This window comes from Tamandua tetradactyla, chromosome 5, assembly GCF_023851605.1.
Source record: "Tamandua tetradactyla isolate mTamTet1 chromosome 5, mTamTet1.pri, whole genome shotgun sequence".
NCBI classification, from domain to species: Eukaryota; Metazoa; Chordata; class Mammalia; order Pilosa; family Myrmecophagidae; genus Tamandua; species Tamandua tetradactyla.
This window is the reverse complement of record NC_135331.1, coordinates 87,976,499-88,079,966: the sequence shown is the minus strand read 5'-3', so window position 1 is coordinate 88,079,966 and position 103,468 is coordinate 87,976,499. Positions and strand designations below refer to the sequence as shown.

At 38.0% G+C, this 103,468-nt stretch overlaps 1 protein-coding gene across 1 annotated transcript; it reads left to right on the top strand.

Moving 5' to 3' along the window:
* The first annotated feature begins 28,189 nt into the window (after nt 1–28,189).
* On the top strand, nt 28,190–100,639 carry TSBP1 (testis expressed basic protein 1). The gene is given in 35 exon segments (XM_077159406.1): nt 28,190–28,420; nt 30,662–30,748; nt 31,528–31,560; nt 32,371–32,403; nt 33,822–33,854; nt 33,947–33,976; nt 34,065–34,085; nt 37,207–37,227; nt 37,763–37,783; nt 40,953–40,973; nt 41,952–42,017; nt 47,693–47,731; nt 48,204–48,224; nt 48,495–48,515; nt 49,049–49,069; nt 49,665–49,685; nt 50,302–50,322; nt 53,666–53,686; nt 54,391–54,411; nt 56,674–56,694; nt 57,305–57,319; nt 57,908–57,931; nt 58,281–58,304; nt 58,592–58,615; nt 59,074–59,094; nt 59,709–59,729; nt 80,256–80,276; nt 81,583–81,597; nt 82,529–82,549; nt 86,542–86,562; nt 92,183–92,203; nt 93,045–93,065; nt 93,797–93,811; nt 98,907–100,312; nt 100,314–100,639. Coding segments are annotated over 35 exon segments (2,310 nt in total). The 5' UTR covers nt 28,190–28,407; the 3' UTR covers nt 100,368–100,639.
* Nucleotides 100,640–103,468: the final 2,829 nt, after the last annotated feature.

The window sequence follows — 103,468 nt, the reverse complement described above, 5'->3', positions numbered from 1 at the left end:
GAAATGTCCAATCAAAGGCATCCATCCAGGGAAAGATACCTTGGCTCAAGAAGGCCAATGAAGTTCAGGGTTTCTCTCTCAAGTGAGAAGGCACATAGCGAACACAGTTAGGGCTTCTCTCTCACTGGAAGGGCACATGGCGAACACGGTGTCATCTGCTAGCTTTCTCTCCTGGCTTCTGGTTTCATGAAGCTCTCCTGGAGGCATTTTCCTTCTTCATCTCCAAAGGTTGCTGGCTCGTGGACTATATGGTTCGCGATGCTGCAGCATTCACCACTCTCTTCGAATCTCATTCTCCAAAATGTTTCCTCTTTTATAGGACTCCAGAAACTTCTCAAGACCCACCCAAATGAGTGCAGACATGTCATCACCTAATCCAGTTTAACAACCACTCTTGAGTAAATCACATCATCCAGGGAGATAATCTGATTATAGTTTCAAACATACAGTATTGAATAGGGATTAGTCTGCCATTACGAAATGGGATTTTGATCAAAACATGGCTTTTCCAGGGTCCATACATCCTTTCAAACCAGCACAGTCTGCTTTATCTCCTCCATAGCACTTTTTGGTGTCTCAAATAATTGCATTTATTTGTTGCCTTGTTCCAGCAAAGGGGTTGCCTTGCTCCCCCTCTTCCAGAAAGTAAGTTCCAAAAGACAATGGCCGTATCTATCTTATTCACTGCAATATGTCTAAGACCTACTAGTTCCTGGCATATCATCAACTTTTCAATAAATATGTGTTGAATGAATGACTGTCCTTTTTTGTTTCCTGAGTTCTTCCTACTTGTAGCTTGGATGTTGAAATATTTTAAATGAAAACTACTATAGTCAAAGAATATATTATAATCCAAGGTAGCATCTAAGTGTTGAAAGATTGAAAACTAAATATGTACCAGTTTTCCTTCATCTTTGTTAAGTAAAGAGGTACTCTGATTCTAAGTGCTTATCAGATCCAACTTTTGTGATTGCCTAATAAACTTACCTCATGAAAATATTTAAGACAGTTCGATGTGAATTCTTGATCCACCAATCAAGTTCTCTTTTATAACTCTGCTTCCTGATTTTTTGTATGCCAGGAAAAAATATCCTTGGAGAGGCTGCTACTCCTAGTTATCAGCCCAGATGTATTTTGTTCAAACAGACTCTAACTCAATGAAACTTTTCTTCATGAGTTCATCTTAGAGAGTTCAGTCTTCTGATACTATGTGAGTTAATCAAATATAGTTTCTGAGCTATCAAAGTTAACAAAAGCAAAACCAAGGCAAATGATCTGCCCAAGAGATCAGAAAAAAACCCTACTTATCACTGGGTGCAAAAAGAGAAATAAAAGTCAGGTGTAGTTCAGAAATCTGGATTTCTCAGCTTCTTTATACTTTTCAACTTCAGAAGCACAGAATCTCTTATAAGTCCGGTAGGTCAGAAGTATCGAACGGTCATCAAAGTGAAAAATAGCACACGACTTTGACAATAAACAAGGTAGAAAGATTTGGTTTTTTTTCTTCTTTTCCTAGTCATTAAAAGTAGCTCTTCTCTAGAGATTTAAATAGACCCATAACTTTGCCATCAATATAAAAAGCTAATTACAAATGAGAAAAGATTTCTGAGACCGGTCAAAACCTCCACACCCTTAAGCAAACAATGACACCTTTCGGCTAACAAATGTCTTATTTGTTCATTATCTATATGGTCAAGAAGCTTAAATACCTGGTTTTCCACACCAGAACTTTTTCCCTTCATCATTGCTTCAATCCATCTTAAATACAACCTACCCATTACTTATTTTTGTGCTGTGTGAAGAACCCAGTATGTTTTCCAACTCTTTTGAGAGGAAATCTTGGGCACAGGTAACTCCAGAGTCTTGCTTTCTTCCTGTTCTCTATTTGAAGACAGCGAGACCCAATGAGTGGAGTAGAGCTGAGTCTGCACTAGGCGAGGTCCTGGCAGTTCAGGACCTTTTTATAGCGGGTGTTTTGTTAGTTTGTAGCTGCTGGAATGTGGTATAGCAGAACTGCAATGGCTTTTATAAAGAGGAATTTAATAAGTTACAAGTCTATAGCTCTACAGAAGTGAAAGTGTCCAAATCAAGGCAACAATAATAGGTTATCTTCACTCAATAAAGGCCAATGGGTCAGGAACACCTCTGTCAGTTGGGAAGTCATGTGGCAGCTTCTGTTGGTTCCTTGCTCCTGGTCTCCATTGCTTTCAGCCTCTGTTCCTGTGGGGGTTCCTCACTTTGCTTCTCTGGGGCTTGCTTTCATCTCTTGGCTTTCCTTGGCTGTCTCCAGGTTCTGGCTTGCTTAACATCTCATAGTGACATCTGCTGGGCTCCAAGCATCTCCAAACTTCCATGCCTCTGTTCTCTGTGGTTCTGCATCTGTGTCAGCTCTACTGTGAAGTTTCTGTCAGCGCTGAAATTTTTGTAGGCTCTACTCTGAAGTTTTGGTTGGCTCTGTCATTTCTGACTTTCTCCAGAATGTTTCCTCTTTTAAAGGAGTCCAGTAAGCTAATCAAGACCCACCTGGAATAGGTGGGGATCACATCTCCACGTAACCAAAAGATCATACCCACAATTGGATGTGTCACATCTCTGTGGAGATACTTATCAAAAGTTACTGCCCTACAGCACTGGATTAAGATTAAAAGAAACAGCTGCCTCCACAACACTGAGGCAGAACTAAAACATGGCTTTGCTGGGATACATACTATTTTCAAACCAACACAGGTGTGTTTCTCTACAAGCTAAATTTTATGTCCTGCAACTAAAGTAGATTTACATGAGGGACTCTGAGCTGACATGTATTAGATTCCATTTATGATACAAATAGGCATTTAAATCCTTAAAAAATTGAATCTTGGCCTCTCACCTCTCACCCCTCTTTTCTTGGGAGAGTGCCCACATATCTTCACACATATGTCTTAATAAACTTTCTACCTGTTTACTCTATGCTGTGCTCCCTTGAATTCTTTCTTGAAGCATAGCCAAGAACCTAGAAAGCCGAATCCAGCAACATATTTTGGCAAGCCAGCCAGGAGACATTTCTCTCCAACTGTCTGGACTGGTGAGTCATGGCAATTGACTGGGAGGCTTGGCCATATACTTTTGCCTTTTCTTCTCACTTGGTTCATTGTTATCCTCTCCTATTTCCTTCTGCAACTGTATGTCTCTAAGAATCTTGAGACTGATCTGGTTTTCTCAAGACATAAACTCTATTCTGAGTCTCTGGCTCTTTCCTCTAAGGTGGCAGGCCAAGGAAACTCAGAGCAGTGGCTGATACTGCCCTTGAGACCTGACTGGGGGCTTATCCCCATGGTGAGCAGAAGTCCAATGGAAGCCAAATCAAGTCCCCATCACCCTCTCTCTGTCTGTCTCTACCTCACTCACTCACTCCTTCCCTCCTTTGTAACATCTTTTGTAACAAAGGATTCTGGGTAAGGACTCTTGTACCAAACAATGTGCTGTCTTTGTACCAAACAAGGTATTGTCCTGACATTCTAGGGAGTCATCTCTAGTTTATGCCCATGGGAATCAAGGGCTTTTCAGTGAGATTGTCTCCCCTCCAGGCTTTTCTTATTTAGTCTCTATTGAGACCCACTATTGAGCTTTCCTTCTGGAGCAGGATCACCTTTTAGCCCTCAGCAAACAGGAAAATACAGGGCAAAGGTATTCCCAGGAGCATTGTCCTAGCCTTATCTCAGGTGGGGTAGGGTCCCAACCTCAGGAACACTGGCCCAGGCCTCTCCTAGGGGGGAATGTTCCAGGGATGCCCAGTGACATCACTCCCTGAGTTCCCGAAGCATTGGGCCAGCAGAGGGGCTGTATGGGGTTTAAGTCCCCACCTCCTTGAAAGCATTGTCCTGGAATTCTTCCAGGCAATGGTGGGGTTAAAGTCCCTGGCCTGTGTTTGGGGAACTGTCCCCCACCCCCAGAAGCACAGGTCCAGACATCTCAAGAAAGAGGCTGTGTGGGGCTTGGGTTCCTGACCCCTCAGGAATGTTGTCCCAGAATTCTTCTGAGTGAGGGCCACATTGAAGTCCCTGACCTGTGTCTTTTCCAGGGAAAATGAGAAATGCCAACAGTCAACATAATCTGAAAGGTGGTGATGTGGGATGCTTCTAGTGAGAATTGTCTGCTTAGTATACTGCTAAGAGACTCCCTGTTGTTTTCCTTTGTCAGCATATGAAACTCTATTTGTCACTAATCAATACAACAACTTCAAACCCATAGTAAATCACTGGGGAGAGACTCTCTGATGCCAGGAGGCCTGGGAAAGTAAGGTAAAGTAGGCATTAGGAAGGAAGAGTGAGTTCATGGGGTCTCCATGTAAATCCTCAGGGGAGCCAACCCCCTCTCTCCTGGGGAACAGCATGGCACCCTTGGAATGTGCTATTTGTTCACATCTTTGGAAAACTAGCCCCTTTCCAGGAACTGAAGTAACAAACCTGATATTTTAAAATCATGTGTGTGTTAACATAGCCTGTTTACTCTGCACTCTAAAAGAGGACCTTGGTTGCCAGCTGATTTGAAGTCTCACCCAAGAGAGGACACTCTGCTTGGGATTGTGTGACCAATCAGAACTCTGACCAGCTGTTCACCAGGGACTTCCCAGCCTGTGAAAGCAGATGTTGTGGTTTCCCCTGATTTGGTGAGTTTTTCTTTTGCTATTATGCTCCTTTCTTTCTGATTCTATTTTCTCATGTATGTACACTTAAGAATATAAGTAATTCTGATCAAGTGAGTATGATTTTATATTTGTAAATACTTTCATTAATTATATTTGCTTATAATAAAATAGCTATTAGAGTACATTGAGGTGAGTTACTTAATAAAGCTGTGAGCTTGGGGATTAGCAAGACGGATGGGGAAGCATAGCCCTCCAATGGGACACTCAATTACATTGCCATCTGTATTTGCTAGGGTTCTCTAGAGAAACATAATCAGCAGGAAATTTCGTAGATATAAAATTTATAAAAGTGTCTCACGTAACCATGGGAACACAGATCCAAGGTCTGCAGGGCAGGCTGCAAGCTGATAACTCCAATGAAGTTCCTCAATAAACTCTCAGGAGAGGCTGGATGGACAACCATAGGAATGGAAGAGCCCATAATCCATAGGACAGGCTGTGAAGTTGACGGCTCCAATGTAGGGGTGGACAAACTCCACAGGAGAGGCTCACTGGCTGAGGCAGGAAGAAAGCCTGTCTCTTCTGAATCCTCCTTAAAAGCCTTCCAGTGATTAGATTAAGTGTCACTCATCACTGAAGACACTCCCATTAGCTGATTACAAATGCAATCAGCTGTGGATACAGCTGACATAATCATGATTTAAGTCCATGAAATGTGCTCATAGCGATGGACAGGCCAGCGCTTGCCCGACCAAATGACCGGGCACCACCACCTGGACAAGCTGACACATGAACCTGTCCATGACAGTCCAACCCTAGTCAACTTGGCAGCTAAACACATCACCTTAAACCATACTTAATCCCTAAATAGAAAACAATAACTGACACATTTTTTCCTCACCTAACAATACTCAACTGTCCCACATACGACCAAATATGCATTAAATCTCCCCAGAAGAGGGCGCAAGTCTTTGGTTAACAGTCATTCTTAAATTTGATACCTTATAACTTAAATACTATAACATGAATGAAACAGCATCACAGTCCTCATTTCTGTAACTAATCATGTAGTCATGTTCATATTTATCACTACCTTCTTCCACTACCCATTCCTTTACCCTCAGAAGCATTTCAGCTGACCATGGGTCTTTGACTGGTGGGGTGACCCAAACCTTCATTCCTGAAGTTTCAGAGCCATTGGTAATCCTGCCTGGGTTGGGTTGTTGCAGTTTTCCATTGATTTTAATCATGGAAGGGGCAGTGATTTGTTCTAACTGGAATAGACACATACTCTGGATATGAGTTTGCTTTCCCTGCAAGCAATGTTTCTGCCAAAACTTCTATCTGTGGACTTACAGAATGCCTTATCCATTGTCATGGTATTCCACACAGCATTGCTTCTGGTCAAAGAATACATTTCACAGTAAATGAGGTGTGGGTAGGGTCACGTACTCATGGAATTCTCTGGTCTTAACCACGTTCCCCACCATCCAGAGGCAGCTTACAGAATGCCTTATCTATTGTCATGGTATTCCACCAGCATTGCTTCTGAATGTGTTCTAGTGTGCCAGCTGCCAGAATGCAATATAACAGAAACAGAACAGCTTTTAAAAAGGGGAATTTAGTAAGTTGCTAGTGTATAGTTCTAAGGCCAAGAGAATGTCCAATTAAAACAAGTCTATAGAAATGTCCAATCAAAAGTATCCAGGAAAAGATACCTTGGTTCAAGAAGGCCAATGAAGTTCAGGGTTTCTCTCTCAAGTGAGAAGGCACATGGCGAACACTGTCAGGGCTTCTCTCTCATCTGGAAGGGCACATGGCGAACAGGGCGTCATCTGCTAGTTTTCTCTCCTGGCTTCTGGTTTCATGAAGCTCCCTGGGAGGCATTTTCCTTCTTCATCTCCAGAAGTCACTGGCTCATGGACTCTCTGCTTCGAGGTGCTGCAGCATTATCTGCTCTCTCTGAATCTCCTTCAATCTCCAAAATGTTTCCTCTTTTATAGGACTCCGGAAACTTATCAAGACCCTCCCAAATGGGTGGAGATATATCATCACCTAATTCAGCTTAACAACCATTCTTGATTAAATCACATCTCCAGGGAGATGATCTGATTATAGTTTCAAACATACAATATTGAATAGGGATTATTATGCCCTTATGAAATGGGGTTTAGATTAAAACATGACTTTTCTAGGGGACATACATCCTTCCAAACCAGCACATCAGGGAACACACTTCACGGCGAATGAAGTGTGGGGATGGGCACATGCTCATGGAAATCTCTGGTCTTACCATGTTCCCCATCATCCAGAAGCAGCTGGATTGATAGAACAGTGGAATGGCCTTTTGAAAACCTAGGTGGCAATACCTTAAAGGGCTGGGGTAATGTTCTCCAGGAAGCTGTGTATGCTCTGAATCAGCGTCCGCTGTATGATGCTGTTTCTCCCATAGTCAGGATCCATGACTGCAGGAAACGGGAGTGGCATCACTCGGTATTACCCTTAGTGATCCACTAGGAAAATTTTAGCTTCCTGTCCCTACAACCTTGAGTTCTGCTGGTCTACAGGATATAGTTCCAGAAATGGGAGCACTTCCACCAAGAGAAACAACAATGATTCCATTAAACTGGAATCTAAGACTGTCACCTGGTCACTTTGGGCTACTCATGCCCCTGGATCAACAAGCCAAGAAGGGGATTACTTTACTGACTAGGGCAATTGACCCTGACTATCAGGGAGAAATAGGACTGCAACTACACAATGGAGATAAAGAAGAGTTTTCCTGGAATATAGGAGATCCTCTAGGGCATCTTTTAGTACTACAATGTCCTGTGATTAAAATCAATGGAAAATTACAGCAGCCTAATCCAGGCAGGACTACCAGTGGCTCTGAAACTTCAGAAATGAAGGTTTGGGTCACTTCATCAGGCAAAGAACCACGGCCAGCTGAGGCATTTGCTGAGGGTAAAGGGAACATGGAATGGGTAGTGGAAGAAGATAGTGATAAATATGAACTACAGCCACATGATCAGTTATAGAAATGAGGACCCTAGTGGTATGAATATTTCTTCCTCACTTTGTAATTAAAAGTCTCTTTGTTTTCCTCTTTGTTTATCCCTTTATCATACAACATGAGCTGCTTTGTTCATGTTATAGTATTTAAGTTGTAGAATATACTACAAAATACTACAAAATATCAAGTTTAAGATATTTAAATTAAATATTCTGGAGATATTTAACGCATTTACCATTATACACAGGACAGTTGAGTATTGTTAAGCAAGGAAAAAATGTGCCTGTTATTGTTTTCTATTTAGAGATTAAGTGTGGTTTAAGATGATGTGTATAGCTGCCAAGTTGACCAGGGGTGGACTGTGGTGGTCAGATTGGCCAGGTGTCTACCTGGCCAGGTAGGTAGTGGTGCCCAGTTGTGTGGTTGGGCAACTGCAGGCCTGTCTGTTGCTGTAAGAACACTTCATGGACTTAAATTATGACCATACTGGCTGCATCCACAGATGTTTGCATTTGTAATCAGCTAAGGGGAGTGTCGTCTGCAATGAGTGATGCTTAATCAAATCACCTAAGGCTTTTAAGGAGAATTCAGAAGAGACGATTATTCCTCCTGCTTCAGCCAACCAGTCTCTCCTGAGAGTTCATTGAGGTCCTTCACTGGACTCTTATGACCTGCCCTACAGACCTTGGAGTCTACATCCCCACAGTTACGTGAGACACTTTTATAAATTTTATATTTACAGATATCTCCTGCTGATTTTGTTTCTCTAGAGAAGACTAGCTAATAAAGGTGGCATCCCAAGGAGACCCTTGAGCAGATACACCAGTCTTTAGGGAATGAGGCATCTTGGTGTAAGCCCACCAAGTGTCCCTGCCACCACTCAGGGTCTCTGTCTAAGATCTTAAAAACACATTTTTTTATCCCTCTTCACTCTGACTCTCAACACCTATTTGCCTTTTTTTTTTAGTGTAAGAATCAATTTATTATACAACAATCATACAGAATGCTTTTTATCTATCGATAAAGAAAAATGGCTTCTCCTGCCTCCCTGTCCACCCCAATCATGATACTATGTTCTTAAGACATAAGTACTTTAAAAAGAAAACAGTAAGGACTGGCATGAAGATAGCGGACTGGAGTGGAGTGAGTTCACTCATGCTCTGTGAAACAAGATAGGAGACGAGGAGAAAATGTCCAGGACTGCAGGTCCCAGGGTTGAGTAGTCTAGGAGGGTCTTTAGGCAGTTTTGGGGAGGAAGATGAAGGAGAACGAACGGTTGGGTGACGGGGATCCCCACCAGGTGGGCTGCGGTGCACCGGGGAGGTAGGATAGGAAGGGACTGACCCTCCTCAGCTCCAGCCTGCACAGCTGCCGGCTGGGAAAACCTCCCTGTGTAGCTGCGCTGGACAGTGCCCACAGGGAATCCAGTGCCAGAAATGTCCACCACTGGGCGGGCCTTGGGGAGTGGGAAAAACTGGCCCACAGTTGCGGTGTCTGGCAGGCCTTCCAGCGCTGGGGATCAACTGATCAGCTAATCCCCTTTGGGCTGGTTGTCTCCCTAGTCCCCTGGCAGAGACCGGCCTGGCGGAAATGTCCCCTTGTTGAGCACGGTGACCTCCAGTTGCTCTGGCCAGGAGATGTGGGGCTCAGAGAGGAGGTATCTCAAGCGTGCCATCTTCTGGCCATATCCAGTAAGTGCAGGTGGGCTGCACCAAACAGGGAGGGGAGAGCTTGAGGGAGGAGGAGCCTCATGGTTGCCATCTGCTGGGAAGAAGGCGTAGGTGCAGGTAAGCAAACTTCTTATCCTCCTAGGTCTCTATTTTTATTTATTTTTATTTTTTTACTATTTTTTAAATCATTTTTTCCTCTTAATACTCTTTTTTCATTTCCCTCCTCTTAATACATATTTTATATACATTTTTATTAGCAGTACAATTGTCCTTTCCATTACATTTTTAAAATTTTTATAGTTTATTATATTTTTACTCATTTTCTATTTTTTATTTCATATATTTTTATTATTCCATTTCATTTATTTTTATTATTACTATTTTTATTTTTTTTCTTAAATTCTCTCTCCCTCTGTTGGGCACCAGCTGACTTCACTCCCAGTATATCCCAGGAATCTCCTTTTGATTCTGGTGCCTACTACTATTGGGGTATATTTTGTTGTAGTTCTTGTTTTTGTATTTCATATTTTTATTATACTATTATTTTATTTTGCTATTATTATCTCATTGTGTATGTGTGTGCATAGACTGGGATTTGAGCCTGGGTCCCCTGCATGGTGGGCTGCCATTCTGCCACTGGAGTACCCGTGCACTTCGGCCTAGCTTATAATAGACCCTTAAGTTGAACTGTACCCCCTGCATGAGATCATCCTTGATTAAGCACAGAATAACTGACAAAATGTAAAGGGAAACACTCAGCAAAAAATAAGTAAATACAAAACTTTAGAAAAGTGCAGGAAACCAACTTGCGAAATAACCACATCAAGATAATCAAATGTCCTGAACACAACTTAAAATCACAAAGCACATGAAGGTCCAAGCAGAAATGGCCCAGCCAAATGACCAAATCAAAATTTCAGAGGAGGCACAGAATATGGAACAACTACTCAAGGATATTTATAAAGGGATAAAGGATATCAGGAAGACATTTGAAGAGCATAAAGAATTCAGGAGGTTGGCATATAAAAATGGCAGATCTCATGGAAATGAAAAATACAATAGACAAAATAAAGTATATACTGAAGACAAGTGATAGCAGATTCAAAGAAGCAGAAGGAAGAATAAGTGAGCTAGAAGATAGAACAATAGAACTAGAGTGCACAAAAGAACAAACATCAAGAAAGATGGAAAAATGCAACTGGATCTTAGGAAAATGATGGACAAAAAGAGGCACATAAATATAAGAATTATTGGGGTCCCAGAAGGAGAAGAGAAAAGGATTAGGAAAGTTAGGTGAAGATATAATCAGAGAAAACTCCCTAATCCTTATGAAAGACACAAATATGCAAATCAAAGAGGCCCAGTGAACTCCAAATACAATAAACCCAAACAGGCCCACTTTGAGACACATACTAATCAGACTGTCAGGTGTTGAAGAGAAACAGAAAGTCCTGAAAACAGTACGAGAAAAGCGATCTACTACATATAAGGGAAAATACATAAGACTGATTTCAGACTAATCAACAGGCACCATGGAAGCAAGAAGGCAGTGATGTGATAGATTTAAGATCCTAAATGAGAAAGGCTTTCAATCAAGAATTCTTTTCCCAACCAAGCTATCCTTCAAAATTGAGGGAGAGATTAAAAAATCTTCAAAGACAAAGAGAGATTGAGAGAACTAGTCAACAAAAGACCAGCCCTACAAGAAACACTAAAGGTAGCCCTGTCAGCTGATAAGAAAAGACAGGTGAGGAAGGTCTGGAGGAGGGCGCAGAATTGAAGAATATGAGTAAAGGTAATTCAAAAGAAAAGAGAGAGAAAAGGAAATAATATACAGATCTGGCAAATAAAAACTAAAGGACAAGATGGTAGAATCAATAACTTCTTTCACAGTAACTACTTTAAATGTTAATGGATGAAACTCACCCATTAAAAGCTACGGATTGACAGAATGGATCAAGAAACATAATGCATCTATATGCTGTTTATAAGATGCACATCTTAGACTCAAGGACATAGGTTGAAAGTGAAAGGATGGAAAAAGATCTTCTATGCAAGCTGTAATCAAAAGAAAGCAGGAGTAGCTATACTAATATCAGGTAAAATAGACTTTAAATGTAAAGACATCATAAGAGAGAGAGAAGGACACTACATATTAATAATGAGACAATTCACCATGAAGAAATAACAATCATAAATGTGTATTCACCCCATCAAAGAGCTCCAAAGTATATGAGGCACATATTGGAAAAAGTGAAGGGGACTTTAGACATATCAACAGTAATAGTAGGAGACGTCAATACACCACTCTCCACTATAAATAGAACAACCACACAGAGGATCAACAAGGAAATAGAGAACTTAAACAATAAAATAAATGAATTACCACTTAGATCCCAAAACACAAGGGTACACATTCTTCTCTAGAGCACATGGAACATTCTCCAGGATAGATCATATACAGGGACATAAACTAAGTCTCTATAAATTTAATGAGATTGAAATTATCCAAATTGCTTCCTCTCATCACAACAGAATTAAGTTGGAAATTAATAATTACCAAAGAGCCAGAGCTCGCATGAATATATAGATATTAAATTACAACTCTTAATAACCAGTGGGTCAAGGAAGAAATTGTTAGAGAAATCAGTAAATATCTGGACATGAATGATAATGAGAATACAGCATACCAAAACTTATGGAATACAGAAAAGGCAATGCTGAATGGGAAATTTGTTGTCCTAAATGCTTATATTAAAAAACAAGAAAGGGTGGTGCAATGGTGGCTCAGTGGCAGAATTCTCACCTGCTATGCCAGAGAACTGGGTTCAATTCCCAGTGCCTGCCCATGCTAAAAAAAAAAAAGAAAGAAAGAACAAGAAAGAGCAAAACTTGAAGATTTAACTGTTCACTTGGAGAATTTAGAAAAAGAACAGCAAATTAACCCCAAAGCAAATTAAAAAAAGAGAAATAGTAAAGACTAAAGCAGAAATAGACACACTGGAGAACAATAAAACAATAGAATCAACAAAACTAAAAGTTGGTTCTTTGAGAAATTAATAAAATTAATGGCCCTCTAGCTAGATTGACAAAGAAGAAAAGAGAGAGGACACAAATAAATAAAATCAGAAATGAGAGGGGGGTGTTACCACAGATCATGAAGAAATTTTTTTAAAAATCATAAGAGAATATTATGAACAACTATATGCCAACAAACTAGACAACTTAGATAAAATGGACAAATTCCTGGAAACACACGAATTACCTATACTGACTTTAGAAGAAATAGGAGATCTCAACAAACCAATTACACATAAAAAAAAAGATCCTATCATTCATCAAAAATCTTCCCACACACACAAGAAAAAGCCCAGGACCAGATGGCTTCACAGGAGAATTTTATCAGACATTTCAAAAAGAACTAACGCCAATCTTGCTCAAACTCTTCAAAAAAATTGAAGAAAAAGGAACAGTACCTAACTCATTTTATGAAGCTAATATCACTCCAATACAAAAATCAGATAAAGATGATACAAGAAAACAAAAGTACAGACCAATCCCTAATGAAGACAGATGCGAAAATTCTTCACAAAATACTAGCAAATTGAATCCAATGCCACAGTAAAAGAATTGGACGTCATGATCAAGTGGGATTCATAACAGGAGTGCTAGGGTGTTCAACATGAGAAAATCAATCAATAATATAATACAGCACATTAACAAATCCAAAGGGAAAAAATCCCATATTCATATTGATTGATGGTGAAAAGCATTTGAAAAAAGCATTTGAAAAAATCCAGTATCCTTTCCTGATACTTCAAAAGTTAGGTATTTTCAAAGGAAACTTTCTCAGTATTATAAAGGGTATATGTGAAAAACCCATAGCCAATATCATACTTAATGCTGAGAAATTGAAAGCATTCCCCTAGAGACTGGGGATGAGACAAGGATGCCCATTGTCACCACTATTATTCAATATTGTGTTAGAGGTACTAACTGGAGCAATTAGACAGGAGAAAGAAATAAGGCATCCAAATAGGAAGGGAAGAAGTAAAACTTTCATTATTTGCAGATGACATGATCCTGTACCTAGAAAATCCTGAGAAATCTACAGTAAAACTACTTGAGCTAACAAATAAATTCAGCAAAGTGACAGGATATAAGATTAATGTACAGAAATCAGTAATGTTTCTACGCACAAGCAATGACTTATCTGAGGTAACAACTAAAGAAAAAATTCCATTCAGAATTGCAACCAGAAGAATTAGGTATCTAGGAATAAGGCTAAGCAGGGATGTCAAGGACTTATACACTGAAAATTACAAAAAAAAAGCTTAAAAAAATGACCTAAATAGATGGAAAGATATTCCATGCTCATGGATAGGAAGGTGGAATATCATCAAGATGTCCGTTCTGCCCAAACTGATCTACAGATTCAATGCAATACCAATAAAAATCCCAACAACCCATGTTCTAGTTTGCTAGCTGCCAGAATGCAATATACCAGAAATGGAATGGCTTTTTAAAAGGGGAGTTTAATAAGTTTCTAATTTACAGTTCCAAGGCTGAGAAATTGTCCCAATTAAAACAAGTCCATAGAAATATCCAATCAAAGGCATCTATCCAGGGAGAGATACCTTGGTTCAGGAAGGCCGATGAAGTACAGGGTTTCTCTCTCAAGTGAGAAGGCACATGGCAAACACAGTCAGGGCTTCTCTCTCATCTGGAAGGCCACATGGCAAACATGGCATCATCTGCTAACTTCCTCTCCTGGCTTCCGGTTTCATGAAGCTCCGCGAGAGGCATTTTCTTTCTTCATCTCCGAAGGTCACTTGTCGTGGACTCTCTGCTTTGTGGTGCTGCTCTCTCTGATTCTCCCATTCTCCAAAATGTTTCCTCTTTTATAGGACTCCAATAAACCAATCAAGACCCACCCAAATGAGTTCACAGCCACTCTTAATTAAATCACATCATCCAGGAAGATGTTCTGATTATAGTTTCAAACATACAGTATTGAATAGGGAGTACTCCAGGGGCATACTTCCTTTCAAACCATCACAACCTACTTTGAAGACTTGGAGTAACTGGTTATCAAATTTATATGGAGTAGAAAGAGACCTCAAATAGCTAAAGATAACCTAAAAAGAGAAGAGCGAACTGGGAGGCCTATCAGTTCCTGACTTTAAAGCTTACTATAAAGCCACAGTGATCAAAACAACATGGTACTAGCACAAAGACAGAACTGATCAGTAAAATAGAATCAAGAGTGCAGAGATTGACCACCACATTTATGAACATTTGATCTTTGGTAGGGCCCACAAATCCACTGAATTGGGATAGAATAGGCTTTTCAATAAATAAGCATGAGAGAACTGAACTTTTATATCCAAAAGAATGAAAGAGGACCCCTACCTTACACCCTATACCAAAAGTAATTCAAAATGGATTAAAGACCTAAATGTAAGAGCCAGTGCCACAAAACTTCTTGAAAACATGTAGGGAAACATCTTCATGAACTACTAATAGGCCATAGCTTTTTAAACTTTACACCTAAGGCACAAGCAGCAAAAGAAAAAATAGACAAATAGGAACGCCTTAAGATGAAGAGCTTCTGTATTAGAAAGGTCTTTACCTTTACCTTTACCTTTGGAGGCAGCCAACTCAATAGAAGAAAATATTTGGAAACCACATATTGGATAAAAGCTTGATATCCTGTGTACATAAAGAAATTACACAACTCACCAACAAAAAAACAAACAACCCAATTATAAAATGGGCAGAGGGAATGAACAGGGACTTTCTGAAGAGCAAATATAGATAGCTAAAAAGCACATGAAGAGCCACTCATCTTCACTGGCTATAAGGGAAATACAAATTAAGGCAACAATGAACTATCACCCCACACCTATGGCTGCTATAAAACAAACAGGAAGCTATAAATGTTGGAGAGAATGAAGAGCAATTGGAAGACTTACTCACTGCTGGTGGGAATGTAAAATGGTTCAGCCACAGTGGAAGTCAGTTTGGCCGTTTCTCAGAAAACTAAATATTGAGTTGTCGTATGACCCAGCAATACCAATACTCGGTATATGCCCAGAAGAATTGAGGGCAGTGACACGAACAGACATTAGCACACCGATGTTCACAGCGGCACTATTCATAATTTCCAAAAGATAGAAACAATCCAGGTGCCCATCAACAGACGAGTGGATAAACAAAATGTGATATATACATATGATGGAATATTATGCAGCATTTAGACAAAATGATGTCCCAAAACATATGACAATGTAGATGAACCTTGAAAACATAATGCTGAGTGAAATAAGTCAGACACAAAAGGACAGATACTGTATGATTCCATTACTGTGACTCTGATAAAGTTGCCCGTGTTCTGGAATAGCTAGAAGGAAATATCTGAAATGAGGGGGGCATAGTAGTCCATCACAGTCCACCCCTTGTCAACTTGGCAGCTATATACATCACCTTAAACCATACTTAATTTCTAAACAGAAAATAAGAGACATGTTTTTTCTTCACCTAACAATACTTAACTGTCCTGCATGCAACCAGAAACACATTAAATCTCTCCAAACTAGGGTGCAAGTCCTTGGGTAATATTCATTCTTAAACTTGATCTGTTACAACTTAAATAGTATAATATGAACAAAACAACACTCCAGTCCTCATTTCTATAACTGATCATGTAGTCGTAGTTCATATTTATCACTACCTTCTTCCATGTTCCCTTTACCCTCAGCAAGCACTTCAGCTGACCGTGGTTCTTTGCCTGGTGCAGTGACCCAAACCATCATTCCCGAAGTTTCAGAGCCATTGGTAGTCCTGCCAGGATTGGGTTGTTGCAGTTTTCCATTGATTTTAATCATAGGGCATGGTAGTACTAAAAGATGCTCTAGGCGCTCTCCTATATTCCAGGAAAACTTTTCCTTACCTCCATTGTGTAGTTGCAGTCCTATTTCCCCCTGATAGTCAGGGTCAATCATCCTAGACCATAATGTAATCCCCTTCTTGGCTTGTTGATCCGGGGGCATGAGTAGCCCAAAGTGACCAGGTGGCAGTCTCAGATTCCAGTTCAATGGAATCATTGTTGTTTCTCTTGGTGGAAGCACTCCTCCTTTTGGAACTAAAACCTGCAGACCAGCAGAACTCAGGGTTTCAGGAACAGGAAGCTAAATTTTTCCTAGTGGATCACTAAGGGTAATAGTGAGTGGTACCATTCCCACTTCCACCCTTTGGTTCCTGGACCCATGGATCCTGAATACGGGAGAAACAGCACCATACAGCGAACGCTGATTCAGAGCATACACAACTTCCTGGAGAACATTATATTACCCCAGCCTTTCAAGGTATTGCCACTTAGTTGGCACCGTAATTGAGTTTTCAAAAAGCCATTCCACCGTTCTGTCAATCCAGCTCCCTCTGGATGATGGGGAAAATGGTAAGACCAGAGAATTCCATGAGCATGTGCCCATTCCCACACTTCTTTTGCTGTGAAGCATGTTCCTTGATCAGAAGCAATGCTGTGTGGAATACCATGACGATGGATAAGGCATTCTGTAAGTCCACAGCTGTAGTTTTGGCAGAAGCACTGCATTCAGGGAAAGTAAACCCATATTCAGAGTATGTATTTATTCCAGTTAGAACAAATCGCTGCCCCTTCCATGAAGGGAGTGGTCCAATGTAATCAACCTGCCACCATGTAGCCGGCTGGTCACCTTGGGGAATGGTGCCATATCGGGGGCTGAGTGTGGGTCTCTGCTGCAGGCAGATTGGGCACTCAGCAGTGGCAGTAGCCAGATCAGCCTTGGTGAGTGGAAGTCCAGGTTGCTGAGCCCATACATAACCTCCATCCCTACCACCATGACCACATTGTTTATGAGCCCATTGGGCAATGACAGGAGTTGCTAGGGAAAGAAGCTGACAGATATCCACAAAATGGGCCATCTTATCCACTTGGTTATTAAAACCTTCCTCTGCTGAAGTCACCCTCTGGTGCGCATTCACATGGGACACAAATATCTTCATGTTTTAGCCCATTCAGAAAGTTCTATCCACATACCTCTTCCCAAGACCTCTTTGTCACCAATTTTCCAATTATGGTCTTTCTTGTCCCTGACCATACAGACAAACCATTAGCAACAGCCCATGAGTCAGTATACAACTGCACCTCTGGCCAGTTCTCCTTCCAAGCAAAATGAACAACCAGGTACACTGCTTGAAGTTCTGCCCACTAGGAGGATTTCCCCTCACTACTGTCCTTTAAGGACACTCCAGAAAGGGGTTGGCGTGCTGCAGCTGTCCACTTTCGGGTGGTACCTGCACATCATGCTGAACCATCTGTTTACCAGGACCAAGTTTTCTCTTCCTCAGTCAATTCACTGTAAGGAACTCCCCAAGAGGCCATAGCTCTGGTCTGGGAAAGAGAAGGTAATGTGGCAGGAGTGGAGACCATGGGCATTTGGGCCACAACCTCATGTAACTTACTTGTGCCTTCAGGACCTGCTTTGGCCCTATCTCGTATATACCATTTCCATTTTATGATGAAGTGCTAGTTTGCTAGCTGCCAGAATGCAATATGTCAGAAATGGAATGGCTTTTAAAAAGGGAAATTTAATAAGTTGCAAGTTAACAGTTTTTAGGCCATGGAAATGCCCCAATACAGCAAATCTATAGAAATGTCCAATCTAAGTCACCCAGGGAAAAATACCTTGATTCAAGAAGGCGGATGAAGTTCAGGGTTTCTCTGAAAGGCACATAGCAAACACAAGATTTCTCGCTTGGCTGGAAGGGCATATGGCAAACATGGCACCAACTGCATGCTTTCTCTTCAACTCCCTGGGAGGCATTTTCTTTCTTCATCTCCAAAAGTTACTGGCTGGTGGATTCTCTGCTTCGTGGTTCTGTGGTGTTCTGTGTTGTGGCCTTCTTGTAGCTATGTCGTCCTTCTCTGCTCTCTCCAAATCTCTCCCATTCTCCAAAATGTTTCCTCTTTTATAGAATTCCAGTAAACTAATCAAGACCCACCCGAATGGGTGGAGACACATCTCACCTAATCCAGCTTAACAACCAGTCTTGATTGAGTCACATCTTCAGGGAGATGATCTAATTACAGTTTCAAACATACAGTTCTGAATAGGTATTAGGAAAAATGGCTGCCTTTACAAAATAAGATCAGGATTAAAACATGGCTTTTCTAGGGTACATAAATTCTTTCAAACCAGCACAATATATCATTAAGAAAAAAATATATATATATTTACATGAACCCATACATGAAGCCCAAGAACGAAAATGGTAAAATGAGTATGGAATAGACTTTAGGGTCTGACAATAAATAAATAAATGATATCTTTATTTTGCAAATAAGGCCCCCAGACATACTCATAAACCAAAATGAAAATATTGGAAAGAACTAGAATGGTCTCTGAGATGCTAATGCTGTTCTGCCCATCACATTAAATACATTTTGCCTTCAACAAAAATTAGAAATACCTCTCTGATGTTTTGAGGAAGGATTTTATTCCCCAATATGCCTAACATAGTTTGATGGGTTTAAAATTCTATGTCTATTTCCAGTCAATAAACATTCCATTTTAATTTTTCTGATTAAAAAAATGGGTTAATTATTAACAGATATCTTATTCATTACAGGGTCTTAATTCCCATGAGTAATAGGAAATTCATTTGGGAAAAAATTTCCATTTGTCTCTATGGACAGATTATACAGATTTGTAATATTTTTAGAGTTCTGTTTTAAGTAAATCACACAAAAACACGTTTGTCCTTTAAAGTTACAACACTTAACAACAGCAAATTGACCTGACTCAATTTTTGTAGCTAAGATTCCAAAGCTCTGTGTGTTATTTGGCAGCCTTTGAACAGTTTTAGGATACAAGTTTTTTAACCTTCGCTAAAATCAAAGACCAAACTGGAAATAAATACCTTGAAGCTTCTAACTAGATCTCTGGATTAGCTCAAAGGAGTAAATTACCAAGTTCTCATTTTGATCTGGAGGTTTCAAGTTGCCTCATACTGACAGCTGCTTGCCTCTGTCCTTATTGGATGACCTGCTCTCCTTGTTATACAGATATGAAACACCTAAAAGCACCCCAAGTTACAGATGCGATGCTGAGTGTGGTGCTTGGGGGCCTCATTAATAATAAAAAATGAGCTGAATACAATAAATGACCTGTGGTGCCTGTCTGCTCACTGTCTATATGGAATGCACTTTGGTAACAGATTTTAGCCCAAGCTCCAGACCTAACATCAACTTAGAGTCCACTTTCTCCAGGTACCTTCCTTCTTAGCCCAAATTGTGTTTTGTCATAGAAAAGCAGTGACAGCCAGACTCCAGGCTAACCCTTATTTGAATTGCTGGGAAAGAACGATGCATTAAAAATAGTTACAAGGTGATGCAAGAGGAAACTGATGGGCAAGTTAATTTTAGAAAACTACTTAGAAAAATAAATCTGAGAGTATGTGGACATCAGAAGGAAGATGTCTGTTCAGTAGAAATGGATCAACCAGCAGAGAAGGGGTTGCCCGGGTACAAGTCACCCACCCTGAAGGCTACTAAGAGTTAGTCATCTTTCGAAGTGTGCCAAATCCTGAGAAGGGTAGTTTACATGCATTAAAACTTTAAAAAGTCAGTACAAGTTTTATTTTGTTTTTTAAGGAGGCAAGTCATTTAAAAACTAGAGCTCAGGAAAACTGGCAAGCAAGGGACAGAAATGTTCTTCAACTATAAAGTCAACTGCGTTTCTAGTACCTATCTATTTGATGTCAAGTTCATGACCTGAAAACTTACTTTAAAAAGAATTAAGTAGGGATGGAGATCAATTGTCAGTGTTGGCAAGTCTCATTTTATAGAGTACAAATTTGCCTTCATCAAATCATCAGAAATTACTCTGTTTCCATCCTCAATACAGTTAACAGTAAATGATAGTCCTATACTTGGGGAGGAAGGAAATCATCACTCTTCTGCTCTCGTGCTTGATCCTCAGTAGAGATGGCAGTACTGAGCAGGGAATGAAGTGCGGAGTTTGCTAACTTGGTGATTTTCATCATGGTTGTTTACCAGCCCATGCTCCAGTGTTGGACTCTTTCCAGAGCACTCTTTTCTTCCTATTTTAAAAAATTTAACCTGCAAAGACAGTAGCATGTATTTGAGATCATAGTCACAAAAAGTAGGCTCGCAAGCAGAGGTTGACAAGATCAGTGCCTGTTTTGCCCCATTAGGGCTGATGTGTAACTATTCCAGAGGCACATATGTTCTCGGGAGAAGAACTCATAAGACTCTAGCCCTTATTCAGAAAAGAAATGGAAAGCCAGATTCGGACACTGCTTTTAGCACGGAGCAGGATGGCTTCTATCCTAGCCTAGACTTACTAGCATAGGAATTAAGCACAAATACATGAATAATTGAAGAAATAAAATTAAAACTGAGGAACAGGAGGTGCAAGGATAGTTCAGTGGTAGAATTCTTGCTTGCCATGCAGGACCTGAGTTCAATTCCTGGTGCATGCACTTCCCCCCTCCAAAAAAAAAAAATTCAACAGATGGTGCTGCAAAAATGGGATCATCACATGGAAAAAGAATGAAATGTGACCCCCACCATACAGCATAAAAAACTGAGGAACAACTACTACTGAAAGCTCCTAAATTGTGAGGATTTGCAGAGGATGTCCTTGAAAAACTAATCTTCAAAATAAAATATAAACATTTCATCATAGCATCACTAAATTGTGAGAATGTGACAGAAAGACTCTAACTTGAGAGAGACGTTTTGCTAGGTTTTTTTCTTTCCTGCATTTATGATTCCATTTTAATATCTTCTTGGATTGATTCTTAATGCAACAGATATACTAATAATGCACTGGCAGTTACTGCTTAATGTAGATTAAGACACATCCTGAATTTAGGAGATAGTTAACTTTTTAGTTTAAACATTTTTCACTGAACAAAACTCTAACTTTTTACCTGAAGACTTTGCTATCGGGAAAAAATGTTCCATGTTTAATAGCTCTGTATCCGTATGTGTTCTAGTTTGCTAGCTGCCAGAATGCAACACACCAGAGACAGATTGGCTTTTAATAAAAGGGGATTTATTTTGTTGGTTCTTCAGAGGAAAGGCAGCTAACTTTCCACTGAGGTTCTTTCTTACATGGAAGGCACAAGATGGTCTCTGCTGGTCTTCTCTCCAGGCCCCTGGGTTCCAACAACTTTCCCCGGGGTGACTTCTTTCTGCATCTCCAAAGGCCTGGGCTGAGCTGCTAATGCCGAGATGAGGAATGCCGAGCTGCTTAGGCTGTGCTACATTGTTCTCTCATTTAAGCACCAGCCAATTAAGTCAAACATCACTCATTGCAGCAGACATGCCTCCTAGCCGACTGCAGATGTAATTAGCAACAAATGAGGTTCACGTCCATTGGATTATGTCCACAGCAACAAGACTAGGTATGCTCACCTGGCCAAGTTGACAACTGAATCTAATTAACACGTCCACCCCTTGTCAACTTGGCAACTTCAAGCATCACCTTAAACATGTGCAAAAAATTCTCTTCTTTCTGTGGACCTGTGAATCTAATGCCAAGTTGTCTAATGCCAAGATGCAAAGGAGGATACTCACAGGATACAGATTTTCATTTCCATAGGGAGAAATTGGAAGAAACACAGATGTAAAACCTGCAGGGCAAGCACCATTGGATTCCAAAGTCTGAAAGTCATTTATTCTTCAGCTTTAGAAAGTGGCAGTCCCACTTCCAAGGGCCTATGCAGTGGCCGGCCTCTTTCCAAATCAACCTCGGGGAACATCGAGGAGACAACCTCTGGGTTCCACTCTCTCCAGGCGTCAGGCCACCTCTGGGCTCTCTGCCATTTCTGGGGCACACGCTCAACCCCTCCAGACAGTGGCAGCCAGGCTCTCCCAGTCCCCCAAGGAGGTGCTACGCCTTTTCCAAGGCCCGAGGCTGCGCAACTATTCCACTGCAACGAGAGGGGAGACCCATCCTTGCCCTTCAGGGTAAACTCACCCTCTCCATGTATATGGGTGGGTCCACTCTCCTGGCCGAGGTTTCTTGGCTTCAGACCCGAGCTTTCATGGTTCTCACTCTGCAAACTCCAATTTTTTCCCTTTTGTGTCCTCCTTTGTCAAGATTGGCAGTGGTTCCATTTACACCAACAGTCTCTTCAAACACCCCAGGACTTCTTCATCAATCTCTTCATGGATCCTCCAAAGTCTTCCCCTTAGCCATCCAAAACACCGTTCCAACAGATCTGGTATTTGCAAACCGCAGCAGCATGAGAACCCTAACTAATACAGCATGGATTTCTATAATGAAAGTTTTTGGTGATAGGTCCAACTATGAGTGGGAAGGGAGGGAGAGGAGAGTGGCACCAATTATGAGGTCTATAAATTTCAGCAGCATCTCAGCACTGAGCACATGCTTTATTGAACATGTTAACCTAGTAGCAATATATTATATTACATTCTGGTAAGAATGATTTATAAACTCAATAGAATTTAGTTTATACCAAGACATATATACCTTTCAATTCAGTCTTTGCTTTGGAACAAGCGAATCTGTTAGGCTAGCAAATGTGTTTTTTCTGCCACTTAATTTATTGGTCTTTCTTGTTGACCGCTCCATTAGTTGCCATGAAGTAGGCTTTGGAGAAGCCATTCTTAACTTCTTTTCCTGCCAGTAGCTCTTCCATATCTTTCTTCATTGGCTTTTTCCAGTATGTCTGGACATAAAAATTTAAGAACAGGATGACTCACGTGAGTATGTAAGAAGACAGAAAGATGAGGCAGCTGAAGAAGCCTCAGGGTCTGACGACAGCACTCACGGTGAGCTTGATGGCAGGCACAAACTGGACCAGTTGAGTCTGTGTGAGATATTTCTTCCACCAAAGACACTTGTGCATAGACGGAAACCCAGAAAGCCCATTGTAGGTGTACATAAGGGAGTAGAAGAAGCTGTTCAGTGCTGGTCCAAAGAAACCTAAGACTCCGATTTAGCTCCCCAGCTCTGAAAGTCAGCATTACTCCACATAGCAATTTGTCCACAAGATATCCGGTTCAGAACACACCACCAGAAGTTAAATATAGAGGTAGATGCTATACATGGAGAAAAGTAATCTGATTGGTTTTTTTTTTCTGTAAAACAAAGAAAATTGTGTCCAGGAACTATGGATTTGGAGAAATAGTACCACCATAACACTTTGGCTAGCCGAAAATCAGCTTCCCCTGCACTGGCAATATTTTGACACAGTAAATTGTAGCCTCCTTCCCAACTGGAGAGAATGAGCTCTGTCAGCATATATACAGAGAGAAGTGTGATTCCTACCTCGTACAAGGTGAGGACCCCCCTGAGAAAAAAGAGCGAATACGTCCTTTATATATTTGTTACCCAACCGGGTTAAAAGCAGATCTATCACAGTAATAGAAAAGGTAGAAGGTAAGAGTCCAGCATGAACCATGCTCGGACTCAAGAATGGTTTTGAAGCTAAATGGAAGTCCAAATCAAGTTGTCATCAAAATGATGCTTTCTTCCCCAAAACTGGTGTTCTGGGGCTGGCTGCTGGCAACCTTTGATACATGGTTCCTCTGTTACATGGCAATGCCCATGATGGCCTCTCCTGGCCTCTCTGTTCTCTTCCGGTTCTGTTCAATTTCAGCTTCTGGATTCCTGTGCCTTTCTCTCTCTCTCCCTTGTTTGCTTATTCTAAAATATTTTTTTCAACAAATCTTCACACACATACATTCCATACACGGTGTACAATTAATGGCTCACAATATCATCACATCATCGTGTATTCATAACCATGATCATTTTTTAGAACATTTGCATCACTCCAAAAAGGAAATAAAAAGAAAAAACTCATACATACTGTACACCTTGCCCCTCCTTCTCATTGACCACTAGTATTTCCCTCTACCCAATTAGTTTGACCCCTAACACCCCCCCCATTATTTATTTATACCTATTTGCTTTTAAATGACAGGATAAGATTCCCCACCCTGCTCAGTTAGACAGTCCCACCCCAAGGGTTTCGAAATAGTCCCTGTGATGGTTTGAATCTGTGGTATACCCCAGAAAAGCCATGTTCTTTAATCATCATTCAGTATTGCTGGCTGGGAGTTTTTCGATTGTTCCCATGGAGATGTGACTCACCCAATTGTGGGTAGTAACTTTTGATTGGATGAGTTCCATGGAGGTGTAGCTCCACCCTTTTATGGTGGGGTTGCTGATTGGAGTCCTCCAAAAGGGAACATTTTGGAAAAAGCTACAGAACCCACACAGCCAGAGACTGTTGGAGATAAAGAAGGAAAATACCCTGGGAAGAGCATCATGAAACAAGGAGCCAGGAGAGAAAGCTAGCAGACGCTGCTGTGTTTGCCATGTGCCTTTCCTGTTGAGAGAGAAATCTTGAACATCACTGGCCTTCTTGAACCAAGGTACCTTTCCCTGGATGCCTTAGATTGGACATTTCTACAGCCTTGCTTTAATTGGGACATCTTCTTGGCATTAGAACTGTGGACTTGCAACATAATAAATTCCCCCTTTTAAAAGCCATTCAATTTCTGGTATATACCATTCTGGCAGCTAGCAAACTAGAACAGTCCCCATATCTTTATGAATGCCTTAGCAGCAAACCTTACTGACCTCCAACTGCCTCAAAGCACAGTCTTGCAATGTGTTAATTTTGTAAACTAATATAGTCCTAGCATGAAAGTGAATCTTGTTTGTAGCTATTGCTGACTAAAAGCCCTAGATGGATATAGAAAGTGTGGAGGGTTTAAGAAAGTGAATATTGTTTGTAATTGTTGCTGACTAGAAGTCCTAGATGGATACAGAAAGTGAATTGAGAAAATGAATTTTGTTCAAATAATAGAGATCACTGGTCTGCTCTTAATGGAAGGTTCTTAACCAACTGAGTACTCTGTATAGGGGGCAAAGATTTTATAGCATATCAGAATACCCTTGTGGATGTTTATGTTGATTTCTCATCTTTTATTTAAAAGGTCTTCTCTCTCTTAAAAGAAAACTATTACAAAAAGATTTGTTCTTTCACCTTGTATAAGTGAGGTACTAAAATAGTTTAACATATTTAATAATACAAAATTAAAAGAGATTTTCTTTTCTTCTGCTAAATGTGTCATATATTTAGAAATTGTATAAAATTCCTGAAAACTTAAATGTTCTCACTGTTCATGCTATATCATAACTGTACGATGTTAGATGTCAGTCATGGGTTTAGTTATTCTTAGAAAAATTGCAGATAATTAAAAAAACAAATTTACTTGTCAGTTATACTGCTTTGCTCTAAAGCTTCCAAAATTTAAACTATCTGTAGCACACTGTCTAATTGAACCTGTCTCTAGTCAGTTTATTTAAACAACGTAATTCAGCTTTACTTGACATGGAACCTAGAATAAAGAATAAAATCTTAATCAGAAAATGAAAGTATTTGCAAAGGCCCTCAGAGACTAGAGAAAAACTATTAAACTTCCCCACCTGAGGAATCCCTACATTTGCTAAAGCATTAGAGTCTCCCAATTTAATAAGCTAAGCCTTCGATCTTGAGGTTTGCCCTTATTGCACTGATCTCTGTAATGGCAAAGTTAAGCCTACTTATAACTATGCCTAAGAGTCACCCCCAAACAACCTCTTTTGTTGCTCAGATGTGGCCTCTCTCTCTAAGACAACTTGGGAAATAAACTCACTACCCCCCTCCCTACGTGGGACATGATTCCAAGGGTTGTAAGTCTCCCTGGAACGGTCAGACCTGACCCCCAAGGACGGACCTGGTGCTGACATCGTGGGATTGAGAAGGCCTTCTTGACCAAAAGAGAGAGAAGAAATGGAGCAAAATAACATTTCAGCAGCTAAGAGACTCCAAATAGAGTTGAGAAGTCATTCTGGAAGTAATTCTTTTGCAAGCTGTAGCCAGATATTTCAAACTGCCACAGTATGTCAAGCCCTAACCAACAGTATTCCTGAAAACCCTAGGGAGTGCCCTGAGGTCTATCTAAGACTCTATAAAAGTTTTTCTTAGTAAGGTTATTTTTTCAGAAACTTAAGGCCTCCAGATTGATCTTTTGTGAGATAAGCTCCAAAACCCAGAGGTACCTGTCTCTCCAAGAACATCAACAAGTTTCATTCCTCTACCCCATAAGGTCAGCACCCATTTTCAGCATGAAGAAGTTAAAATGGCCATTACCCAGATATCCCAGAAGATTGAGAAAATGATCAAATGAGAGGGGGAAGGTGTAACTGAGAAATTAGTATTTAACAAATGACTGTAACTACTGACTCATTATATAGATATTTCTTTTTAGGTTCCAGTGTATTAGATTAGTTAGAAGGAAATTTTAAAAATGTAATACAAGAGCCCTGATCTCTGATAATGATTGCACAATGATATAGCAAAAAAAGTCAGCTGCTGTTTCTATGGATCTACTTCTGGATGCTTTGTTCTGTTATCCTGATCTATATATCTACTTTTGACCATCCTACACTGTCTTAGTTAACTTACCTTTATTGTAAGTCTTAAAATTGGGTAGAGTGAAATACTAATGGTCAATAAGGGGGTGGGGGTGGGATAAGTGGCATGGGATGTTTGGGTTTTCTTTTCTCTTCTTTTTCTTCTGGAGTAATGCAAAGTTTCTAAAAATGATCATGGTGATGAATGCACAACTATGTAATGGTACTGTGAACCACTGATGGTATACTTTGGTTGGCTTGTATGCTGTGTGAATATATCTCAATAAAAATTACATTAAAAATACCTTAACCAAAAAAAAAGTTATGCAACCAAATCCTAATAATTCTATTACAGTATGCTATTAGCATAGTCAAAATCATATAACTGATTATCATGATTGTTGGACTTTCAATTGTTCTAATAACTGTAATATAATTTAAGATTGTGGGTCCAAAGATTAGTCTTAGAATTAAAATATAGAATAATTATTGAAATACTAGTAATTTAAATTTATGCATGTAAAAATACTAAATAGCTCTCCCTCCATCCACGTGTGCCATAAAAATAGGCTAAATAAGGATTTTAACCATCAAGATTGCATGGAGGGAAAAAAATAGCTGAGAATTTCCCCAGACCTGATAGGTAGCGCATCCTAAACAGGAGGGCATTATGCTCCTCCAATGGCTGACAACTTAGCCTGGAAAGTAGCACAATGGAGAGTAGGCCCCAAGACTGAAACAAAATGTAGCTCTGTGAGAAGTGTGTGGGCTTTGGTGTCAGAAGCTCCATTTGTTGGTTGGGTAACATCAGATATATCTCTCGACCTTGAAGGATTTTATTGTAAAGGTTGTTGGTGATTAAATGATTTTGTATTTATAAAGCACCTAGTAATGAGTTGTGTTGTTCAAAGACACTTAATAAAGGGGAATTTTATTATTCTTTCTCTTTGTTAACCACAGTGGTTTATGAAATCCCATTGACTAGCTGACTCTTCCTTACACCATGGACTTCTTGATTTCCCCTACTAACTCCCATTGACTTAGCTTCTTCATGTCATCCATCTTTTGTTTTAAGACTCCTCTTTTTAAGATTTGGGGACTTCTCACTTTTAATCATTAAACATTTATTAAATTCCATCATGTAGAAGGTTCAAGAGTTACAAGATGAATAAGACAAAATTTCTGGATTCAACACCACTAAAAATTAGAAATTATTACAGAGCCCGGGTGGTATTGAGTGTCCCTCTATCACGCTAAGTCTAAGGTCCTCAAAAGTGTTGTGAAGCTGCCCAGCCTCTTGGTCCTCCTTTTCTTTTCCTCTTGCCTCTCTGAGGTTCTAATTCTTTGTTACAACACAGATTCTAGAATCTTCATTACACAGGCCCCTCTCCCATAGTCTGCTTAGGTCTAATCAGCTTGAGCCACACAATTCCTCAGCAACTTCTGCACCCTAATCTACAAAGGCTTCCCTCATACCCAAATTCATATAGCCAAGAAACAGTGAGCTTGGGTTGACCATTTTATCTTGATTTCCTCTGAGGAAGATATCCAGATGACACGGAACCCACAGAAGACAATCATTGGAAAATGGTCATCTTGGGTATGAACTTATTTTTTTTCTGAGGCCTCCTTCACCCCCAGGAGTCTTCTGTTCAGTAACTTTAGCATAACTGCTTTACTTACCTTGCCTGCTTTCTTTTCAAATTCAGTCTCTTTTCTTTCACTCTCATTGATTCCTTTTAGAGCCTGGCAAAAACAACCCATAGTCAATACAATTCTCCGGTAAGAGTACTGATTCTTCCTTTGCTTTCTAGTGTTTGAACTAATGGAAGAAAATAATCATCTTCCATGGTGCTGGGGAAATTCTTTAGCCTCTTATCTCCCTTCTGTAGTATTGTTGACTTTATACTCTGACTCAACTGTGGGATAATAGCTCCTCAGATTTTCCTCAAAAATGCAGTGGGTCATCTAGCTGCCTGTTCTAGTTTGCTAGCTGCCGGAATGCAATATACCAAAAACGGAATGGCTTTTAACGAGGGGAATTTAATAAGTTGCAAGTTTACAGTTCTAAGGCCAAGAAAATGTCCCCATTTCAACAAGTCTATAGTAATGTCCAATTAAAGGCATCCAGGGAAAGATACCTTGGTTCAAGAAGGCCGATGAAGTTCAGGGTTTCTCTCTCAAGTGAGATGGCACATGGCAAACAGTCAGGGCTTCTCTCTCAGCTGGAAGGGCACATGGCAAATACGGCATCATCTGCTAGCTTTCTCTACTGGCTTCCTATTTCATGAAGCTCCCCGGGAGGCATCTTCCTTCTTCATCTCCAAAGGTCACTGGCTGGTGGACTCTCTGCTTCGTGGTGCGGCAGCATTCTCTGCCCTCTCTGCCTCTCTTCTTCTCCAAAATATTTCCTCTTTTATAGGACTTCAGAAACTAATCAAGACCCACTCAAATGGGTGGAGACATGTCGTCCCCTAATCCAGTTTAACAACCATTCTTGACTAAATCACATCAACCAGGGAGATGATCCAATCACAGTTTCAAACATACGGTGTTGAATAGAGATTATTCTACCTTATGAAATGGGACATATTAAAACATGGTTTTTCTTAGGGGGCATACTTCCTTTCAAACCAGCACACTGCCCTATGGCCAGAGCATTTCAGATGCCACTCAAAGGGGAGTAGTTGCTAGAGGTTTGATCAAATTAATCCCCTGCTTATCCCTGTCTCCTCTAAAGGTTACTTCACACTTGGTCACAAAATTCTGACACACGTGCTGGATGCCAGTCTTATTTCCTGCACATTTATGAGACATTAGGAGAATATCTCTGAGGGTTGATTTGATGGTAGGAGAATTCCCTCATTTGACTTAACACCTAAAAGACTCAATACGCATTGTCTAATCTGCCCCAACTGGAAGGTGTATTATTGAGATGGAATCACCTACTGCCATTTTTGCAATAGCCTTAATTCTGATATAAGTGGTTTCCTTAGCTCTTCAGAGTTCAATGTTCTTCAACATTTTTTTTGCTGCCATGGGCAGATTTTATACGTTATAGCTCAATTCTTCATGATCATGGGTAAGTTAAGATTATCTCTCCTGCAATGCAGAAACACACACAGGTCAGGCAGCCCCTGCTTGCTTTCTCTTGTTAACCACAGTAACAGACCTCACAAGTAGCCATCTTATCAGGAGGAGCTTGATGGATGATGTCTGGAAGGTTTTACCCAGGGACAATAAGTTTTTGTCCTTTGCTATGTCTTTCATTAAAATGACCACTTTAGGTAAAGAGCCTCCAAAGCTTTTGATCACTCACTCGACAAAATTTTTAAGCGTGCCTACCCACATGTGTGTATTTATAATTTTCATGAATATACCACTGTTCTAATATGTATGTTTGAAAACAGAAAACTAGAAATTTGTAAAGGATGAGACTAAAAATACATAGAAACAGAAGTTTTAATTTTTTCTCACACCACAGTGGATTGCTTGGCAAAGTATTTCCTCCTTCTAACTATCTCTTGCCTGAGGAGTAAAGAGTTCAGTTGAGGAAAAAATCTGACAAATTGTCTACTCTAAAACAAGGATACACAGCATCTCAGTTTCTTAGTATCTGACCAAAAGGACCAATATAAGGGCTAAGAAAGATATAAGAGAAGGGACATGGGGGCAGTATGATGAGGAATAAAGGAAGAAAGCTGTTCAGGTGGTGTAAAGGGAAAGAATTTATAAAACAAAAACAAAGGTCTATCTGATGGAGAGTGAAAGGAGACCAGAAATTGTCTCTGATAATGACCTTGTCTAAATAAGCAGGCCTACAGATGAGTTTTTGTTTCAGAAATAAGTTTGGCTGTCATCCTGGCTCTACTGGGACTTGCCATCCTGGCTATTTTGCTAGCGAGATGGTCACGACGCAAGCAAAATGGTGAGTAACGATGAGTCAAAATGGAATCTGAGGATACTTACAGAGGGAGGGATGTCATGATTCAGTCTGAGTTTCTCTCCATATGAGATAGCTAGAGACTTTGCTCAGTATTCTCATTTTGTCAAAAGTCTCATTTCAATGCATGAGTCAAAGAGCTTCTCATATATTAGTGATTCCCCTGCACTTTTAAACTCCTAAAGCTTACATACCAATAATGTCAACCAAAATAAAATATATGAGTTAAGTTTAATAACAACAATAAGAGTACTTCAAGGGAGAATTATCTGAGTTCCTAGGGAAATTATCTTAGTAAAAAAAAGGGGGGGGGGGAGGAAGAAGACACTATGCTATTAGACACAAAAAATAGCTTTATATGGAAAGAATATTAGTGCCTTAATATGGGCACTAACAAAGTAGTACTTGTCAATGAAAGAGATGGGGCTCATAAAAGCAATGACCAATTTCTATGCCATAAGTTTCCTCTTTCAAGGATTTTTCTCAGCATTGCACTCGCTCCTTTCCAGTCAGCTGCATCATCTCATATTTCTCATCCCCAATACTTGTGAGTCCCAGAGAATAGTACTGTAAAAGAATAGATAGGACTGGGATGGATGAAGGTGCTATAAAGAGGTGGGAGACAGTAATTTATTATATCAGGAGGGAAGCAAAGAAGTACCTTAGGAGTAAAGAAGCACAGTTTAGAATAAGAAGACTTGGGAGGAGGGAAAACACCTCTCACAAGCAGCTAATAGGATTATTTTCACTCAATTCTTCCACAGAAATTAACATCTCAAGATACAGTTCAGAACAAAGTAAGTACTTATACTCGTGAGAAAAAGAAAGATGGTAATCGTGCATGCAATTTCCAAGGTAGGGCCAACTCTGCCTTGTTCATCATTGTATTTCCAAAACTTTGTGTAGTATTCCATTGTGCAAATTGAACTTCTGAGTTACTTAGGAACAACCCGTCAGACATTGCTGAGCAGGATTAAGTGCCAAACTGGAGTTGGGTAGAATGAATTTATTAGTAGTAGGTGGACCTGTCTGGTTGTGAGGCTCCCTTCAGTTGCCTTCTGTGGCCCAAGAACAGAGACCAAAAAAATAGTCTAGGGATACAGCAGAAGGCCCAGCAGAGAGTCTAAGTCTGGTAGTGAAGAGAGCCTTACTAATGAGGCTAGGAAAGAGTCCAGGCTAGATACCAGAGTCTACGATAGCCAGAAATTATGAGCTTAGGAGAACATCAAGTTCAAGTTCCGAAGAGATAAAATAGGTTTTCCATGGCAAGGTCTAAAGAGATGCCAGGTTGCTTAGAAAGATATTCTAGGATGGTAAAGAGAGAAAACAGGAGCTAGATGATGGAGTACCTAAAAGGAACAATACCTTTGAGTCCCCTTCTTACCTCTTAGCCTGGCTTCTATTCTGAAACTAGTGACCGGCATGTTCATTTATCATCATCTTCTCCTGCTATTCATGCACAGTTCCTAGTTCCTACAAAGTAAATTAATTCACTTCATTATTCACCATTGCGAATCCCTGTTGGCATTCACTCTCAGAGTCCTAAATGAAGTGCCACTAATATTCAAGAAACAAAATCATGGAGCTCTCTCTCCTCTTTTTTCCAGGTGCTGGTCTTTTGGATCACGAGGATTTTAGAGGTAAACAGACTGGGAACTACTAGAGAATGAAAGAAGGAATGTGATCTTTAAGGAACAAAATGCACTCATCTTCCGTTGAATGTGATTTGTTAGGGCAGCACTCTTTCGCTGTCATAATTTCCACTGCCTAGCAATCTCTCTATGTATATCTGTATATATGTAAAAGAATTTTTCCTCAGAAAAGGCAATTATATGTCCTTTCTAAGACCATTAAAAGAACTCACTTCCAGCTCCTGCTTCCTTTGAGATCCTGGAAAAGTTAAGGAACCTCTCAAACAATTTCCTGGATGTGTAAAATGGGGATAAAATACATAATTCACAGACTGCTATGAAGATTAAATGGGATAACATATGTAATAAGGCATTTTGCAAACTGTAAAATACAATATAAGTGACCACAACTTATATTATTATCAGCATTTTAGAAAATGAACTTAGTGCTCAAAAAGTAATAGATTTATCGAAATTCGTGTAGATAGTTGAAGGAGTTGGATATCGAACTTTGGTTTTCCGACTTATATTTTTACACTATACACTTGGTTGAAGACAAAAAAAATATGGGAGATGGGCTCATACCGAATTTTAGTTGATTATTATTGACCATTAATTGATTATTAATAGAATGAAACCCTGTACCCCAAATCAGGACATGTGGTCTGACATGGATGAGCATAGGAATAATGATAAAGCTTATTTGAAATAAAACTCTTCAAGAAATCTGGCAGTTATAAGGAGACACTGTACTGGTACTGTACTGTTTTGCAGATTCATGACACATAAACAATATATTTTGATATACTATAATTATCCTTAACCCCTACACTCCACCTCTCACTGTTCTCTCAGCATACACTCACTGTCTGTGTCTGTGCCATTTGTTCCCTCTTTGACTGGTCCTATCTCCAGAATTCATCAAGAGCCTGTGCTATTGCCTCTCATTCCTGCTAGAAGCCACTAAAATTGTCCAGAAAGTTATGAGGCTGTGGATATGAAAACTCTCTCTCTCTCTCTCTCTCTCTCTCTCTCTCTCTCTCTCTCTCTCTCTTTCTCTCTCTCTCTCTCACACACACACACACACATACTACAAGCATATAGATTCATATCCTCAAGAGTTGAGGAAAGAAAAGAAGAGATTTGGTCACTCTGCTTGCTGTCCGTGCCTCTTCCCCCTGACACTTGGACCCTTGGTCCACTCCTCACCTCTTAATTCTATGATTCATCTGACACAGCCAACCAGAATGAGAAGCCAAGGGGCATGGCACCCCCTTCGTCCCTCTTTCTTTTCTGAAATGGAAACCAAAGCAAATGGAAGCATCAAAGAATGCAACAAAAGCTCTTAGTAACTGAGGTTAGGCTGATATTGAAACTTACCTCTTATTAGTTGTTGGCAAACTTCAATTGTTTTTTTTCTTTCCCAGAAAGTTCCTCTCGAAAATCTAAAAGAGGAAGAGGTAAACAGATTTTCATCTAACAAAAAAAAAAAAAATGTATGCATAAGATGCCATAAACGTAGAATCTCATTATGTTATCATCTTTTCTTTAGGATTTCGACGTCCATATTCAGCAGAAAGTGGTAAATAAATTAGATATTTGTTAGGAAATTAAAACAAAAATCTGTTTGTCAGGAATTAAGAATATTATATTTTTTCTTCATCTTCTAGATGCTTCATATGATGATCAAGGTAAGTTTATTTAGTAATTATGGTAAAATTAAAGGAAAATCAGTGTTTCTCTTTGCCATAACGCAAGGAACTGTAAAACCCAACAAGGCAGAGACAAGAAATCAAAGTAGTTTATAGAAGATCCTGAGAAACGTTCTTAAATATTCACCTTTGCACTGTCAGGTGCCTCCTTCTCACTGTTCTCCAATCCCTCTCTATCCACCATCTCATCAGTTAAGAGCATTCATCTGAGTACTCAAGGGAAATACAACATCTCACACCTGAGAAACTACTACTCCGTTAGTTTCAGCTAACTACTTGTGTGCTTTGCTTCATACAAATGTTAAACGGAGAAATATATCTCTGAAAATTCATTCCGTTAGGGTATGGCCTGTAGAATGAAAGGCCAAGGTCACCCAAAACTGCTGCTACTGTCTATTACTATTATTAAACTGAACTCCTCAATAACAGCTAGTTATGGTACTGTTAGAACACCACATTTAACCAGCGCAAGAAGCTGCCTTAATGTGAAGAATTTAAGGGTACACAGACTGATAGACTAAATTAAACTCTACACAATAGGAAACGAGGATTAATATGCACTCAGTACCAGCTAAGTGCTAAGCTAAATTTATTATCCTGCAAACAGCCCTTTGTTTACAACAGTCACACAAAAATAAATCGCCCCCATATCAGCCCCTGGCTGACCAAGCCTCCAGGCTGCTTTGGCATGAATTAGAGCAAGTCGTCCTTCCTCCTGACGGGTGCAACCCCACACCAGAGAAAGTGTTAGGGACTTCAGTCCCCAGTCACCTTTGTTCATTGAGTAAACCATTCTCACCACTATGCCCGACCAGTCCCACAGGTACGTGAGAGACGACTCACTCGGAACATGTCCAAAAGCCAAGTCCCAGTCCCTCCTGCACACAGACGCTGGCACTTGCATTTGCCCAGTCAATTGCTCAGGCTATAGAACTCTGAATCATGTTCAACTCCCTTCTGTTACGCTCTTCATCCAAACCCTATCACTGATATTTTCAAATTATATTCCAACTCAAACCCCTTGTCACCACCCTCTCTGTGACAGTCAGCCCCAAGCACCGTCTCTGGCCTGACCTACTGCAGCAGCCTCCTAACCGCTCTCCTTGCTTCTCCTCTTGCCCCTGTCTACTCTCCTCACCACAGGCAGGTTGCTCCTTAATAATCAGTTCTCAGATAAATCAGTTAATTTACGACACATTTTTATCCCTGATCTAGAGAAGAGAAATCTATGCTGAATAATGTCAGTGACTTGCCCAAGCCAGGCTTGCCAGAGGCTCAATCTGGATATGAATTTAGAATTGTCTGACTCCAGATTTCATGGTGTTAGTTTATTCTTAGACAATTTAGTAATATCATAATTATTAATTTCCTAGCTGTAGATCTTTAGTGTACAATCTGCAATCCTAGCTTCTTTCTGTTCTGTTTCCCGTAATTCTTGGGGGAAACTGAATCCGTAAATACTTTATTGTTGTGTGAATAACCAGTAATTTAAAATTTGTAAAGCCAAATCATCCCTATAAATCTCAATCATTTTAAATTTCTAAGTTCCCAAGCTCTACTGGTATTTCCTTCCATCCCTCCTGGACAAAGAAATATAAATTTTCTGGCCAGCTTGACATTACAGAGATCTTTGGACAGAACAATATTAGGTGAAGTTGTTTTGTTAGTTTAGAGTCATGAAGTTTATGTACTTAAAGATTAATTTAAATATATCACATATGTTAAAGTTGCCATGGTAATTAATTCAAAAATTGAATTTACTGAGTTTATTTTTAATACTACAAATTTTAGGCAATAATACAGCACATGAAGGTGTTCACCCATATCTTAATATTTTCCATTTTTAAAACTCCCAAAGAATTGTGAGAAACCAGTAATATTAGTGTAAAACAGAGAGATTTTATGTATTTTGGGTTTAATTCCCATCATGGTGACAGCCAAGTATGGAAAGTACTTGTTTTCAGAAAAGGAGGTGAGGGGACAAAATACACATCGCCTTTATATTTCTGGGTAGATCTTAACTATTTATATGTTTGTAAAATATCAAATGATATTGCCGTGCAACATAATTTAGGTCAACTAAGTATGTCAGTATTGCTACTTAGTTTTATACGTTCATGAAAATATAATGATACCATGACTTGTTTTTTTGTGTAATTTCCTTTATCATCTCCATATCTTTTAGAAAGTCGGTTTCCATGACATCACAAAGAAACAAATTTCAGGGCATAGGATACATATCTAATCACTATACACTTATGCATAGTTATACATTATAATTTGCCGTATCTTCATTGAACTTGAAATCTCAATCAGCTGAGTAAATATGTTATCATTCCCTCTCCTTATTTTACAACATATTCTTCTGTTTCAATGTTTCCATACATAGGTTATTTATTCGCACTATACATGCATTCCCTTAGTTAACCTATGCCTCCTTTTACATGTCATATAACTCATAAATTATGCCCTGAAGAGATTTTTGCCTCCAGTTTCTCACACGTTTGGATAGTTAAAGGTGTTGATCACTGTGCCAGTTTGAAACTATTATGTACCCAAGAAAAGCAATGATCTTTTCCCTACACCAGTCCTGTGGAGGCAGACCTGTTGTTCAGGGTGGGACCTTTTGATTAGGTGGTTTCCATGGAGATGCATCTCCACCCATTCAAGGTGAGTCTTAATCCCTTAATTGGAGTCCTTTAATAAAGAACCATGTTGGCAAACCTCAGCACCAGCACAGAGGTATTTGGAGATGCAAAACAAAAACATCCCCAGGAAGCTGTTTAAAATTAAAAGTCAATGGGCCAGCAGATAGCAGCCATGTGCCTTCCCAACTGACAGAGGTGTTCCAAATGCCACTGGCCTTTTTTAAGTCAAGTTATCTTTCCTGGATACTTCAGTTTGGACATTTTCATGACATTCAGACTGTAAACTTGTAACTCAACAAATCCTCTTTATAAAAGCAACCCATTTCTGTATATCGCATTCTGACAGCATTAGCAAACTAAAACATTTACAACCAGGAAACTCTAATAATAGTGAAACCACAGAAGTAGAAAAGCCAAACTGATTTTTCTTTGTTTGATTTGTGTGTTTTTAGAGGAATCCAGAGGAGGTTACAGTAAGTATTCTCTTGCTTTTCAACAAGAACTTTCCATTAGAAACATTTCCCTAGATTGTAAATGCTTTGAAGAAAGAGAGATCCTATTACTTCATATGAAGATTAAATAACAGATAAGGTCTCCCGGTGCTGGTTTATAACAGTCTGTTGGCAACAAACAAGGTTCCAAACTAAGATGGAGGAAAGGAAAAGATTGAGGAAAGTTTTAGTGAATCAGAAGGTAAGTTATAGTGACAGAAGTAGAGCAGGAAGAAGAGAAAAAAAGAGAGAAGGGTGGGATGGATGAGGGCAGGGAAAAGTGGATGCCACGAAGTTCTATAGGAATAACATCTGTCTACTGAAAGATTTCAACCCTTTATAGAGATTGAAAGGAAAAGGCATAGCTTGTGGGAATGTCCTCCAGTCTCTACAGTCTGGTCATCAGGCCTCCCTGGACCTGAGCTCCTGAGACGGGATCACAATGATTGGTGCTGATATCCAAAGCTTAGGGCTCCACAGTCTGATAATTCACCTCGTGTTTGTCTTTGTGTTTTAGCTCCATCAGTCAACTCCCTAGGTAAGTCCTTCGTAGTTGTCTTTCAAATCTGTTATCATCCGGTTTGCAATCCCTATCATTTCTAAATTTATTTTTCTTTCTTTCAAAGTAGTTTTAAAAGTAAAGAACAAAAAATAATCAACACTTGACAACTGGTAATTCTTTGCCATATTTGTAGAATTACAGAAAGTGCTAAAACCTTGTTTGTCCCCATCCCTAGACCCAATTCACTTTCCTCTTCCCAAAGACATAAATTGATTATGAATCTTTAGGCTATTTTTACATATTATTCTAATCTTCATATTGCTGAACAATGCATAGATTTGGGGTGGGGGGAGAGAGGTGTGTGGTCTGGGAATCAAACCCAGGTCTCCCACTGGAAAGGCAAGCATTCCAACCAAAACACCCTGCTTTGGTTTATATGTTGTTTTTTTAATTCCTAAAATGCCTCATTCTGAAGATATCATCACAACTTGCTTCCCCCCCAAACATCATAATTTTGAGATACATAGAAATCAGGTCATTCTTTTTACATGCTTAATATTATACCAACTTATAAATATACAGTATTTCTATTATTTCCCCTACTGATGTACTCTCAATGTTTCCAATTCCTGATTTCACAAATAATTCAGCAAAGAATGTCCTTAAGTAAATGGAAAACAATTTCTCCAGTATGCATACCCTGAAGTGAAAGCAATGAATCACCTTGTATATGAACACATGAGCAATTTATGCACATTTCCAGTTTATTGACTATTGCTTATTTGTGCTTTATAGTAGATTTTTATCTGGGTATCAGAAAAAGGTTATCCTTTACTTTCTTTTAATAAAGATTTTCTTTCCATACATAGGACTGTAATCGAAATGGAATTATTGTTTTGTTTTATTTTGTTTGTAAAATGTATAAAGTAGGGATCTAATTTTCTTCTTGTATGGAAAACCATTTTTTCCACTTGGATTTCTTGACTGGTGAATTCTTTACTGATTTTTAATGCCATCTTCATCTTAAATGCTTGATTTTTCCCAAGGTTTTTCTCTTCCATTCCAGTGATCTTTTCTCTTTCACCGAACCAACACTAATTGCTTCTATTATTAAAGCTTTATAACATTATCAGGAAGGACACATTCTCTATCCTTGTTCTTTTTTTTTAAAGAAATGCTCTGGCTATTCTTGGACCTTTACTCTTACAGTAGAATTTTAGAATTAATTCTTCAAGTTTCATAAAAACCTCATTAGAATTTCACTGGCTTTTCATTGAGTTTGTAGATCGATTTACAAAATCTAGTTTTCCTATGCCTTATGTCTTCAAATTTTCTTAAATGCCTTTCAATCATGTTCAATAATTTTCTCCATAGAAGTCTTGCATATTTCTTGTTAGATTAATTCCTATGCACGTATTTCTCTTTGTTCCTGTTGTGCATGGTATCTTTTTTTTCTATTAGTTTTGATGAATGTTTATTGCTGGAAAGAAGTTGTATGCTGTATTTTGAGAGTTGATTTTGTATCTAGACACCTTGTTGAGCTCTTAGAAGTTGTAATAATTTATAGATTTTCTTGGATTCTAATGTGGAAACCTCTCAAAATCTGACCATTTTTCATGTTTTTTTCCAACTCTTAAAACTTTTTATTTCTTTCTTTTCCATTGCGATTTTTAAATGAGAAAATTTGTAGGGTTACAGATAATTCATCCATAAAATACAGAGTTCCCACTATTTTTATCACCTTACTATTAACACCTTACCTTAGTGTGGAGCATCTGTTGCAAGTGATGAAAGAACATTTCTATAATTGTACTCTTAACTATATATTTTTTATTATTTATTGTTCTGCCCAAAATATCCAGCTTGTTGTCAATATCAGCAATAATTGCAGGCATCCTTTCCGGTGCCTGGCTATTCTTGTACCAGAAATGTCTCTGGCTTCTCTGTCAATGGTGATACTTGCTTCCATTACTCAGTTCCCATTTGGGGTAGCAAAATTCCTTTTTATTTCTGGTTTGCTAACAAAAATCTTCAGAATGAGCATTGAATGAATTTTAATAAATGCATTCTCTGTATTTATTGGCATAAATTAATTTTGTGATTTTAAAAATGATTTACTCTACAGATATATCCTATTTCCATTCTTTGGAAATTCTTATCCTATTATCATGCTTATCCTTTCATTCTTATCTTATTATCACTGGCTTTGCCTTCTTTCTTTGATCATTCATAACAGAATTATTATTATTCATTAATCTATTAAAGATTCAACTTTGGTTTTGTGACTCTCTACTTGTTCTTTGTTTCCTATTTCACTTTATTTTTTTTCTTTTTCTAGCCCACTAAATTTTAATTTTAATTTTCAGAATTTCTTATTTTCTAATATAAGTATTTAAAACTATAAAGTTCCACCTAAGTGCTCCTGAAACTCCATCTCACAGTTTGTATTTATAGTGTTTTCCTTGACCTTCAGTTTAAATATTTTGTAATTTCCATGGTGACTTTAAGGTTATGGTTGCCTCTTGATATATGATTCTTGGAGACTTCTTTTTCTAGTTTTCAAGCTCATCTCCACATTTTTAAACTTTCAAAAACAATTATATCCAATTTAAAGTGACCAGGGGAGAAGGAGGAGTACCTGAGTCTGCATAGTCCATCTTGGTAGCAAGTCCCTTTCCCCACCTCGACTCTTCACCTAAGAGTGGGTACTTCCTAGTTTTGCTCTCGTTATTCCCTATTGAAGCAGCTATGTAGTATTACTCTGGTGTAGGAAACTCTTTCAAAGAAAAAAATCAGAGAGAGAGGATGAGAAGGAAGAGGAAAGGAGACAGAGAAGGAAACAAGGGCCGCAGAATTAAAAAAGGAAGAAAGAAATGGAGCCAGAAAAGTGCCTCTGGACTCGGAAATTAGTGGTCTCCAAAAAAGACCTTTATTCTCTACTAAAAGAAATCAAAAGACAGGTTGCATAGATCTTGTAAGCCACAAGAGGAAATATACAAATGTCAGAAATGTATTACCGAATAGCAATTCATAAACGGATATCCACCTGCCTGCCACATTGCATTGCAGCTGCTAATAAAAGACTGGCTGCAACCCAGGATCCCTTTGCTGTCCCCCTTCCCACAATCTCTTCCAATAGAGTGTTTATGGATTTGAAGCTCTCCTTGGGAAATATAGATCTTATTTTTATTTTGTTTTGTTTTAGCACTGTCTCGATCAAGTATTGGTAAGTTCCTTTTCTTTTCTTCAATCTGTTGACATTTGTCCTATTTAACCCAGAGGACATTTTCCTAAACTGCCCAGACTTCTTCCATCGAGGCAGAAGTGTATGGTTTAGCTTTCTTTGATTTCTTTGTTCCACCTTACCCAGAAAACTCACTAACTAGCCAAAAGTACAGAAAGCAAATGAAATTTTCCAGTGGCTTGTTATAATGGCATAACAGCAAGAAATAGACTCGGTTTTCCAAAGGAAGATTAGGAGAAAAAGAGAGTGAATAAGGAAGAGACCAAGGAGTAGATAAGAAAGTGAGACAAGAATGGAGATGATACAGAATGAGAGACAAATGTAACACCTGTCTCCTAAGAATAACAAAGCCATGAAACAACATGCCTTTTCTAGAGGTGTCACCAAGTCTGGCTGGCAGAATGGGAGAGATGCCTGGTCCCCTGACTCACAGAGAGACAGCTGGATCTCGGGGTTCGGTGCTCCCAGAGGCTGCTTGTTCTAATACACCCCTGGGGTGGGGGGTGGGGGGAAAGAAATGTGTATTTTTGAGGAAAACAACCTCATGAACTTTTTTGTTTGTGTCTATTTTTAGAACAGAAAGGTAAATTCCTTTTCTATTCCTAATTCCAATTTTTTTCGTATGTCACAGAGCTAAGGAACACTCCCTAACTCTGCTGAGTCTCTTGTCCCTGGGCTTCCCTTCCTTCCCCATCTTTAAGCATTTAATCTAAAATTGATGAGAACTTTGGAAAATGAAAAGCCCACCAATTAACACAAGAATAAAGAGAAAATTAAAATAGTTTTAGCTAAAGCAGCTTCAGCAATATATAAATATATATATATGCATATCTTTTAAAACTAACTTTGGAATAGGATGGAAGAGAAAAGAGGAGTTTGAATAGGGTGGTGAATGAGATTTGGGAATATGTGGGAAAGTTGTAACTAAAGAAACTCATGTTTATTGCACCATTTTTACAGGTATTACAGATGAGAAAACAGAATTTCACGAAAATGACTTGCTGAAGGGCATATATATAGCACAAGGTAAAACTGAAGTTCTAAACTCCAATCTTTTGATTCTAAGTCCTGCGCTTTTTCCACAACCCTGAGCATATCATTAAATGTATTTAATTTCCAATTCAAAATATTTTTTAAGTAAGAGGTCTGTTTCAAGAAAATTAGGAAATTGTGAATATATGTGTAATAACCTCAATTTTTAAAATATAGTTTGAAAATCTTACAATGTGAATCCATCTAAATTTTGGGATTATTTTGCCAGTCCAATACTGTGCCATAACTCCATCCATATAAAAGCTGTGTTATAATATACATGATTCTTAAAGGGTATCCTTGAAAAATGATCAGGCTCAATATTTTATTATATTTTCCCAATCCAAACAGATTTTATTTAGTTTTTGCTCTGTTTTCATCTAGTTAAGCCCTGGGAAGAAGATTTTACTTCAAAAAAAAAAAGAAAAATACCTCCAAGTTAAAATGTGCTAGATAATAAATTCAGATCTTCTAGTTTTCCTGCAAACTTTCTAGGGATCCATATGGGGTAGGATTGACATGGAAATCCTCCAAAAAGGAAATAGCTCAATGGGCCACAACTGCTATGGCCAAGAGAGCATGACTGTTTTATCTGGAAACTAGTGTAATTCCCCATTTAAACTCTATGAACTTAATGCCACTGAATTGTACACTTCAAAATGATTAAAAGGGTCAATTTTATGTTATGTATATTTTACCACCATAAAATATTAAAATAGACTAAAAAGTTTGAAAGATAGTCAACATAACAAGAAGCACAGGGAAAGTTTTTATGGCATAGGGTACTGGACCTCTTCAGAGGGTTTGCTGCAATAAGAGCAGAGAAGTAGGGAAGTATCTAGAGAGGATATAAGATCAAAAAAGGATTTTTAAAATGGATGTTATTCAGGCACATTTGGTATTAATGGTTGCAATCCAAGAGAGAGGAGAAACTCCCCACCAACAGAGAAAAGAATAATCCAGAGCCTTAGATGAGGGCAGGGACATTGCTTACTGAAATGAGAGGAAAGGAACATTTGGGGGCAGGAGACATGGTAATATGAGGAGGTTTTGCATCTACTTTCTCAATGAGCATGAGTCAAGGTTATCAACAGAAAGTGTGCTGGGGATGGGATATTGAAAATTTGAGAAAAGAAAAAGTGGGAAAGTCATCTCAGAGGGTATAGAAAAGTGAATTCACTACAAGAATGTGAAAGATTTCCTGGCAGTGGTGGGTACCCACTGAATTTATCTCTAAGGCCATATTTGAGTTCAACCAAGGTTGGAGTTTGACCAAGAGAGAGACTCATAGGAGGTATGTATGCAGTTTTGCCAGGGAACAAAAGGCAAAGGAAGAAAAAGCCAAAGGAGATGAAGGCATTAGGCTTTAGCAGGGAAATTGTTATGATGTGGATAAGCAGATAAGGAGGGAAATGAGAACATGGGAAGGAGTGATTAGAAAGTTTTAATGGTAGATTAATGGATCAGTCATTCTTATGATGTTGGTAGAGAGCTGGGGATGGGGAAGAGGGTCACTAGAGGAAATGAACAGTAAAACTAGAAGGCATGGTCAGAGAGTAGAATTCCTAAAATGGAAATGATGCTGTTATTAGATATGACAAGATCCCAGGAATATCCAAAGGTGTGAATGACAGTATTGGGTCAGAGGAACAATTGGATGAAGCTGAGGAGGCCAAAAAACAGAGAGGCCAAGGTATTGGATGCATCACATTTATGGATATAGAAGCCTCTCACACTGATGACAGACGTGGTGGAAGAGAAGACAGTGATCCAAGAGCTAAAGGATGAGAAGGAATAATCAGGATTATTGGTATATAATCGTAGTAAGGACATGTTTGGGAAGGGGTGTACAGAGTAAAGTCTCATTTGCTTCAGAGACACGTAGGGGGTTTGCCATTTTGCCAGAGATAGAGAGGCAAAGGAGACAAAGACATCACATAAAGGGTAAAAGTATTTCTATAGCAGGAAAACTTGTTTGGAAACAGCATTGGGGACCAAGGATAACATTTAACTAAATCTAGGCCCTGTGCTACGTGGGATAGTGGAGGAAAAATAGTCGTTGCTAAGAGGGCTGCAAGAGACAGTGTTCTTAAAACAAGTATTGTTAAGGCAAGATGGTGAAGAGAACTTTTGGAAAAGTTAAGGCTATAGAGACAGAGGACTTCTTAACTTACTCTGTTTCCTACCACGTCAGGGTGACAGGGCTTAAAGTTCATGACTATTTCCCATTATCAGCCATCTTACTGATGACATGCCCATCATTATCCCTCCCCCCCTCCTTGATTTAAAGTATTTCCTCCATCACATTTGTGATCTGATCCCCTCCTGCCTCCTTTCGTCAGCAGTCATATAGCTAGCTTTTCTCTCCTGCATCTTTAAAATTTCTCCTTATATTGCTTCCTTTTCCTTAAGAATTCCTTCTCCTATAGAACAGGTTTGACTTTCTTCTATCTCAAACAGATCCTTCCTTGGCCCTGTGTCCCTCTCACACTTATCCCACCCCCAAAGCAGGAAATTAGGGTGTTCACTGGGCTGTGGGCTTGTGAAAAACTTATTCCTCACCCCTATTATCCAAAATATATGCTTTCTTCTTGAATTGAAAGTACTTTAATAAAACCCACTAAAAACCATTTTTTAAATAATTTTGCTTGTTACCTAAAGTATTTTAACTATAGAGAGGCAGTTACATGTGCAGGCTTGGGAATGAGGCTGTGTCTGAAATTGCATCTCAGCTCTCTACTTACCAACTGTTTGAACTTAGGCAAGTTTTTAATCTTTCACAAGTTTTTAAATCAACTCTATAACTAATCTCCAAAAATAATGAAAAGTAATCAAATAGATGGAGGAAGAGAGAAGTGAGACAAGCCAGAGAAAATGAACAAAGAAGGGAGGAAAATTGGGGTGCCCAAGTTTAAATCAGTCTCTTGGAACTGATATTAATTGATTGTCAAAGCAAAACAAATTTTCTAGGTGAAGACAAAATTGAGAGAGGGATAAGGAACAGAAAAGTGAGGAAAATAGGGGGAAATGGCATGTCAAATTTCAAAAGCAAATAATCCTGGTTAGATCATTTTGTTTTTCTGAACTGTGTATGTGCTTGCAGTAAAAATTTTCACATTGAATTTTATGTTTTATGGTGTACAATATGATACTATTTCCTATTAGTAAAATTGTCTCTCATCTAAAAGTGAAATAAAATATCCATTTCAAGATTTTCCATAAGAAATACCACAACTCCCAGGTGCTTCTCAATCTGAACAATTTTCTGAACTTTTAAATAAATGTGATCCAACCCCATTGCTATGCTTAAAACAACGAGAAGAAAGGGACTCACTTGGCCTGTCCCAACCCAGACCCCTGTCCAAATGATGCTGTCTTACAATCTCACAGTGCCCTGCTGAAGTTTGTGGGGTGCTCGTTTAGATGCTTTCTATTTCAAAGCAGAGGTTCCAAACCCACCAGCCCTGCAGATGAGTTTTGTTTGCCCAGCACAGCATTAATTCAGTTTTCATTTGAATGCTTCTACATGGGACATGCAGTTCTCAGATATCCAATAACCTACTACATTATAACTGGCAGATTCACATATTCGTGAGAACTGCTGCACCCCTGAAGGTGACTGCATTTGTGACTCCTGCAAAGATACCAGATTTTTTGGTCCAATATGGAAAATTTGGTGCTCTCTAAGAGAACTAATTCTGATTTTCTCGTTAGGAAGACTATCCATAGAACTGTGCCCTTGATGCAAGAACACACAATCCTTGGTCTTTTGCCAGGATGCCCAAGTCTTATAATTATTATTATTTTTTTAAATCTGCTTCTCAACTCTGAAAGTCAACATGTCCTGTTTATTGTCTTCAGCTGGGCAAGGCCACAAAACTCTCGGCTTAAAAATTTCCTTTCTCCCCATTCATTATTCTGTATTACTTTAGGTCAGGAATGGAAAATATATGACATGCATTCCTTCTGCTCAAGTTCTTGCCTGTAGCAGACACAGGCAAGAAAAAGTGTAGCACTTTTTCTTTCTAAGGCCAGATGCAACCCAGAATTCTTCTTACCTGCAAGCAGTGGCTACTAGTTGATCAAAATTAGTGTATAAATTCAAATTTATTTGTCATCCCTACTATAGGTTTATATTCTTAAATCTTAAAAATCTTAAGTAAATAGGATTTGTCCTTTTAAAATCATCTTTATTTGGTGGTAGGAGTGTGGGAGTATGTTACTGCACTTTCTTAAGAAGCTGACTGTTCAGTGCTTAATCACTTGAGGTTATAAAGCAATGAACAGTGAAGTTAATACCTCAAACTAATATCCCTTCTCAAGTGCTGGGATAGGTTTTATTATTTCTGTGAAAAGCTATCGTCTCCCTGCCCCCAAACAACCAAAAACAGAGTCATAAATATACAAGCAAAGAAATCTTTATTCAACTATGTAAAAGAAAGGCAAGCAAAATGTTCAACTCATGAAAAGTTTCCCAACTAAATAAATTTTTTTTAATTATGCTCCAGTCATGAAAAAAACAAACTTCCGCAAAGAAGAAAAATGAATACAGAAGGAAAAAATGAGTTAGACAAGTAGAAGAGGAAAGACATGGGGAGGAAAGAAAAGGAGAAGGAGAATTTCAGTGAAAATTCTTAAAAGAGGAAAATGAGAGGCCAAATAAATTCTAAAAAGTCCAAGTCATAATTTCACATATAGCAAACCTTGGAAATCCCATGGGAAAATTAATTCATTTCATAAACCAGTTTGTTTCAGTAAAGAACCTTCTGGCATCTTAAAACAAGATTGGTAACTTCTCAAGGCAGAAACCACAGTTGCAGCCTACTGAAGCCCTAACTGGACCTTCCCAGGGCATAACTAAAGTATAAGCAGACTCAAAAAGACAGTTGTTTTTTTTTGTTTGTTTGTTTGTTTTTTCACATGGGCAGGCACTGGGAATCGAACCCGGGTCCTCGGGCATGGCAGGGAAGCATTCTTACCTGCTAAGCCACTGTGGCCTGCCCGACAGTTGTTTTTTAAAGTGAAAAATCTCACAGATTGACAAGCCAAAATACACAATGAAATGATCGTTATAATGCTGTATCATTACATTCAAAACTTTTTAAATGACATTAGGGAATAAGAGGAAAAGGTAGAGAAGGAAGGAGAAAAGGTAAATAAAGCAGAATATCTTAAATGTAGCGAAGACTCATTACTTTGCAGAATAGATTCATTCCTTTGTAGTCACTAAACATTTCTCTCCATAACATTTCAAAAAGTATTTTCATCTTTCCCATCCATTATTAAGCCTGATTTTCCCTGCAGCCCTGCTATGAGAGAGAAGAAACAATATCTTTTTTTTTTTTGGCATGGGCAGGCACTGGGAATCGAACCTGGGTCTCCAGTATGGCAGGCAAGAATTCTGCCTGCTGAGCCACCAATGCACTGCCCTACAATATCCATTTTTAAAGATGAGAAAACTAGTGCTCAAAATGAAAATTAATTTTAAAAATTGAATTTGCAATTTAAAAATTAAAATTATTATTCATAGAGCTAGACGATAGCAAAGCTGGAACTCAGAGTTTTAACCTCAAAACTATTATACTGGTACCTGGGAAAGAGGGAATAGGATCTATGCCCTCTGATAGTCTAAATGTAAGTGCAATTATATTTGTTGATTTTCATTATAGGTGAACCAAAATGTTCAAAAGCAGCTTCAGAACCTTTATGTAAGTTTTCCCTGTTTCTCAACTCAGTTTTTTTTTTATGATCTCCTAGAAAGTGCCAACTGTTAAGAGGAGAGGGGGTGGAGAAGCAGGAGGCAAAAAAGATGGAGAAGAGAAGAAAGACTCTATTTTGCTGTTTCCTTTTTTCTTTATCAAATGTCAGGAAATTAAGGCTGTACACAGGAACCCCCTAAGTAACTGATGATTTTTTTCATTTAGCACAATGGAAACTCTGCTAATAAAGAATCAATAAAAACAGAAGGTGAAATAAAAATTCTAGAGTTGGGTGAAATTGTTTAACTTTTAGAAGGACTGACATCATGCAGATAATGAAATTTGAGAACAAGAAAAATAAGGGAAAAGGGGGAAGATACAGCCTTAACTTCCTGCCACCTTCCATGTAACTCTATAATGTAGTAAATGCTTAATCTGAAATTGCCTAAAATGATCAGACTTGTATGTGTTTGTATTTTAGCTGGCACTGCAGGAGCGATCAGTAAGTTTTTTTTCTGTGCTTTAATTCTCAAATGCTTTACATTTTTCCAATCCTGACAGCTGCATCCCTGCAGCTTCAGCTGCCAAACACCAGCAGTAGCTGGGGTCACCCAAGCTGGGACCAGAAATATTAATCTAACTTGAAGTGACAAATTTACTCCTGTTGTCTATATTTCTGAGGTGTTCCCAGAAAGAATTTATATGCAAAATGTATTTTCCTATGCCAAAGTACAATTCTCACTTGTTCTGTTTTGTTTTTCCTATATTTTAGCTGGAGCTATCGGACCCATAAGTGAGTTCCTTTTCTATTTCCTAATTCTGACACTTTTTGGCCTTCTGCAGGGTTCAGGGTTGGGGGCACTCAAGTCACACTGGCTGTTACATTGTTACACTGGCTGTTACATTGTTACATTGTTGCACCAGCAGCTTTCTGACTCACGCTTCTCAATTGCATTAAAATCTCCTGGCACCTCCTCCTCCCCAAGACATCAGACAAAATATCCTAAATTGTGATTGAACTGAAGACAAGAGAAAGAATAATAATTCATATTTAAGATAGTGACAAGTAAAAAGAAAAAAAAATTCCAAATGATGATTAAAATAATTGAAACAACTATTCAGATTCATTCTAAACTGCGGGAAGACCTATGAACAAAACAGGAGAAGGCAAAAGAATAAGCCTGTTAATGCTGAAATATCTGCCAACCTGCAGTAGTTGTTCGCCCTCTGGTTGAGTATCTTTATGAGTTTTTCAGAAAGAATAACAGTGACATGCGAATTCTGTTAATATAAACCACACTGATTTGTCTCCTTTTTATATTTCAGTGCAGTTCTCAGCCCCTATTCGTAAGTATCAAGTTTGTGTCTCCACTCTAGTTCCTTTGAGTCCTCACTTACAAGGTCTTGGGGCCTTCTCTGCTCTGTTCTCTGGTGTTTCTTAACACCATGTTTCTCAACTCCCTAGAATTCCCATTATCCAGTTTCCAAAGAGTCCTGAAGTGGGGAGCCTGCAACCCCACAGGCTAACATAAGGAAACAGAAAGCAAAAGAAAAATGTCCTTGTAGTAGCAACCAAAATTAATTACCTGTCAGCAAGGGAGGGTAAACTTTTCAAACCTAATTTTCCTAAAAGAATAAGAAAAGAAGAGTAAGGGGACAAATAAAGGCTTTACCAATTAATATGGAGTAAATCTTTCATGATCCTTCAAAGGTTCTCAACCATCACTGAAATCAAGGGAAACTTCCCTTCCCGTAAGTCTCCTAGATTGCAAAACAGGGAGGCTGCCACAGGCTTGTCACACAAGCTACCCGTGATTTTCCCAGGGTTTCCATTTATAGCACTCACTCCCTCTAGAATGCGTACTGGGGTGAGTGTAAGGGAATAGCGTGTTCTCTTCACAGTGGTGAAGCATACTGAGATATCTTAATCTCTCTTTTTCAGCTGGAGCTACGGGACCTATCAGTAAGTTTCCTGCAGTGTCTTAGGGACCTTTCCCTGGTTCCCAAATTGAGATTTTAGGCGTTTGTGGTCCACATCTTTTTGGTCTCTTGGTTTTCTTCTACCTAGCATTTCAGTAGGTCATCAAATCACTCAGTGTTTATCTTAAATGAGAAATATATAGCACAGGGGAGCATATAGAACTCTGGCCAGAAAATGTACATTCTGGTAATAAACACAAATCAAAAATGGAGAACAGACCCTTGAAGGAGGTTTCCAGTAGCTTCTCACACCAAGGATCTTTCCAAATAGAGTGAGATGAGGAAAGTGAAATTATGAGGGAAAGGAAGAAAGTAAAGTTTTAATGGAGACTTTTTCCCATCCTCTTCAAGGGAAGAAATGGAGTAAAAGGGTGATCTACTTAGCACCTTTAGTACTTATGCTCTCAGCAAAGCCATGGGATGGGGAGGTCCATACATGGACCAGCTGGTTGTGGACTCCTGGCAAGAAGTCAACAGCATCCCTAGCCAACTGCAGCTGACCCCCAAGTTTAGTGGCACACATTCTTCCTAGGGCCTGAGCCTGAAAGCATCTACTGATTTCTTTTCTTTCTTTTTCTTTTTTTTTTTTTTTTTTGTAGGACTCTCTCAAAAAACCATTGGTAAGTCACCTAAATCTTAACTATAATGCCTTTTGCCCATTATGATGCTTAGAACATCAACCTATTTTTGTTTCAATGATTCCTGCCCACAGACTCAAAGATCAAGTGCTTCCGCTACCTTTTTATCCCACCCAGAGTTCCTATAGGTTCAATTCGCCCAGGTTCTGCAACAAAAAGATATTAATTATGAAGCTGAAATGCAAAGTGAAAGAATATCCCTCCTAGGGATAGTCCTTTCTGAGCTGTTTTCTCTCTAAGCTATGAAATCTAGCTGTTTAGATCCAGTATGTAATAAAGATTTAGAACACAGCACCTAAACTTCTGGTTTTCTGTGCAAGTAATTTCTTCATTATTAGGATATGGTCACTTTGTGAAATAACACACATTTAAGTTTATCATTTCAAGTTGCTCTGAAAAGTTCCCTCCTCCAAGATAGGTTCATTCTATTTTCATCAACTTCTAACAACTTTCCCCATTTGATTTTCGAATAGTAGTGTTCATAATTAAACACCTATAACTGAGAACTGCCTGTCTACAAAAAGTTACAGCTCATGTGCTAGATTATAGCATTCATAACAAAATGGAATACTTTTAAAATTTTAAATTATAGAACTAAAGAAATGTGATTTGAGAGGTCTCCTATATTCATCTGAGAGAATGAGTGAATCTGTGGACTGAGAAATAACAAACTGAGCTGCAAGGCAAGCCACACTTAGAAGTGCAATGGAGACAGCACAGGTTCAGGCAGTAACCCAAATTGTGTTCAACCTTGGTGCTTCCAGACAAGGCTTTTTTAAAAAAAAAAAATTACTTAAGTTGTTTGTGATTGATGGTTATTTGGGGTGCTCCAAATGTCTCCTTCAGTTTAGATAGTTTACTGATTCTTTACCTTGTGGTGTGTTTATGGTGTCCAGCTCTCCTTACCGTTTTGAGGAACATTGCTGCTTGAAGCTTTGCATATTTTGTGATATCTGGCTGAGATTTGCATAAAAATAACCCCCTAAATGTCCTCTGAGCTCCATTTTAAATCTCTTAGCCCTAGTGACTCTTGTTTCTTTTCTCAATTCTACACTGTACCTAGACATATTCTCTGAGTGATTACTATTCTGTCTTATAGTTTTTCTAACACTCGTGTGCATTATTTTTTGGGTCTGTACAACATCGCAAGAGAGATGGGTAAGGCAGGTATTATACTTATTTTTAGAGATGAGGAAACTATGACTTGGGAGTTCTTTCTCAAAACAATAAAATGGGGGGGGGCATTAAGAATAAGATAGGTCTGTAGTTTTTCTAACTCCTAGTTGAGTTCTCTCCTCTACCATTTTTGGATGCTATAATGAGTTATTTAGCAATGAATAAAATTAACATCTGAAGTTGGAATTCATAGGCCTACAGGGAGAGGAAGTGAGAAAAAGAGGGTAGGAAAATAGGTGGCAACACAAAGATTCAAAAAACAGAGAATGGGGGAAAAAATTAAAAGAACAAAAGTATGAAGAAAGGAGGAAGGAGAAATATGAAGTGAATTAAGAGGAAAAAAGAAGAAATGAACAAGCTGAGAAAGGGAAGGAAAGGAAGGGGACAAGAAATTACAAATTAATAGCAGGAAAATGGGAAGAAAAGGTAGAAAAAATGAAAGTGAACATCTATCCAAGGATTTAATGGCCTGTTCAAAAAGGCAGGTTTCCTAGGAAGTCCTGCTTCAGATCACATACACCTTGTCCTAGATGCAGTCAAAGCAAATAATAAACTACATTGCAAAGTACCCAAATTTCTAGCTTGGCTACAGCTCATAGCCCAGGACTTCTGGATCTGGCCAACTCTCTCTCTCTCTCTCTCTCTCTCTCTCTCTCTCTCTCTATATATATATATATATATATATATATATATATATATATTTTTTTTTTTTTTTTTTTCACATGAGCAGGCACCAGGAAACAAACCTGGGTCACTGGCATGGCAGGCGAGAACTCTGCCACTGAGCCACCGTGGCCCGCCCCCTTCTAGTATTTTTTATACAGAAAAAAAAATTCAGACTTCAAGGTTTGGGGCTTATAGATCAGAACTGGGACACTTCCCATCACTAGTGCCATGAAATGAAAGGCTGTGGGGAAGAAAGGCATTGTGATGCCCCCAGGAAGGAAGAAGGAAGGGGAATCATTTTGGCTTCAACTAACCAGGAAGCCTCACAAGAGTCTCCCCAGGCCTCACCTGGCATCAGTCTACTCAGAAGGGATTAAGGCAGGAAGCGCAGCTTGCAGCAGCCCAGCACCAGGCAGCCCTCTTCTGTGGCCATAGCCCTTGCAGAGGTCACTGCAGATAGCCACACAGCCACACTGAAGTAACCTCTTTGGCCTCCCATCAGCAGAGTGTAGGAGCTGCCCTGGCTTAGAAGCCCCGCTTGTCCTTCTGGAGCCAAAATCCCCTGTAAGAACTCCATACACATAGTCTATAGGAGTTCCATAGAGAGCATGCCTAGACACTTGGGTCCCTGCATTTAGGGAAGCACAAAGCTGTTAGGGCTTCCCAGCATGTTAGTTCTCCCAATTCAGGTGCAGTTTACTCACCCAGGATCATTCTTACGTAAGGTATGTTACCAAGTGACAGTTGCTCTAGCCTCCCTCAGTGCACGTCACCAGGGCCTCAGAGCTGGGAAATCCACGGAATGTCCAATTCTCATTAAAAATGGAAAGTTTTGCTGACCCTTTGCCCACAGCGCGAAAGCCACTGTCAAAGAAGCAGTCATCATTCTGTCATCCCCTAGAAGCTGGAAGGTTATTGAGAAGCTGAAACCGGATAGCACCTCCTACCCAAATATTAGCCTATCCCTGAAACATACTAGTCTAAAATACTAAAATAAAGATTTTAGCACAGGGGCCTGAGAAACCATTATCTTCTATTGTTACCATCAGGGAAAAAAAAAAGTACGCAGTTTATCTTTTCTCCCATGTCTGAGGTTGACAGGAATCCTAGAGAAATTCTAACCTCAAGCTAAAATATTGCTGTAAATGATATTCATTTTGCTCTGTAGTTAACATAGTCGGATGCATTCTCCTTAGTAATCTCATTACTGATATCCTTCTTCCTTCCCTGCACTGCATCCATTCTCCTCCTTAGAATAAAATTAGTGGAAAAAAAAGATATTCTTCATAGCCCATGACAAACTCTGGAATCTGTCCTGTAACTACCTGTTGAAGAGTGCTTTGAAAATTATTGTTTTTTTATTTCTTTGCTTTGTATGTATGCTATACTATGCAATAAAAAAGGTTTAAAAAAAGAAAAAGAAAAAAAAGTATTCTTCGGCCAAACAACCTTACTAATATGCCAATTTGACTTTCTTTTTCAGTTCAAACTCCTGGACCTATTGGTAAGTTGCCTGGATATGTGTCAACTCATTCCTAGTAGCTACCTACTATATCTGAAGGACATTTATTGGCTCCAACTATGTACATTTCTGGCTTAAAGAGGCTAAGAATCATGATTCTCAGACCTTTCTTTCCCCATATCTTGGGGATCATTCTGAACAGCCAACAATATTTTAGAAAATGGAAATCCCTGTGCCTTAATATTTGTAATAGGCAGCACAATATTTTTCTAATAGAGATAATGGTTTGTCAGTAGTCAGTTTGTCAGTAATGTAAATAAAAGACCAATAGAGAGAACTTGGGGGAGAAAGTAAGAAATGAGCAAGAAGACAAAAAGATGTTTGAGAGACCGAAACAAGAGTGGTTTGAGGTGAAAAAGGATAGGAGAAGGTGGAGGGAAAGGAAGGCAATTAAGAATTTTACCTCAGGCAACTATAATGAAAGACAAGATGTAGTTATTCTTCTAATAAAACAAGCTACCAGTCTCCTAGACAAAAATCTAATTCTCATGGAGAGGCTGTAGCACAGCAGCAGTGCAATAAAAAAAAAAAAAAAAACAACATTAATCTCAGTAGTTGAAGATTAGAAATTAGTAATTACTGGGAAAATCCATTTTCTCTGCTCTTCTTTGGGAAGCATAAATGGTAAGTGTGTTTTCTTTATGTTCAACAACTACAATAATTTGTGTATTTGTTTCTATTTTTAGTACAATATACTGGAACCAGTGGTAAGCCCCTTGTCTGTTCTTTTATCTCTCCTCTGTTCTTTCATCTTCTAGTCTTGGGTACTGGGTCACTATCCTAACTGTGTCTATTGCCATAAAACAGTCGTTTTACACAGGTTTTCATGCTTCACTGTTTTCCATCTAACTAGAATTCTCCAGCATTTTTTAAAGAAAAAAAGTAAGAAAAACTTCCCAGTAATGGTCCTGATGGCTCATATAACAGTATAGAAAAAAATCTCTAAAGTAACAAGGAAGGATTAATAAGGTAGTTTTCCATTTTTCAAGTTGTTAGTAGGTTATAAAGGGCTTACTCAGATATAACGGAGACAGTGTGGAGAAGATGAGAAAAGGAAAGCAAACTTTAAAAATAAAGGCAGAAGATAATAAAATATAAACAGACCAAGTTCTTACCCATTTCCTAAGAGAAGTCTACCAGGGAAAACTACTAGATTAGAGTCTGATTTACCCTGGGTACTTCAGCCTTCTCTCCCAAGACCTTTCTCTTTCCTCTTCCCATCTTCTACTTTGTTATCCTACCCCTTATTTCCAAACAGCCCTCGAGACATAGAGACACAAACAAACATACACACACACAGATACACACAGAGACACAGCTCCTGGTGATAGCAGTTGGGCTGCAGTTACAGAATTGGCAGAAATATTGGACAACTATATAAACCACAAGTGGAGAACAGTACAGGAGTACTTCACATAGTGACCAGCTAAGGCAAAACCAGTGTCTAAATCTAGGGTTTCACAACCAACCTGGGGTCGTGGGAAAACCTGAGTCTGAAAATTAAGAAGTGATAGCATTCCAAATTTTAAAGCAGGCAGGTGGGAATTACCAGAAGGCAAGTCAGGTGTATTCAAACATTCTCCAACTAACAACTCCTACCACATATCAGAAAATAAACTGAGCACTAGGAATAAAGTCTTGAATAAGAGGCAGAGATGTGGCCTCTGGTTTGATGGAGTTTACAGTCCTACAAGATACACTGGGAAAGGGATCTCAAAATGTGGTGAGGGCAGGCAATCATAGCATGATCACTAAACCCAGATGTTGGCTGCCATAAATGCTGGTTCTAAAAACAGTCTTGTTGTGAAGGCATAAGAGCCAGTATTAATTAACTATCCCCTTACCGAGGCTGCCTCTTGCAGTACTCTTAATTATTGTCAATACCTACAGACTTGGAAGTTCTCATAATTCTTAAAAGTGGAAAAATAGGGGAGGGGCATGGGTAGTTCAGTGGTAGAAGTCTCACCTGCCATGCCGGAGACCCGGATTCAATTCCCAGCCCGTGCACTTCCCAGAACAAGCAAACAAAGAAAACATTCAACAAAGGGTGCTGCAATAACGGGATACACACATGGAAAAAGAATGAACTGTGATCCCGCCATACAGCATAACAACAAAAAAAGGTGGGAAAACATAAACCAGCCCACCTCACAGAACCACACTGTAGCTACGGGAAGGATCTCATCCTGTCCACCAACCTTTATACCAGGGAATCTATATGCGTCATGGATTCCCCTTCCCCTTCTTTTCTCCCCTGCTTAAATGAACTCTCTTGCTCCTATGTGCCAAAACTTAAAAACATAGTAATGTGTAAATGAGGGGGTGCAAGGGTAGTTCAGTGGTAGAATTCTCTCCTGCCCTGTGGGAGTCCTGAGTTGGATTCCCAGTCCATGCACTCCCCAGCCCCCACCCCCACCCGCCCCCAAAAAACAAAAATTCAACAAATGGTGCTGCAATACCGGGATACTCACATGGAAAAAGAATAAAATGTGACCCCCACCATACAGCATGCAAAAAAAAAAAAAAAAAAAAAAAAAAGAACACCAAACACAGTAATTACAAATGAAATTTATGTTGCTATTTTTATTCCTTCCTCGCTTTACCCTAAATTTCAGGGGATTTGGAAAAAGTGCAAAATGCGTTGATTAAATCTTTAAGCAAAAATTAGTGGTTTCAAACAGGCCTAGTAAAGAGAAGGAATGGGGAAAAAGACTTTTCAAATCAATTAAAAGTTTAGGCAGGAAAAAGACGAAAGAAAATAGGAATGACCCGAGGACACAGAAGTACAAGCGTGTCGCTGCCGTAAGCGGGCGCGCGCTGAAAGCCACAGCCTGCACTCAGCCAGCACGCAGGTTTCAGAGCTTCTTGCGTCCTCCCCGCGGTTATCGGTTGTTAACCCATCCTGGGAAAAATAAGTTCTCTTTGTTCTACAATCACTGATTTTTTTCTTTCTTTCTTTCTTCTACCAGCTGAAACTTCAGAAATGACCCGTAAGTTCCGTGCTTGTTCCACGCTGGTTGCCTCTGGCCTCCTGCGGATCTGGGACTCTTTCCCACCCTGCTTACTTTAGGTTTGCGGGTGTAGAACCCTCCGTCTCTCAGTCTCTGTTGGTTATGCCCCTATCAGACTGTCCCCACAGAATGAATGAATTGAGGAAACTGCTAACCCCACTGATTAACCTGAAATAGGTATCAGGGGAAACTGCCCTAAGTTGATGGTAACGTGGCGAGGGAGGCAGGATCTGTATTAATGGTGGTAAGCTTGCACCGGACGGCAGCGATAGGGAGAAGGAAGGCGACGCAATCGAGTTTGACATTACAGTCCGGTACAGGATTTCAAGCACTGCAGTCACAGCAAAGGAAAGAGCTAAATCACCTGTTTCCTGGAGCCTCCCAGACTAAGCTGGGGTGGGGGGTGGGGAGCAGAATTCCCCAGGGTATGGCCCGGGCTAGGTCAATCCCAGCACAGCGCACTACAGTGCCCTGGGAGAATGAAATGCTCCCTCCATTGTCATTTCTGATATTCCCTCTTAGCGTAGCAAGAAAACTAGATCGTCTTTCACCAGCCTGCCCCCACTGATTTCTCGCTTTGTCTTTTCAGCTCCGGGATCCTTCGGTAAGTTTGACTGTCTCTCTTTATGATGGATCTTAAGTCTTGGCAATGTTTGACAGACCTTCCTGAGCCAAACTTTATCCATCCATGTTGGGATCAAAACAGTACCTTTTTCCTTCACCCTTATTTTTCCATTACTCAGAATTCTGCTGGATTGTTAAGAAGTCTCTAGAAGATTCCGTGACCCACATAAATATTAAAGAGTGGGGTGGGAGGGGGGCTGAGAGTTTCTCCATGGTTCTAAAGATTGTCGATAAGGTGATTTTTCTTACAGATGGGAAAATACGAATGGGAGAGAAAAGATGTTAGATAATATTTGTTTGCCAGCTTGTTCATCTAGACTAACAATTTTATAAGTTACTTATTTCTCTGCTGCCAGCTTATCAAAATCCGGTAACATCTGGGAAAATATGGGAACTTGAAATTCCTATTTTCTAAGTCTTTTGTTGTCTGTTATGCAGCATTCTACCAGCCTATGATTAAGTTTCTGGAAAAGTTCAAATACTGCTGATGGGAAAAACTTTTCCAAAAGCTATATTACTAGAATATGGGAGGAAATAAGAAATCTCTCTGCTTTTTTTTCTTTTTCAGGGGGATACCCTCCACAAGCAATCAGTAAGTCTTTGTGTTCATTGTATTCTCTGCAGCATTGTATTCTTTGTTTTACGGACTCTAGTGAGTGTAAGAACCTTTATCTGACCACAGTGGGATTTCAGGGTCTTGAAGTTTGTATTCCCTTGACCTCTTGCTTCTCCATTACCCATAATTCTCGCAGCTTTTTACTGACTTTGTGTGTGGGGTGGGGGGAATGAAATTCCACTGACTTATATTTAAAATAAAGGGTAAAAGGGGAAATTTCCCAGCAGTTACAAATTACATTACAAGGGATTCCACAAATTGAAGAAAAAATTAAATGGGGAAGAAAAGAAAAGAGGATAACAAGTTTCTCTGTTTTGTTTTCCAGCTGGACCGCCTCCTCACGCCATCAGTAAGTCTGTCCATGATTCCTCCACTGAGGGGTTTTGGGGTGTCTTCTTTTCCTGGCAGTATCAGGATTTCTGGGCTTTGGGTATATGCTTCCTCAGCCACTTCTATTCCCAATATCAAAATTCTATGAAGCTTTTAATGATGTTTTTTGAAAGTTCAAAGCCTTCTGATTTACATTAAAAATAAAGACCAAAGGAGAAAAAATTCCCTCTTATACTGGCCTAGCAAGAAGGAACTCTCCGAATAGGAGAAAAAGGTAGCTCAGGTGTTTTTCCTTTTCTTTTCCAGCTGGCCCGCCTTCGATGTCCAGCGGTAAGTTGAATTTGTTTTTCTACAGTTTTCTCTAGTCATTGTTGTGTTTTTCTACAAGGCCTGGAGAACCTTCCCTGCCGTGCTCATTTCCAACCCTTTTTGTGCAGGAACCTGAGACTCCTGCCTTTCAGTTTCCTTTGCCTTGTACTCTGCCAGCTTCCCACTGTGAAGGAAACTGACATTTACTTAATTTCAAACTCACGTTTACTTTGGTCTCCCATGTAAGGAGAACTATGTAGGTGCTCTAACTGCATTATCCCATTTAATCCTTAAAGTAACTCCACTGACCTCTTTTTAAGAGACGAGAAAACAGTCCACATACTTTCCCTAGAATATAGCATAGAACAGCAATTTGAACCCAGAGCTATCTCCCTTACCAACCTTCTCCCTTCCCTACAACAATTATGCCTCCCTACAAGGAACCAAATCATCCACTTATCTCTAATTTGTTTTTTCAGGTGTACCCTTGCAACCCATAAGTAAGTATTATATCTGTTTCTCTGCTTGGATTCTCTTTGGTCTCCTTCAAAGTCTAAGGGACTTTGTTCTGTTAAGAGATTTGAGTTTTTCTTTCCTCTCTTACATCTCTTACTTATGATCCTTAGTCCCCTACATTATAATTTTAGAAAAGGATAATCATGCTAATTTAAACAAGGACTAAGTTAGCAATTATCAGCAACAAACTGAAGATTATGAAATGACAGAAATAAGCAGAATTTTTTTTGAGAGACAGAGAAAAATGAAGTTTGTAATGAGGTTCAGATGGAAAGTGCCCCTTTCAAGATTATAATGCTATTCAAATGAAACAGAAGGAACCAGTGCTCTTTACCTAGGACCTTATCTAAAGTTGTTCAGGTCCAATAAATGAAGAGGGCCTTTGAGGAAAACCCTGCCTTTAACTTCATCACCTCGCTGCTTAATGAATCATACATTTAAATTTGCATTGCAACTAACCTGTAAGGTTGTCTAAGATGCTTCCTCCTGATCCTTTCACAAACCCTTCCCTGATAGACACCTGAGAAATGTATTAGATGATGCTATGCTTTTTCTGTTTCAGAAAAATGACATGGATTTCTTTTTGCTTATTTTTTAGTGATTTCACAAAAAACCACAAGTAAGTTCTTTCTCAGTCTGTTATATATGGGGAGTTTTTCTTAGTTAAGATATTTCTAAGTGCACAAAACACTGAAATTCAAGTTTCTCATATCTGTTTGTTTCTCCATTACCCAAAGGCCTCCAGATTATGACTGTAAGATGGTCTCTCTTATTCATAATAAAGATAATGGATTTTTCATCATTTAAGTTTTTTAACAAAGCTTCCCAGTGACACACTCTAGCAGTGACTCAATCTAGCAGTGATCCAGAGCAAGCACTGGCAATGATGATATATTTAATGTAAAATTTATGAAGCCACCTTTCACACTATCTCCTGGTTTTTTGGAATGGAAATCTGGTCCTCATACCTGGGCTTGCATAAATTACTTTTGTTCAATACCAATATTCCCTGGTGTCCCCCAGCCTGAAATTACATTAATATTAAATCCCAAAGTTCCTGACAAGATTAAAAATTCAAATATGCACACAGCCTAGGCATTGTAATGAGGTGAAGTGAGGTCCTTCTCCCAGGAACAGTGGGGAACGGGGGAGCTCATATACAGTAAACTATGGCTGCTCAGCTCCAGCCAACTGCTCCATGCATGAATGAGGATCTAGAGTTGCCAGAACATCTCATTAATCAGGATTTTAGGTAAAAATTCCCAAGTTTTAACACATGATTGACATCTGAATCGTTCTAACAGACTCTAGTCACTCCAAAAGCACATAGGCCACTCCTCTTAAATCAGTCTGTTCTCTCAGCAACCAGGCTTAGGCCCCAGGGATCCAAAAAGGGAGAAAGTGCAGTTTGTTTCTCCTTCCTGCCCACCTCCCTCCTTGTAGGTATAACTCCCACTGAGTTGAGGCTCGGAGGATGGACTTCACTCAAGTAGGCATGCAATTTCCCTCCTCTGTCAATTCTAGATCCTTTTCTTCCTATGACTGGCTGCCCTAAGACATCTTCAGGGCTAAGCACCCAAATGTCTTGTGGAATATATGTTGGATTTCTTCAAAGGAATTGGCAAGAGTTTGCCCAGTTCCGAGGACTGCAGTGCACATTTGCTGAAGTGGAAATACTGACTCCAGTTTGGCCAGGTCCCTCCTCAGTGTCTCCCTCCACACCCTGTTACTGCTGAGGTGTGCTTACCAGGTAGGCCACCCATCTGAGTGAGGGACCAGAAGGCCCCAGCCTGGCTGCCTCCTGTAATTCCCACATGATCCTCAGGAAGCCTAGGCATCCCCACCACACAAACAGAAGAGGTTGTCAGCTGCTCCACTGCATCCCTCTCACTACGTCCTCTCTCTTTCTCCACTTTTCCTTCTGCTCTGATAGGCACAGAGCCTATCAGCACTGCTAAGCAGGCATCCAACCAATCTTTGTAAACAAATCTCTCAGAATCCTCCTCATTTGCCTCCAGGCAGGAAAGCACTCTTTTTCCATTGCTTGGTCAACTACTTACAACTATGAAGATTATCTTAAATCTCCTTCCACTCACAGCTGTTTGCTAAGGTAGGCCAGCAGGATAACATCTTTTATTAAGGCCTGAGAGCAGCAACTCTGCACTACACAACTCCAGGGAGTCCCTTCACATTTGTGTTCTGGGGTTGTGCATGCTGCAGTGCTTCCCTTAGGACTTGTCTCACTTCACTTGGAGGAGAAGGAAAGAGGGAGGTTATCGCCTCTTTTTTCTCAGCTTTATCATCGTCCTCTGTTGGCAATTTAGGGATAACAATTTGGGGAAGGGTCTCACTCAAGCATAAACTGTACAGCAAAAAGCAACTGAATATTTGAGTCCAAATCTATACGGAGAGATGAAGTGGAGATACAGATTTGACAATCAACAAATAGACAATATTTTACATCACTAAAGTAAATGATGTCACCAAAAGCATGTGCAAAGATGAAAGGATTAAGATTGAGCTTGGGGACACCAGTTTAGAGATTAGGAAGAAGAGAAAGATCCAGTAAAGGATACTGAGGAGTGGACAGGGAGAAAGAAGGAAATCAAAAGAGGGGAGATACCATAGAGCTCAAAAGAAGAGAGTATTTCAGGATGGAAAGAATGAACTACTGCATCAAATGCTAAGAAAGAAAATTTTGAACTAAGAATTGAAATTTGCAAATTGAAGCAGTCTAACAACTAATTAGTAACTTTCATAGGAGAGTCGGGGATGGGCAGATGGACATTGGAGAGGATCCAGGAGAAAATAGAAATTGAGAAAAGTGGAACAGCTGATATGACATATAACACGTAACAGAGCTTCTGTAGCGTCAAAAGTGTACCAAAGGGCGGCCAAGACAGCAGCTTAGTGAGGAGTGAGATTTAGATCATCCTCTAAAGCAGCTAGTAAATAGCCGGGAACAGTACAAAACAACTGCTGGGGCCCGTCAGGGACCAGACACACAGCGTACCTCAGTCTGGACCACCTGCAAGCCCACCCAGAATCCTGAGTTCCCCAAGCCACAGCAGACAGCACCCCTCTCAACAGGCTGCTTCCCAGAGGGGAAAGGAAAGAGAATTAGTAGCAGCAGGGGCTGAGTAAAACCAAGCTCCAACTATGGAATTAATTAACAAATTCTGACTACTAAAAATAAGCCCTCAGCTCATTTGAGCCTCAAGAAAAAGCTGAGGTTGCTGTTTTTTGCCCCAATGCAGAGTAGTCAGGGCTGATAGAAAAAGGAAAACAAACAAACAAACAAACAAAAACAGAGGTTTCTTGGATCTGACATCACAAAATACTTGAAAGGGTCTGGGCCCTAAAGGAAAGGAGGAGGCACATAGGACCTAGAGATACACAGAACAATGTACCAACTTAAGCTCTTGATTGGCAAACCTGAGGAATGGGGGTCCTGCTCTGAAAAGGATTTTTTTTTTCTTTTCTCTTTTGTTGCTGTTTTTCTGTGGCTTGACAACTCTTTGGATACAGCTGCAGGGCTTCTCAGGCTCCAGCTGTCCCAGGCATGAGCATTATTAAGCTTGTTTGAGAGTTTGTCTGAAGGCTGTGCCTTCCCCAGGAGAGGGGTGGGGCCCAGCTCAAGTGGAATCCCTCCCTCAAGGAATTCAGACCCCAGGATCTGGAAAATTGAAGCGATTAAAGCCAGCCTACAACCCCTCCTCTGGCTCAACCATGCCCCCAGCAAGGAGAGTCTGCTGAAGTTAAAGGTACCACATCACCTTATGCTGGTGGGACCTGCAGGCAGACAAGCTCCATATAGTGGGCAGGATAGGAAAAACAGAGAGTCCAGAGAGTTCATAGGAAAGTCTTTCAACCTGCTGGGTCTCACACTCAGGGAAAGCCAATGCAGGTGACTCTTTCCTCCTGAGAGGAGGCAAGTTGTTTTGGAAAATCTGACTGGGATCTATAATACCTAAGTAAACCCCTCTGAGGGGGGTAAAAAGAAAGGCACCATGCAGGCAGAGCAAGAAACAAGAAAACAAGAACTGAAAAATTCTGATCCGTTAAATAAAACATAAGCTAGAGGGCTAGAATAAGCTGAACTGAATGTCAAAGAACAGACAGACAACAAGGTTATCCAGCAAGAAATTCCTAAGGAAAAAAATTAACACAATCTCTAGAATAAACTAATTAAGGAAATTAAATGTCTGGATACCAGCAAAAAAAATAACAAATCATGCTAGGAAAATTGAAGTTATGGCCCAGTCAAAGAAACAAACCAACAATTCAAATGAGATACAGGAGTTGAAACAATTAATTCAGAATCTTCGAACATACATGGAAAACCTCATCAAAAATCAAATCAGTGAATTGAGGAAGGATATAAGGAAGGCAAGAAATGAAAAAGAAGAAAGCAAAAGTCTAAAAAAGCAAATCACAGAACTTACAGGCAAGAAAGACACAGTAGAAGAGATGAAAAAACAATGGAAACCTACAATGGTAGATTTTGAGAGACAGAACATAGGATTTCTGAACCGGAGGATGGAACATCTGAAATCTGTCAAGAAAAAGAAAATATAGGGAGAAGAATGGAAAAATATGAGCAGGGACTTGGGAAATTGAATGACAACATGAAGCTCACAAATATACATGTTGTGGGTGTCCCAGAAGGAGAAGAGAAGGGAAAAGGTGGGGAAAAAACTAATGGAGGAAATTATCACTGAAAATTTCCCAACTTTTATGAAAGACTAAAAATTGCAGATCCCAAACCCAAACAGAATAGAACCAAATGAAATACTCCCAGACACCTACTAATCAGAATGTCAGATGTCAAAGAGAAAGAGAGAATCTTGAAAGCAGCAAGAGTAAAACAATCCATCACATACAAAGGAAACCCAAAAAGACTATGTGTAGATTTCTCAGCAGAAACCATGGAGGTGAGAAGACAGTGGGATGATAATATTTGAGATACTAAAAGAGAAAAATGCCAACCAAGAATTCTATATCCAGCAAAATTGTCCTTCAAAAATGAGGGAGAAATTAAAACATTTTCAGACAAAAAAATCACTGAGAGAATTTGTGACCAAGAGACCAGCTCTGCAAGAAATACTAAAGGGAGCACTAGAGACAGATACAAAAAGACAAAAGAGAAAGGTATGGAGAAGAGTGTAGAAAGGAAGACTATGAGTAAAGGTAAAAAGAAGGAAAATTAGATATGACATATAAAATCCAGAAGGCAAAATAGTAGAAGAAAGTACTACCCATGGAGTAATAACACTAAATGTTAATGGATTAAACTCCCCAATCAAAAGACATAGACTGGCAGAATGGATTAAAAAACAGGACCCATCTATATGTTGTCTCTACTCAAAGGACATGAGGGCAAGAACACAAATGGACATTTGCACACCGGTGTTTATAAAAGTATTATTTACAATTACCAACAGATGGAAACAGCCAAAATGTCCATCAACAGACAAGTGGCTAAACAAACTGTGGCATATACATACGACGGAATATTATGCAGCTGTAAGACAAAATAAAGTTACGAAGTATGTAACAACGTGTATGGACCTTAAGGACATTATGCTGAGTGATATTAGCCAAAAATAAAAGGACAAATACTGCATGGTCTCACTGATATGAACTGACATTAGTGAATAAACTTGCAATGTTTCATTGGTAACAGAGACCATCAAGAGATAGAAATAGGGTAAGATATTGAGTAATTGGAGCTGAAGGAATACAAATTGCACAACAGGACTGAATATTAAAATCTCAGAAATGGACAGAACAATACTACCTAACTGTAATACAGTTATGTTAAAACACTGAATGAAGCTGAGTGTGAGGATGATAGAGGGAGGAGGGCTGGGGGCATAAATGTAATCACAAAGAAAGACAATATAAATTGAGATGGTATAATCTAGGAATGCCTAGAGTGTATGATGATAGTGACTAAATGTGCCAATTTAAAAATGTTTTTGCATGAGGAAGAACAAAGGAATGTCATTACTGCAGGGTGCTGAATATAGATGGTAATTAATATTTTAAAATTTCACCTTATGTATGAGACTAAAGCAAAAAATGTTTATTTGGTATAAAATTTATATTTTAACTAGTGCATCTCCTAATATAACTTATGTAGATAGTTGGTTGAACAATATAAGTACATGGAACCTTGGGTAGGACCTGAGAGCTTGTTTGTTTGTCCAGAGTGATGCCCCGATGAATCCCTGAGTGATTTGATCAGTGGGTGGAAAAGTATTTGCAAAGTCCCCTATGGGGAATGGTGAGAATGGGGGAAAGTTCAACCTCCCCGAGTTGAATTCTTAATATTCTCACATGTGGCATGGAAAACCAAAGCTATTGGCTGAGCCCCCAGTCTTGGGGTTTGTTCATATGAAACTTAACCCAACAAAGGATAGGTCAAGCCTACTTAAAATTAGGCCTAAGAGTCACCACCAAGAGAACCTCTTTTTTTGCTCAGATGTGGCCTGTCTCTCCAGCCATCACAACAAGCAAATTCACCACCCTCCCCCTGTCTATGTGGGACATGACTCCCAGGGGTGTGGACCTTCCTGGCAACGTGGGACATAAATCCTAGAATGAGCTGAGACTCAGCATCAAGGGATTGAGAAAAACTCTAGAATGAGCTGAGACCCAGCATCAAGGGACTGAGAAAACCTTCTCGACCAAAAGGGGGAAGAGTGAAATGAGACCAAGTGTCATTGCCTGAGAGATTCCAAACAAAGTCAAGAGGTTATCCTGGAGGCTATTCTTATGCATTAAGTAGATATCACCTTGTTATCCAAGATGTAGTGGAGAGGCTGGAGGGAATTGCCTGAAAATGTAGAGCTATGTTCCAGTAGCCACGTTTATTGAAGATGATTGTATAATGATATAACTTTCACAATGTGACTGTGTGATTGTGAAAACCTTGTGTCTGATGCTCCTTTTATCTATCTTGTCAACAGATGAGTAGAACATATGGAATAAAAATAAATAATGGGGGAACAAATGTTAAAATAAATTTAATTTGAAATGCTAGTGATCAATGAAAGCAAGGGGTAAGGGGTATGGTATGTAAAATTTTGTTTTTTTCTGGTTTGGTTTTATTTTTCTGTTGTTTTTTATTTCTTTTTCTGAATTGATGCAAATGTTCTAAGAAATGATCATAATGATGAATATGCAACTATGTGATGATACTGTGAATTACTGATTATATATGTAGAATGGAATGAGCATATACTAAGAATGTTTGTGTTTCTTTCCTGTAATTGTTTTTTTTAATTAATAAAAAAATTTTTTTAAATGAGGGAGAAATTAAAACATTTTCAGACAAGAAAAATCACTGAGAGTTTTGTGACCAACAGACCCACTCAGCAAGAAATATTAAAGGGAGCACTAGAGACAGATAGGAAAAGACAGGAGAGAGAAGTGTGGAGAAGAATGTAGAAATGAAGAAATGAAGACTATCATCTCTTTTATGGTAAAAAAGAGGAAAAATTAGATATGACATATAAAATCCAAAAGGCAAAATGGTAGAAGAAAGTACTGCCATTACAGTAATAACACTAAATGTTAATGGTTAAACTCCCCAATCAAAAGATACAAATGGGCAGAATGGATTAAAAAACAGGATCCATCTATATGCTGTCTGCAGGAGACACATCTTAGACCCAAGGATAAACAGGTTGAAAGCAGAAGGTTGGGAAAAGATATTTCATGCAAACAACAATCAGAAAAGAGCAGGAGTAGCTATACTAATATCCAACAAATTGGACTTCAAATATAAAGCAATTAAAAGAGAAAAAGAAGGGCATTATATATTAATAAAAGGAACAATTCAACAAGAAGATGTAACATATCATAAATATTTATGCACCAAGCCAGAATGCTCCAAAAACATGAGGCAAACTCTGAAAGCATTGAAAAGAGAATAGACCCATCTACCATAATAGTTGGAGACTTCAATTCCCCACTCTCATCAATGGACAGAACAAATAGACAGAGGATCAGTAAAGAAACAGAGAATTTGAGTAATACAATAGAGGAGCTAGACTTAATAGACACTTATAGAACATTACACCCCACAACAGCAAGATACACCTTTTTCTCAAGTGCTCATGTATCATTCTCAAGGATAGACCATATGCTGGGTCACAAACAAGTCTCAATAAATTTTAAAAGATTGAAATCATACAGAACACTTTCTCAGATCATAAAGGAATGAAGTTGGAAATCAATAATAGGCAGTGGGCCAGAAATTTCACAAATATATGGATGCTCAACAATGCAACTTTTAAACAACAATTGGGTCAAGGGAGAAATCAGTAAAATCTCGAGGCAAATAAAAATGAAAACACAACATATCAAAATTTATGGGATGCAGCAAAGGCAGGGCTAAGAGGGAAATTTATCGCCCTAAATGACTATATTAAAAAGGAAGAAAGAGCAAAAATTGAGGAATTAACTGCCCACTTGAAAGAACTAGAGTAAAGAACAGCAAACTAATCCCAAAGCAAGCAAGAGGAAAGAAATAATGAAGATTAGAGCAGAAATAAATGAAATTGAGAGCATGAAAACAATTGAGAAAATCAACAAAACCAGAAGTTTGTTCTATGAGAAAGTCAATAAGATTGATGGACCCTTAGCCAGGTTGACAAAAAGAAGAAGAGAGAGGATGCAAATAAATAAAATAAAAAATGGAAGAGGAGACATAACCATTGACACACATAAACCATTGGCACAAATAAAGAAGGCAATGAGAGAATACTATGAACAACTTTATGCTAATAAACTAGACAATGTAGATGAAATGGACAACTTCCTAGAAAGATGAAATGAACAACCAACATTGACTCAAGAAGAAATAGACTACCTCAACAAACCAATCACAAGTAAAGAAATTGAATTAGTCATTAAGAAGCTCACAAAAAAAGAAAAGTCCAGACCAGATGGCTTCACATGTGAATTCTACCAAACATTCAAGAAAGAATGAGTACCAATCCTGCTCAAACTCTTCCAAAAAATTTAAGAGGAGGGAAGGCTACCTAATTCATTCTATGAAGCCAACATCACCCTCATACCAAAGCCAGACAAAGATATAATACAAGAAAAGAAAACTTCAGACCAATATCTGCAATGAATGTAGATACAAAAATCCTCATCAAAATTTTTGCAAATCAAACCCAGCACCACATTAAAGGAATTGTACACCATGACCAAGAAGGATTCATCCCAAGTATCAAGGATGATTCAACATAAAAAAAATCAATTAATGTAATACACCATATCAACAAATCGAAGCAGAAAAACCACGTGATCATCTCAATTGATGCAGAGAAGGCATTTGACAAAATTCAACATCCTTTCTTGTTGAAAACACTTCAAGAGATAGGAATAGAAGGGAACTTCCTCAACATGATAAAGGAAATATATGAAAAACCCACAACTAACATCATCCTCGATGGGGAAAAACTGAAAACTTTCCCCCTAAGATCAGGAGCAAGACAAGGATGTCCACTATCACCACTGTTATTGAACATTGTGTTGGAAGTTCTAGCCAGAGCGATTAGACAAGAAAAAGAAATACAAGGCATCAAAATTGGAAAGGAAGAAGTAAAACTCTCACTGTTTGCATATGATATGATACTATATGTCGAAAACCCTGAAAAATCCACAGCAAAGCTACTAAAGCAAATAAATGAGTACAGCAAAGTGGGAAGTTACAAGATCAACACCAAAAATCTATACACTAGTAATGAACAATTGGAGGGGGAAATCAAGAAAAGAATTCCATTTACAATTGCAACCAAAAGAATAAAATACTTAGGAATAAATTTAACTAAGGATACAAAAGACCTATACAATGAAAACTATAAGAATTTGCTAAAAGAAATCACAGGAGACCTAAATAAATGGAAGAGCATACCATGTTCATGGATTGGATGACTAAATATAGTTAATATGTCAATTCTACCTAAATTGATTTGCAGATTCAGTGCAATACCAATTAAAATCCCAAAAACTTACTTTTCAGAAATAGAAAAAGCAATAAGCAAATTTATCTGGAAGGGCAGGGTGCCCTGAATAGCTAAAAATATCCTCAGAAAGAAAAATGAAGTCTAAGTTCTCACACTACCTGAATATAAGGTGTGTTATGAAGCTACAGTGGTCAAAACAGCATGGTACTGGCATAAATATAGATATACTGACCAATAGAATTGAGCAGATTGTTCAGATATAGACCCTCTCATCTGTGGACAATTGATCTTTGATAAGGCAGTCAAGCCAACTCACCTGAGTCAGAACAGTCTCTTCAATAAATGGTGCCTAGAGAACTAGATATCCACATGCAAAAGAATCAAGAAAGTAAAAATACACCCTACACAATGGGAAACAATATTTGGAAATGATATATCAGATAAAGGTCTAGTAGCCAATATGTATAAAGAGATTGTTCAACTCAACAACAAAAAGACAAACAACCCAATTATAAAATGGGCAAAAGACATGAATGGACACTTCTCAAAAGAGGAAATCCATGGCCAAAAAGCACATGAAAAGATGCTCAACTTCCCTGGCTATTAGGGAAATGCAAATCAAAACCACAATGAGATATCATCTCACACCCAGCAGAATGTCCATTATCAAGAAAACAGAAAACGACAAGTGCTGGAGAGGATGTGGAGAAAGAGGCACACTTATCCACTGTTGGTGGGAATGTCAAATGGTACAATGGCTGTGGAAGGCAGTTTGGTTATTCTTCAGGAAGCTAAGTATAGAATTGCCATATGATCCAGCAATACCATTACTAGGTATCTACTCAGAGGACATGAGGGCAAGGACACAAATGGACATTTGCTTACCAATGTTTATAGCAGCATTATTTACAATTGCTAAGAGATGGAAACAGCCCAATTGTCCACTCCAACAGAGGAGTGGCTAAACAAGCTGTGGTATATACATATGATGGAATGTTATGCAGCTGCAAGACAGAATAAAGTTATGAAGTATGTAACAACATGGGTGGACCTTAAGGACATTATGCTGAGTGAGATTAGTCAGAAACAAAAGGACAAATACTGTATGGTCTCACTGATATGAACTGACATTAGTGAATAAACTTGGAGAGTTTCAGCTAAGAACAGAGATCATCAGGAGATAGAAAAAGGGTAGATATTGGGTAATTGGAGCTGAAAGGATACAGATTGTATCCCTACAGCACTGATTGTAAAAGTTCACAACTGGGTAGCACAATACTACCTAAAAGTAATACAATGATGTTAGTACACTGAATGAAGCTGAATGTGAGAATGATTGAGGGAGGAGGACTGGGGGCACAAATGAAATCAGAAGGAAAGATAGATGTTGAAGACTGAGATGGTATAGTCTAGGAATACCTAGAGTGAATAATGATAGGCTCTAAATATACAAATTAAAAATGTTTTTACCTGAGGAAGAACAAAGGAATGTCAATACTGCAGGGTATTGAAAATTCATATTTTAAAACTTTAACTTATGTCTAAGACTAAAGGAAAAAAATGTTTATTTGGTACAAAATTTATAATTTGACTAGTAGATTTCCTAATATAACTTATGTGGACAGTTTAATTGAACACCATAAATATATAGAAACTTGAGTAGGGCATGAGAGTTTGTAGGTTTGTCCACAGTGATGCCCTGATAAATACCAGAGTAATTTGAACAGTGAATAAGACAGTATTTGCAAAGTTCCCTTGGGGGAATGGCAAGAAAGGGGGGAAATTCAAGTTCCTCATGTGGAGAATTCTTGATATTCTCACAAGCAGTGGGGACAACCAAAACAATAGCCTGAGCCCTCAATCTTGGGATTTGTTCATATGAAATTTATCCCTGCAAAGGAGAGGTTAAGCCTACTTAAAATTAGGCTTAAGAATCACCCCCAAAGAACCTCTTTTGTTGCTCAGATATGGCCTCTCGCTCTTAGCCAATATGAGAAGCAAACTCACTGCCCTCCCCCTCTCTATGTGGGACATGACTCCCAGGGGTGTAAACCTTCCTGGCAAAGTGGGACAGAAATCCTAGAATGAACTGGGACTCAGCATCAAGGAAACAAGAAAACCTTCTAGACCAAAAGGGAGAAGAGAGAAATGAGACAAAATAAGGTGTCAATGGCTGAGAGATTTCAAACAGAGTCGAAAGGTTAGCCTTACACACTATATAGATACCACCTTTTTAGTTAAGGTATATTGAAGAGGCTGGAAGGAAGTGCCTGAAAATGTAGAGCTGTCTTCCAGTAATCATGTTTCTTGAAGATGATTGTGCAATGATATAGCTTTCACAGTGTGACTATGTGAATGTGAAAACATTGTGTCTGATGCTCCTTTTATCTACGGTATGGACAGTTGAGTAAAACATAGGGATTAAAAATAAATTAACAATAGGGGGAACAAATGTTAAAATAAATTTAGTAGATTGAAATGCTAGTGATCAATGAAAGGGAGTGATAAGGGGTATAGAAAAAATAGGGGAAACAAAGGCTAAATATATTGGTAGATGGAAATACTAGCAATCAATGAAAGGGAGAGGTAAGGGGTATGATATGCGTGAGTTTTTTTCTTTTTATTTCTTTTTCTGAATTGATGCAATATTCTAAGAAATGATCATGGTGATGAATATACAACTATGTGATGATATTGTGAGTTATTGATTATATACCAAGAATGGAATGATCATATGGTAAGAATATTTGTATGTTGTTATGTTTAAAAAAAATTTTTTTAAAAAAAAAGGACACCAAAGGATAGAGTTCTGATAGGTTGTAGCTTTCCTCATGGAGAATTAAAAAAAAAAAAGATTGCCTATTTCAACAAGATAAAAAAAGATACATATTTTTACTTTGAAAAAAGAATAGGCAGGTGTAAAAGGAATCAAGCTGAAATATTAGAAAGAAAATTAAGTTTATTGAAATTGAAATAGTTAAATAATAGTTTAATATTTACTATATTAATCATTATAGCTATATAAAGTAATAGTTGAATGTTATGTTAGTCATAGCTAAAAAGTGAGTGAGTTGGAAGATAGAACTGAGGAAATCTCACAGAATAGCACACAGTAATGAAGAAATTGAAAATATGAAAGAAAGTAAGAGCCATGGTTGGATAGAATGAGATGATCAAGTACAATAGGAATTTCATAAGGGAGAACCCAAGACTTTAAATACCAGTTAATATTTAAAGAGATAATCGTTGATAGAATTTAAAAAAGAAAAGGAGAGAGAGAGAGACATGAGTCCTCAGATATTGGGTCCACCGAGGGCTGGAAGTAGATAACTAAAACACAGACAGACACACACATAGGCCTAAATTCACTGCAGTGATTTAACAATCAAGGTTAAAAAAGAAGCCATAAAGACCACCCAAGAAGGGGCTCATCCACAAGGAATACCAAACATATTAACTGTAGTCTTCTCATGAGCAAAAATATGTGCCAGATAACAAGGAGAAGAAAAGAGTGGAGAAAGGAGAAGGAAAGGAAAGAGAAGAGGAGGAAATTTTATTAAAATGTACTTTAAAGTAGTAGACCTAAAATATTTTTAAAAAGTGATATAGAGGCAGGGCAGGTAATTATTGATGAAGATAATTTGACAAAAGCACAGAAATACTGATTAACTTGTTAAAATATACAAATTTAAATATTTAGATTAAAAATAAAAATAACTAGTAAGATAATAGAAATGCAGCAAATGCCTCTTAGGAGAATTAGATAAAGCCTTCTCAGGATAGTCCATCAATGAAAAATGACTGATCTGAGGAAGAACCAATTTAGCTAGCCACTGGCTAATTTCTGTGCTAACTAGATGTACAGAAATTTATCATAAGGTACAAATGATGGTAATTAAGAGGGGAAAGGAGTGAACCTATAGGAAAAAATAAAAATAATAAAGAAAATTTTACTGATTCAAAAGAAAGCAAGCAAAGTGGAAAAAAAACAAAAAACAAAGCAAATTTTTTAAAACACACACAAAATGAGATAGCTCAAACAAAAAATCTAAATGTGTCAATTAACAGAATACAAAAATAAGTAAAACTCAGATTTAAAGTTACAAATGCTCAGATATAATAATAAGAGAAATAAGGAAATAGAAATTTCTGTTTTCTTATAAGAAATAAAAGGAAATACGCCCGGCGGGCCGCGGTGGCTCAGCGGGCAAAGTGCTTGCCTGCTATGCCGGAGGACCTCGGTTCGATTCCCGGCCCCAGCCCATGTAACAAAAAACGGAAAAACAAAATACAATAAAACAAGAAAATGTTTAAAGTTGTTTCCCTTTCTTCCTTCCTTCTATCCTTCCTTCCTTCTCTCTGTCTTTCCTTTAAAAAAAAAAAAAAAAAAAAAAAAAAAAAAAAGGAAATACGCCAAATTCTGTTAATAAGAATCATAATACCTAAAATAAAATGACCCATGGAAAAATTGAAAATGATTGAATTTTAAAACATATTATGTAAATAACTATAAACAAAAGCTGGCATAACTGTGCCAATATCAGACAAAATAGAAGAAAAACAATATAAAATGGACAAAGAAAGATATTCCATGTTCAATAGATGAAATTTTTTAATTAATTTATTAATTAAAAAAATTTAACAAATGAACTAAAACATTAACAAGTGATCATTTCGTTCTACATATATAATCAGTAATTCACAATATCATCACTTAGTTGCATATTCATCATTTCTTAGAACATTTGCATCAATTCAGAAAAAGAAATAAAAAACAACAGAAAAAGAAATAAAACAAAAACAGAAAAAAAAGATTATACATACCATACTCCTTACCCCTTGCTTTCATTGATCACTAGCATTTCAAATTAAATTTATTTTAACATTTGCTCCCCCTATTATTTATTTTTATTCCATATGTTCCACTCATCTGTTGACAAGGCAGATAAAAGGAGCCTCAGACACAAGGTTTTCACAATCACGCAGTCACACTGTGAAAGTTGTATCATTATTCAGTCATCATCAAGAAACATGGCTACTGGAACACAGCTCTACATTTTCAGGCAGTTCCCTCCAGCCTCTCCATTACATCTTGAATAACAAGGTGATATCTACTTAATGCGTAAGATAACCTCCAGGATAACCTCTCGACTCTGTTTGGAATCTCTCAGGCAATGACACTTTGTCTCATTCCACTCTTTCCCCTTTTGGTCGAGAAGGTTTTCTGAATCCCTTGATGCTGAATCTCAGCTCATTCTGGGATTTCTGTCCCACATTGCCAGGAAGGTCCACACCCCTGGGAGTCATGTCCCACGTAGACAGGGGGGAGGGTAGTGAGTTTGCTTGTTGTGTTGGCTGGAGAGAGAGGCCACATCTGAGCAACGAAAGAGGCTCTCTTGGGGGTGAATCTTAGGCCTAAATTTTAGGTTGATTTGACCTATCCTTTGTGGGGTTAAGTTTCATATGAACAAACCCCAAGACTGGGGGCTCGCCCTATAGCTTTGGTTGTCCACACTGTTTGTGAGAATATCAAGAATTCAACTTAGGGAAGTTGAATTTCTCCCCATTCTCACCATTCCCCGAAGGGGATTCTGCAAATACTGTTCCACTCACTGATTGAATCACTCTGGTATTCATCGGGGCATCACTCTGGACAAACAAACAAGCTCTCAGGTCCTACCCAAGGTTCCAAGTACTTATATTGTTCAACCAACTATCTACATAAGTTATATTAGGAGATGCACTAGTCAAAATATAAATTTTGTACCAAATAAACATTTTTTGCTTTAGTCTCACACATAAGGTGAAATTTTAAAATATCAATAACCATCCGATAGATGAAATTTTTAACAAAGCTCTTATAACAGTCATTACCTATAGTGCTTATTAACATAGTCTTTGAAATAAATAAATCAATCAATAACTGACAACAACATGAAAAAATCAATATTTATAATTGAAAAGAATTTATAATTGAAAAGATTATAAATTGAATTTATAATTCTTTTCAAGCACAGAAGGAAAATTTACTAATTTGACTACCAGCTTTGGCTCTTTGTCTCAACTAATCCCAAAACAAATTTTTGACATAATGTGAAGAACATTTCTTGACCATAAGAGAATGAAATTAGAAATCAGTACCAAAAAAAACTTTGTACTTGGAAACCAAAACCTGTATGTCTAAATAATCCACGGAGTACAAAGGAAATTGTGAACCAAATTACAAAATATATAGAAATGAATCAGGAAAAAATCATTATATATCAAAACACTGAAGATCTTGCAAAACATTTAGAGAGAAATTGATTATGATAAATGGTTTTAATTGAAATCATTAATGAAATAAAAATGAAAGAATTGAACATTGAACTCAAGATTGTAAAAAAGGAATGGAGTTACCCAAAGTGTAGAAAAAAATAATAAAAATAAAAGCAGAAATCAATGAAATAAAAAATACTAGGAAACAGATGATCAAAGAATATTTGGTTCTTTGAAAAAAAAATTTAAGAAGACCAAGAAAATGAAAGGCACAAATATTAATACCAGGAACAAAAAAGGAACTTAATTATAGAACAAAAATTCCTTAAAATCATTAGAGAATGCACTAAAACTCTATGTAGCAGTATGTACAAAACTAAACAAAATGAGCAATTAAAACATATATATATTAAAACATAAATGTTTTAACTACCATAGTTTGCCAAAATTGACCTAAAGAGAAATATAAAACTGCAAATCATCAATACCTATATAAGAAAATAAAAATTTCTTATCCCCAAAAAAGCCCCAGAGCATGGAAAAAAGCCCCAGAGCATAGTGGTTTTGTAGGCAGGGGTTACCAATTTTTCAAGGAATAAATAATTCCTGTCTTATACAAACTCTTCCAAAGAATAAGAAAGAAATGAAAACTATTTCAACCCATTTTATGATGTAATTATAACCTTGATTTCAAAGCAAGACATAAAGAATATAGGGAAAAAATTGACACATTTTACTTAGAAACACAAATTAAAAATTCCTAAATAAATATTGTAAATCTCATCTGATATGACATTTATTTTTAATACTTCATGACCATGATAGAAATCATAAAAATCTATCAATGTAATTCAATAAATTCATAGATTAAAGAACAAAACTGATATGACCCTCCATGGGAATAAAGAGAAGATATTTCATAAAATTCAACTCAGTTTCATGACTAAAAACCTTTTGCAAACTGAGAAAGAAAATTTTCTTCACAAATGAGGAATAGATGAGAACTTCCTTAACCTAATAAAGGAAATCTATTCCTTTATCTTTCTTAGTCTTAAAAATAAAATTTTAGAATATATTTTTCAAGTGAAGATCAAGAAAAAAGATTACTACAATCACTTTATACCAGCCAATGCAATAAGACAAGGCAAGAAAAAGAAACAAGAAGTAAAATGTTTCCAAGGGAAAGCAGAAATTTGTCATTATTTTCTCACTATGCAATCATCTACTTAGAAAACTAAAAATAAACAGAAAAACTACTAAAGCTAATATAAAGTCAGCAAAGTTGCTGGATATAAAAAACACAGACACAGCAGCAAACAAAACTTCATAGCATTCTTCTTCCCGGAAACCTCTTTGTCAAATGCTCAGATGTGCCTGGCTCTGCAGAAAGGACTGTTACCCTCCCCCACTACAGTGTACAAATCATTCCGGGGTGAAAATCTCCCTGACAGCATGGAGCATGACTCCCAGGAATGGGTCTGGCCCTGCACTGTGGGACTGACAATGCCTTCCTGACCAAAAGGGAGGAAAGAAGTGCAATAAAATAAGGTAACAGTTGCTGAGAGATCAAATAAAGAGGCTGTTCTGGAGGCTGCTCTTATGTAAGCTTTAGTTAATGCTAATTGTCACGGTGTGCTAAACCCCAATCAGCATCACTCCTGTTGAATTTTAAGAACATCTAGGGCTGGAACTGAGACTCTACAAAGGTTTCATACACTAGGTTTGCCTTCCTGGAACATATAATTCCCAGAGAGTTTCTAGGTCAGATAAATCCTGAAACCGAGAGGGACCAGCCTCTCCAGGATTATCAATTAATTACAACCCCTGTCCTTTAGTGTGGACACCCCTTCTCAACATGAAAAAATTAGAACAGGCATTCCCCAAAGATCCTTATAGATTGGGAGAAGAATTAAAGGAGAAGAAAAAGGTATAACAGAGAAAACGGGATTTAACAAATGAGTATATTTGCTGAATCACTGTAGTAATTTTCTTTCTAGCCTCCAGTGTTTTGGAGCAGCTAGGAGGAAAAATCTGAGATGATGGAATATCTGTTCTCTAACTACTTGTTGAAGTGCGCTTTGAAAACTATTGCTTTTTTCTTTCTTTGCTTTGTATATATGTCATGTTTTACAATTTAAAAAGTTATAAAAAAAATAAGTTAAAGATAAGAATAGGCAGTTCACAAAACAGGGGCACTGAAAAGCTATTAAGAAAAGTTATTAAATATCACTAGTGATAAAAAATGTAATGTAAAAATGAGAAACTACCTTTTTTCAAACTGTATTGGCAAAAATTTAAACTTAACAACATCAAATATGTATTGGAATAGGGGGTAAAATGGAAACTCTCATTCTCTGAACGGCAATTTGTCAATGTCTAATCTAAATATGTGCATACCCTATGAATTCTATTTCTAGAAATTAACCCTAGAGAAAATTCTTACATATGATATGTAAGACACAAACAATGATGTGTGCTGTGGCATTGCTTTTCATGATAAAAAATCAAGGTTTCTTTAGTATAGGGTATAACCATAAAATAGAATATTTTACAGGAGCTTAAAATGAATCAACTTATGTGACTGTATGTGTAGAATAATGGAAAGATGCCAAACCATAGTGGTGAAATGAAACAAACCATATACAAAATGATATTTGCAGATACAAAATGATATCAAAGATGACACATACAAATTAAAGCAAAAAAATAAAAGTTAAACCACCATATTCCTTAAGGAACTACATATGTATAAAATACTTTTACAAATGATTGGACACACACCAAACTTAGAATAGCAGTTGCCTCTGGAAAGCAGAGGGAAGAGATTAAACCTGGGATTTGTGGTTCAAAGAGATTTTTGCTATTTCTGTGTTATTTTCTTTCTTAAGAAAAATTGGAAGCAATTAGGAGTAATGTCACATTGTAGGTGGTGTGATTATTGATGCCTGAGATTTATCCTCTGAGTGTTTTTTAAAATATCTCAAAATAAAAAGAAGGTAAAGGATTATTCTGTGAAGCCCTAATGCATTGTATCACCAAGACAAATTTGGCCTGTATATCACCAGAGTACCCACCTGAAAAGATTAATCTAGTGGTAGATGGAAACACATACCCCAATTTAGGCATGTTCTTAATCCATATCCCTCTGGGTAAAAGCCCATTGTAAATAGGACCTGGAGGCCTTATAAAGAGAGAGAAACCAGAAGCCGAAGTCAGAGAACACCACTGGAGGAGCCAGGAGCAGAAGTCAGCAGAAACCCAGGAGAGAAAAGAGAGGACATCAGCATCTGACAGGAAAGCCAAAGGACACAAGGATTGCTGGCCAGCTAAAATGCTCCCAACCCAAGGAGAAGGCAAGGCTTCCAGCCTCCAAAACCAGAGACAAGAAATCCCTTTCATTTAAGCCAAAATCAATTTGTGGTATTTGTGATAGAAGCACAACAAAACTAAGACATGGGCCCCATATCGTGTGTGCTGTCCCTCCAAGTATTTCTCTGAACTTCTAATGGGGTGCCTGACACATCTTCATCCATTAGTCTATCGCATCAACGCTCCGTTTTCCCTTATCCAGTCCACCACCCATGAAACTATTTGAAAGAGCCCCATTTCCATGGCTACTGCTCTTGATGTCCTTGTCAAGGTCATAAGGACCTTTTGATGCTAAAAAAAAAAAAAAGCCACTGGTCCTCCAGTGCTTTGTGGTATCAGGTTCCATGTGCAATGAGGATTTCCCACTCCTCTCTGATATTTGTCACCTAAGCCACAAAATAGCACAGCTTGAGTTCAGTCTCATAACATATCTCAATAAAATTGTTCCTTAGTCTTCTGTCATCAAGAAGGACATACACAGGAAGTTTCCAACATTGCTGCAATCCAAATTTATACTTAGAAAGCAGAGATTTTCCCAACAAAAAGGAAACACATAAACAATTAGAATATCTACAGAAATGTAACTCTTTGAAATCGGTTTTCTTCTTCTTAAATGGAGCAGTTATTGGGAGTCACAGCCTATCAAACATCGCCTTTTCAAACCTTAAGTTTTTGCACAATCTCTGCTTTACTTTTATATGCCATGGCCCTTTCCACGGCCTCCTGGAACAAAACAACAAGCTGATCCCAAACTATATTTAAAATTCTATGTCATGCTAGATAAAGAATTCCTTCTGATTTTGAAATCATTATTCCTAGCTTCATCAAATTTTGCAAATATTACGTTTAAGAATCTGCCAGGGCTCAGGCCCAAAATGCTATATGGGTGCCCCTCCCTAAGCAGCCTCTTTTGTTCACCTTCCCACATCTGTGGTGGGGTTGCTGCCTTCTTTCCTATGCCCCATATCTGTATCACTTGTAAGGCAGAATTTTTCCTGACTAATGGTGCAAGGAGAGGACAGAAGAAAAGGAGCAGTACCCTGACGTTGGCCTCATTGGGGAAGATTTCACCGTCGCCCCCACAAGCATTTATGAAGTGCCTGCTTTGGCAGAGACCATTTTTACTGAAGAGAACCTAGTACTTGCTGTCAGAGGAAAGAGTGACAATGTTTGCAAATCAAGTGAGGAATATTGCTGAGGTCTGCAGAAATCAAGAGTGGGCATGTTGGGGGTGGGAGAGAAAAATGACAATGAAAGGCCAAGAAAGTAGCTCTACTTAAAATAAAGGAAGTGACCCATTTCCTGATTTAAATCAGAGACCTAGAAGGGAAAGGAAAGGATGAGCTCCACCCCTAGCTAGGCACTCTTCCTTACATAACATTCCCAAGCAAAAAGCTCCCTGCTTTATACCCCTACATTTCACCACAACTCAATGTCTGAAAATCATCTTGGAAATAACATCAGTGAAAAAAATATATGTTTCTGTTTCATCAGACAGCAACACTAATTTGTTTGTCTTTTTTTTATTAAAGCAAGACCTGCGAAATCTAACAGTAAGTCTATTTTCCTCCATTCTATTGTTATTAGTTTTTTTATGGTGTCTAGAGGCTCTTCTGTGCCCTGTGTTTTTAATGCAAATGTGTTGGGGACAAGAGGCTAGCCTAAAATGGCGACTGGGCTAACATGGCCACCCTGGCTGATGCAACAGCACCTACTTAGTACAACAAGGTTCTTCACGGAAATAGGTTCCTGCCGGGACCTTCCCGCCGGCGCGAATTCCCCACCAATTATCTAACCAGTCTTTCCCGCCGGCGCGAACTCCCTCCTATCATAATGCTCCACATACCCTACTCCCTCCCCAAGCCGGTATATATACACCTGGCTTGGTTAATAAAATTTGCAGCTTGATCAGAATCCTGTCTTGCTGCCCTTCTTGCGTCTCTCTGTCCCATCGCCATTCTTCCCTCAGCAGGTGGCGGACCCCCGTTGACTGTCCTGCGGGTCGGGACACAAATGTACCAAGACTTAAGATTTTTATCTCTGAATTTTTCAGACTTCCCTACCTCCTTGCTTTCAGTTTCCCTGTATCTCCTTGTAGTAGCATGCTCCATTTGCATTTGGAGGCTACAGTTGAAACTGATTGGTAGCTTATATGGTGCTATGGTAATAAATAACATTTATCAAGCATTTACAGTGTACCAGACAGTGTATCAGGATTTACATATTCATGCTCATTGTATCATTTAAATACTGTTATTCCCATTTTAGTAGAAGAGCTTGTGGGGCTAGGCCATTTGTCCATGATCCCACAACTCTAAGTAGTAGAGTCTGAGATTCAAACCCAGATCTCTCTATATGGCTCTGAGGTCTAGACTGTCTCCATCCTAGTCCAACAATTAGAAATACGGCCACATCCACCTCAAATTAATGTAAAGACAGGTGTTGGCAAACAAGGCTCATGGTAGTGCTCGTGGTGAATCAACACTATTATTCCAAAGAAGTGATGGGGAAGAGTTTAATAACAATAATAAGGCAATAAAGTGATATAAAAATCTTACCAGTCAGTGGTTTTTGAAACTTTGAATTAACAGAGAGAAGTCAGAAGGAAGAAATAGCCTCCCAAAATGAAGCCAGTTTTATCCATTCTCTCCCAAATGGCACCCAAGTTAAGAGAGACTTGAGCAAAATAATCTGAAGCTGTTTATTCTCCCACCTATATTTGGCCAATTCTAACTAGAGAATCTGGTGGAGTCGCAAAGTTCTTTTTCTGATAGTCCCAGCAGAAAGAGTATAAGAAATAACTGTGTTCTTCATCCAGAAATCTCCAATTCATTTAGTTATTTGATTTCTTTTTCACAGTGAAAGCAGAACCAAGTAAGTTCTTTATTCATCAATTCGGGGATTGGCTCTTGATACTGGTTGTATCCTTCTCTTGCCGTGTTTAAGACATTGACATTCAAGTTTCTTTTGCTTTCAGCTTCCTCTAAATTGTGATGAATATTTTAGAAAGTAAAAAAATAATTTAAAAACACTGATGACAAATCAAATAATGAGCTGGCTATAAGTGATCTGGGAGTTGGAGATGCTTTTGAACATTTTTGTAAACCTTAGCTGTTGCTATTTTTATTATTAGAGTTTATAATGATTTTGCTAAGAAAGGAAAAAAAGTAGGAGATGAGAAAAATAAAATCCAATGTCAAAGTTAAATTGAGATCTTACTTAATCAAAAGATATTTATTGAGGACATACCACGCGCTGACAATACAGCAGGGGACAAGACAGAAAAACCACCTTTCCAGGAGTTCACATGTGAATTCAAACATTACTGGCATGTTTCGAATCCAGAGAGATTGAGTAGACTAGGAAGAAAAAATAATCCAATTCTCCCACTGCTCCTAAAAATAGAATTCTTGCCTCTGACAAATGCACATTAGTGGTACGTAAGAGTCTATTTCTGTCCTCATCACTGAAAACTATACCCACTTCAACAACACCTACTATTCTAAGAAATCCCCTTTTTGTTTTATGCTTCTGTTATACATTCTTTACCTAAACCTATTTCCATTTCAGGGAAAACATTGACGTTTATATTTCTCACACCCTCTCCCCATTACCAGAATCCTGCTAGACAATCACGATAATATACAAAGCATAGACCACAATGATTAATGGGGAAAAAGTGGAACACAATAGTTTTTTTCATTCCAAAAATCCCTGTCTGGAAGTGGTATCAGTAAAAATTCTATTTTCAGTATTGATTTTGTGGCATTGTCAACCCATACTGATATTTGTGTTTGGATTTTAGCTCATGTAGCAGTACCTATCGGTAAGTTCCTTTTCTTTTCATAACTCTTGTACAAATTGGGGATCCAAAATGCAGAGAAAACTTTTCCTAACTCTGATTACCTTCGTTTCTATTTACAAATATCTCCTATCCTTCTTACTTAGCAACCTGCTGGGTTACTAATTACTCAATGAAAAGCATAAACATTTGGCTAAGAGACTAAGTATAGAGGAAACATTTTGTTTTCTAAGGAAAATTTCAAATAACTTTTGATAGCAAGTAAAATTTTCCAAACTATAAAAAATAATCATGAATAAAGATATAGAGAGTGGGGTAAAACAAATGTGGAAATAATAAGGAGAAACAGAGGAAAAGCTGAGGTAAGGGCATTGAGAAATGGATATTTTAGATACAGGGAAAGAGAATTTCTAATTGTTTAAAAGTTCTCTGTAGGATTTAAACCCTCCGTGCTAGCTGAGAAAGAGAACAAATGGCCTAAAAGCATAAAATGCCTGCCCCTTCTACCTTTCTACCAAACTGAAATATACTGAAGCCAGTTCAATCAGAATAGGACTTTTCTTTCACCACAAAAGAGATGCTAATCCCCCATATTCTGTTATGGCCATCTTTTGGGGGAGCTTTGGTATCTTCCAAAGATATTTTTGTTAACCCCTTGGAAGGAGCAAGGAAGGAAATTATATTCTTCCTTCAAAACTCTACTAATTCATTTTTGTTTCATATTGTTCTGCCAGTTACTCTAATACCTGTTGGTAAGTTATTCATCTATTTTTTAATTCCAGTGACCTTTAGAAAATTTTCCCTGAAGTAAAGGGTTTTACATTTTCATTTGCCAGTCCCTTTTGTCTCTCCATTATCTGGTCTCCCCTTTAGTGACTGGTAAATTTATGAACCACAGCATACCCACAATTGGCAAAGGAAAAAAAGATAGAAAATTAAGACAATGAGAGAACTACGTAAATATAATAAGCAACACTGGAAATGCTTTGGTAAAAATTATATATTCATACATTGCTGGTCCCACAGTTAATTAATATAACCCTTTTAGAATGAAAATTTGCATTTTCATTAGAATGAAAATGTTGCAAGGATACCTTAAAGTATAGTGTCCTATAACTCAGTATTCCATTTCTAAAGATGCGCTTTAAGGAATAATTCTAAATAGGGAATAAACCATTCCCATGTTAATTGGTAAAAAGATACAAAGGTAATATAAATGAGGGTTAAGAAAGAAATCAGACAGACCCGGTTTCAAATCCCAGCTAATACACTTACCAGATATGTGACTTTGAATAAATTATTTAATCTCTCTAAAATTTAAATTAAATTATAGCTATTTGATATTTTCTCTATGTGATCACTTCCTTTTAAATGATGTGCTCACTCCCCTTTCTCCACAGCACTGGAAAATTTAACTTATTTATATATTGGTGAAAAGCATAAGCCTCTACTAGAAGAGGAAAAATGTAGAGAGGAAAACACATGCTGGTAACACTTGAAACATTTTGTCAATAACAAACTAAGCTACAGAGGAAATCTGAAGATGGGGAGAAAGGGAGAGAGGAGTCATCTGGTCTCACAGCCAAAAGAGGCAGGAAAATTGTAAAAGCTAAGATTGAATGAGGCAGCATCTGATTCCCTCCGATTTGCATTTCAAAGGCTTACTTTAGCATACTTTCAGCAGATTTTCAAAAGAAACATTTTTTAAAACTTTATCAGTGAATGTGGAATTTTCCTTTTTACTCAGTTTGTTAAGAAATGTGTCTCTCTCTCTCTCTATATATATATATATATACTTCCCCCTCTCCTATCTCTCTTAACAGAGAATTCACATTTTTATTTTACAGTTCCTATAGAATGATAGTTTCACCACAATTCTATTAGCAAGAAAGACCACATTAGTTACCATTTCAAAGTAACATTCCCAGAGAAAATCTAATTTTCTGTTTTTGATATGGAATTCTAATGTACTTCTACTTGTTTGGTCCTTCATTTGGTGGTCTTAAAGAACTTTTTCTAAGTTGAAGTCAGACAGTCTGAGCACTTTAAGTGGGAGAGCTAGCTATTCTTATCAAATGATGAAACCTTGGTCCAGTCTTAACTATTTTTAGGAGCACTGGCATTGGGATAAATTCTGTTCAAGACGCTAGGTGGAGGAATGGCTGTGTTGGTCGAGATTTTCTGTTTAAATTTGCTGACTATCTTTCCGCAGCTTTCCAAATTTCCTCTGCCCCACACAAAAGCCAGTCATTTTTATCAAATGGCCACATTTCAACTCTTTTCTAAATGTCCTGTGCACAAAGAATAAGTCTTTAATTTGTTTCAGTAAGTCTTTACCCTCACCATTAGCTCAAAACTCATAAATAATGCTAATATATAATAATGTGAAATTAATATTTGATACTAACTGAATACTAATACCTAAATATTAATAAGTACTAACATCATTAACAATAATAACTACTACATGTCACACCACCCCCCACTCTCTATTTACCTGCAGTTCATATGAAGTTGTGTTGTCAGCATTTTGATGCCTTCAGCTCTGCCTTCCAGGCTTAGGCTAGTGTACAAACAGAGTTTGATCTGTTATATTTCGTTACAGCTTCCTTCTTAGGAGGAAAAACAGTCTCAGGGTTTCTTTTCCTCTCTCACTGTAAAGAATATGATTGGTAGCTAAATTTTTGGAAGCTTGAACTTTGTGTTCGGTTGATTTATTAAGAGTTCCTTTCAAAACCCATCAACATGCTGCTTGGCAATTCTTGTGTCCTTTGACCTTCCACAGGGTTTAGGTCCCATTCTCTGATTATATTCACTTCTGTGAATGCAGAACCTAAATGGCATATTTCCTCTCCTTTGCTTTCAGATTTTTCTGCATTTCCTAAAATTATTGACTTTAAGTGAAAATTCTATTGAGTCAAAGGGTAAATAAGGAGACAATATAGACTTGCCATAAAAAAATAGAATAAATTTCCTAAAGTAATGACATTTTAGCTCAGATGCTTTGTAATAAGAAGTGAAATAATAAAGAAAATAATGTAAACCAAGAAGAATAATAAAACACAAGGTGAAGAACAGAACAGAAATATTATGAGATTAGAAAATTAGGAAGAAATATAAAAAGAACAAAATTTAAATTAAAATAAACAACTAGCTCGTGAAGAGTTTTAATATCTAATAAAAACTGAAAAGAGTAGTTCAGTGGTTAGAATGCCTGCCTTCCATGCGGGAGACCCGGGTTTGATTCCCGGACCATGTACCCCACCCCCAAAAAAAAACTGAAAAGAAAAAGAAGTGGGCCTAAACTCAACTCCATTTTGCCCACCCTAAAAATATACACCACTAAAGATTAAGACTATAGGAGAAGCTCAGGAAATTGAAGCTTTAGGGATTTCTTACAGTCTCTCTGACTATTTAATCTATGCCCTGCCTTTTTTACACCCTTTGGAGATGTGCCAGTGAAAACATTTGTCTCGTGTCCCAAGCAAATCACATTAGTGTGTGCTGGTATTTTAGCAAAGAATGCAAAGCTCATGCATAAATTCCTTTTCTCTTTCTTAATCCTGCTATTCTTTAGTGTCCTAAAATATCTGGAAGGCTCCTCCTAACACATTCTATTTCCTAAGCTAACTTTAGAACTCAAATGTTCCCATTAACATTAACCTCAGAGTTATCAAAAAGAACAAAGACGGAAAAACTAATTTTGAATAAATATAAATAAGCTTCTCTGTACTGCAAAAAGAAATATGATGGGGGCTGGCATGGTAGGGGATTGAAAGTAAGAAAGCTGAAAAAAAAATTAAGCTAGTAACCTGGCTATTTAAATTACCAAATAAGTATATCTTGAATTAATAGGGATTAATTAATTAACTAATAGGGAAATAATAAGGGATAGCATATACTTATAAGATTTAATTTTCCCAAAGTCCACTTTCTGATGTTCCAAATGGGCTGTCAGTGGGTACTGAGTATGTGATTAAAATAAAAACTAATTCATTCTCTTTTCTTTTTTTTAGCAATTGCTCCAGTAGCAGCTGGTAAGTTCCTACTCTTTTTCAGTTAATTAGCTCTGGACCTCTGTAGCATTTGGGTTCCTTTCTTTTCACCCACACTTTTGATTTCTGACCACTCTGAACCCCATGGGTCAGATTGTTTTCCAACGCTTTTCTTCCACATCTTCCAGTATTTCTTTGTTATGAATAGCTTGTATGGTAAATCAAAGGCCAACTGAGACAGGAAATCAGCTGGCAAAGAAAAAGGAAAAAAAAAATTTCATCCAGCTGGAGAATTAGGGAAAGAAAAGAAATAAAGGGTGATAATGCTGGAAAAAATATGTTAGGGTCAGATGAGGGGAAAGACCACAGAAACAACACACTACAAAGTTTATATTTCAATTTGAAGCTATAGGGTCACAAAACAAAATTCCAAAAGATGAAAAATAGCAAAAGTAAAATAAAATGTAAGAAGTGAGAGTATAAGAAAGGATAGACTGCAAAGAGTAAACAAAGAAAACACTATATAGAGTTGAAGATTAAAAAGAAAGGCTTTTAACCTCATTCCTAAAGTTCATCATAAATAAACTTGGACCACTATTGCTGTAAAGAAGAGTTAAAGCAGCACTTTGGAAGCCTGTCCTGAGTTCCCCTCCTTGGGAGACTTAAATTGGGAATTCCTTTTCATATGCTCAGGCAAACTACACTATTCATTTTCAAAAGGAACTGCAGGTCTAAATATACCAATTAAAAAAAACAGATTGGCAGAGTGGATTAAAAAAACATAACCCAATTACATGCTGTCTACAAGAAATTCACTTCAAATTTAACAATATAGTAGGTTGCAAGAAACAGGATAGCAAAAGACATACCACACAAGCATTACTTTTTTTAAAAAAAAAGTAGGAGTAGCTATACTAATATCAGATAAAGTAGACTTCAAAGCAAAGAAAATTACCAAGGCCCACAAAGGATGTTAAGTGTTGATAAAATAATCAACAGGCCATAAAGATATAAAAATCCAAAATGTGTATGTACCAAAAAACAAAGTTACAAAATAAATGGGGAAAAAATGATAGAGATGAAAAGAGAAATAGAAAAATCCACAGTTATATTCAAGAACTCCAACACCCTGTTCTCACCAACTGATAGAATAACTAGCCAGAAAATCGGCCAGGAAAAAGAACAAGTGAACAACAAAATGACCAACACAATCCGATTGACATTTTAGAAACCTCCACTCAACAAAAGCAGAACACACATTCTTTTCAAACATCAGGAACACATATCATTATACATCATATCTTGGGTCATAAAACAAATCTCAATAAATTAGGAAGAAAAATCACAGAGTATTCTTTCTGACTACAATGGAATCAAACTAGAAATCAATAAGACAACAGGACAATCTCCAAACTCTGGGAAGTTAACAACACACTTCTAAATTATTATTGCAGATGAAAGAGGAAGCCTTGGATATAATATTTTAGTTTTAAAATATTTAAAACTAAAAGTATTGAAGATTATCAAAATTTGTACATCTAGCTAAAGCAGTGCTCAGAGAGAAATGTTAAATACTTACATTTACTTTTAACTTAAATACTTACATTAGAAACAAAAAAAATCTCAAATCAATAATTTAAGGTCCTACTTCAAGAAACTAGAAAAAGAGAAAAATAAATCCAAAACAAACGTAATAAAGGAAATAATAAAAATAAGAGCAGACTTCAATAAAATTGAAAATAAAAAGCTAGTTCTTTGAAAAGGTCAGTAAAAATGGATAAACCTGTAAGAGTGACAAAAAAAGAGAGAAGAAACAAATTACCAATATTGAGAATGAAACAGGGAATATACTATAGGTCTTGCAGCCATTAAAGGGATGATAATGTATAATATGAACAAGGCTTGTTCAATATTTAAAAGTTAATCTCACACACAGACATAGACACAAAAAAGTCAATCAGTATAACCCACCATATCAACAGAAGAAGAAAAACCACATGGTCTTATCAATTGGTACAGAATAAAGCATTGGACAAAATTAAATACCCATTTATTATCATAATCTCTCAGCAAATTGGGAATAGAGGGGAAAATCCTCAAACTAGTATAGAGCATCTACCATTATACTTAATGGTGTAAAATTGAATGATTTCCCATTAAGATCTGAAACAAAGCAAAGATTTCCACTCACACCACTCTTATTCAACACAGTACTGGAAGTCCTAGCCAGCAGAACAAAACAAAAAAGTAAATAAAAAGCATATAGAATGCAAAAAAAAAAAGTATTTGTAAATGACATAATTGTTGCTGCAGATATTCCCAAGGAATCCACCAAAAAAAAGAAAAAAAACTTATAGAACTAATTAAGTTCAGCAAGGTTGCAGAATTCAAGATTGACACAAAAAATCAACAACAAACTGTTTGCTAACAAACATGGAAACCAAAATTTAAAACACAATACCAGTTGCAGTTGCTCCATAAGAAATGAAGAGCCTGGATACAAATCTGACAAAACACATACTGGATCTATATGCTGAAAATTATTTGTAGACACATAATGGTGCCCCGAATTGGAAGATTCAAGACAGTAAAGATGCAATTTTCCCCAAACTGATCTGTAAGTTTAATTCAATCCCTGTTAAAATCCCAACAAAAATGTTTATATAGATGAGCTTATTCTAAAATTTATATACAAGGCAAAGGAACTAGTAGGATAGCTAAAACAATTTTGTAAAAGAACAAAATGGGAGGAATCATTCTACCTGATATTAAAACTTACACTATAGCTATGGTAACTAAGATAATATGGTATTGGCAGAGGAATAGCAAGACAAATAAATGGAAGAGGATAGAGAATCTGGACACAAATTTGGCAAATCAATTTGAGGGGGGGCAAAATATCAAAAGCAATTCAATACAGGATGGGATAACCCTCAAAATATGGTACTGGAATAATTGGACACCCATAGGAAAAAAAAGAACTTCAATCTAAGCTTCACACCGTATAAGAAATTCAAAGTAGATTGTAGATTTAAATGCAAAACATAAAACTAGAGAACTTTTGGGAAAAAAATAGGAAAAAATCTTTGGGACCTAGGGCTGAGCAAAGACTTCTTAGACATGATAACGAAACCATAATTCATAAAAGAAAAATAATAAGTTCAACTTCATTTAAATTAAAAGCTTTTCACTGTCAAAGACTCTGCTAAAATATGAAAAGACAAGCTACAGACTGGGATAAAATATTTCCAAGCATATCCAACCAAAAAGGGCTCCTATCTATTAATGCTTAAAACTCAATAGCGTCTCTAATTTTAAAAAACTCAGTAGTAAAAAACTAATTCAATTAAAAAATAAGTGAATGATAAAAAGATACTTCACCAGAGAAGATATCGATGGCAAATAAGCACATGAAAAATTTTCAACGTAATTAGTCATTGCGCAAATTAAAACAAGATATTATGGTACAACTATTAGAACAGTTTACTAAAAAATAGAGAAGATACCAAATGATGGTGAGGATGCAGAGAAAACGGATCTTACACATTGCTGATGGAAATGCTGAAAATGGTACAAGCCACTCTGGGAAGCTGTTAACGATTTCTTATAACACTAAACATGCACATACCACTTGACCCAGTAATGACATTATTAGGCATTCATTTAATTGGGAGAAATGAAACCTTCTATCCTTATGAAAATTTGTGCACAGTGTCTTTCATCATAATAGCAAAACACTGGAAACAACCCAAATCCCCTTCGATGGGAGGGGATTTTTCAGTTTCTTTTCACTGCTCTATTTCTGGCACATTTATACAGTGGAATTGAACAAAGTCTGGCACATTTATACAGTGGAATACCTCTCAGCAGTAAAAAGGAATGAACTATTAATATGGCAACAACCAGAATAAACCTGAAGGACTTTATGCTTAAATGAAAAGAACCTCAAATTGTTACATACTGTATGATTCCATTTATATAAGATTCTTTAAATGACCAAAGTGTAGAGATAGAGAACAGATTAGTGGCTGGTAGGAAGCTGGGGTTGGGGTTTAGAAATACAGAGGCCACATAAGGGGCTCTTTTGAGATGATGGAACAGTTCTGTATCTTGATTGTGGTAGTGGCTACACAAATCTGTACACAGGTTAAACTGCAGAGAGCTTGCACACGATGAATGCATGCAATCCATGCAGATTTTAAAATAGTGGAAACTGAGTCAAGTCTGCTGCCTAGTCAACAATATACTGCCAGTTGGCTGGTTTTGATTCTATCCTACAGCTATATAAGATGTCATCACTGGGGGAAGCTATTTGAGTACATGAGATTCTGTAATATTTTTACAACTTCCTGTGAGTCTATAATTATTTCAAAATAGAGTTTTTTTTTAAAGGAACTGCAGGATCCATGGGATCTTTTCCATTTTCTTTACTGTCTTCAAGGGGTAAGAGGATAACAGAAGAAAGAAATAGGAAAGGAAAAGGGGGAAGCAGCAAAATGTAGGAAAAAAAAGAGTGAACTAGGGAAGATAGTGGTAACATTGAAGCTATAGGATTAGGCTATTCCTTCATTCGACTAATTTTTATTAAACCTGAACTACAGCCAGGGACTACTCTAAACCCTGGAAATAGAGCAGTGAAAAGAAACTGAAAAAAAAAATCGATGCTATCATAAAATTAGGGGTAGGTGGGGTGGCAGGAAGAAAAGATAGACAACTCAGGAGAAATAAGTAAAATACAGAGTTTATTAGAAGGTATTTAGTATTATTGAGAGGAACAGGAGAATAGAGAGTGAGTAATCAAAATCTCTTTTAAAAGATAATCCCTTTTAAAAGAGATTATAAGGGAAGGCCCCACTGAGAAGAGATAGCTGAGAAGAAACATGAAAGAAGTGAGAGAATTAGCTTGTGGATGTGTGAGAATACTCTAAGTCTCGGGGACAGCAGATGATCTAGACTACTTGAGGAAAAGAAAGAAAGTAAACATTTCTGGAGCAGAATGAAAAGTGAGAGGAGTAGGAGTTACTGTTTTAGGGGGGCAGACCTTCCATCCAGACTTTCCATCCAGGCCTTCCTTGCAGGTCCTATAGTGACTTTGACTTCGACTGTGGGTGAGAAGAGGGCACCCTGCCACAGAAGAGTGACCTGATCCGAAAGACATTTTTAAAATCCTCTCTAGGGGTGCAAGGGTAGTTCAGTGGTAGAATTCTCGCCTGCCATGTGGGAGGAGACCCGGGGTTCGATTCCCCTTCCATGCACTTCCCCAAAAACAAACAAACAAACAAAAATCAACAATGGTGCTGCAATAACAGGATAGTCACATAAACAAATAATAAGATGTGACCCGCCATACAGCCTACTCCTCTCTGACTGCCATATTGGGAATTGACTAGTCGGGTACGGGGTGGGGAGTGGAAGAAGAGAGCAACTAGAGAAATGACATAATAGTGACTTGGACCTTGGACAGAGTCATAAAGGTGGTGAAAAGTATTAGGTTCTTACAAAATACTGAGGAACTGACTCTCCCATCATATTTCATTGTATCGGGCTGGAGGTCTTGATGGCACCCTAGAAGAAATAGTTGGGCAAGGCGAGAGTGGAGGAGAGCTGTGTTTCTGATCCAAATATGTTTCCATTAATCCTATTTCTTTGATTTGATTTTCAGGAATACCTCAAGTACCCACTAGTAAGTTCCTAAACTATTTCTAAGCTCAATTGTTCTTTAGTTTCTTCTAAGTCAGGGGTTGGCAAACTTTCTCTGTAAGTGCCAGATAAAAATTATTTTAAGCATACCATAAAGTCTATGCCACATCCACTTACCACTGGTGCTGTAACACACCATCAGCCACAGACAACATGTAAATGAATGAATATGGGTATGCCCTTAAAACTTCTTTATGGACATTGAAATTTGAACTTCATAGAATTTTCATGTGTCATGAAATATTACTTTTCTTATTTTTTCAACCACTTAAAAATGTAAAATCCCCACAGGATAGACAAGAAGACATGGTGGACTGGAGGTGTTCCATGGGCTCCAGGGTTGAAGTACCCAATTCCCCATTTTCGTACCTGATAAACAATCCTGAGTATCTTATTTTTTTGCAATTTAATTCTTATTTTTTTGTGTGTGTTTTTTATATTACATGCATCAAGTAACATCAACACATTTTAATACCTGGTCACAAAATGTACCTTAAAGATTTCATATCATGTCCATGAATAGTGTAAACACACATCTTCTAATGTTAGACTATTATACATCCATATTTTCTAAATTGCAATTGAATGCATCTAGCAAAACCATGAACAATTAAGGAAAAATAAAAGTGATTAGTTTCAGTAGCAAGTAAAGTATCTTATCACAAGTTCTTTCGAACTACAATAGGCCAAGAGAAGGGGGAATGGAAATGGAGGCCCCCACTTTTAAATAAATGGAACTTAGTTGCTCATGAAACATATTTGGGGGTTGCGGAAGAAGGGGGAGCCCTGTAATAGCTACTGATGTATTTGTCTTTCTCTTTCAGTGGACAGTTCCAGAGGAATTAGTAAGTAAGGGGTTAATTACCTTACTCTAGTTCTGTGTCTAGGACCTTTGAGTTTTGTTCCCAATTTTTCTTGTCCATTGTCTTCTATCATAGAACAGTCATTATTAGTTAAATCTGTGGTTCCCTTATATTTCAATTTTGATTCCTTCTTATCTATTTTCCTTTTGGAGCAAAAGATAATGGTCCTGCATTTGATTCTGGCTAATTACTACCAAAAATTACCAGTAGCATATATTCCCAGCTAGTATATTACAGGCAAGCCCCTTTTCTCTGTGTTACAATGTGGCAACTTAGCACTTTTATGAAAAAGAAAATCCCCTAAGATTGACATAAAGAGTAGATGTCAGGACAAGATGATGATTTTAGGTAATTGACCAACATACACATTTCCAAACTGATCGAAAGAGTGGGTAAAAATTTTTGACTTGAAAAAAACAAAAAAAAACTGGGGAATGCAATAATTTTGACTTAGAGTAGAATAGACAGTACTTACCCAGGGATTAAATTCCTTCAGTTAGTTAAATGGCATCCTAAAGATAACTCTCTCTGTAGAGTGGAATGGGAAGCTTTGTCCAGCAGCACTCCTGCTGCCCTGTTTCACTGAAGATGAAACAGTTTTATCCTCCCTTGGAAGAACCTGTTTCTGCATTCACCTAGAAAAATATTAAAAGCTGGGTTTTCCCCGAATTTAAAAAATCACCACTGATCTTTCTTTTGTGTTTTATTTTTAGCACTAACCCCTGTGGGTAAGTTCCTTTTCTATTTTCAACTTTGATATTTCACATTGTTTATAGTTATTTGCTGGCCAGGGCTGTTTCCCCCCCCCCCCCCCCGCCCCCCCCGCCAAAAATAGAGGCTTGTGCTTCTGAGGTCACCAGACTCTTGCAAGATTCTAAATAACATTTTTTTTTTGGAAAGGAGATGAAGTTCGTTTGAAACTGCACCATTATCTCTGGCATTATTCTAGACTCTGAAAAGGAATCTCCTTGCTGATGCCTAGAAAAATAGTGAAGGAAAACTCAGTTTCTGGATTCCACTAGTTCTTTGTTGGGAATTTAAAAGTTTTTTTTTTTTTCAGTTGTGAAATTAATAGGGGGATAAAAACTAGTTAAAAACAAAATCTCATTTACTTTCTGTTGCCTTCTAAATAACTGTATCCTTGAGGAGCAGTAAGTATTAAGCACTTATCATATACTGAGTACTGTGCAAGGCACTTTCAAAAAACATTATCTCTTATTTTTACTATAGCCCTGCCTGGTAGCTATTATTATCCCCCACTTTACAGATCAGGAAACTGGCTCAGACATTTGCCCAAGGTTAAAAAGATTGTAAACAGCATTGCCAGGATTTAAACCCAAGACTTCCTGTCTCTGAGGTGCATACTATTTCCTCACGACACATTACCTCTAATACTAAACCACAAATGCCTCTTGTGTGTGTGATTAGCTATGAAACTTTTATCTATAAGTCAAATATTTATAAGTACAAACATGCATCTACTAAAGAAGCTGGGTAATTAAATGCATGCAAAAGCATTATTTTAAAAATATGATTCCTATTTTAATCGACGTTAAACTTTTTAACTGTTTTCTAAATTCGGTTTTCTGTATACCAGGATTATGTAATGCGTGCTCAGCTCTTCAAAGATAACATACCAAACAAAACCAAATAATAAGTTTTTAAAACTCTGTAAATATATAATCATAAGAAGCAAGTACAACTTCAATGCAGTGAGATACATTTCACACATCTCAAACATTCCAAACACCGATGAACACAAAATATGTCTTTATATTTATTCATGTTTAAGCCCTGTTCTTTCCCAGTTAGTCCCAGAGAGAGGGCGGGTTTGGAGAAGAGCGGAAGAGAAGGTGAAGTGGAAAGGAACAATTATTGTCTTTTGATTCATAGTAGCACCGAAAGCAGTGTGCACTCAGAGCAGCCACTTTCTGTCTGGGTGTCAGGAAAGGGCTGAGACCACTGTCCATAAGGAAGGTGACAGCATGAGGACTTTGTGCTTCCCTTGTTAGAAGAAAGAGCTCTAAGAAGGAATTACACGCCAAGTACCTTCTTGAGAGTAAATTAGCTTTAAATGGATGCATTTTTGAAAGCTGCCGGGGGGAAAAACATTTCCATCTTTTTCAAGTTTTTCAAGTAAAAGGTATTTTCTTATTGCTATAATCTTTTGAACACACTCTTCTCAGTTGATGTTTTTAGAAAAAGGAAGTTAAGGTGTAATTCAGTGTTCAGAGAGAGATCTAAGGTGAATCAGGCCATTAAACATAACCCTCCTCTCAAGCTGGATCCCTATTGCTTGCCTCTCATGCAGCTCATAAGTATATACAATCTCTGAAAGTATCAGTTAATGGCCTGAGAGTGTTTCATCTCTGATGCTTAACACATCTTTTAGAAAATAAATCTAATTGTACTGTCCCTGCCAGTCAATAGTTAAAGAGCCTGATAAGATTTCTTTCCTAATGAAGCCCATATTCTTTTTTTCTACATTAAGTATCATACAGCTAAAATTAATATGATAATTATTTCATGATATCGGTCAGCTGGTAGCAAAAATCCAACCAGTTAAAAATTTGAATCATTAATTTTTCATCAACCTGAACACATAATGATCCCCAAAGTCTTAATTAAATCTTTTGATTGTATTATAAAACTTGCCAAATGGGCTACTGCCTGCAATAAATGGACTTTCTCTATGGCTTACAAATCTTTGTATTATCAAGATTTACATTGTAATTAATCATAGCAGATTATTATGTCCAAGAGAAAGAAAAGATTTAAGCTCTCTCTTGAAATCTGGGAGGCAAAGGGAGAGAAGAATCTAAAATTTGGTGGAATCATGATTTGTGGTTTACTTCAGAAATGGAAAGTTGAAATAAAAATGAACCCAATTTATGGAATAGCTATTTTCCCGAAAAAAAAAAATCCTAGGTAAATTTAATTTCTGTTCATTAAATTCAAGATAGAAAAAATACAGAAAATATTTTAAAGTAATTGAGGGATAAAGATACTATTTGAAGTGATTAACAGTATTTTTCATTGCAGTGGGGAAAAGAATAGAATTCTTTAAATTTAAAATTAGGAAAAGCGTAGCTAAAGTAAACATTGACTACTTAATTAAGTTTGAGAATATTCAAGTTCTATACAATTCAGAAAGAAATTTAGGTTAAAAAAAACAGAAAGGAAAAGGAAAAAGGAGGGGTCATCCAATGTTTTACACAGTAGAAGCATGAAATAAGTGTACTCCAAGAGATGGCAAAACTAAAAACATTAAGATATTAAGAAAAATCAACTTGTTTGAGGAGTACATTCCATAGAATTCTTAAGGTTAGAAGCCTCAATATAAAAAATGCTCTTCTACATACTATATACATTCCCCTCAGATAAAACAAAGTCCATCGGTACACCATCAGAAATAAAAATATTCCGGGCTGTCTTTCTCAGTACAGCAACACTTTGCATATAGTACCAATAATCTGGTAATTTTGGAACCAAACAACCCCCACCTGAATGACTCATCTGTGGAGAAGGGTAGAGCCAACCAACCCACCCAAATACACTTCCTACACGAGGTACTGCCCTGGAGAGAAGGGGGTAGAGGGTAAGAGAGAGAGTCCCAAACAAGGAAGGGATGAAGAGGGAATAAGTCAAGCTAATCTATAAAAGCAAATGGCGGGGGGTGCAAGGATAGTTCAGTGGTAGAATTCTCGCCTGCCATGCAGGAGACCCAGTTCGATTCCCGGCCAATGAGCTCCCCAAATAAGCAAAACAAACAAACAAAAAAACCAACCAAACAAAAAAATTCAACAAATGGTGCTGCAATAACAGGATACTCACATGGAACAAAAAATGAAATGGGACCCAGCCATCCAGCATACAAAAAAAAAGCAAATGGCCCCACGTTACCTATTGCCTCTCGCCTCCCTCACCTGTCTTTGCGAGAGTGCCTGCTTGTCCTCTTACATGTGCATCTAATAAACTTTCTGCCTGCTTACTCTAAAAAAAAAAATTGGAAATAGATTTTTCTAGAATAAAATATCAGTATCCATACTTTAATGAACAACACTAAAGGAAAAAATACACGAAAGGATTCATAAAACATTACTGCAATTTTCCTGAGGTTATTTCTTTTAAATACCAAAGAAAAAACACCAGAAAACACTTAACTACAATTACCTTCTTTCCAAGTGCAGGTGTGCCTCACTTTTTACAACTAATAAAATTCTGAAGTTATGTCTATGCCAATTTTTCAAACATTAAACCCAATTGCACCGGAAAACTTTCTATGTAAAACAAAAAAAAAATTTTTTTTAATGGTGCACGGGTGGTTCAGTGGTAGAATATTTACATTCCATGCAGGAGACCCGGGTTCCATTCCCAGACCATGTACCAAAAAAAAAAAAAAAAAAAACCTTTCAATAATCAGTTTTTAAGAAAGAAATCTTCCTGTAATGTGATTAATCACTCTAAATTATTTGCTAGGAACTAAGAATGACTTGTCTTGATAGATCAGAGAGAGTTTTTGCCTGCACTGTCTCATTTGATAATAGTAATAGCTAATATTTATTGACTACTTACTATGATCCATGCACTATACTGAGTGCTTTACTTAGGTAATAGTATTTAATTTTCACAACACCTCTGTGAGGTAGCTATTATTACTGCCCACATTTTTTTTTTATTGCCTGCATTTTACAGATGAGAAAATTGAAGTTTGCCCAAGGTCACCCAGCTAGTTTGGTGTGGAACCAGAATTTAAACCAGTCTGTCTCCCAAGGCCATGTTCCTTATACATCTGTCTAGAATCCTTCAAAACTCTACAAGGTGGCAGAGGAGACTAAATATAAGGAAAATAGGTCTTTGGGAATTAACTGATTTACCCAAACCCAGCTAGCAGGAATACTAAACCCAGGTGTTCTGATTCAGCTTCCAAATTCACTATTCTTTCTACCGTATTAAATATTAAATATAAGATTTTCTCAAGCAAGACATGCCTCTGCTCCATGGTGGGAACCCATATAATTCCCCTTGGTAAGTTGGAATTTTTTTATTAAATTACTGAAAAACATACCAGAAGCTAAATATTCAAGTTTATTCAATCACATAGAAATTGAGACAAACCAGAGCTGATTTACCTATACATGATAAAAGGAACCTGAAATGCTGGCAACACTAGCAGCAGATATTTCAAGTGGCAGTTTAGATGATGGTTAATGCTGAATTCTGGAATTTGACTACTAGAATCGTAGCCCCACCATTTACTGGTTGCATGACCTTATACACATTCATTTAAATTCTCTGTGCCTCAGTTTCTTCATCTGTAAAATGAGGATAATAATAGTACCTACCCCATATGGTTGTTGAGAGGATTAAATGAGTTAGATGTGGAGTGCTTAGAACAGTAAGTGCCTAGTATATGGTAAGCACTCAATGAGCGTCAGCTAGTACTGTTATTACTTTTAAATGAGATATATTTTTATTAAATTTGGAAAGCATATTTTGTGTTTCCTTTTTCTATTTCAAGAAACGAGTGTTGCTTCTTTCCACAATTTTTTCTAAAAATAGTTTCCTTTCATTTTTTTACATGTCAGTTTACTTTGCTTTCATTAATTTCCCAAGTTATTGAAAAGTCTGAATTTGATCAATGTTTATATATATATATTTTTTTATAATTTTATATGTAGAGCTCCACCATTTTATTTTCAGGAAAATATCTCCAGTTTGTCAGTTTTAAGAGAAAAGAAACAGAAACCAATTATCAGGGGAAAATAAGAATAAAGGCAAAATAGTTGATATCTGAATCATGCACTTTTGTTGTGTACTCAGTTATATTTCCAGGTTACATGGATGGAGATCTTGCAAAAAGTTCAGATTCTAAAGTCCAGAGTCTAAAAATTGGAGGCACTACAAGGACTCAGAGTAGCCGAGAAGAAAGCAAGGGAGCACTAGAGAAGGAGGCCACGTTTGCAGATTCTCATGAATCCTGGAGGCCAAAACCCCAAATTGTGTCAAAAAGTAAAGCAGAAGGCACTGATTTGGGAAAGACAGAAATGGAAGTCAAAGTAAAAGAAAGTGATACCGGAATGTCGAAAGCACAGGAAGTCCGGGGAAAGAAGAGTGAAATTGGAAGGCCGAAAGGACAGGAACCCCGGGTAAAGGAGAGTGACACTGGAATGCCAAAGGAACAGGAAGTCCGAGGAGAAAAGAGTGACACCAGAATGCCAAAAGGACAGGAAGTCCGAGTAAAGATGAGTGAAACTGAAATGTCGAAAGGTCAGGAAGCCCAAGGAAAGAGGAGTGCCACCAGAGTGCCAAAAGAACAGGAAGCACAAGGCAAAAGGAGCACCACTGAAGTGCCAAAAGGACAGGAAGCCCAAGTTCAAAAGAGTGCCACCGCAGTGCCAAAAGGACAGGAATCCCAGGTTAAAAAGAGTGCCACCGAAGTGCCAAAAGGGCAGGGAGTCCAAGTTAAAAAGAGCGCCACTGAAGTGCCAAAAAGACAGGAAGTCCAAGTTCAAAAGAGTGCTACTGAAGTGCCAAAAGGACAGGAAGCCCAAGTTCAAAAGAGCGCCACCGAAGTGCCTAAAGGACAGGAAGCCCAAGTTAAAAAGAGTGCCACCGAAGTGCCAAAAGGACAGGAAACCCAGGTTAAAAAGAGTGCCACTGAAGTGCCAAAAGGGCAGGGAGTCCAAGTTAAAAAGAGCGCCACCGAAGTGCCAAAAAGACAGGAAGTCCAAGTTCAAAAGAGTGCTACTGAAGTGCCAAAAGGACAGGAAGCCCAAGTTCAAAAGAGCGCCACCGAAGTGCCTAAAGGACAGGAAGCCCAAGTTAAGAAGAGTGCCACCACAGTGCCAAAAGGACAGGAAACCCAGGTTAAAAAGAGTGCCACTGAAGTGCCAAAAGGACAGGAAGTCCAAGTTGAAAAGAGTGCTACTGAAGTGCCAAAAGGACAGGAAGCCCAAGTTCAAAAGAGCGTCACCGAAGTGCCTAAAGGACAGGAAGCCCAAGTTAAGAAGAGTGCCACCACAGTGCCAAAAGGACAGGAAACCCAGGTTAAAAAGAGTGCCACTGAAGTGCCAAAAGGACAAGAAGCTGGAGGAAGGAAGGGTGTGTCTGAGATTGGTAAAGGAAAGGAAGGCAGAGGTTCCAAAACCAAGAAAGGTGATGAAGAAAAGGATAAAGTTAAAGGAAGGAAAGCAGCTGAAGTCAAAGGTAAAAAAGCAGGAAGCTCAGCAAAGGGCAAAGACAAGTAAAGGCAAGAAACATAACAAAAAGGTGGAAGAGTAAGGACAAATAAAGGAAGGCCCATAAGATAATTGACCGTGTGTTTTCCATCCTCCTGATGCAAGCCATGTCCCAAGCCATCGCCTAAATGAGTTATTATGTAGAATCCCTATAATCTATGTACCTGTAGAGTTTCTGCTCTTCGGAAGTTTCACCATTTTTAGAACTCAGCCACAAACCTAAGTTTCCAAATGCTCATTTTATAAATTGCTATTTGTATGATGTCATCCAGAAAGCCTGGATATTTTCCAAAATAAACATTTTGATTGAAGAAATGTGTAATTTCTTTGAAAAGTACGACATATCTGTGATAGCCTAACCAACCAATCAACCATTAACTCCTCATGGTGGGCCTAAGGTGTGCAAGGCACTGTTTAAGTGCTAAGGAGTACCCAGAAAGGTATAAGTCAGAGTCCCTGCAACCAAGTAGGTGGTAACATATATAGTCACGTAGTATATGTGTACATGACAATTTGTAAAAAGTAAAATCTAAGTGTCAAAAAGGTGATTTAGTTGTTCAGTGGTAGAATGCTCGCCTTTCATGCAGGAGACCTGGGTTCGAGTCCCGGACCATGGTCTCCCCCTCCCCTCCCCAAAAAAGAAGACTATTTAGGTGAACAGTATAATAAGCATTCAGGAGCCTCTTGAGATGAGACGGTAAAGATGGTAGTTTCATGGGGAAGGGATGGTGGTATATGACACGTGTCTCAAAAGATGAATTCGATATTAATATGAAGAGTGTAGTAGAAGGAGGAGAAGAAAGGCAAAAGTGCCAAATGTTCTTGGGGCAGTAGGTAATTTTGCTATAGCAACAGGCATTATGACATACAGTTTTGGAAAGGGGTTAGAAGAAGATTCTGAAGAGTCTTAAAAAACAAACCAGGAATTTAGACTTGGCTCTCCAGACAACTGGAAGCATTCTGGAATGCTTGAGATGGAGAGTGAGATGAATAAGACTGTATTACAAAATATGTCAGTCTTGTGATTGTGCAAGATAGACTGAAGAGGAGAAAGATCATAGGTGGCGAACCCAATTGGGAGGTGGTTTGGGTGGTAGGTGATGGAATGAAAATAAATAGAAGGGAATAAATTTAAGAGAGATTTTCAGGATGGCTGACTGCCTATGAATAAGTAAAAGAAAAAATAAGTGATGACTCCACAACTTTTGAAACTGTATGACAGAGAATCAGTGTAAAAAAAAAAAAGTCTAGGAGCTAGTTTGTGGGACTAAGAAGGAGTAACAAATATTGTGTTTTAAGGGGACAAACAACACTTGTCATCTGAGAGAGGTCTGGAGTCCATCCAGTAGAGGTAACAATTGATAAGATTACATGAGCTCTCCAAAGAAGAAAGTACAGTGCTAGGAAAGCAGCAGTCCAAGAACTAATGTCCAAGAACAGAGGTCCAAGAACTAAGCTTATCATATGTAATGGGTTGGAAAAGGGAGTTAACTAAGGATAGGAGGATATAAGGAAAACTTTACAATAGAATGTTTTGATAACTAAGAAAAATGAGGATTTCAAGAAAAAAGGATATCAAAGAATAGCCAAGACTTCAAGGAGAATAAGGACTGAAAGAGACCACTGTAGTTACTTTTTGGAGATGACTGACGAAATTGTCTTGCAAAGAGCACTTTCCAAAAGCTAAGAGAAGGAAGTGAAGAAGGCAGACTATGGAAATGCAAGTAAGTAGATATGGGATGGCTTTCCAACAAAGCTATTTTAATCTGCTTTAAAAGTATACTTTTTAGGAATTTGATTTTCATCCTGATCCATTCTGTGCTGGTTAGTCCATGCTCTGAATAGTCCGTTCAGTTCTTTCATGGGATATGGATAATATAGTGTATACAGAAGACAAAGACCGTGATGGTAAGGGAAGTCAAATTGTTTCTTATGAGCAGGAAGTTTGCACAGTTATCACCTGGAAAAGAAAACATGCAAGGAGACAATGAGAATTATTTTCGAATATATGAAGGTCCATTATGGATTAGAATATTTTGTATGGCCCCAGAGAAAGAAGACCAGTGAATGGAGGGTACAGGTAATAGATTTTATCTCAGTATAAGAGAAGTAGGACATCTAAAAGAATCAACTGTGTGATCATACGGTGAGAATGTCTCAAAGGAGACCCGTCCGAATCAGCTGGGTGGTTGGAACAGATTATCTTTTAGGGTTCCTTACAAATCTGAGAGTCTGCAATTCACCCTATAAAATTCTCGTGAGCTTCTAAAGAACCTGTCTACATTAAACTAATATGCTATGGTTCTTTGGAGAAGTTGATGTAAAGGGGAAAGAAACCAGATTAGTTCCTCCCCAAAGTATAAAATTTTCATAAATGCTTCATGCAACCCAATTACAGCCTGAGAACAGCTTCTAGGACAATCCACACCACGGACCCCTACCACGTACTCACAGTCCTGCTGTGTTATGCAAGAAGCCTAAGTTAAGTTCAAGTTTTCAAACAGTGAATATGAAGTGCTTATTTATATTGTGGGTTATTTCCATGGCTCTGCAATATGCACATTTAGAGATTTCATTAGCCATAACTGACTTAGCTCTTATATACTTTACGCTGATCTCAGGGAAAAATTGTGGCCAGAAGGCTTTTCACATAGCTAAAAGTAGTTGGGTTTTCACAATCCTCATGTTATTTTTCTATAGCTCTCTCTGATCCATCAGGCCGCTAGCTAGTAGCTTTTAAAAGGCTCTTACAAATGCAGTTTCTTTCTGATTTCTGCTAAGAAGCTAAGACACTGGCAAGACAACTGATGAAAAACAGTAAACAGACTTTAGAAACCAGTTTAGCTGACTCCTTATCTGGGTGCATACCCCACTGAACCAAGGACTCAGAAAAAATGGATGCATAGAAAGTTTTCTGCATTTTCTCTATAATGTTTAACTGACCCTCAAAAACATTTTCATTCCCACTGTTTCTTTCAGGGCAAGTTAGTCATACTATGGGAAACCCCAATTATGAAAAATTTTTAAATCATTCTCTAAAAGCCACTGACAAAGAGTCCAGTTGAAAACAATTGTGAATCCTTCATTAAAGAGACAGGTGTGGAAATCTTAAAGGAACCCAAGAAAAAGAAGGGGTAAAGGGAA